This window comes from Hetaerina americana, unplaced genomic scaffold (assembly GCF_022747635.1).
Source record: "Hetaerina americana unplaced genomic scaffold, ioHetAmer1.1.p SCAF_7, whole genome shotgun sequence".
NCBI lineage: Eukaryota > Metazoa > Arthropoda > Insecta > Odonata > Calopterygidae > Hetaerina > Hetaerina americana.
In genome coordinates, this window is record NW_027287316.1 from 50371639 (window position 1) to 50515817 (window position 144179).

The 144179-nt window shown below is 35.4% G+C and overlaps 5 protein-coding genes across 9 annotated transcripts; 2 read left to right on the forward strand and 3 right to left on the reverse strand.

Moving 5' to 3' along the window:
* Nucleotides 1–21332: 21332 nt before the first annotated feature.
* On the reverse strand, nucleotides 21333–31064 carry Prim1 (DNA primase small subunit). 3 transcript variants are annotated; one of them, XM_071595235.1, is made up of 9 exons: nucleotides 30966–31064; nucleotides 30743–30868; nucleotides 28236–28392; nucleotides 27089–27261; nucleotides 25664–25850; nucleotides 25188–25407; nucleotides 24374–24591; nucleotides 23488–23669; nucleotides 21333–21588 (listed from the first exon to the last, which is right to left on the reverse strand). In XM_071595235.1, the coding sequence occupies exons 2-9, from the start codon at nucleotides 30852–30854 to the stop codon at nucleotides 21569–21571; spliced, it is 1269 nt and encodes a 422-aa protein (XP_071451336.1). In that variant the 5' UTR covers nucleotides 30855–30868; nucleotides 30966–31064; the 3' UTR covers nucleotides 21333–21568. The 3 variants fall into 3 exon arrangements, with proteins under 3 accessions (XP_071451336.1, XP_071451334.1, XP_071451337.1); XM_071595233.1 differs by lacking the exon at nucleotides 30966–31064 and having other exon boundaries at nucleotides 30743–30902; XM_071595236.1 differs by lacking the exons at nucleotides 30743–30868; nucleotides 30966–31064 and adding an exon at nucleotides 30486–30577.
* Nucleotides 31065–33214: 2150 nt separating this feature from the next.
* Nucleotides 33215–78196, reverse strand: Cdc27 (cell division cycle protein 27). 3 transcript variants are annotated; one of them, XM_071595036.1, is made up of 16 exons: nucleotides 78032–78196; nucleotides 77142–77217; nucleotides 76897–77044; nucleotides 73184–73487; nucleotides 72170–72318; nucleotides 66189–66374; nucleotides 59667–59823; nucleotides 53087–53275; nucleotides 51746–52067; nucleotides 45918–46098; nucleotides 44664–44889; nucleotides 39343–39470; nucleotides 37368–37485; nucleotides 35401–35604; nucleotides 34677–34860; nucleotides 33215–34407 (listed from the first exon to the last, which is right to left on the reverse strand). In XM_071595036.1, the coding sequence occupies exons 1-16, from the start codon at nucleotides 78053–78055 to the stop codon at nucleotides 34283–34285; spliced, it is 2721 nt and encodes a 906-aa protein (XP_071451137.1). In that variant the 5' UTR covers nucleotides 78056–78196; the 3' UTR covers nucleotides 33215–34282. The 3 variants fall into 3 exon arrangements, with proteins under 3 accessions (XP_071451137.1, XP_071451136.1, XP_071451138.1); XM_071595035.1 differs by having other exon boundaries at nucleotides 59640–59823; XM_071595037.1 differs by lacking the exon at nucleotides 66189–66374 and having other exon boundaries at nucleotides 59640–59823; nucleotides 78032–78195.
* Nucleotides 78197–80227: 2031 nt separating this feature from the next.
* LOC139696695 (zinc finger CCCH domain-containing protein 15 homolog) lies at nucleotides 80228–93284 on the reverse strand. The gene is made up of 8 exons (XM_071595531.1): nucleotides 92922–93284; nucleotides 92630–92843; nucleotides 92251–92483; nucleotides 92040–92159; nucleotides 91679–91885; nucleotides 84561–84686; nucleotides 81176–81308; nucleotides 80228–81078 (listed from the first exon to the last, which is right to left on the reverse strand). The coding sequence occupies exons 1-8, from the start codon at nucleotides 92991–92993 to the stop codon at nucleotides 80846–80848; spliced, it is 1338 nt and encodes a 445-aa protein (XP_071451632.1). The 5' UTR covers nucleotides 92994–93284; the 3' UTR covers nucleotides 80228–80845.
* Nucleotides 93285–94216: 932 nt separating this feature from the next.
* On the forward strand, nucleotides 94217–107515 carry LOC139696956 (15-hydroxyprostaglandin dehydrogenase [NAD(+)]-like). Its single transcript, XM_071595861.1, has 6 exons — nucleotides 94217–94637; nucleotides 94726–94849; nucleotides 94920–95026; nucleotides 98263–98442; nucleotides 103452–103606; nucleotides 105684–107515. Exons 1-6 carry the CDS (start codon nucleotides 94545–94547, stop codon nucleotides 105796–105798), a joined length of 774 nt encoding a protein of 257 aa, XP_071451962.1. The 5' UTR covers nucleotides 94217–94544; the 3' UTR covers nucleotides 105799–107515.
* A 29658-nt stretch (nucleotides 107516–137173) lies between these two features.
* LOC139696836 (fat body protein 2-like) lies at nucleotides 137174–142005 on the forward strand. Its single transcript, XM_071595717.1, has 4 exons — nucleotides 137174–137398; nucleotides 139484–139657; nucleotides 139765–139934; nucleotides 141852–142005. The coding sequence occupies exons 1-4, from the start codon at nucleotides 137174–137176 to the stop codon at nucleotides 142003–142005; spliced, it is 723 nt and encodes a 240-aa protein (XP_071451818.1).
* The last annotated feature ends 2174 nt before the right edge of the window (nucleotides 142006–144179 follow it).

Consider the following 144179-nt stretch of genomic DNA (forward strand, 5'->3'; position numbering starts at 1 on the left):
TTTTTTTTTGTTAAATGTGAAATTTCTGCAATATGATATAAGACAAATGTACTATTTACATGCAGTGGTGCTTTCCAAAATAAAAAAAAGACTTAAAATTTACAACATACCAATTGTCATTGAATAAAAAACTTACAGAGGAAATAAAATACTTGATACTTTTACCAGTTGAGTATTTTCCAAGGATCTTAGGAAATGGGAAGAAATATTTTATGAGTAAGACACACCTAGTCTTGTGATTTAGTGATAAATCTAAATGAAAGTAATGCACAGTTAATAGAGATCACACAAGATTTCCATTTGAGAAGCCCTCTGATCTTCTGATAGCTTCTTGTGGACCATCTAGGTACACACCTTTCTCAAGGCTAAATCCTCTGTAAGAATACAATACACTGTGGTTTTGAATTTTCCACTCTTCTACTAGATTGATGGGGAATTGATCATGACTCACTTTTTGCACATTTTCATTGCACTGTGTTGTTAACGGAAGTCCAGGGCGTTCCTCACCGCCAAACTCCTTTATACCCTCCCGGAACATCTAGTGGCAGTGGAAAACTAATCCTTGAGATATTGGTTCATCTCCCAAACTTGATTTTCCAAGCTTAACAAAATTGAATCGCATATCATTGCTCTATTGAACATGGAATTGTGAATTTGGGACACAAGCCTCACACAGGGGTCCAGTCTAGCAACAATCTGCAAACTGTAATGGCCCAAAAACAGCTGATGTAGATCACGTTGCTTTCCCAAGACCTTCCTCCACCTTTCCCATCACAGAGTGCCTCACTCTAGCTGTCCATGTCAGCAGGAAAAAAACATTCTACTTTTATAACTTAAGTTGTTGGGGGCATCTGAATTGATAAAACATTTTTTCTGTGTACGCCCTACTGAATGAGAGTGCATCTCATATGCTGGTGTGTCTTATATGCCATCAAATACACTAACAACACCAAATTTACTAAAAATTATTAGACTACACATGCTAAGTTATACAAGCACATTATCGATTGATATGTACCTATTTTTATACTTTTTCTACTCTTTGTAGCAATATAGTGCAAAGTAGGGAAACTGCGGCTGGTGCATATGAATTGGCAGTCATGCTTGCAATCCACAGTCCACAGGAGGATTTCTGCCAAAATAAAAATAAAAGCAGTTTAATAATCAACTGCCTTAGATTATCATACATTAGCATATACAGAATTCCATAAGTCATGCTAACCTAAATTTTTACAGATATTCCTAATAGATGAATAATCATTCAGCAGTTTTCACTCAACACTCATTCATACGGTTGCAACTATGAGTCACAACAACTGAATTTCGGCTGAAGGATTCACACAGTTATGGCAGGTTGCAGAATCAGCCATTGTGAACCATTTGAATTGTATTACACAAATGTCTATCACCAGATTTAAACAGATTTGGAAGGGGGTCTCAATTTATTATGCTAATGTAAAATGCCAAGATATAGGATTGCATATTCCAAGTGCAGGAGTTCTAAGAATGGTTCAAACAATCTAAAACAAATAAAATAGGGATTATGTATCTTGATGGGCTTCGAGCACAACCAAGAATGAATGTTAATTTTTAGCATTTATTTAAACTCTCATGGGGGATGTCAGTGATTAAGTGCCATTCCATACAACTAATTAAAAAGATTAAGAGTCTCTTTAAAGAGAAGAGGGAGAAGTTGGCAACAACATTAAGCAAATACATAAAGGAAAGTTACTGAAAAATTTGATATTGTGTGATTCTACATGATACTGGAACTTGGTATTCATTGAGGAAAGAGAATAAGATATGAATGGAACCTTTAGAGAAGTGGGGTTACTAGGTTTCTATCAACAATTATTTGAATTCTACAGACTGATCCTGACTTCATCAACTGCCTATTGGTGAGGGAGTAACATATTTTTATGAAACTGTCAGGAAGAATATTTTATGATACCTGTATTCTCAAAGTTACCTACATGGAATAAAGTCACTGATCTCAGTTCAGTGCGGAATTGGAGAAGGGACTCAACTTTTCCTCACTATGGAAACATGAATTAGCACTTTACCACAAGTATATTAATAACGCACTATACATTTTGGTTCACAGAACCATCATCATGTACAAAATAATGGTCCTGTAAATTGAAATGCGTAGTACATCACTGATAAACTAGTGGAAAAAAGCAAATTTGTTTCCTCATAACAAAGACCTTCCACTACATCTCGCTTGAATCTTTTGAATTTTTCTCCCAAGATAATTCACACAATCATAGCTTGTTTTCACTTAGTAACCTTAAGGTTTCAGGTTGGGTGAAGAATAACTCTAAGGCATCCTCAAATTCACTCTCCATGAAATTACATGATATCAGAAATAAGTTCGTAAATGAGTGGGGAAGTCCTTTACCCTATGGGAGAATAGAATCTTTTTACAGATGTCCTTCATGAAGACAACCTGTCCATTATGGGAGGTATTTCAACAAAATTAAATCTTTCCAACTGACCACATTCATTATTGAGTGTGTCCTCAACTCTAAACACTCAAAGATCTTAGTTCCATCAGTCTCCAATATTTTCATACCAGGGCTTGGAAAATTGTCTGCTTTTGGGAGGTGTCCTACAAGGGAAATTTTCCGAGTCAGGAAAAGAAAGTGGCATCCATACCCTGAGAATAAGTGAATTTCACATATCTTGAAGGATAGTTGGGGTAAGCTCAACCCCTGTCCTATCAAAACCAACCTTGGGTTAATTGCTGTAATAATGAGAATTTCTCTTCTTATAGCTTTTGTTTCCCAATTAAAAACTGTGATACCTTCTGCTCATCTGTGACAAACAAAATATTTGCAAAGTCAAAAGTCATTAAAAGAGATATGATAATGTAACTCATAAGATATACAAATATTGTATAAGGGGTATGCATAATCACAGCTTGTTTCATGAAATAAAATCTTATATCGAATACGAAGACTTAATTCAAATCTGAATTAAATTGAATTTACATAGTTATGGTGGAAAGAAAACTGGCATTATCATAAGCACATGGCCAATGAAAGCCATGATGGGGTCCTTATTTAATGTCCCATCTGACGGTTGAATTATTCCACTCTAAGTACTCTCTACATAGCACCTCAAGTAGGGATCAGGACGCCTATAAAAATTCTGCCACAGCTGTGATTTGAACCCTTGGGAAGCCATTATAACAGCCACTGCACTAACCCTATCCCCACTTCTAAGGTCTCTCCCTATATTATACAGAATTTATATCATTGCATCAATGTAAATTTTTACATTCTCTCTTTCATTTGAGAAATGGATATACAAAACTTCCAAAAAGTAAAGCCTGACCCTGTAAGGGTAGTTTAAATCAGCAATGATGACTAATGCATGATAAAAAGGATTTTCTTAACAAGTGGTTTTACAGTCCTTAAAGCTTTTTTTAATTTTACTTTGACCTGGCTCAGCAATTTAATGCAGAGTTTAATTCATTATGTTAGAGTTAGTATTACATAAATATATTGAATTTCTCCAGTAGATTGAAATGGAAAACCTCAACTCAATAAGAAAGAAAATTTTCCTAGTTCAGGGGTCACCCTCCTTATAATTCATAAACTTCTAATAATCTTTGCTGAAAGAAGAAACACAATGAGACAGAACTTCTTATGTTACTGGATATTACATGCAAAAGGTGCTACTGCATAGGGCTTCCATTTTGCCCAAAAAATCTGAAAATATTCCACAGAATGGAAGCATAGTATGCCATACTTAAAAAAAAGTTTCTAGTGAGTCACCCTTAAACATGCAACAAGTACTTAAATCCTCTACCAATTAAAAATCAAATGGTTTCCTAGGAAGAAAAAAGGAGCACCTACCCAGTTTGGGAATCATCTGGTCCAGCCATCCTAAGGAGGAGAAGCAAAGGTCCTTGTGTGCTTGGTTCTGTTTGAGTTCCCACATCTTTTGACGGTCTCACTCTCTGTGTGCTACCAATCCATTCTCTTCTATAATCACAATGGTCGACAGACCCCAGAATCCTATTCCCTATCCCTTCAATACCACCACCAGGTCCTACTGCATAGGCACTGCCACCTAGGTGCCTAGGGGCCAACACATCAGTATTGACATATGGTAGTAAGTACACATCCCTGCCAACTATGAGTACTCCTCCTTGCCTTAGGTCACTGCCGTCACCTTCAACATCGGAGTGGCTATTGAGCATTGGTGATTCAGGAATAGAAATTTTAAAAGGAGCCGCAGGAGTGGAGGCAGTTGAATGGTAAGGTACCTCCCTGTAATCTGTAGTCACTCTTCCTCCAGGTGCCATGCCCCCATCCAATTTCATATTCATTGGCAGGGTACTACCAATTTCAGGCAAGGGCCCTGTATTTGGTTCTTTTACAGGATTAGGCATACCTTCTGTAAGGACTGGGTAACATGAAGAAACAGAATAGTTGTTGCCTTGCTCATTTGCATCAACAACACCAGGATAATCTAAAAAGAAAAAAAATGTCAATTAAAAAAGTACATTAAATCAACTATCCTTTTATAGTTTTTAGACTGTCCTTGGGTTATCTGATTCAATAATATGAGAGTGGGGATTCAAAACATATGCAAATTTTTTCAAATAAAGAGTGAGTTTTATTGTTAATTTTTGAAAATTATTATACAAATGATCTTAGAGTTGATTACTGTAAATTGTTTTTTTTACAGATAATTCCACGGGATTGAACAGTAATTTGAAAGAGAAGCAATGGAATTTTATTCAATGCTATAAAATTGATCAATGAAAATAGCAAAACATGAATAAGAGTATGGTGAGTAAGGTGAATGAAATATACCACGAGGATGTCATTATGGCTGTTCAAGGTGCTCGCATTAAAACATTTCGGACACAAGAATTTGAATAAGCATGTCAAGTATGGAAGTAATGTGCTGTGCTGATTTCCCCATGATGAGAGAATGGATAACAGTTAAATGATCAAACAGATATGAGAGAAGAGTGACTGCTTTGACAGGATGGGATATAAAAAGAACTCATGAATGAATGTCAAAGAGGCACTCAGAACAAGGAATCATTATAGTCTCAGAAAGAGAAAATCATGTAAGAAAAAATTTATCATATCAGATGTCACAATTTGATGTCTCAACAGCAAAATAAATTTGCCAGGACATGGAAGTTTGGAAGCAATCAGTAAAAGAGATTAAATTTTCTGAAATAAAGAAAATAAATATAAATAAATTAAAGGACTTATTTGAGCTTTAACTAAAGAGCATGAAGAATATGTACAAATGTTTGCCAAGGGAAATGCCACAAGGATCAATTTATGAAGTCACACACTGATATATATTATTACTGACACTTACAATTAGAGAGGTATTCATGATTAATAAATAATATTAATAAACTGGTTTTCAAGCCTGGATCTCCCAAGTATTGCTCAGGATGGATAAATCAGTATGGAGAAATTTGCTACATAAAAGCCATTCTTATAGACAAAGTTCCAGGGTGGTTTATGCAAACTAGATAATCCTATTCACTTGACCATGATTCAAAAATAAACTTACCATGCTTGCCAAAACACAAATGAGATTAAACTCATTCTTTCTTGTTTTGGATGTGATTGTTAAACAATAAAGAGATATGCCACAAATTTTATTATCTGAGGTGAGTGTTGGCAGTTAACAGTGAATTAATATGATGAAATGAAAAAGTAGCTATTTGCTAATCAAATTAACCATTCCTGAAAAGTATGGTTGATTTCATCTAAGAGTAAATTGGATTTTTCAATAAATAGCATTCTCTAATGGTATAAAGGGCATAATAAAAAAGAGAAATAATCCACATAAACAAGAATTTATATAAAATTGAACTGACCATTTTGTCCTTTATATGGTTCAGCCTCCAGCACCTTTTCTTCTGTTTTGTGGACAGATCTTTTTTTCCTTTGTTTTTGGGCATCCTGCTCAGCAGCCTCCAGTGCCTCTTTCATTATCTCTGCCTTTTTGTTTTCCATTTCCTTTCAATACATCAAATGGTGAAGAATCAAGACGTGAATTTTTAATTGTTAGTTCTTATAATTAGTCTTGAAAAAATACATATGCTGGTTTAATATGCACCGCAACATAATCTAATTAGTGTAGGAATTTCACAATCAATTCATTTATACATTCATATGCTGGAATTGTCTGGCATGTAATATAACTAATAATCTTAAAAAGTTTTGAAATTAGATAAATAGTACAAGTAACAGTAACATTACCAAAAACTATGTGCCTAAATTCAGAAACTGGGAATTATCTTGGATCATCTATGTGCTTGAAACTTCTCAAGTAACAAAATTAAAGGCAAAGCCACCTCGGCTATCAAACCAGGGCATTCTTTCTGACAATATTCCAGTCCAAATAATGAAAGTCTATTCTCTTGACTCAGTCACATTTTATCTCGATCAACAGTTCTTTAACCAATCCTTTATCCATTCTACTTCCCTATATATAAAAATACGAGGGTCATCCGGAAAGTAGTACCCGTTCGTGAAATAAAGACACAAAAGTAAATATTAACAAACATAAAAAATTTTATTTGAAAGAGGATACTTTAAACTACTTCTCAACATAATCTCCAAGCAAATTAAGGCATTTGTCATAACGTGTGACAAGTTTCTGTATTCCTGCTGCATAGTCCTTCGCCGCCAGCTCATTGAGATACGCGAGGGACCCATCTTGCACAAATTTTTGCATAATGCAGATGGTGTTTAACAATTTCATGAACAATTGTTCGAGAAACATTGGGAAAATGCTCACAGATGTCATCAATTGTGACGCGCCGATCGTTCCTCACGAATTCGTCAACTGAGCTCACCAGTTGGTCTGTAATGACAGACGGTCTCTCCGAACGCTCATCGTCGTGTGTGTTCCCCCTCCCCATGTTGAAGTTGCGACACCACCGCCGAACAGACGACTCGTCCATTACATTGTCTCCATACACCTCCTTTAATTGGCGATGAATATCACATGGGCGAACGTTTCTTGCATTGAGGAATTTAATCACTGCCCTCACTTCACAACTGGCGGCGTTCTCAATTTTTTTAAACATTGTAAACAATCACAGAAACAACACAGGCAATGCTAGCGTCACGCAACTTGGCTCAGAGAAGGCAGACAAGCCACTGAAGCTATTTGACCTCGTCCAGCGGCTACTCGCGTCGTCAGCACTTCATGCGGCACGAACGGGTACTACTTTCCGGATGACCCTCGTATCTAGCCATTTTATACCCATATCTAAACAAAATGATGAATATATTACTAATGATATGATATCTTTAACTACACCCTAAAAACTTTGTGGTGCCAAACAACTTTGATGAATTCAATTATAACTTAAATGATAACTTGGAAAAGAAATCATATTTCTCTTAAGGAAAGGTTTTGGAAAGGTAAATAGTGGTTTGCTCTACACATGGTACATGCCACAATTTGAAATGAATTGGAATTCAAGATCACATGCGCAATTGATGGTTGCACACAGATGTTGAGACTAAAAATTTTTACTTCCTTTGAATACGAGTTACTTCTGGATTTTCTCAAGAGATTTCATTCTGGCCCAATATTTTTTTTCTATATTTACATATTAATAATACCACTCACTAGTTCAAGGGTGTTTGACACTTTATGTTTACTGATGATCTACATTTTTTTAAATTAATGATAAAATGTTTTTATTGTTAGAATACCTCTGTACTAATATTCAAGATTGGTGGAGTGCAAAGTTAATGCCATCAATTATTAATAAACAAAAACCTTTACTTTCTTTCATAGCATAAATTCAAGCTTATATGCGTAATAAGATTGAAACCTCTTGAGTTAAGGTTACCCAAGACTTGGTTGTAATTTTGACCAGTAGCTTTCGTTCAATTCTCACATTTAATTTATCACCTCTAAATACTCGAATATAAAGTTCAACTCCACCTTTACACATATTGTAATTATTAACCAATTTTTGAGAACTATAAACTAAATTTTGTTAACCTAATTCTTTTTACATAAATTAAAACATTTTAGAATCCTTACAAAATGTTTGGTTCATCAACCCAGGATTCAACAATTTATACAGACATTTTTCAGAACCAGCCTTATCAAAAGCTTGATCAGAGCATCAACATTTTTATAGATTCTACAGTTTCTTCCCTTGTGCAGGGATGATAAAATTCCTGAGTGTCACCTGGTTGTTTAAATTACCTCTTTTTCCCTATGCCGCCTCTCCTCCTCTTCTTTTTTAAGTCTTTCTGCTTCCTGCTGCTGCCTCAGCCTTTCTTCAATATCTCTTTCTTCTTTCATTCTCAGCTCCTTCTCTCGCACTCGAATTTTTTCACGTTCTTCCAGCTGTAAAACAAGAACAGTGAAACTTTAAACATGGATCATACTAATTGCAAGAGTAAAAGCAGCAGAGGATGTTGAAATTCCTATCAATGCATGGAGATTAGTTCTCAGTAATGGTATATATACATAACCAATATTATTAACATGCTATCCACATTTTTATGTAGCCAAGTTATAGAAGGATGTATCCAGATAGACCAAATAATGATTCGATATTCAATTAATGAAATTACACATTCCCATGGGGATAGGGAGAAAAATTATTAGTGTGAGGGATGCACACTGTTTAAGGAAAACTCTAATTTCAGTGGGGGATCTATTTTTCATGTGATACCTACAAAATCTGTTTTTCTTTGAAGTTTAGGGACAAGGGTCCATCTCCTGCTTTCTGGTTATGCCCAAGCACATGCCCATTAAAAATTACAGAATATTTTCAGTCAATTTCCAACATTATTATTATTTTAACATGCCAGTTCAGTCATTCTCTGAGCACCAGAGATTATTTCATTCAATAAAGTCATGAAGGCTGGCCTTAAATTGGTAGCATTTTTCATTCTATGATAATACAACCTTATTCAGTAATCAAGACAAAGTTCAATCACTAATGTCCACAAAATATACCAAGAATCTGATATGCAACTAATTGACGACTGTGAGCATATGCACACATTTCAATATGCTGCCTTCTAATTTCAGTGATCACACACTATGGATAATGGTAAAGAGTAAAAACTCAAAAGCATTTTTTGATAACTAATGTGTACACCAACTATGTACTATAATCTCTACATTTCCAGCACCTGTTGACGAATTGCCTTTTGAAGTTCCATAGCTTTTAATCTTCTCAATTCTCTTTCAACAACTACTTCTGGGTCAACTGGAACATTTTGTCCTCTTAAATGTGTGCTGTAATGAATACCACATGGAAGTTTTAATCAAAATTCAACTGTTTTAAACACTTGCTCCTGAAGCACATTTTTTAATCAATACAAGGGATATACAGGTACTGTATCAGATACTTACTTAGTACATTGCAAGTTGGGCAATGATATATTGACATCATCATTCTTCTTAAATTTTTGGCTAGGTGACTTATTGCTTGGAGCACTAATGCAGCCATTATATCCATATGATCGTCCACTATGAACAATATCACTAGCATTACAAACATCTCGCTCAACAACGATCATCCTCTCACCTTTCCCACTTTCTATCACACTTCCACCATGTCTCTGGTGCATTCCAGCTGAACTATGCATGGTGGTCATTTCACCAACATATGGCAAGGCTGAAGAGTAACCATCATAATTTCTTTGGGGATAATTTTCATTACTGCTTCTACCAACAGGAACATAGGTCACATTCTGTAGGTCGCTCAGACTTCCTCTCATTCTCTGGATGCCATTGGGGTCTTCAGAGACAATGACACGTACCCCAGGGTCATTCCTAGGGGATTCGACAGATCCTCTGCCCCTACCATCACCACTCATACGACTAAGACCTCTTTCCACCCAACCTGGTGCAGGGTATTCTTCATGAGGGCCTGGATTATCACACATCCTCCCGACAGGGATAGGGCCACCAGAGTTCCAGGGATGGCCCATGTTGACACCACGATCACCCCACCGGGGACGAATATCATCTACGTTACCTCTACCCATACCCCACTCCCTCCACGTGGCATCTCCATCGGTAGCAAGTGAGAGATTGGAATTCCGGAACTGGTATGAGGAGGAATATGGGGAACGATCAGCAGAGATTTTTTCAAAACTCCCTAACTCTGGGGCACGATCACCACTTAAAAATGCCTTGCGTTTCACTCGTGGATCACCTTCACTCATGCTGAAGTTTTCAGAGCTTTTTGAGAGACCAGAGGTGTTGTTTAAGTATATGTAGCCATCATATCCCTCATGCTTCTCCGGCAGACTATCACGATGATAAAAAGAAATCCTCCTGGGGTCTTCTGGGTGGATATTTTGGTTCACTGGAGGCAAACTTGAACTATTGGACTCAGGATCACTCCTAGCACGGGGGGTCCTCCCTCTACTGTCACTTGGCACACTTAAGGCTTGAATATTAGCATTGATTTCTTTTAATGGTGGAACTACAGATATTGCTGGACTACCATCATCCCTATATTTGAAAATAATACAAAAGAAGTGATATAATTTATGAATTATGGTTATTAATTTAAATGAATGATGTCTGTTAATTTAAATGACTCAGGCCTGCTTGTGTGCTAAATGTCTTGTTAAAATGAAGGCTAGCTTTAACAGTGATTTAGGCCAAACATCAGTTTAATAATTGCTAGTTATTTTAAAAACCAACTATTAAACTGAAAAATGAAATAGCTAACTGTAAGGATACATTTACTAATTAGCAGTCCGAATTGTCTATAAACTGGACCTGCCATATTCAAATTAAGTAAACATCCATGCTAAGATTGGATTTAACATGACCTTGTAAAACCAGGCTCAAAAGATGATGAATCAAAATACACAACCTTAATTAAATACAACACCAGTTAATATTAAAATGCAATTATTTCATTACGATGAGTAAATATCAGCATTAAATTAATTTTTGAATGATTGACAATATTTGAAATAATATCTTTGGTATATTCATTAGTTTTATTTTAATTCACTAGGGAGAGAGTATGTTTCCAAACCAGGTCAGTCTAAAATGATTAAAAGTGAACTTCCTTGGGCATGCACATACTTACAAACTAAAGATGAGTAAATATATGGCATTACTCAAAGTACAATGGACTCATTTTCAAAATAACATACTTCTTTCCCCATATTATGGAGTAAACTTAAAAAAATATATAAATTAACGCATCTCTGTAATAATTAGATTTAATAAATTCATTAATAAACTTGGGAAAGTTTAAGTACACTTCCTATAATTAAAATCAGATTAAGTTATAAACCATAAATCTTATTTCCAAAGCATTTACAGCCAGCTTGCTTTGGTCTCCTAATAAAGCAGCTACTATTTCATTTCGTATATTTCGACTAATTCAACAATGCATCTTCATAAGTATAGCATAATCCAATTAAATTATATGCATAAAAGGGTAAAGCAATTTTCATTTGAAAGACGTATAATTTAAGACCATAAACTTGTCTTACACTTGTAAACACAAGTTTATGGTCTTGGCATTTTTGTTTTCTATTGTTTCACGGCCGTAGGTATGTTAATTTTAAGAGTACAGGTATAATTTAGTTTACAGAACCAGGTCGAATACCTATATACCCAATTTTCTGAGGGAAAAAGTATTATTCAATGAACTAAAACCTTTATATTTTGGCGTACTAAACTCATCTCACAATCAGACAAAATATTTTTTTGGGGGGGCAGAAGTTACACCGAGAGTGTTTTTTTTCTAGAAGAGGGTTGCATAGACAATGTGTGGCATGAATAGATACATTGGCTGCAGAATATTAATAAAAAATTAAGAATGGTAGGAGTTCCATAAATTTTTATGGATCCTGTATGATCATGCATAAGAATAACAATTCCCCGAAAAAGAAAAATCATATGCACCAAGCAGATTGTGTTAAAATGGGTGAAAGGAGATTCAAACTTTTTGGAAAATATTTTTAAGCATGAGGGGTAAAGAGTATGAAATCCCTAAAAATAGCTTTCTGGATGGGATATAAATTTGACTTCAGAAATATTATTTGGGGGCTAAGCAAATGAGCTTCTTATTGACAAGAGCTGTTACAGTATTGATGAACATTAGAGTAGCCAGAAATTTTAGGGAGTTTTGTAATGTTAACACATGTATCCTAACATTTCAAAATATCAAATGAAGAAGTTTCATTAATTTATTATTTTGTGATAAATGACTATGAATATAGAATAACTATAAATTATGTAATGAAAAAATGACACTATAATATGTACCTAAGTTAGAATCAGGTTGCAGTAAGGGTGATCTGATTGCAAGGAGCACACAGTTACTACATTCTATTTCTGGACATTTCTGAGCTGAAGAATATGGAAGAGTGTAAACACAGAGCCAGGCAAAATGAAGTACAAAGAGTTAAATAATATATTGATGCGGGCAACAAATAAAGCAAAAGAATCATGGTGGAAGACGCAGTGCCAGGATATGGAAAGTTTGCAGAGGAAGGGTGAAATTGGTGCGCTGTACAGCAAAGTTAAATCTTTATCGGGAAGTAAGAAAGGGAGATCAACGATAGCAGTTAGAGATAAGGCGGGTAAGATAATAGTTGACGCAGGAAAGATCCAAGAGAGATGGAAGGAATACAGGAAGGATGATGCACTATCGGGAAATACGAAGGGAAGATCTACGTATGCTAACAGTCAGAGATAAGGCAAGTAAGATGATAGTTGACACAGAAAAGATCCAAGAAAGATAGAAGGAATATATAGAAACACTGTATGGTAAAGAACTTTGGCCAATAAGGTTAGACATAGAAAAAGAACATGATGTAGATGAAGATAGCTTAAGTCCAGACATACTTGACGATGGGATAGAAAGGGCATTAAGGGAGATGAAACTAAATAAGGCCGTGGGAGTGGATAACATTCCTGTGGAACTACTGAAATGTTTAAGAAAATATAGGAGGAAGACTCTATATGGACTGATTCGTAGTATCTATGAGGAAGGAATTTGGCTGGAAGACTTTGTGAGATCATCCTATTCCAAAAAAGGTAAAGACTACATCATGTGAAGACTACAGAATAATAAGTTTGATATCCCACACAGCATAAGTTGTTCTCAGGATCATCAACAAAAGGATATAGATAGGGCAAATGATTATATAGGGGATAATCAGTTTGGGTTTAGGAAGGAAAGAGGTACGTGTGATGCCATTGCAGTGATGAGATCACTAATCGAGAGGAATATAGAATGCAATCAGGACGAATTTGCCTGTTTCGTAGATTTCAAAAAAGCTTATGATAAGGGTGAATTGGGAAAAATTAATGAGTATATTGAAGAAAATAGGAATAGATTGGAGGGACAGGAAGCTAATCCGTAACCTGTACATGTCTCAGACTTCTCAGGTGCAAGTGGGGAACGGGTAGTTCAGACGGGCAGTGTTGGGAAGAGGTGTAAGGCAGGGTTGGCCATTATCACCGTTGCTGTTCAACGCATATGTGGAGGAAATGTTAAAAGAGGTGTGGGAAGAACTAGAGGTAAGAATAAATGTTGGTGGGGAATTCGTAAAATCAGTTAGGTTTGCTGATGACCAAGCTTTAGCTTGTCAGTCAGCCAAGGGGTTGCAAGCATTGCTGAGTGAATCAGAAATTCAGTGCAACAGATATGGGAGGAGAATCATTATTAATAAAACACAGGTAATGCGATTTTCCAAGAAGAGAAAAGCCAAGGTTAAAATTAAAATAGGAGGGCAAAAACTAGAGCAGGTAGAACAGTTTACGTATCTCGGTAGTGTTTTGGACCAACATGGTCAAAGTAGTAGGGATGTTAGGAGAAGAATTGTGCTAGGCAAAGAGGCTTTCACAAGGAGGAGGGAGTTGATGACAGGGACGTTGAGTAAGGATGTTAAGAAAAGACTAGTAAAAACTTTGATATGGAGCTCAACTATGTATGGCGCGGAAACATGGTCTTTGAAGCAGGAGGATAGATGTAGACTGGAGGCTTTTGAAATGTTGGTTTAGAGAAGAATGGAGAAGGTGAAATGGACAGAGAAGAAAACAAATGAGGTAGTTCTAGGTATGGTGGGCGAAGAGAGGGGTTTCTTCTGAGAAATCCTATGGAGGCAGGAAAAATGGATGAGGGGCATATTAATCAGCAGTGGGAATTTGAAGACTATGATAGAGGGGAGAATGTTAGGCAAATAAGGAAAAGGCAGGAACAGGATAGGGATGTTGGATGGGATGAAGGGAGAAAGGAAGTACTCAGAGATGAATAGGGACCTCTGATGTAGAGTAGGTTGCTGGATTGTGTTTTCTTAAGAGTCACAAAATATTTATTTGGTAGCGTTGTCCATCCAAAAACCAAACTTAACCGGTAGATTACCTTATAATAATAATAATTGGAAGAGGGGAATTCGTTGGGAATTAGAGGAACACAGAAAAAGTGGTTGGAGGAGATATTGATAGATGGTGACTGAATAAGCTGTGCTGGAAGGGGTCATGTTATGTTAGAAAGAAGGAAGAAAAGAAATCAAAATTCTGTCTGGTCACAGTAAACCTGTCCCCTGCTGTTTGAATTGACTGACTAAAACCACAAGAATGTTTCAGTTTTTTGTCTACTTTAAATTTGCAGCCACCATCGCATTCATTTTGTTTTTGCTGCAAAGAGCAGCATTTATTTTCTAGTTGAAGACAGCGCCACTTAGAGAGGAGTGGCAGAAAAAGTGGAAAGGATAGCAGTTGTTCTGCTCTTACTGGATTCATTGGTTACGGACTGCATGATGTCCTAAGCACATCAGTACTATTGCCAGAATTATTAGATACTTTTAATTTCTTCTCCTTCACCAATCTGTTATAAATTTCCATCCATCACATAGGTCTTTCATGCACAAGAGATAACTGAATGAGCTTGATAACCTTCAATAATCATGATTTACCGAACCAAAGGGCTCTTTTCCTAAAGTTAAAACAGTAGACTGAAAATTTTTTACTGCTGCTTTAACTGCGTACAGAGCTATGCTTGGGATATGCTGCTTCAAAGCTGAAATATCACTGTTATATTTAAATTAAATCGGTATCACATACAATGTTATATGACAAACTAAAAAAACAATCACCTGTTTTGATAGTCTTCATTTGGGTCCTCCGGCAAATTTGGGCCAAGACTTTTTCTAAGAGGCCTAACTCTTTCCGCAGGACCCCATGGTGTGCACAGCCCTGCCATCTCCTCTGTTGAAAGAAGAAGAAGAACAAAAGAACAATAGTTTGTCATTTCATATAACAGAAACATTTTTTGTAACTTTAAATCACTTTAAATCTGGTATCTCATAATGCCCAACCTAGTTACTATATTAAGTTTTTATTTGCCAATTGTTAATAATGACGAAAAAGTTGATTCAAATTATAATTATTGGAATATCAAATTTATGGGAAAGTTAAATCTATGATGAGTGCACATCATTAGACTATTAGAATAGCATCGTAATGGCTATTCTAATTGATAAGATTATATCTAAAAATTGATGAATTATAAAATACAATCGTACATCTTATCAGAAACAAGATACACCTGAAATAACTTTGAATTCCACATGAATTATAGTAATGAACTTTATAGCCATTATAATAACTATAATAGTTTTATTGTAATTCAAAACTGACAGAGTCTCTCAATGAAATACTTCTATGGATGGTGAAAACATATGTGGGCATAATAAATAAAACCTGGTATTTAAAAATAGTTGTGCAGGGTAACAGAATATTTTAACACTATTCTGGTAGAGATATTCCATCAAACTTAAAGAAAATAGTTTTCTTTGGCCATTATCTTAAACACAAATATGTTCACTGTTGGATATTAGATGATGGATTCAAGTAAATAGGTATATTTTTTCAATATCATGTTTTCTTATATTTTATAAATATTATATCAACTGTGATAATTGAGATAATCTGTAATACGCTGGAATGCAAATAACATTTCATATTCTAAAATGAGCCCAGTACATACTACATAATTGTCTTACCTCGCTCTTTAGCCCATTGCATTTTTTTCTGTTCCAGGAGAGACATGTGTCTTGTTCCCATTTTGACTATTTATTTTCCTTTATTTCTCATGATGACACCAATATATAGTCAAAATTTATTGTTGCACTCGAGATTTAAAACTTACACACAGCTACACAAATCAACTTCATTAGGAATAGATACAATAAATGACAAACCACTCTATTTCTTGGAATCCAAAATATTTGTAATAAGAGCCTATATCAGAAATTAATGTAAATGCATATCACTCAACCTTGGTTAATTCCTTAACACACACGTTGCCACTATTTAGAAATAAGTAAACTCATTTTCATGCTTGTGCTGTGGTGTACATCTGAAAACCTTCCCTGCTCATACTAGCTCTTAACTCCAAATGGATTAAGGAATTTTGCAATCTCAAAAACACTTCCCAAAAATCAATAAAATCAGTGAAAGAAAAAGAAGCAAAATAAAAATGGCAAATGTGGAAATTTAATAATGCAATATTTTTAGCTATTAATTAAAAATATAAACCATTCTATGTAATTGCATTCCTCCGTTTTCTCTAAGAAAGTAAGAATGTTTTCACATGTTGAAGGACTTCCTTCCAAAACCACCTTGTTTTGTAACCATGGTAACCTCAGCAGGTCATTCCAGGTTACCCATGAGAATCAGATTTGAAACTTTGGATCAATATTACGAAGTTTATCAGTGAAATTCGAATAATAAAAAAATAATATAGTTGTTAAAAGTTATGCAACTAAGCTAAAATAGACGGAAGAAAATAAAAAAAATAAATGTATGGTCATGAGTAAAAATAAAAATCCAAATCAATGGCCAGTTTCATGCAGCAGGCTGTCCGTCACAAGTTAAAATAAAAAAAATCAACTTTTAGATGGCGACATTTTTCAAGCCTTCCGTTTTGTCGTCACGTTTACGGAAGTAGCGAGCTCCCTAATTCATAAATTGTCAAAACATTGTAATCAGTTTCGTTGACCCCCGAAATTGATATCGGGCACCTAAATTTGTTCGTGGCCGAGCACAATTTGAAAGAGAGCTCGCTTTCCCTTTTCCTGTCAACGATTTGATAATATTTATATAACTATTGGTAAAATGTATTATGAACGGCATACGCATGTGATCGGTATCGAGCTGATCGAAATTTTAAATGGAATGCGGGAACTCCGCGCGCCTGCGTTGAGAGTCGTTAACCCCAAAGAGGTTTTGCGTCTTTTTAACTGTCAGAGATGCATTTAATTTACGTTTGCAGTCAGCCAACAAATTCAAAACTTTGAGAATAAAATATAGACACAAATGCCACCCTGTGCCATTCGGTGCCGCGCACATCTGCGTTCCATTCTCATGCATTGATCCCATAAAGTTACCACAAAGGAATCAATAATACCGTAACTTGAGACGGCGTTTATCTTTCAGAACAATCTTGAATGTCTAAAATGACAGATAATGCAAGTACGAAGTTTTTGAAAATAATCGCAAAGAAAGCCCTTTTCAGCATATTATGTATTTTAAATTAATTATCAGTAAATTTTACAAATACATTCCTTAAAATCTGGCCAAGCTCTGGTCCAAGAGAGGTTATTTCTTTTACATCAATAATTCAGTGGGACAAAAAATTACTCAGAAAATGAAACAAAGTGGAACATTAATAGAATATGATTACCATTCAAAAGTTTTAGTTTGTAAATACATCTTAAAAGAATTAATTCCTGTTTGCAGTTGATTTATTTTCTTTTCAGTAATTGTTTGTTTGATTTATTAATAATATTAGTATTCGAATGAAATTCGCTAAAAAATTATAATGAAATATCGACTATTCCTAGAATGAGTGTGTTGGAAGGGGGCAATTTCCACAAAAGAGTCTTGCTTAAAAAGGGTGGCTTTTGAGTCTGACAAAATGTCTTTTAACTTTTCCATTACTTCTCAGGCCAACAAAGTAAATTTACAGGCCTTTTTTTTGAACTTCTTCGCAGAAATTGAAACATTTAATTTTTTCCATGCAATATTCAAACAATAAGCCTTCCTTTAACTGAGTGTTTGATATGAATACACATGATTGCAGTCCATTATATGCTTGCATTCATTTCTAAACTTCATTGCGATTAATTTTTTACTAATCAATTTTTAGCAAAGTTGGCATCCCCACTTGCATGCCTTGCCAAGAGTTAGACCTGCTATGGTTTAAAACTAGTCACCTGCCACTGTGCTGTGGCACACCTGCCAGGGACAATGGCTACTAACTGCCAAATTGTCTCTGTGTAGCTCGTTGACAACTTAGCAGATGACACATCGTTGCGTTGCTTGGCAAAGCCACATGGGGCTTGTTTATTGTCCTCAAATGGGAAATTCTTTGAAATCAATCAGGCGGTATATGAACTTTCAAATTGGAGAATTGAATCATGAGCTCTTACCCACCAAAATCTAAAATTAGCAATCTGTAACATATACCAATTGATACTGTGAATTCCAAAGTATCCCTGACTTTTTCATGAATTTACCAGACCAAATTATTCCCTAAATATACAACACTCAATCCTCTATTTTAATCAAGAGATAAGCTTGTAACACATTTCATTTCCAGAAATAAAAAGAATTCTTGAAATGATGAGGGTAAAAAAGAAACTTTACGCTTCCACAATAAAGATTTAATATTTCATGACCATGGTTTGTTAAGTTAAACCTGAAACTGTTATATTTAGAATGCTTGAAAGTTTTACTTCAAAAGTTTGAGTTGATGCTACTTTATTTTTAAATTTCATTGCTCTTAGTCAGGCGTGTGACATAGAACATGATCGTAAAAATATTTATAGAGGAAATAGAATTTAGAGCAGTAAACAAAAATACACTTTTCAGGGAGCTGCAGCAGTTAAACCCAAATAAAATGGAATACTAAAAATACAGCTATCATTTATAAATTATCACTCACCAATAAATCCACACTGTAAAACCAGCTTCTTAAGCTCAGTTTTAAACATATTTTCAGGGACTTTAGTTTTTGCATTCATTGGCAATTAGTTAAAAAATAATTAACAATTTGAATTTATTATAAATATTATAAAAGCAGTATGCTCTCCTGCAATGGTGAGAGAAGGGAGAATCACTGATGCACAAATATAATATAGTAGTTTAAGGGGAGGTGCCCAAAAGCTAAGGCCATTTGCACTATAAGGGATGGATGGGAAAGGGTGGAGAGAAACCTGGCATCAGCATCAGGCTACTCTTGATGAAAGGTGCCAAGGGGTGCACAGTTTAATATCCCATCCAACAGATCGCATACTCACTCTCTACAAAGTAGGGATTGGGACACAACTGAAAATTACCTGCCGTCTCAAGGTTTCGAAACAGGGCCCTCTCGATGGGAAGCCAGTAAGCTAGCCCCGGCACCAACCCGATCCCCCAATTATAATATGGCTGAATAATGAATGTATATATGAAAGCCTAATACTAACAGGTTATTATATACTGAGGTAATGAATATTCTAGAGGCATACATAAGAATGCAAGTTTATTTAAAAATAGGATTACAAGAAAATAAGCCGACTTACGAAAGTAGAAGAATATTCTAGTTCTTCAAGGAAGACGTTTAAATCTACCTCCCGGCTCGCATCTATCTAACTACAGGAACTTTTCTGTACTATTTTAATGTGAGTAATGAGACCAATCATCACCATAAGCTACTGCAAATGTTCCCCTACCATCAACTAAGATGGTGGCGTTGATCATGGCAATTTCAAATCTATTTTTTCACTTACATTATACAAAAATATCAAAAAATATTAGTAGTAGAAGTCTTTTAGGGGAGGCGACCGACAGCTAAGGTCATTTGTGTCATTCGGGATGGATAGGAAAGGATGAAGGGTGGAGAGAAACCTTGCATTGGTATTAGCCTACTCTTGATGAAAGGTGCCAAGGGGTCCACAGCTTAACGTTCCATCCGATGGACGGCGTACTCACTAAAAGTGCCCTCAAGTAGGGATCGAGATTGCACTGAAAAATATTTGATGCCACCAGGATTCGAACCTGGGCCCTCTACGTGGGAAGCCAGTACGATAGCCACCGTGTCATTTTTATCCTCCAAAAATATTTCAAACACTCATCTTTTAATAATTCTCACATGTTTGAAGTCTGTCCAGAATGTACCCAGCTATGCATTATTTTGAGAAAAATAGCCTACCTAGGACAATGAGACCTTAATCCCCTTTGAAGTACTCCTCTTGGGATCTCACACACATCCCAGCATCTCTTCCACTTTTCAAAACAATCGGCAAAGTCCTTTTACTGGATGGTCATTAGCTGCCTGATCACATTCGCCTTTATCTTGTCAACAGACTATTGAGAAGACTAGGCTTTTGTTTCAGGGTCATAGCTGTAGACCCAAGACTCATCTACAGTTATGACCTTTTTTAGAAAAGCTGGGTCATCATTTGCAGCTTGGAGCAAGTCCCCTGCTACTTCAACATGAAATTCTTTATTTTGAGCATTTCTAGCAGGTTCTCTAATACATTTTAATTAGAATGAGCAGCAGTGACAGCAAATAATAGATGAGGGCATTACAGTATTTCATGATTGAATGTAACTGCTTCATAGGTAGCTTTGATTAACATAAGAACTCTTGATACTTACCTACAGAGTATGTCCGATGAGTCGTTAGGAAAATTCTCTTCAGTTAACCCTGGTTACTTGATATGAGAGACCTATCAATGGATATCAGACAGGACAGAAGTTGTAAGCTTTCCCTTTAAATTATTCCTTATGACATCATGGTCCACATCATAGCAGTACATTTTTAACCACACTAAGTGTTGCAGTAAGCCTTCAGTTCTCATTATTATTTTGTTAACCCTACACTTAAGTCTATTATAAATCATGATATTGTGTCATAGTTCCATCTGCTTCCCACCCCCACACCTATGTACACATCTATGCACGAAATGCTGAACTACCTCATCTCGCATACGATGGTGTAAAAATCTGCTAAGGAATGAGCAAACAAGATTTCATTTCTTTAGCAATTTTGCCAATAGAATTACTACTTACAATATTGACTACATTACTTTTATCAACCTGTTACTCATACTACACTGAGATGGTGACATGAGGGTACCAAAATCCACATCAACATGAAGTAATCACTCATTTAACATCATGACTTAAAGTAACCAAACCCTGTCATAAAGCAAGGTTTGTTCAAGCAAGTTTTGTAGATGTGCATTCCATTCTTGCATGGAACTTCCATGTAATCCATTCAGTTTCTGTAGGGCAGAACAATGATCTTTAAACTGCAGTACAACTTATATAGTTTAATAAGCACAAAATGTAACAGCAGGGAGCCAAAATAATATCAGTTCAATAATTTACAGTACACAGATCTTTAGAAGTATTTTTTAAAACTTAAAATTTATAAAATCATGATCATAGAAGAGGACAGAATTCAGTAACTGTAAAAATGTCCTCTATGTACAACACTTTCCTCATACATCCATGCATCATTTTATCACAATATGGCAGGGGCGTGGAAACATTAAAACTCCATCTTCATGTCTGAAAAAAACAAAAACAAACGCATGATTCTCAAGATCACCCTCACGTATCCTCCACCTTCACATTAGCATGACATACTTGTCTATTGATAATTTTTCAAATACTGAAGATTCCAAGGAAAGAACAAATGTTTTATTTCCTCCATTAATATTCATCGTTAAAATTCTTTCATGAATAATGAGATCACCAATGTTGATTTTTTGAATAACTACCGATTAAGGCAGGGGATTAAGCGATATGATGTGAAAATAAGTATTCCACAGTTATTTCTTGAAGAGACTTCTTATCTGTATATTGCTCAGCTATGAAATGATCTTTCACACATTGACGACTATTTCTTGCAGAATATCTAACTTCTGCTTGATTTTCAATGTTCTTATTTCTCTCTCAACCAATTTAAAAGCAAAACAAATCAATATCAAAACAGTTAGCTAAATCTACTTTTGTTAAAAATCTCGTCTTCCTTCAGGCACCTCCATCAAAAAATATCGCTTAATAGTGACAAACACATCTCACCTGCCTGGAAATTGTCAGGGTCATTTTTGGTGGAAGGTTGTTCTTCTCTATACAAAATATTATTCATCCCCTCCATTCTCATTCACAATGGAGCCACAGCACAAACTAGTGCAAATTCCAGCACTACGACAAGTGACATAGGACTTCCTAGGTGAAGGTCTATTTGGGTTAGATCTTTGATTCATGGGTCTATCAAAATCTCTTCCCCACCAGAGCATAAATGCCACGTAAGCTGATTGACTGGGAGTGGCTAGCTCCTGACAGTCCATTTATGAGAAATTCAGCCCCTTTGTGATGTTTCCTGGGCCCATATCAGGCATCTGACAATTTTCTGGTTGCAAGAGAGCTCAACCACCAGTAGTAATAGTAGTTATTAAGGGAGGCAACAAACATTTCAAGGCCATTTTCTAGGGATTGGTGGTTAATATGGTATAGATTGCATTTCAGGGGATGACGGGCAGGGTAAAGAGAAGTGCTACATTGGCATTAGCCATATGAAAAATGTCCAGGGGACCACAATTTAACATAACATCCAAACAAGTGGCATACTTCACTTGCATTGCTCTTTGCCCAGAGAGGGAATTGGGATACCACTGAAAAGTTCTACCACCTCCAAGACTTGAACTCAAGAGCCTCGTGATGGGAAGCCAGTATACTAAACACTGCAAAATCCCACTCTACTCCATTTATGAGGTCTCCAGGAATGGCAAACACCTGGGTGAAGCAAGAACTAGTAGATATACCACTCACAAGCAGCTCCTGCTCAAAGTCACTCACCCACAGCTCAGATGCTACTTTAACTGAATCGGAGGTAAACCTTCTGGGTTTTCTCCTTAAATTTTAAGTTAATTTCTGCAAAACACAGGGATAATACATCAGTATTCCACATCTATATTTGAAGGGGTGCTCGAACATTCACCCCAATCTTGTCTGATACCAATAATTCACTTTTATCACATTCATTATTTCCTTTCCCCCAAGAGTCAATAGTGGGGAAAAGGAACCCCTTGGCTGATGGCTCACTCTGAAGCTTTGTCACATGCTATAACAGCAACTTAACTGTGTTCACCCAATAAATGATGCTCTTCCCATATCATATCTCCTGGGTTAAAATCATTAACATTTCCAATTCATTATTGCACACCCCACCACAATTTTTAATTGATCCTCTTCCCATGTTATAACTCCTCCCTTGAAAGTCATTACCATGACTAATTTATGCCAATGCACGTTTCTATGCGTCAAGACAAAATCCCTAAGGCCAGCATATAATTTAATTTTACTGCAATTAGGAAAAGAAATGTGGTATGTGAATTGTATTAAATTTGCTAATGATACCACATTTTACTTAAAATAAGCAATAAATAAATGTTTAGTACAAACCATTTGCTGCCAAGCGATCTTCTTTCCTTTCATTTTCCAGGCCCCTTAGAAATTCCTCGAAGATAACAAGGCTCTTGTGCATACTAGTTTTTCGAGCATCTCTGACCTTTAACTGACCATCAGCCGATGATGATATTTCCATTGATCGAGCATCAAATTCATCAATCTCTCTCAAAAGCTGCCTGAAAATGAAATAATTAACATTAATAACTTAAAAAAATTTAATAATATACTGTTTAATGCATATATGTTAATTTAGGTATCCTCAGGCAAAAAGTTAATTAATGAATCACCCATGAAAAACATTAATATTCTACTTTTACTTTTCAAGGACCTTAAATTACTTCCTCTAAGATATATGTACGCATATATATTCTAAGCCTAACTACCAATATTAAAATAAATGGAAACTGCTTCATGCTAAACAGTGATGTACATGGTCATAACACAAAAGGTATTACTGATATATGTTACAAATGTAAACTTAAGCTTTAAAAGGTGGACCCACGGAAATGGGCATAAAATTATTCAATAATTTACATCAATCATTGAAAGAAATTGAAAGTATTTGTAGTTTCAAAGCGAAACTTTTAGGATACCTGCAAAAGGAGATGTTCTATTCTATGAAAGAATAAATACTTAGTAGTATGACCCGTTGTAAAATATTACATATTTCTGCGTAGTTCAATGTAACTTTTACATATTACTGTGTATTTTACTGAGATTTTCCCATATTTCTTTGTAGTTTGTGGATTATCAAATATTGACGTGCCTTATCTCATGTGCAATTGACCTCTTTTTGTATGGTATCCTGATCACCAGGTGGGAATGAATAATAATATACATAATAATTAACTGGTTTTTCTTAGATTCTAAATAAACATACGTTATGGTAGGTGGTGATTTATTTGGGTCAAACTTATCCACTGCTTTTGGATTGATTGGCATTGCTAATCGACCAGTTTTTGGGTGTATGCAGAATGGTGCTTTGAGCAGATGTCCCATTCCGGTTGTAACATGTTCATCCAGCCTTGGCATCAAATATCTGAGTACCATTTCCTCTTCAAATAGGGCATCATATATGCCCCCACGCTTACCACCACCCTGAAAAAATTCATGAAAATGTAAGAACACATCTTAATGTCAACTTGGGATGCCTTTATGATGCATATCAAAATGCGTAACTATAAAAGCAGACCACACAGTCAATTAGTTGTCCTTGAATTTTCACCAGTTTTAACTTATGGTCATTATTTTAATAAACATTTTGTTTTCTAAGTATTTTTTTTAAACATCTTTTACCTTTTTTTGCAAATATATGGCACATTAGATTTTATGCACATGTTCCATTTTAGCAGTTACATGGCAGGTAAAACATGTGAACACATATATGGCCATAATTACAGGTACCTGTTTTCTTTACGATGGTCGCTAGTGATTTTTTTAAAGATGTAGCATCCTAAGCCACATGAAGATTATTTCAACCTTAAAAATACCATATATGACTTTATTATGTGATGAAGTAAAAAATCACAATCACTTTGCAGTGAAGTAAAAAATCACAATTTAACATTAGACTGCCGTCTTTACTCATGGATAGAAAAAGTAGTTTGACATCCCTAGCGTCAAAAGGACATCTACTAAAAGGAGTATTTTATGAACAGGACCATGAGTAAGAAAATTAAACATTTAAAATTTACTTTATTTTTCTTCTGACTGACAGCTGCCGATACAATGCCCCATCTAGTTGTAGAATTGGCAGAGCTCCCGGCTCTATTGAGGTGCTGCTTGACTTCCTCCAAGAAGGCTGGTTCATCAATCATGTACAAAAGTTTTTCCAAACCCTTCTCACCAGAAAATATATCTTGTTCTTCCAAACAAACTGTTTCAAAGTATGGCAAACAAATATTATAAGAGCGCCTGCAAGTAAGAAAACCATGGATGAGAAAATTTAAATCCAACAACTTCTACCTTATCAATTCCAAGCATTTGTGAGGTTTGCATGGTGTTTGTAGACATTAAAGGAGTATCCTAAAATAAATGCATTGCATTAAATGCATTAGTTTCATTCAACTTCAGTCGATCATAAACTTCTCAAATCCACTTCAGTCACATTTCACATGAATAACAAATGTTTCCACACCAAAAATTGTAGAAATTTTGTAAATGTACTCACCTAATATAAGAGTGATATAATGTCTTAGAAGTGAGATAAGGTTTCTTTGATGGAAAAATTGAAAGATAATCAACAATAGCACTGCGGCCTTGCGAATTCAGCATCCTGGCCACACCATCACAAATCCAGCAATGCACACCTCGGCGACCACTAAACACCCATAGGAGATGCTGGAAACCGAAATCCTCTGAAATAAATTTTAAACTGTGTGACAAAATGAATAATAAAGGCATATAAATATTGTATCTTGAAACACAACTTATTTCTAAATCCCAGTTAACACAGTTACCATAATAGTATATATAGATATGTTCTTGATACAACAATCAATAATGGCTTTTAAAAACCATAGCCAAATAGTCTTGATTCAGTAAAGTGTGCAAAATTTCTCATGAATATTACATCCACAGATTTACACAGAGTCCTCAACTCAGTTGACATGGTATTTTCTGCAAATCTTAGAATTCCACAAAGCAACAATTTCAGAGTGTTAAAAACATTTGCTTTGACAGGACCTTCATGTTACATTTTTATCCTTCGTCCCTTTTCATTTCACTTTAATTTCAGTCTAAAAACTAATTTCCTTAAACAGTATTTAGTAGGTCAATGATTAAAGAGGATAAAGATAAATTGGAGTATTTTGAGGCAAGACAGCAGACAAGAATGGGAACAATAAAATGGACAGCAAGGATAACAAATGAAGGCCTATACATAGAATGGGGAAAAAAGACAACTATTAGGAGGAATTTGAAGAAGGCAGGGCCAGTGGATACAGAAGATAATGCAAGAAAGTGGAATTAGGAAGACTGTAAGAGGGGAGAATAGTGGGAACAAGAGGTAGAGTGTGGAAAACAATTGGATAGAATTAAGAGAGGCAGGGCATATGCATGGCTAAAGAATCAGTAAGGAGGCAGTATGCTAAGGATATTGTGTCATGTTACTAGGGACATAGTAGCACAGTAGTGTGTAGCCCCAGGGTCCATTAAAAACCTACCCTAACCAAATAGACTACTACAATAATAATAGCATTTAGTTCAAATTTTCTTTGAGCTTCTTCAGAAAAAATTCAATTACTTATGGCACCACATTGAAACAACGTGGTCTCCAAAATGAGAGCAAGAATTTGAACAATAAAATTTAAGAAAATCATTTTGTAAAAATGGTACAATTGTTGCGAGAATCAATTGACATTTCTTCAGTTAATATGACATTACTAAGTGACATTCGGTCATGGTCTTGATGGTCCTCCACTACTGGAGCTCCCATATATAATATGACAAACTGACAAATGAAATTGTTGCATTGAAATGACAAACTGATGTTTGGATATGCACCCTATAGGCATCTCATGTCAGTAGCTATCATAGCAGAAATACCCTTACAAATGGCACCCAAAGGACAAAAAAATGAAGAAAGGTTGCTTACCTCTAAGAGCTCTATCCAGGACCTTGATTGCCACTACCATAAATTTCCAGCATTTAGTGCAAACATCACCACCTTGGCAGCAAGTTCTTATGCCATCATAGTCAGTTAAATCAATATCCAGAACAAGTTCTCGATGAACCGGTTTTAGAGTAGCAATTTTGTGATCTTTAGCTCTATAAAAAAGGCAGTTGGAATCATTAATTTATTTCATTTATGTATCGTAAATCAGGAAACAGCCATATTTTTTTAACTTAGATGGATTCTAGTACAGATAGATACAAATACTCATTCTTTCCCCGAACAATCAGAAATCATAATAGTAAGAAACTGAAGTCACTTTAGAAATATTAAAAACATTGAATTTTCAAGTCGGAACAAAATTAAACATTGCAAAGATGTTAGGTATACTTTCATGTGCATGTGTATGTTAGTTGGTAGTTTGAGTGTTTGCAAGTGTGTGGGGTGTAAATGTTCTTGCATGAATGTAAGCCATGTTTTTTTGTGGATGTATGATTTTGTGGTTTCTGCATGCGTTTTTTTTTCTTTTCTAATTTACTGGTGGTGTCCTAACACCCCCCGCCACACGACCTTGCGGCGGGTTGCGGGGTATTAGTAAATGTAGATGAACTTTACATTTGATTTTTAAACTTGGAAAAAAAGAAAAACAATGACAATTACAAACACAAGCCCAAAGTGGAGAAAAATCCAGCTTGGTGAAATTAAACCTGCGAAATCTGGGCTGGCAGGCGGAGATGGTATCCCACTGCCACCAGGATTGGTAATTAACAAAGGCCATTCAATTGTAGTCGAAGAGATGCATAGATATCACAGGCAATAACTTAGATCTACTGAATGGTATCTATTGTGAAACCACTCAAATGGCATTTTTTTCAGAGAGCAGAAATATAATAATCATCTTTTTTAACCTAACCCTTGTTTCCTATTAAACTATTCAATATTTAAGCTCGTTCAACTCAAATTAACACAGGCTTAAACATTTTTTCAAGTTGAATAAATATATGTTGAAAAACTAAAAAAGTATTGCTTGAAAAATTATATGGAACACAAAAACAAGAATGTTTACTAATATATTTTTGGTTTAACAGGATTAAAAGTACATTTAATATAGTTTCCACCAGGTACCTACCTCACATTTAGCACTGGACCGATATCAATTTTGTGAGGACACAACCTCAGGATTTCTTTTTCCATTTCATCTTTATCAGTAAATGATAAATGTCTCAAGTATATATCTTCAGCCAAAGTAAAGGAAAACTCCCGAAATTTGAAGTTAGTTCCCCTCACTAAAAGAAAGGCAAGGATAATGATGGAACTTCAAATAAATATGTAGAGAAATACCAATGAATTTTAGGTAAAGCAAAACTTTCAGAGTTACAATATTTTTAACACCAGAAACATGAATGTAAAATTTCAAACCCTTTTCGAAATTTAAGTTTATTCCAGTTTTTGAAGTCTCCTCCTTACTATCTTAACATTTCAGACTTTTATACATGTTAGAACAAGACAAATGTACAAAAATTTCAATAACATTAAATCAGAATTTTTTTTGAGAAAATTGATGATCCACCTATTACTGCTAAAGATATTCAAAGTCCCCAATTGAACAAGTAACTATGTAAGTATTTCTATCAAGTTACATATATCTACACTAAGTTCAGATATTCTATGAGTCCCATGTGCTCTTTTGCAATCTCTCATCTACCCTGTAGCCATTTCCATTTGAGTTTGAGGACCTGGCATAAGAGGAATTTTCCAAAACCTGTAAAAGCCTAATTTGCAATTTTATAAATGATGAACAATTGAGGCAATGTGATGGAAGTTTAATTTTTGGTGAAGGAATAGGGGAGCCATGGTAGGGAAAATGTGATTTCATAGCTACTGTGCATCAAATAAAGAGGAATACCAATGTGAAAGCCCGAGTTCATTACTCCCACATACAAAAACTATGACAGATGCAAATCTGAAACCTGAGAACAGCTCTAGCAATAAAACCAAATACAGATAAGAACGGCCAGCGGTTACTCAGCCAAAGCTGTAATTAAGGAAGGGACCATATATGGGTCAAATGAAACAAAAACATGAGCACGGAATTTAGAGACAGCGCATTACTCTTTAGCTTAAGGCAAATCTTACTTGAAATGATAAAAATGATCATTGGAGTAAATAAGCACAACTGCAATCAAATCTAAATTGCCAATATAACGCCTGTATTTTCCTACAAAGCATTTTCCATCTTTGTTCTACTCCCATAGTCAGCCTGTAACCTCTATTATTATGACTTAATTGGTCATTAGGTAGGCATTCGATTGGCCTCATCAAACAGAACACATCAGAGACAAAAAATATGAGCACATCAGGCATAAAACATCAGAAAATCATAAGTTTTTCTAAGAATAAAAAATTTATTCACCGGGTAAGGAGCTTAAGAGGCTAGCCATGAATACAAAGTTTTTTTTAAAGATGGCAGATCTATTTTTTTCTTGCAGTCGGCAGCATTTGGTTAAATGATTTACCAAGTTTATCGAGTAATGCTGTGATTTGGTTAATTTGCAGTTACACATGAAAAGGCGACTTTTTATTGTGTGTAATAATCATGTACCTTATGTATTGTGGGAAATAATGTACATAATCTTTTAGATGCATCATTATTTTACAGATATACATGCCCTAAAAAGTAAGAATATTCCAACTTATAAATAATGGTCTGCTATGTCCCACCCAATTTTTGACATTCTTGAGGGCCATTGGCCATCATATTATTTTACCATAGGTCTTTTGCTATGAAATTGGAGGTCTTTAGCGAAATTGAGTTAATTTGCCGGGGCTCAATGTACACACTATTTCCATTCAAAGGAATTAACAAACACTTCCAAAGAAATTTACACAATCTGTAAGTTCTGGAGATCATCCACAGCATATCTTTCACAAATGTAAGACGATGGAAGTGTGGGATTTCTTTAACCACAACTCTCTTCGATAATGATTAAAACTGAATGCCGAAAAGTCTCTATGTGCATTATACAACTAAAAAAATTAATACGGCGTTCGAAAATAACGATTTAATTAAGTATATGATTAGACTCCCAGCCATTTTAAACCCCTGCAAATGCGTAATAGCAACATGATTTGATATTTATATCAAATCTATGTACATAATTAGCTATACCTAAGGTGAACTTCCTGCCAAGAGATTATTCCATTCATTATTTGATTACACGTTAATCGATTAAAAATGCATCTTTCATTTTAAAACTCAAGGCTTAATAGGCACCGAATGTTCGGATTCACATAGGAGATATATTTTAGCATTTCTCACACAAAAGCTAACACTAATCGCTTCTTCGCCCAACCAAAAAATGAGCCTACTAGCACTTACCAAATTATTTTCCTCGGAGATACATATTAATCGACACAACATGACATTGTGAATGCTATGACGTACATTCGCCGCTGAATGAAAGATGCATTGTATCTTTCAATGATAATATAAAAATGTATACATGTTCGGGTGATACCGAACATCTACTACTATTACAATGAGGGAATTTCATTTGATTTAGTAGACGGGCACGGAGTGTAAACCAAGGCACTTCTCACAAGCAAAGCAACTTGGAACAAATGCATTAAAATTACCTTCTCCATAATTTAACCACTTGTAGAAAAGTCCACACGGAAAGAGTCTCTTGTAAAACACTGGCAGGAGGTCTTGTAAACTGTTTGGGTCATACTTATCTTCTCGCTCCATTGAACTCTTCTCTACTAACATTACCGCACATGAAAAGATTGTTTGCTTAATATTGTTATAAGACCTGTTTAAGAGCCTGATAAAGACACTGCTTAGCGATGAGCTACTTACAGAGTAATACAATTGCTAAGCGGAGAAAGAAAATTGTTTGAAAACAAAAATCATGATACCGATTCTAATATCGCACCCGTGGTGGATACTTAGTTTTTAAACGCTAAACTACATTAATAAAATTACTGTAAGATACTTTACAATTACAAAGCGATAATAAAGACACATTAAGATTATCAGAAAACAAATATCACCTTAATCTACACTGTTTCAAATTTCAGTTTTTGGAGGGAAAAATTAATGCGCTTGGAATAACTCGTTTATAATTAAAAATGAAAATCGATATTTGACGCGGTATCTGTAAATACCGAGAAACACGAAGTGTTTCAGTTTAATCCCTTATAAAAAAGTAGTACACACTTAAAAAGTCATCACCTAGGTCCGTAACTCCAAATTGCATTTCGAAGGGAAATTTTATGATTAACCCTAAATGTGAAAGAAACGAAATGCATTAAATAAATTAAAAACTCCAATAACCGTAAACATAATGTAGTGTGAATTAGGCATAAAAGCATTTGTTTGATCTGAAGTCATTAAGCAATTTGATTCATACAGAGGGCAAATGATCTCATTCAAAATATGTTTAACAGTGAGAGAAATAATGTAATAACTGCCAAACCAATGAGCAGGGTCAGAAGAAAGAAATTGTTTTTAATGGTATGATTTAACTGTATGAATATTTATGAGGAAATAAGTATAGGTGGAGTGTTGTCTCACTTCTCTTCATATTCATTTCCTTCGATGACCCACCTTCCCATAATTTTTATTTCTGAATTCAGTCTTCCAAGTCCCATGCAAGATTTTCTGACATTGTGTGATTATAGAGATGGCAACACCCTCAAAACTTTGACACACCAGTTCCTACATAAGGAAGTTAAGCAAAGATGAACTGGAGGCTCAATGGGTGCCCTCCTTACCTTAAATGTGATGAATGTCCAGTCTGCATGTGCCAAGGTAGATTAAAAATCGGTTGGTATAAAAGGTCAATGCATCCTGTTCAAGGCCACTCTCCAACAAATTATCTTAATAGATATTGCAATGTAAAGCTAATTCCTATGAAGCCCATTTTATTTCCTCAGCTTTTCCACTTCTCCTTCACAAATAACCCACGTTAATACCAAAAAATAACCCAAGTTAATTACAAATGCCACTAATCACAGACTTTCAAATGCCAATTTTATATAGTTCATCATCAACTTTTCAACAGACGTACACAAACTACTAATCATCAGGAAACTAAACCTGGTCCCCAAGTTCAATTGCTGTACACTACCTTTCCAACTCTCTTTTTTTCACACCAACTTAATGCCTCTATCGTGTCAGTAGTAATAGCATTACATTAAATAGACTAAGAAATAAAAAATTATTAATATGTGAAAAACACCACCATTAAAAATTTCCAACTGCATAGCCACAAATAACTAAATAATACGAAATGAAACACCAATGAAAGCAATACTTAACGCTTATTGAATAATGTGTCCTAATGCCAAAGCTTAGCGAAGGAAACAAAGTAGCATTCCACTGGTGTAAATCACTACACACATCAAATCAAATGGAGCAATAAGCCAAATATAATGTATGTACATGTAGCACAAGACGGATAAAAACAGAAAAGATCACATGATGAAAAATGTAAGGACTCAATATCATCCACCTCAGAATCTTGGCTAGTTTTTGAAAGGATATATGAAATAACAGTTTTATAAGACAATTGGTCATTGAAGCAAGATGACAGGCGTAAATTGGAGGATTTGCAGAAGTGAGTATGGGGAACGATTGAAAAAGTAATATGGATGTAAATGAAAAAAATGAGAAGGTATCAAGCATGGGGGGGGAGGAGAAAGGACTGCTGGGAGAAATCCATAGGAGGCTGGAAAAGTGGATGCATAGCATTTTGATAGGTGACGGAATGTTGGAGTAAGTTGGGCAAATGAGGAAGGGCGGGAAAAGCATGTTGGATATATGAAGAGGGGCAGAATGTATGCAGAATTGAATATAAGTTCAATGTAGTGTGGGGAGTCAGGTTGTGTCCCTTTAAGAGTAACCTAAGAAATTTAGTGATGCTAAGTTTATCAGTCCAAAACATACCTTCCACATTAGGCTACCAAATAATAGTATGAAATACCACACATTAAGCAAGTATTCAAGTAAGTGACAAAATTAAGTACACTAATACATGCAAAAAATAAGGTCAATCAAAAGGATAACACAGAATGAAGTAAACAAATTTCATTTACTTTCAAGAAACCAATTTATTTCCTCAATTAGCTGCTGTTTTTTGCAATGATAACATGTGATGATGTTGGTTTATGCTTTTTAATAATTTACAGTTTTCAAGCCATCTGGCAACAATTCATTTAATAATTACAACTCTCACAAATATGAGTATGAAATCTTATTACTTATGTACAACTACACCACATACTTTCAAGGACACTCACATCTTGCCACAGGGTAAAGGAAATCACTCATCATACTAACCCAGGCACACATTGGGTGATTGATTAGGACAATATGGAAAGCAGAATTATGTTATCAAAAGCTTATTATCCCAAAACATTTACATAATTGGTCCTTCCACACTCCACATGCTTCATAAATTTTACATGATCAATTGATTCATCCAGAGTGATGAAAACAACTCACCTACTGTATTAAGCTGATCAAGTCCACTGGGAATATTTCTTTATGATACAGACACAGACCGAAAGTAAAAATAAATCAGCTACAATATTACAAAAAATATCAGTGAGTACTTCCTCAGGCTAGCATCTTCAGTCAGTTCTAGGTTAACTTTTGACCACATCAATTGCTCAATCAAAGGAAACTCTTTACAAAAACACACAACACAAGCACACACACCTACATCAATATGGATAAGCTAACAATGACCTAGAAAAAGATGGCCAGGAGGGAATTTTCTCTTCCTAAACTGCCACAGTTGGATATTGCAGGAATGCAAATGACATCCTCAAAGAATGCACTCATCAACAGTCCACTTCAAATGTCAAACCACACATATTCCAGTCAAAACCAATGAAAGCAGCACAAAAAAATGATGTTTTTGGAATTGAAGACTACAGGCAAAATTCAAGAATAACAGAATATTTTAACATTTATTTCATCAATGGGTGAGGGTAACAATAATATTCACCTCAAAGGTGTTATGCAATTAACAGGAAGGGAAGAATATGGACTGAAAACTGAGAATGATGAAAGAATGGATAGCACATAATGTATTCTAAATCCTTCATCATTAAACTTTCAATTAAGTTTCTTTTTGGTAATTCAATCAAATGAGGGCCTGCTCATTATTACAGACTTTCATCACTTTCACTCGAGGGCAATGTGGAGAAATGAGGGAGGCCCTCCGAGCTTAGGCGCTCAAATGCAGCTGACGTAGAAGGTGTCGTTGGGTTTCCCTCATTGGCTTCAGCACCTATGAAAGAGACAAACAAATTTACCAAGGGCTTTAAAAAAAAAAAAAATAGGAATGAGAAGAAACCAACGTACAACATTCAGTAAACATTAATTTGGAATTCATCTTTAGACCTTTCAATGACAGAAATCCTAAGAAATAATTTTCTTCAAAAGCCAGAAGGCATTAATTAAATAATGCAACCAAATGTAAACCTAAGAAATATCTACATAAAAATTATGCAGTTCAGAAATTCGATAAGGAATTAAATAATGGACGAAGAACAATACCTGGGGTAAAAGGAAGTGTGCTAACGGTAGAAGCAGTTGATGCTGACACTTCTTCTGCTTGACTTCTACTCACAGCTGGATCAATTGCTTCCTTAATTTGACTATTGGCTCCCTTGGGATCAAGGTCCATTGCCCAGCTAAAATGCATTAATGCTAAATGTGTGTTTCCAAGTTTATTGTGGACCTGAAATATGATTGACATTAGTGTAATGATGATTTCATATCTGAATTGCAATCCACATCTAGATGAACTTAAGTTGCTTCAAATCTATTTTTATCATTAGGATAGAACACTGTATCTTTGAATCAAAGACGAGAAACGTCTTCTTTTTCCAGCCACTAAAAACCTGAATGCAACTTTAAGATAAAAAAAAATTATGGGCAGCGACTTATTCAGGGTTAATGATTTAAAATAAGGCTAATGAAAATTGAATGACTATATTTAACACATGAGCTGCAGATAATTTAAGGTTTATGTTTCATAGAATCAATTGCTTGTTCAAAATCTCTCTTCAATAAATTATTAACTTATTTTTGGGCACATATTCACTATTCATTTTCATTTTAATTTATGAAACTAATTTGAGCTAATTTTGTCAAAGACTTGTTTACACTTGAGCCAAGAATTCTAGTCACTATTTTAGGATTAAAGTGTTACATTTCAACTTTTACTCAAAGAATACAGCATATCTCCAACAAAGAATCTAATTTGACGAGTACTTACTTTTCCAATGAGAAAGTAGACCTGAGATTCCTTAGGAACTATTTCTTTGAGTTCTTCTAACTCACGCAACGCATCTGAATGCCTATCTATGTTGAAGTATATAGAAGCCCTATGGAATTTAGAGAGTGGATTTTTGGGTTCCAGAGCAATTGCAGCGTTTAACGTTTGCAATGCTTTCTCAGTCTGCTGCATTGCATGCTGAACCTGTGAATTACCAATATAAATTATCAAAAGTTTTATGGAAAGCAACAGTTAGAAAATGCATGCACATTTATGCATACAAATGCATGCATATTTTTCCAGTACTATCCATTTACCAGACAAATGAGCTATGCAATCAATTCAATACCTAATTAGAAAATTTTGCACTCTGCTGAGTAATTATGACCATAAGAATTATCAGCATATATTCACCAAATCATTATCAAAGATAATAAAAAACGAAACCTGAATACGTTAACATTGTTTATGCAACTAAATGTTGCTAGAGAAATAGTTTTTTGCTTGCTTTAGATAATTAAATTCACTGATTTATTTCTAAGGCCTGGAAATCTTTCAATAAAATGCTTTTTCTGGAGTATTTCATTTATTCCAATATAGAAACCAAGCAAAATATCTGTGATAACTGCTGTTCGTAAATCACTCCTTACATGAGATAGCATGATTCTAATGAACAACATTTTCAATTCTTTTTAAATAGTAATAATTTATTTCAAACATTAATCTGAATTCACATCTACTAGGAAAATTCAAATAGATAATTTTCCATGACTTCTTCATAGAAATATGATAATTAAAAGCATACCTGTTTTAATTTTATTTAGTGGGAAAACATTGAGCACATTTTTTTCCTAACATCTGAATGAAATGGACTAGGTTTGTGGAGGAAAAGGACACTGTAGGTACTTAATAACCTTTATAAAGTAATCTGGCAGGAGGGTACATATTGAGGGCCAATAGATTTTTACAAAGCAAAACATCAATAATATGTAGCAATCAATTGAATTAAATATCTGGATTTATCATGAAACCTGGTAAATTGACAGTAGGCCTCAGTAACACTTTGCTTAGCTGTGGTGCCAAGAAAGCAAGTTGCAATCCAGACACATATAACCCATACCATGATGAAAATTAATTGGCTTATTTTAATACGAGCAAAAACTGAAGTTTGCACTGTATGCAATCAACACAAGTAAGAAAACCTAGAAGTAATAGTTTTTTATTTTCAGTTTCTCTATTTTGACCATCTTATTTATGAGGGTAAGCTAATAAATAAGTCAAAAAACCCAAGTAAGACAAATGCAGGAGCTGTCACAAGCAATTCATTGGGACCACTTGGAACATCCCCCTTAGTCCTGACTTGGCCCCCAGTGATTTTAATGGGTTTGGGCCCTTAACTAAATATTTGGGTTTTGATTAAGGTTGACGATATTAAATTGATGATTAAACATGAGGTTATATACTCATTGGTAAATAAAAGACTTATTTGCTGCCCATTATCAAGGACTTGTAAAAATATGGCATGTGTCTGAATGTACAGGGTGAATTTGTAGAAAAGTGAAATTATTGCCTCCATCCAGATTTGCAAGTTGTTTATTGACACCCATGTAGGTGAGCAATGTCTAGAGGTCTTGGAGATAATGGATAATTTTATTCCCTGGATCATTTGAGGTTCAGAAAGAACTTTGATAACTTGCTTTATGATTATTCTCCCGTCAGGAGAATGCTAATAGAAAATTATAAATTGTTACACTGGTGGTATATCAGGCTAATATTCTTCCTGAAAGGAGACTTACTGTTACTGTAAATTGGATTGAACAACTTTTACAAGAGACAAGATTAATATTCCTTTTCACCAAGTCACACATTACATTCAGTCATGAAGTGAGAATACTATCTTAAGGAAGAAAACAACACCATATCTAGAAGCAAAAGGAGAAGAAGTAACAATATTTCATCATACTTACTACACCAATATGGCATAAAAGGAGAGCACTTTGCGGATTAATGGACAGGGCTTTTTTAAAGTGCATTTCAGCTAACTGGTATCTCTCTTGCTTGAAATATACAGTTCCTATTCCATACCTATACAATAGTGAAGAATAATGAACATAAGAAACACATTTCAATCCACATGTCCTAATGATCTATGCACTAGTCGGCAAATAAAAGCCATCTGGAATTGTTCTCATGGCAAATGCATGGAACAAACTTTGTACAGTGATAATATACCCTTTTGATATTTTTTCATCCAAAAACATATTAATGAAACTAAACAATTTGACTGGGTACGTTGATGGGAAAGTAGTAGCTATGAACAAGAATTCCAAAAGGGTTCTATATTATTGATTGAGCATATGTAATTAATTACTCTTTCAAAGCAATTCAAGTACACTTTGATTAAATTTTAACATATTATCTACAATTTAATAACCCAAATTCCAATGTTTATGCCTTTCTCTGGCACAAAAAGGCCAAACTATTATTATTTGCCCGCCAGGTTGATCAGCTGGGCAACACCTGTTAATCCAAATGCTGTGGGCATGAGTCATGTATCAACACTGACAGCACAGTCCCTTGGAAACCTTATGAAAATTAAGGTACACATGACAAATATATGATAATTTTACAAACAGATACTAAGTTAGGGAAAAATGACCCATTAAAGAGTGAAACACTGAAAAATTATTTTCTAATGAACCTGGAGGCCCAATACTATATTGTGGATCTGATAATCCATGATCGTTTGATCATTGAATTAATTAAAGATAGTAAAAAAGAATAGTTATTTTTATATCTATTAACGAGGACACCTAATTCCAGCATTGCTTATCAAAATACAACACTACTAGAGACAAAACCTAATGCTTAAAAATAATTTACAATGATTCTGAATACTTTGTCAAAGAGATTAATACCCAAAGTACTTTAATTTATCTTAAAAAATACAGGGCTGAATAATGTCATGAGGAAAGAATGGGAACTTTGAAATTTAGTTTTCTACTGATAATTAAAGTTCAAATCATAATTTTCTTTAAATAAAAGTATTTCTCATTTGGTCTGGCAACAAGTGTTGGAGCAGAAAAGCAAAGACGAAAAAAGGCCTGGAAATGGGCATATCCTTGGGAGAAGAACCGTTATAATAGACTAGTCCTTTTCCTAAGCACATGATGATGAGCACAATCTTTCTTGCATTGCCTGATCCTTTCTTTACAGTCATAGCAAAACTTCTATCAGATATGGCATAAAATTTTCCACATACACCCCAATGACATCAGCCTGCACTGGAGAATACTGTACTATAAGACAAATGGTAATTATAGAGTGATTATTATAACCTTCATTATGGATTTCCTCCAACACTGAAATGTAATTGGAAATTTCAATACAGCATGAATTCATTATATTTTGAAAAGAATATAATATACTCTACCAAGTGTTCATACCTTGCAGTAATGTAGTGGATTTAAATGGCTCCATAGATATACAATGATAAAAATTCAATATGATTACATACAAATCTAAACACCATGTTTAAAATAATATTTTTGGGGTTACCTAGCAACTGCCTTCAATTAGAGCAGGCCTTTTTGATGATATTTTGCATGCTGCTGGCTAACTATGCTAATGTGAAAAATTATTAATTAATTGGAAATTTCAAGAGCATCCTAATGAAATAGGATGCCTATTACCCCATCTCAACTGCATACTGAGAGCAGATTCCAAAAAACTGTATGAAGAGTAAAATTGATTTGGATGTTTGCATATTAATGATTTATGCCATTATAGCCGAACACACTAAATTACAATTATCTTAACACACTTAATATCGATAACAGATAACACAATCAACCCAAGGCCAATGAAAATCTAATACAAAGCTCCTTGTTACACCATTATAAATAAGAGGCTCACACTTGTAAACAATAGCATTTTACTCACCAGGCATTATAATGTCTACTGTCCACTCTTAAAGCACTACGAAAACAGCTCATTGCCTTTTCCATCTCCTCTGTAGTGTAGTACTCATGCCCAAGTAATGTGAATGCATAAGCGAAATTTGGATCAACCTAAGAGATTCCAATGTAACAAAATTAGTGAGGTGAAATGAATGATTTTTCTAAGCAGAAAACTTAATTGCAATGTTTATGCTATGCAAAAGCCATACTTCTTTTTACATTTTATCCATGCTTTTAATAGTATCATGTTTAGTTCATGCCTGTCAACAAATTTTTACCATACACAAAAGGACTTAAGTTTACCAGTACCACAAAAATGAATGGCCATTATTAAATTCATGTTATTTCAATGTTACAAACTTCTGTGCAGTGCAATAAAAAAAAAAATGAATTTGTTTGGCAATGCCATCTTATTTCAGATGCTATAATAATATTTTCAATTCCAGTTGATGTCAGTACGTTATATAAATTTAAATTTAATAATGTAGGCCTATGTATACATATGCTTACACATTTTTTAAAGGTTTAACATACATCAGGGATGGCAAACCTTCGACCATTGAGTACCAATGTTTACGGACGTAATGAGAGTATCCTCTTGACTCGAACGCCAACCCATCGTGTGATGACTGTGGAATTGCCCATAACACCTCTCAGCCCTGCGTGTGTGGCACACATACCATAGGTTTGCCACCCTTGATATTGATTCATCCTGCAAATGTGGAATTTCACCTTTCCTCCCTAACTGGTGAATGAGCAATCCCAAAATACATGTGTCTACACAGATATGCTATCCGATAATCTCTGCCTCATCCAGAATGAACTAAGTCCAATGAAAAAACCCTTCCCAAGACATTAATTAAATGCACTGGTTTTGTCGCAACAGTCGACATCATCAGGTGACCCGATTTCAGTGGAACTTAAAAAATTTTATTTTATAATCTCAAAAACAAAAGATTATGATGTGTACTTCAGCATAGAAAAATTGAAATATCCATACAGTGAAATTTGAAGCCATTATTTAGTACTCCGACTTCCAGAAATACAGTTAATTTTGAAAATTCTCCCTGAGATATTGCTCACCACTAAGTGTTTGCGTATCATTAAGTTATATGAATTCATAATGAACAAATCACATTTCTGCTAATTGTTTCCTGCAAAAACTTCTGTCTCCAAAAATATAACTTTTTAGTACCCTCCTGAAAATACAGTGGAGGAGATAAGGAACACTACAAATACTTTAACAAAACTCAATGGCTATCCCTCTCTCATGTCTGTCTGCCAAAGAAATATAAAATGCTAACTTTGCCCTGACTAGAAGAACTCTAATGTCATCCAAATTCCAGGAAAAATATAGCAGGTGATTAGAACAACTTTGCTGGAAGTAATTATTTTTAGACATTTAGAGAACTCTGAATACTAAATTCATCTCGCAATATAAACTCATTCAATAAAAATCTACTTGCTAAATATTCTGACATCATGATTCACTATCGATGATGATTTATCAGCCTTATGTTATTTTTCAAACCCAGATAAAATACAACATCAAGTTCATGTTTTAAATAAGGCAAAGTTCCATTAAGACCATGGCTTTTCTATAACTTGGGGACTAATGATCTTCAGAAAATACTGTGAGCTGTAATCATCAGTTTCATGGAAATTTACCTCACAAGAGAGATAAAACTTGCATGTTCCTTAATACATTATTTTGGCAATACATTAAGTAGGGAAGAATTTATAAGATATCAGTTCACCTTAGAATATTATTATAAGGAGGTGAAAAATAGCCAAAAAATCAAATTAAATCTTAAATGTATCAGCATTAATGTGCAAAAAATTATAATTTTGAGATTGTGCATATGGTAAACAGTGTACGAAATGTGTGAGGTGCAGTAATTGGCATCCACATGATGTTTACAAAGGTTGGCCAGAAACAAACACAGATGACCCAATTAACATCATCTGAGGAAGCATTCATAAAGTGAGTGTGTTGCCTTGGTATCTATTTAACAACTATGATTGTAACAAGATGGTAATGACAAGCAAATTTAGCACTGTTTTTGGAGCATTGGACCATGTTTCATGCTCTCTTTAAAGAGATATTTCATTTGCAATCATTTTATTTATGAAACTTCAAAATAAAATAACAAATATTTTAATATGATTTATAGATACATGCATTATCATTATTATTATTATTATTTAGTAAAATCTTACTTAATCTACATATCATACCTACAAGCACTCCTCCAATTTCAAAATAAAATGCCAAAACCTATAAATTAGTTTTTTCAAACTTGGAAATATGTTAACTATTAAAAGATTACCATTTGTAAAATGTCCTTTCTTCTAGACTCAGAACTAAGATTTATTGAAATAAAGTGAATTTTTCTTGATAAGACTTCTGTCGCACAAATAATGCCTGAAAATACCTTTTTCATGAAGTTTGTCCATTAATCTACAAGATTCTTTGCCATCAGAAAAAAGAGTACAAACTGAAAATAGCAATAAACTATGATGACTTAATAGTCATGTATGCTGGTGCTGTCAATTGGAAAGGATTATCGACTAAATTTGTTGAGATGTATTAAAACTAGCTGAATGCAACAAGTACTCCATTTCTAAACTAGATTTTCCGCTTCCCATATCTAATGAGACTACGGTCTACACAATCTCATCTAAGTCATGATAAAGAGAATTGTATTGAATCTCCTTTTTTCAGGACAAAAACCATTTTAAGATGTTGACAACATACTTTAGACACAAAGAATAAAACACCCTCTGTTTATGGGTCAGCATGTAATTTACAGTGACATTAACTTACAGCAGTATGGCAAATGACAAAAGCAAATACTTTTAAGGGCACTTTTACCAAAAATCCATTTTTTATTGACCTTTCCATGAAAATATGTTTAGCTCAATCATATTTTTGTCCGGATGCTGGGATGGGCTCCTTCTGCATGAACTAATATTCAGTTCAGGCACGTCATGTATTGTCTGGGGCAAATCAAGAATTGAGGTTCTCAAATAAATTTATTTTAGCAATAATAATTATTAACCTCTTCTTTTTGCAAAAGTTGGAAAAAACAATTTACATAACATTTTTGCAATTTCAAGGGCTTTAAATTTTACTGCTTACCCTTCTCCTAAATGCCTAAAATGCTAACGGCAATTAAAACTTTTGAGAGGTACAGACACAATATGAAAAAGTGAGTAGTAATTTTATCAACTTCTTTGTTTTTACATCGAGAAGCATCTATTAAACCATTTCCATAAAACTAGCATAAAAACTGTGAAACCTAAAGTTAAGCTTCAATAATTTAATTAACTGACCAAATTTTGATGCTTATGCTGTATCCAATAGGTATCATTTAGTTCTGGTTAGAAATCTGGTCATGACTTAAATACAGAGTTGACAGTTTCAGCATACACATAAATTATATTTAATTAGAATTAAAATTAGAATACTACATTGATCAAAAAGTTCCCGGAATTTATTCAGAAAATTAAAAATACAAGTTTATTCATCTAAATCTATATTGTCCCCTTCAAAGTAATCCCCATCGACTGCAACACACTTATGCCAGCGCTTGATCCAATCCTCGAAACATTTTTTATATTTGGTTTTCGGTATGTCCATCAGTGCTTCCTGCGATTTTTCCATTACTTCCTCTCGGCTGCTAAAACGCGTTCCCCGTAATGGTTTTTTAACTCGATTGAACAGAAAGAAGTCACAGGGAGCCAAATCAGGTGAATTCGGTGGCTGTTGGATGGTATTTGTTGCATTTTTCGTCAAAAAATTACGAATAATGATAGCACTGTGCGACGGTGCGTTATCATGGTGCAAAATCCACGAGTTTTCTGCCCACATTTCTGGTCTCTTTTGGCGAATTGCTTCACGCAAACGTCTCATAACGCCCAAATAATACTCTTTGTTTACTGTCTGGCCTTCTGGCAAAAATTCATGATGCACTACACCGTTGTAATCCATGAAAACCGTCAGCATTGCCTTCTTTTTTGACTGAAAACGACGTGGTTTTTTTGGTCTCGGTTCATTTGGTGAACGCCATTCACTTGCCTGATGTCTGGATTGCGTGTCGTACTCATAAACCCACGTCTCGTCTCCAGTAATGATCCTTTTGATGAATGTGGGATCGGATTCAGCCTCGCAAATCATGTCTTTTGCGACGTCAACACGGTCTCTTTTTTGCATGAAATTGAGGTCTTTTGGCACCAACTTTGCTGCTACACGACGGAAACCCAAATCATTAACCACACTGTCTTGGGCGGATCCATAGGCAATGTTCAAGTCCTCCGCTATTTCTCTGATGGTTAATTTGCGGTTATTGACCAACATTTCTTTTACTTTATCAATTTATTCACCGACTTTCGATGTCGATGGTCTGCCACTGCATTCATCATCTTCGATTGACTCACGACCACTTCTGAACCGCTCGTGCCACTGGTAAACGACCGTTTTTTTTAGAGAATCGTTGCCGAAAAACTTTTCCAACATTTCCAACGTCCGTGCACCACTAAATCCGTTTTTTACGCAAAATTTAATACAAGTTCGTTGTTGCAAATTTAAATCCATTTCTGAAATTGTAAAAAATCGCCAACACACACAGAGATAGATGTACTCTTGGCTACGTAACTTTTGCAAATGTCAAGTTGTGACACTAAGATTTAAAGGGAATATCAACAACAGATGTACCAATTTAACAAAAAAAACAGAACTCAAATCGGAACGATGGGAGCGCCACACGGTGGTTATTCCGGGAACTTTTTGATCAAGGTAGTACATACTACAAAGCTTTAGGATCATGCAGTTAAACATCTAATAGTGCTTCTAATCTGGATTCTCTTGAGTAGTTCACAGATCTTTTTATCCAAACGTTAATGGACAAAACTCCTAAAAAACTGGCAACATCTAAAAATTTTTGCATATATAATTTAAACAAATGAGTGAGTTGACACATATTTCCACAACAGTGACAGAATTTAAAAAAATCATGACTGCATAGCTAAATGATGTTAGTTCCTGAAATATCAAAAGCCCATCTTTTTCCAAACAGGACTCGTACAAACAAAAAAGTTAGTATTGACACATTTGTGTGGAATACAGAATTTAAGCAGTTAAGTTGACATTTTCCCATCATATAAACATAACAACTAATCCTATTTAATTGAAAACTAAAAAAATAAATGATTACTAAATAATTGAGTTATAAAACAATGTGACAAATCTCTGAATTGGTTGAGAGCTCACTCAATCACACAGTAATGAATGAAGAGACTTACCAGTACAGCACGGTGGAAGAATTTGATTGCAGTCTCGTGCTCCTTCTGCAGGCTGAAACAATTTCCAGTGGCACACCATGTGGCTGCACAATGCCTGTCTAATCTTACTAAATCTTGTGCCAATGCTGAAAGTGCTACTTCTTTCTGTGTGTGCCAAAGTGAAGTACTGTACAGTTCCATGAGCTGAGTCCTATGGGGTTCTCGTTCTCTCACCTCTGCAAAGTACCTGAAATATCCCAATTGGTTTGTAATAATAATGCAAAATGCATGAAGTCATGGCATGATCTAAAACACAGGATAGTGAAGGTTCAAGATGAAAAAACCATTGATCTCCAGAATACTGTACTAGGATAAGTGTCATCGATGCATTTGTGAATGCAAGTTTTGTGAATGAACATTCCAGAGAGACTAATGCATATATGGGATTCATTTGACATACATAGGAGCAAATAGGAATGTTACTCTTGCCCATAAATGTGACAGTCACTCAAATACATTCCTTGAACTGTGCCATCAATACCTCCTAATGTGACTGCTCCCTCCCAAGAGCCATTTGATGAAAATACCAGATTTTTATTTTGGTCTTAGTTGAACTGTGTTGGATGAAAGTCATGTACAAACTGCAATCCAGAGAGGAAAGAGTAGAGAGAGGGAGAGTATTGAAAGCTTGTTTCCTCTCTTCCACCCAAAAAGGCATATGTCTTTAAAACTGCTTACATCCCCTCATGCGCAAAACTCCAAACATGAATTCAACCAAATCGAAGTCAGTTACTGTACACGTAAGTACCCATCAAACTAAACCCTTTGCAATCATTTACCATTTTATGTGACATATCACTGGCAAGATTCACACAAATGACAACACCTCTGCCCCTTTGCCCAAACATTAGCTTCTGCAAGCTGTCATTTTAAAATTTTTACCCAAGTTCATAAGATTCCATTGAGCATATTCACCAGTGGGCATCTGAATTGGTCCTTTCTTTTTCAGTACATTTTGTAAGTTTTTATAAAAGCACATATTAAAAGATAAAAACAAATTCTAATCAAATTTCTCAAAACATTAAAGTAGACTTCGGAGTGATATGATGTAACTGAAGCATAATGCATGACCATAAATTCTATTTTCTAATGGAGTGAACTGAACATTGCACCATATTCTACAGATAATAAAGTATAACACTGAAACCTTTTGATCACTCATCAAATTCTTTCATGTTTTAAATTGTACATTGAATAACGACTGACAGTACTTACTTGATTGCTGATCGGTAATCGTTGAGGTAATAATAAGCCTTGGCGATGAGGGAAAGGACCCAGCCTGTGTCATGCTGATGTTGAGGAAGATTTTCAAGGCACTCAATAGCTTTCTTGCAATTGAATTGAGACAAATGAAGATAAGCAGTCCCCAGCTCTTGAAACAATGCCATTAAACCCTCTGGCCATGCAAATACAAAGCAATGTAAACAATGTAAATTTTATCTCTAAGAGCTGGCAAATCACATCTTTCTAGCAAATGATCATTTATGGTAAAATCTGTTTTAAAATACAGTGGCAACAGACATAATTATAACTAATGCACAAATTCAGAGCAAGAATAGTGGGCCTACCAGAACAAGCTATGTTATAGTCACTGGTCACTTCATCAGAGGGAGTCCAGGTCAGTACACTACTTTTAACTACTGACTAACTCTGGAATTAGCTATTTTACTTTAAATCAATAATGCTAGTGAACAAGGAGCTAATCAAGGATTGCTTCATTCACTCCGGGGAGTTCAGAAGGAGGATCTGAGTCCCTGAAACTTTGTTTTTGAATAAATGGTTCATTATACAAAGCAAATTAACTAAATAATTTGTAAATTGCATATTTACTAAGCATGAAAGGTACCCACCTCTCCATCAAGTCACTAAAATTGGGGTAATATTGCAAACATTCTTGGGGCAATTACAATGGCCATAATTTTATGGAATTTTAACCTACATTTTACCCAACTGTAAATGAAGACATAGAATAACTACATTACCCAAAAGAAAATGAAGACATGCAAGCACACCCCACCTCCATTAAAAACAATTCCTTCATAGTGAACAGATTGCATTGCTTATTGGGGTTTAAAATTTCGTCAGTTGATTTAAAAAATATTATGTACCCCAATAACATTATTTAATACGTTCAAAAGGTAAAAAACCTGTCCAAACTACTATTTCTAACACCCTGATCTGATCACAACATGAAATTGAAAGTAAAAAATATAGCACTATTGTTAACTTTTAACACAACCTGATTACTGATCACCAATATATAATAGTTTCATGAAATAAGAGGGAAAAACATCAAACATCATCTTCTTGATCTGAACTCTGTAATATCTTTATTACAGCTCATATTTACACCAGTTTAGTATGAGTAGTATGGAATGAATAAATATTAGGTCTAAAAGTCTACAGAGACAAAGTTTCAGGATCATTTTAAAAGATGATTTCACAGTTGCAAATCAATTCTAGAAGACCTATCAGCATAGGGGCAAACAATTAGCTCACTTTCTTTTATCTGAAGTTAGTTAATTTATTTTTACAGGTGAAAAAGATTGCTGAAATGGCATTTTAATGGTTAAAACTTTGCAGGTTACAGGTTAGGCAATTGTGATATAAGATAGAAAAACTATGCAACGATCAGGAGGAATTTTTCTATTTCCAAAAGTTTTCATCAAGTTGAACAACGTCCAGAATCAGGGGAAATTTGTGAATATACCTTTAATATAACAATGATACAGTACCTTTCATACTCAGAAGATGTAGGAGTAAAAACCATCATCATTTAATGCTCCTCTCACAAGAAAATAACACACATGTAATATTTTAACGAGAAACCTATGGCAATTATACATAACAATATATACTGGCTATTAATTAAATATTTATCTTAAGTTTCATGAACCATAGAAGAGATCTAACAGAGAAAACGACATAGAAACTACTGAGTCTTGAAAAATGATGCCCAGAACATAATATATTCTGCAAATTTATACGCCAGTTCTTTCATATCTATAAAATATAAACTTTCCCAAGCCCATTCACATTAGCACTGAGGTTGGTATGGCAGCATGCTTGCTTCGATTTATGTAAATGAAATAAATGCTTCCATCGACACATCATAATATGCAAAGTATGAATTTAGATCACTTGTATTTGCAATTCAATATTAAGAAAACGTCTTTTCATTTTTTACACTAAATAAATAATAGATAGCGCACCGCTAGGCACTTGCCTTGCAAAGCTGTACTTTAAAAATTAGTTTCAGTCGGAAAACCAGTCGTTTTATTCTAAAAAGTAATTTCTTCTCAAGAAAATTAACAATAAAACTTGAAATCATATGCTTTTCACATCCAATCAAGAAATAATAACAGTTAAGCTAACCTAAAGAAAATTCATTCACAGTATTATAATAGAAACAAACTAATGCTAAAAAACACTTTGTCAAGTAAATCATCATGTCCACGAAAACAGCAAATTTAAAAAACTTGAACTTATAGTTCTTCAAAGTTTCAATTGCAAACTCCTTTAAAATATCTTGTGTGAACAGTAAAATATGTATTCTGCATTCCATTCATAAAGTATACCCACTGATTAGAGTATGATAAAGGTATTAAGTTTACACCTCATACCAGCACTACTGAATCAAGGATTACATGTTTACACTGAAAATAGCTATAATTCTACTGGACCTAAAAAATAGCAATTAAGTAACGATAAGCAAAGTGATGGAAGACATTGAATGCACAGAAATGATTTCCAGTAATATGTGAATGAGAAGAAGCACAAAAAAAGTATTGTAACAACATCCAGACCTTTTCAGTTTTCATATGGAGGAACCAAAAATTATCACAATGATATTCATGCTGGGAAAAGAAGACATATGACATACTTGCGACTACCATGCACAGTTGAATTTTTGATTTATTAACAAGGTTTGTAATATAAACAACAAAGTTGTTTACATGAAAAGGTGAAAGAAATGTAAATAAAACAGCCCATACAGTGAAAAGTATGAAGAACCTATCATATATATGTACAATCAGATATAATTACATCCCATTGAAATGACCTACCTGCCATTGATTTACAATTTTGTAGTCTTAACAACTGATAATGCACACATCCATTTATAAGTAAAAAAACCAATAATAGCCCCAAGGAGTGACGAAATGTTTCGTTTCTTCATTTTCATATTCCATTTCTCTTATGCCTCTATCAGGATTCACGTCATCACTAACACTCTTTACTAACTGATTACATTCTGTGAGTCTAAGGGCATAGCAATACATGTAATGTCAAAATCAGTGTTCCTCTTATGTCTACGTAGGTTTAGGGGGAAAATACATTAAAAGTGTATTTTCATGTTATAAAAACAAAACCTCTCATGATTATAACAAAATAAATAATATAAACAAAAATAAGTGAATATATTTAGATGCAATAAATGCACAGTGGACTCCCATTAGGATGTTCCTTGGTAGCACGTTTTCCTTATTTGCATATCTATTCCTTCACTTACTGCTTCAAATCATGAGACGAATTATGGTCAGTACATTTTGGTTACATCTTCTGTATGTTGAAGCACAGACCCAAATTAAAATTTGTCTTTACTGAAGTATACAACATCGAGGTCAAATCAATAGAGAACTTAATTAAAAAGATGCTTTCACCTAATAAATTATCAATATTACTGCAAAAAATATTTAATTTTGGTAAGGATTTGTAAAAAATGGTAGCAGCATGTAGTTAAATAGGAATAATCATGAACGTATATTACTATTTTCTATTAATTATCCTATAGTCCTATTTTATTATTTTGTGATGTCACCTCAACAAGCATTTTAAATGATTTTTGATCAGAAAATGTTGGTCTCTGTGTCATCAAAATGAGCAAAACAGTAAATACATGTGGTGTGTGTGGAAAAATATGAAAAAGAAGAAGTACTAGGTATTGTGGGGGAGGAGAGAGGATTGATGGAAGAAATCAACAGGAGACACCAAAGACAGAGCATTTTGATTGACAATGAAATGCTGACAAATGTGATTAGAAGGGAAGACGTCAGGTAAGTGAGTTTGGGGAGGAAATGGATAGGAACGTTTGCGGAATGATGAGAGGTAGAACGTATGAAGAATTGAAGAGCAGTTTAATGTAGTATGGGGTACTAGGTTGTGCCCGGTTAGAATAGGAATAATTGTACCAATGCTCAGTGTCCATTAAACACCAAACTTCAATGATTGACTACAAAAATAATAATATTAGCATGTTATCGAAATACAGATTACAAGGGTTTGTTAACAGGAGTAAAACAATGCTCAAATACCAACCAGTGAGAGGCATACAGTTAAAAGCCAAGTTTCACCCGCAGAAATGAGTTTAAATATCCAAGAAACAAACAGTAAATCCTCATGTCAAATATACAGATAGTGGCAAAAGAGTAATACTACTTCTTGCCATTATAAAATTTTAAATACAAATGCATGACAGTAAAAAGGCAGTTGCTCTTTAAGAGATACCTATTAATGCTGAATGCATACTGTATTCAGCAATGTTTTTCTCATCCCCCAATACTGAAATTGTTTGAAATATGATTAATGAAATGAAAGATAATCTTCAAAAAAATTCCAACAGGTCTTCACTGTACAGGATAAAAGCTACATACTGAAAATTTTGAAGCAAGACCTCATTCAGGTAAAGTTTTTTATTTTTGCTCCAGCTTCCACTGATTTTCAATGTTTTTGTTTTATTTCAACTTATTTAAAGAAATGCTAACCATTATCAAAATAAAATGACATTTAAAACAGTCCAACTAATAGGTTTGGAATTATTGTATATGAATACCCCCTGGAAAAAAGAACAGCACAATGCTTTGAGTACTACAATACAAAAATTTCAGAGTTGAAAAATCGTTCGCCTTGACCGGGATTTTGGAGTGTAGAGAACGCCTTAATAGTTTAACTGGATAAAGGACTTGGCCGGACATTGAGGGATCTGGGTTTGTATCCCAGTTAAGATGAATGATTTTTACACTCTGAAATTGTTGCAATGTAATTCATATATTCCGAATGACTCTGTTAATAAAAGTTACTGTCATGGCATCTCCTGCAGTTTCTTGTAATATGCTTCGTGTAGTTCAGATTTTGCAATTGTGAGCAACTAGTCTGATTATCATTTATGAAATGTATTCAAATGCAATGTATGCAAATATAAAGGATCATTGTCGCTCGAAACAAATTTCTAAAAACATTCAGAACATATTTCAACTTTATGTACTACCTATGCCTTTCCACACATGTTGGAATTCATTTCATTCATGACTAAATAGGCAGGTGGGAGGTTACTCTAAAAATGAGGTCATTGTGAACAAAGAACAAGCATCACCATGTAAACCCCATAATGACGTATTGAAAGGTTGAAGGGTCCACACTTATAAAAATTTTAATCATGCAATTCTTACTAATAATTAAATCCAGTTAGCACTTATGATTATAGAATCTGAAGCATTGGGTCCAGGTGAAATTAAATAAACAAGCATAATGTGGTAGCAGAGTTAAAATCTACCATTCAATAACCCTTTTCTTTAAATCTAAATAATAACTCTTGAAAGTTCATTTTTAATGGGGATACCCAGTATTTGTAACAATATTTTGCCGCAGATCATTTTAATATTTTATGAACACTTATTTTGTCTTTTTTCCAAGTATTGCACTATCAGAAAGCAATTATTAACAGACATTGGTCTCTTAGAATTACTTTTAGTGACCCATCAAGGAAAGCAATATATTTGAATTGGACAAATACTATACTCATCTAAATTAACATTTGTTTTTTTAATGACTGACTTACACATTAGCTTCAAATGTTAATCAAGAACTACCTGTTTTGAGTTAGGGAATCATGAACAATCTTGTAATTCACTGTCCCAAATTTTGAATACCAAACACAATGTAAAACATCACCACAGAAGCCATATAAAAATAATTAGAGAAAATTATTAAGGTACATTATAAATTAACCACACTTAAAACTAAGCAAAGCTCTATTTTCTTACCTGCTGACTGCTTCTGAAAGTGCAAACTACGCTCGTTGTAAGATTTCCAGTTTTGATGAGGTCCAACATGTACATTAGTAACTCCACCACTGCTAATGGTTCCTGTGTTGCCAAGAATTCTGCTTTCAGATGTTATTGTTTCTGACTTCTCCATTTCACCTTTTCCCACATTCACAACACCACCTCCTTCACTCCTGTTCTTCTCATTTAAATCACTGAATGAGTTTTTGCTCAACGATGACTTTGTTAAGCGCGTCTTTGTCTTCCTTGATGGTGATTTCGGGGTCACAAACTTATTGCGGTTGGGGCTTTTATTGTTTTCCTGAAAATAGCAAAATACAGCAATAGTGAAGCCTTGATTGAATACATAAATAGTAATTATTTTACTGTTATTTTTTGCAATTACAAGTTCAAACATGAATTTTTGTAAGAAAATGAAATACTAAGAATGTAATTTTAATTCATTTTCAGGAACAAAATTTTTTTGGTCATATGACTCAAAAATATTTTCTAAATTCCACACACAAAGCCAATGAGATGTTTTGAATAGTCAAAAGGGCCAATAAAGTAACTCGAACTTTACTAATGGAAGTAAATGAAAAGACAAGACAATATCAGTTTATTTATTGTTAAAAAATTATGAAGAGGTTTGGTAAAATTTTTCGAGTCAAACTTCTCATTAGCTCTATGAAGACAAGTCTAACAAATTATTATTTCCTTTCTAGACGTGATAATTTCTTTGAAGATAATCAAATTTTGTTTATTATTGCCACAGTTCATAATATGATACCTATCTATTGACAGGAACTATTTGAATGGAAACTGAGAGCTGATATAAGAAAATGGGTAAGAGAAAAAACTATTAATGAAAATAAAACTTATTTTATTCAATCCATGAATGTGAATTTCATATGTCAATATTATCTGTCACATTATTGGTATTCATATGGGTCTACAGGTTTAAAAAGAAAACATAGATTCTGAATTTCCACTGCTCTAAAATAATAAAAAAATTCACATATTTAAAAAGTTATTTATCTTTTAAAACCATTTTTTTCAAAGATTTATGCCTGGCTTCACAATCTTGACCAGTGCAATGCTCAATAATGTTATCCTGCTTAGTAAAGAAAAATGGGAATAAGAAAATAGAAAAAGGCTCAATGTGCAAGTTATCATAACCTGGACTTGAAATATATGGAATCAGGGCCATGTGAAATCACTGTACAAGACAGGAAAATAAGCCGAGGAGAAACACATGAATCAAGTTTATCTGTAAAATACAAAAATGATAACAACACTAATTTTCATGGAATTAAGACTTTAACACAGGGTTAAACTAACCTTCACTGAGTAGCTATTGCTAAATAGTCGTGAACTGCGTCGTACATTAGGGCCACTCTGAAGACCACCAGGCATATTTACAGCGGAAGGTGTTGACGTCACAATGTTGGCAGAGTTGCTTGTATTCCCTGAAGGGCTGAATACCTGCTTGCCCTGCTGCAGTGGTGTGTCTTTCCGACTAATGAGTTGCTGCTCATACAATATAAAATGTACTCAGTCAACAATGCGGTATAAGATAGAAACCAACAGTACCAAAAAATAAAGTCAAACTGAAACACATAACAATCTGGGGAGTAATAAATAGCACAAAAAACAAATTAAAGAAATTCTTAAGTGATATTATGCAATAATAACTATGTAAATATTCAAAACCAATAGCCAATGTAATAATTCTCATATAACCTTCAACATTGTAACACTGTGTCTGCACAAACAACACCAATCAACCAATTGATTGAACAATACACAGATTATGCACTAGAGGATATATAATACAGGGGAGAAACTAGATGAAAACCTGAAACTCATAGGTGATGGTCAAGAATTTTGGGGCACATCTTAATGTTTAGAATTAATAGCACACTAATGAGGCCTACTACAGTTCAAAATAAAATGAACAACACCTCCGACATCAAAGAAAACCAGGAGCATGACTTTGATTTTTGATCAGCTTTTCTTGATATTTTGGTCTTATTTAATCCACTTGAAAATGGATGTTTTCTTCAGGGCATTATCACCGTAAACAGCAGTCAAGATTTCAGTAAAATCTTGATAACTTTCTCCAAACTTCACCAATTAACTTTACATCAATTCGTTGATTCGTGATTTCGTCAATTTCCATTTTCGACAAACCGTAAAAACAAGGACAACAGAAACTAACATAACTGGTACCATATGCACAGCTTGACGATCCACCAAGCACAGATGGCTAATTGGGTCTCAGGCAACTAGCGCCTCTAGTGGGCAAGGCTATAGTCTGCGCCATGGCAGCCAGATTGCACCAGTTCACGCATTTATTGCACAGGCCACATTTGCAAGAGCCATCAGCAAAAGTTCATTAGAAAGTTAGTAATGTTCAATAAGTCGGATGCAGTAGTCCAGGAGTAGAGCGTTTGACTACTGACCGGAGGGCCAAGGTTTGATTCCCGGGCAAGCCTCTGTGGGCACCTACAGCTCCACCCAAGCTATGTAATTTTTCGGGTACCAGATCTTCCTGGGAAACCATAACCAGCCCAGGGAAATAAACTACCCTACCCTGATGTGTGAATTTCACATACCATATAGGGCTTTTACTGGGTGAACTCCATCATCACCTACCAAACTGACCTTCGGGTTGAATACTGTGTTTATTTTTTTAAAAATGTTCAATAAATAGCTTGCTAATAAACTTGCTAATAAACCGGCATTTAGAAAAGGTAGCAGGATAAAAGAAATAATAATAAGAATGAAATATGAATTGAAAGCAATTCAAATTACATGTGTGAATATTCTACAGGGATTTTAAAGGGCCTTTAAATAATTTGCAAAGTCAATGATACAAGTTTACTCATTAGCCAATTTGCCAACAGTAGGCCCAAGGATAAAATGAATGACTGCTGGCAATGAATGGCAACCAATGATGTGAAATATCACTTTGTATTAAACAACAAATGAGCTTAGATTCCTTTACCTATTGAATTCCCAGGACATCTTTTTGAATAAATATATATCAGATTACCTGATTATGGTATAAAATATCATCAATAAACATTGAGAACGTTCAGTAATCTTGTACCCTGCTTACACTTCACCATCACATTAATAAACCAAATAAAAAACACATTCCTCCAAATTACTATTTCATATGTAGCACGAACACCATCAAGTATGAAGTAAAAGTTAAAAGGAGGATCAAAGCAAAATGCCCATTCAAAATTTAAGCAAATATTATGGCCATGAAAATACTATTCAGAGTAGTTTAATGGATATAAAAACATCATAAACATAAAAAATTGTCAAAAAATATACAAGATGATTTATATTTTTAGTTCACTTATCTAAAACAAGAATATTCAACGCACTAAAATTAATCTCATGGAACTTTATCCAAAGGTTTAATTTATAAATACATGTCCTTATCCAACTTCAATTGGTGATGCAAATTTTATGCAGAATTTACCTGTATCCACGCTGTATTCTATTGGAAAAACTGTTGAGATGCATTAGAACTTTTCATAATTAAAAGTATACCTAGCTAATTTCTTCCATATTTTGATTAGCAAGGCTTATCAATTGCATGTTAAAATATTTACACTAATACGTTTCAAATTTTAAAATTGACCGGATTAACCTGAATCACCACTTAAATTATAATAACTAAAAACATCATCTCAATGATCATTTTTAAGTCAACCATTGGTTTTATTTAGTGCATAACAGGAAATAAATACGATGCCATAATACTGCTTCTATTTAATGGCTTAATACTTGACATATACAGTAAGCTCCTGATTATCCATGCCTATGGCTCCACGACAACATATAGATAATCCAAACACTTGGATAATCAAAATACATGGAAAATACAAGTATGGTCACAATATTAAAGAATTCAATTCATGTGAATCAAAACAGGTTTTAAAAACACGTGAATGCAATTAGAAAAAAGGGAACTCCTTTTAACTGCCTTGTGATAAATCGGAGATTTTTAGAAATGGAACGTACAATTGCTTCCTGCTTTCCAGCTATTTTAATAAGGGTTAAGTTATAGTTTTAGATGAACTCGACTATCATACAGAGAATTGCAGAACATATTATCTGACAGCTTAGAATAGCCAGGTTAAACCAAAAAAATAAATATGATTGTAGAAGGGCAAATATGAACAAAGATTGCTGATACAGATCAATTTTGTTCCGGGAAAAGAGAATAGTGCAGATAATCAAAAGTTTATGGTATTCTCTTTTTTTGATACTTGATAAAATAGCATAATGAATTACGAGAGCTGTACAGAAAGTAACCTCCATTATGCTATCAAAAATACATTGGACTAGATACAGAAAATTTATTATTTTCATCTCAAAACTACATATCTTCACTATACATATTCACCAAATAGATTTAAACCTTTGCCATATCTCTGAACTAGTTTTCAAATGCCTCAGCCTGAATATCTGCCAGCTGAGATAGCAGCCAACCGATGGCGGCATCTTGAACTTACTCATTGAGATGAGCACAAAACATGAGTAGCCTAACTTTATATACATGTATCCATGTAGCAGAGTTGTAAAAATCTGTGGAAAACTTGACATGGATTTCAGATTTCATGAAGTAACTGTTTTCCCAAACTGTCCATCAATTTCCACGCATTTTCATCATTCGCCACTTCTGTCATCATCATAGACATTTATGTTCACTCTAAAACGATCAACAACACTGACACACAACACTTATCACCCATCACATTTGGTCCATACTGAGTACAAATTTCCCAATGAATTTCAACAGCTTTTAGGTATTTTATCAGTGAAAAACTTATCGCAAAATGAACTTCACACTTGATGGGAATTTCAATTTTATTGCTTATTTTGACTAGCCATTGTAAACAAAAGGCAAGTGCCATGATCTTCCAACCACTGTAGCTTGAGGCATGTCACATGAAAACAAAGGCTACTTTCTGGACAGCCCTCGAATTTTAAAGTCATTAACTGATTATTAAAGTGATCAAAAAAGTATTAACTTGCATGATTCAAAGCTATATACATCATGATGACTTCCTGCACCCTCTAAATGTTAGCACATATCAACTATAATTGACGAATATAATAAATATAAATATTACTCATCTTACTTCAGTAAAATAATTTTAGTTCAACCAGGTCAATTTCAATAACTGTCCATTTTACTTAAGTCAAGATGTCTATTTTTCCCTATGACATGCCTATACCAAGTGAAATTTAATAATATCAAAAAATGACTAACAAGCAATGAAATGATATTTGCTTGCATGCACAATTTTATCTCTCAAAATGTATCAAATTTCAAAGTCTTTATTCTATCTCAAATATTAGATTCCTTCAGGCCTGAAAAATACCTGTCTGCTTTGGCAGTTAGTTCTTTCTTTGAAGAGAGTCTCCATCCACCTAAGAAATTTTTGACCTTGGGGATAAGATGGAAATTTGATGGAGCGAAATCACATGTGCATGGCTACAATTCATATCTTAGTTCATGTATTTTTGCCATGGCAATGACACTTGTGTGGGTGTGCATTGTCTAGATGAAAGATCACTTTCTTCCAAACCAAACCTGGCCTTTTTTGTTTATCTTTTGCTATCGTTGGTCCAGAAGTTTAGTGAAGTATTTTTCAGTAATTGTTCGACCAGTAGGAAGATAATCTATCAGCCGAATCCCTTCCGCATTCCAGAGGACTGAGGACATTACCTTTCCAGGCGACTGTATTGCCTTTGCTTTCTTTGGTGATGGTGAATGAACATGTTTCCACTGCTTTGGTTGCTGTTTTGTCTATGAGGTATCGTAGCAGACCCAAGTTTACTCTGTGGTCACAAAATGGCACAGAAAATCTAGTTGGGTGCTGTTAAAACTGGTCAAACATTGTTTGGTAATTTCAATTCTGATGTGTTTGTGATCCTGCCTCAAGAATCGCACCACTCTTCAGCAGATAATTTTCTCATATTGAATTCGATTAATAAAATGTGATACGCTCATTCAAATGACATCCTTATAGCTTCAGAAATTTCCCGCACTTTCATTCGGCAAACCTTCATGACCATTTTATGCACTTTTGCAACAATTTCTAGGCATGAGCGTTCTGAAGGTCGACATGAATTTCCTTTGCTTCCATACCTTTCTTTATGAAATATTTAATCACAGCTCAAATCTCAATTTTTCCTCTCTTCACAAATCACTACATGGGAACAACAACAGAGAGGTGTCTGCATCAGGGCAATTCAATATAGGAAGAATGACACTGGATAATGAATTTTGTACTTCAAATGAAAACTTTTATACTTAACAATGAAGGTGATCTAAAAAGTATTTTGAAAAACAAAAACTAATTAACTTTTTGAGAGAAATTGTATTTATATTTCAACCTCAGTCTTCTTGTGGGCTTATACATTTCATTCAATGCTGATCGAGTTTGTTGATCCCTACCACATAATGTGATTATTCTAACTCTGGAAAATAGTGATTTCTTCCAGCAATCATCTTATAAAATAAATAGAAGAATAAAATAAGAATAAAATCTCCTTCCTGCCAGCCATTTATTCATTTTGGAGAACAGATAGAAGCCTCGAGGAGCCAGATTCTGGAGAATAGAGATCTACATCTACATCAATACTCTGCAAACCACCACAAAATGTACGTAGCAGAGGGGGGGAGGTGATGGGGAATGACTTGGAATTGTAACTCAATTTCACGGTGACAACTTCAACCAGGATTGAAAAAGAATTTTTTGAGGGCCAAATATGGATTTTTTCTTGGCGCTCAAGTTTTCAAACGCATTAATAATAATGCATAGCATGCACCTATAATATCTGATTCTTTCACAAATAGTCAATGAAGATACTTGAATACCAAAATAGTCACAATAAACTTCCTAACAGAAGGAAGTCTTCACCTTCTCTGTTGCTGACTCCCAAATTGCTTTGAGTTTTCCTTGGTTTCAGATAAGTAGGGATGTATCAACATTCCTTCTTGAGTGCCAAACAACCTATTATATCTTGTGGATTTTGCTGAACCAGCTAAAAACCAACCTTGGTACATGATTTTCAGTCAACTGTGAGCAATTATGGCCACTATATTGGATGCAGTACTTCATTCCCAAATGATGATGGAAAATTTACATAGGTGCTCACAAAAGCATTATATAGGTGCTCACTCATTCAGGAGGTATTAAGCATTAGCAATCTTATGCACTTTAAATTAATCATCTACCAAAATATTATGGATTAGATCAATGATTTCCGGGGTAACAACTTCAACATTCAGCATCACTTGAATTCATACGATCCTCTCGAAAATATTGACATTACTTACTAATCATTGTATTCAAAGGTGCAGAATCACCATAATAAGTCTCTTGTTCAAGTTTCCCTTCAGTCTCCAGAGGTGATTTGGCATTCATAAAATGTTTGAGCAATACACAAAACTCTTCTTAATCTATTTTCGGGAAATAACTTGATTCTGATGGATGCTAAATAAACAGTAACAGCCCAACCTGAAAAACTAGGTGTGTGCACCCTGAAGAGATGAAATTAACTTAAAATAACTTTAATATGCACCAGTAATGCTCTCTCACTTTGCATTTGCATTTTCGAACTACCCCGTATTTAATTCACAATGGGCACATGAAGTATTACAATGGAGCATATATTGATAATACCTCGGAAACTTTATTTGAAGCAAATTAAAATAAAAAACTTTTGGTTATAAAACTAAAACTTGGAAAAAAGGAAGTGGAAATTTAACATTTACTAGGTTAGTAAATTGTGAAGAAGTGACTCTTTGCATCATCATGTGGTAAACAAATACCCATGGAATTTCAAAAAAACCTACCCCTACTCTTCTTCGGAAGCTGCTCACCCGCTTGGGAGCCAATCCCTTTTGATCATTGGTGTCTGGCAACTGCTGTAGCGGTGGAGTCCCAAGGGGTGAGGGAGTTTGCTGACCTAACTGCTGTGCTGGGTTCAGGTCAAAACCCTCAAAAGACTTTGTCATTTCTAAAGGTATAACACCAAACCTATGGCAATGAAATACATGAAAACATTAAATAAGAAGAAACCTTAAATTGCACAATAAATGAAAAATTACAAAATAGACTAAATTCATAATTACAAAGCTGACAGAACCAAAAAATCAACACTTATTAACATATTAAATAGAATCACTATTCATTGAAGATTAAAAAAAAAACAACATGTATTTTCTCCCCATTTAAGTAATAGGAAACACATTATTGTGAAGCAATTTATGCTCCACTCTTCTTTGAAACAGGAAGACATGAATAAGATCACTCTACTCCAACTATCATTAAAATGATTGTTCTCTGCCACTTTCACTACATTGTATTAGAGGAAAATGCTGACAACAGTGGTTCATTTCAATCATCATCAAAGAGATATTCCACACCCAACTGGAAGATTTCTGAAGAATACGAGGTGTATTAAAAAAAAGGTGCCTTTTAAAATTTAGCAGGGAAAATTCATTTGATTTTGGATTTTTTTTGTTTTGGTACACATGTCCCAAACATTTTTTACAGTTTAAACAATATAGCATATTTAGTTTGCTATTGACAGATACAAATGATAGATGTGTTTTGGTGTGCTTGGCGATTTTCTTCAATAAAAAAAATGGATCAAAGAGTTGGCATCAAATTTTGTGTCAAAAATGGAACTAAGCGCTCCAAAACACTTTAAATGTTGATAGTGGCAGTGAGTCTGCTCTGAGTAAAAAAAATGTTGAAGTTCTTCCAAGATGGTCAAGAAGATGCCAATGATGAACCTCGCTCTGGATGCCCCAGTATGTCAACAACAGATGAAAACATTGAATCAGTGAATAAAATTGTTTTGAACAATCGTCGAATCACTTTTAGAGAAGTTGCTGAGGATGTTGGCATATCGCTCATGCTATGCAATTTTTTTGGATGTTTTGGGCATTTGACATGAGCATCACTCAGGAGCTGTTGAATGACATCAATGATATCCTGATTTGCTCAAACGATCATAACTGGTGATAAATCATGGGTATATGGTTATGACATCGAAACGAAAGCCCAATCATCCCAATGGAAGAACCTAGGAGAACCAAGGCCGAAAGAAGCACGCCAAGTTTGATCATATGTAAAGGTTTTGCTCACTGGTTTTTTCGATTACCATGGCATAGTGCATCATGAGTTCTTACCACAAGGCCGCAAGGTCAATAAGGAGTATTGCCTTGAAGTTATGCGCCGTTTGCAAGAAGCAATACGGAAAAGACATCCGGTATTGTGGAAAAACAAATCATAGCTTTTGTATCATGATAATGCACCTGCTCACTCAACGTTGCTTGCGAGAGATTTTACGGCCAAAACACCACACAATCATGCCCCTTACGACTTTTTCCTGTTCCGAAAACTGAAGAGACTTCCAAAGAAACTGCGGGAGATGCCGCAACAGTAACTTTTAACTGAGTCATCTGCAAATGTGCTGCACTGAAGAGACTTGTGAAAGGACTGAGATTTGCAATGATAGAGGAGATAAAACTGCATCGCTGGAAGAGCTCAAGGCTATACCAAAAGTGCTTATCAGAATTGCTTTGAGGATTGGAAAAAGTGTTGGCACAAGGGTATTATATCAAGGGGGGGTTACTTTAATGGGGACAACTAGAATATTGAAGAATAAATAAATATTTTCTCATAAAAATATAGTCACCTTACTTTTTGAACACACCTCATACTATATTATGTAAAAATATTATGCACACCTCATTAAGATAGACACCTTACACAGCCAATGATCATAAAATATATTGCTCAAAGCAAAAAAAATGTATGCCAATAAGGATACTAACTTTTGCCTAAAGCCTGTTCATGGATAATTAGGCGAAAAGCAATGGACCCATAGAATTCATGGTAGGTTCCCAGAATTAAGTCAAAATCAAGGAAGAGTGAATATTTCTCATCTTTCACAGATGATTAGCCTAATGCTCCCCGTCTGTGCATACACGTAGTGGATGGGTCTCAGTTCTAGAATTTTCCATGGAGAAACAGCAAGTACTATCCGTAACAACTCTGACATATTATGTTAACATTTACATACTCTCCTATTAATGATTTATAATAAGCTTTTTAGTATTTTGAATGTTGAACTAAGGTGAGATTAACTTTGAACTAGCAAACAGCAGTTTTTATTTGTGAACTTCATCCAGAACTCTTTCATGAAATTTAACCTTGAAAGACAAATGGAAATCCAAAATTTTTAGTACAGGACAATGTTCTCTGCAGAAATACATTATTCTATGTCACTTATAGAATACATTGAAAATTTAAGCTAAACTGCCTCAAGATTTGAAAGATGTTTCGGCTAAAATAAGTGGCAGTAGCAGATTTAGGGGAGACGACCAACAACAGAAGTCACATGTGCCATTAGGGATGGATGAAAAAGGAGAAAGGATGGCGAGAAACCAGGCATCAGCATTAGCCTTCTCTTAAAAAAAGGCAGCAAGGGGTCCGCAGCTTAACGCCCCACCCAATGGACGGCGTACTCACTCAAAGTGCTCTCAAAAAACTACCTAAAGTATGGATTCGGATACCACTGAAAAATATCAGCTACCTCTGGGATTCAAACCCGGGACCTCTGGGTGGGAAGCCAAAACGTAAGCCTGTACTGCACCATCATAATCCCCTTGTGTTAAAATTTGAGTCAGAGAAAGTCCTTACAGTAAACAATTAGAGATTAAAATCTGAGAATATAATATTATGTGACAGTATGTTGATATTTTGTTGATTATAATAAACATCTTGATTAAGCACAGCAAAACTCTTTCTTGCTTAGAATAAATGCATGGCTAAACTATTTTATCAGAAAAGCATTCTTGCCTGGTAATATTTCAAATGAACTACAACAATTCACAAATTGCATGCAGTGGCGGAAACTAAAGGTGTAATAAAGTGGCCAACTTTAATACTAAGGCTTTGCTAATAATGAGATGCCTCATAATTTCTGTGCACAAATCTATACCATACTTTGCATTTCAGGAGTGTTTAATGCTCATATCCTAAGGAAATGTCCACACTTGTTCATTGAATAAACAACTGGCCCTTGAAATGAAATATTATTGTTCCTGACCCTCACCCATTTGAAGCATTGGACCTCAAATCTTAGGTTTTCAGCCTTTTCCTTCCCAATGTGTTAAGTGATTTTGCGCAAGTTTGATGAATTTTTTTAAAGTTTTTTTCTTTGGAGTTTAATACGGTTGAAAATGTACCTGGAGGAATTCCTAACTTCACCACAACAACCTTCTTCAATCCACTCTATACCGTACTTATCATTTGAACTTTATTGCTAATGTTCAAGAATTTTGGTCTCCATTTCTACTTCTACAGATATATAGTATACACTGCCAATTAATTAAAGCCAAGAGTACTTGTAATATCTCAACTTACACTGATCGGATTTAAGAACAGCAGGTGAAAATTTAATAAACCTGGAACTGGTAATTTTCTTAGAATTTTCTCAGCTGTGAATATCAGTAAAACCTGTTTTGAAATCTCAGTACGCATGGGCAGGCAAGGGTTGGAGAGTTTTGCTTTGGTACCCTACTGGGCAAGGTCTACTGCTAATGAGGGGAGAAAGGAACCCAAGATTATCTGTCTTTTACCCAGTTTATGTTTTAATTTTCAAACTCAACTGAAATACAGTTGGGAGGTGATTTTCAGTCAATTGTAAAAATTTAACTCTTTATGACAAAGGGAAAAATTTCAGTTGTCAGCAACAAGATATAAGTTGGCCTGTGAAATGTAAAGAATGAAATCAAAATTCAGATTCTTTCGCATTGCCGAAAATCTAATGAACATATTTAAGCTATCGAAGTTTGACTATATAATCAAGGGATGTGAAGTTGAGCTTGGGACCTAATGATAAAATATATGTAAAATGACAAAATATTCACATCGAAATATGATTTTTACATTTGCTCAACTGACACGGTATCATATGATTGTTAAATAACTGATACAGTTACTCCTGTTTCCTATATATTCTAATGCATTGATCAGTACAAAGGATGATGCTATTTGGAAGGAAACTGACAAAAAGAATGAAGAATCAAATGTTGGGAAGGATTCTAGTAAGAAATCTGATTATAAAAGAGAGCGGAAATATTAAAATTAAAACAATTTTTAGAGGCTCAACAGAGCAGTCAAGCTTGATTGTAGAAAATATTGCCACTGAAAAGTATAATAGTTCCTAGTCTTATTTCGACTTGTTGTCAATGGAAAACAATTTCTATTTGATAACCTTAATGTTCTTGACAAAGAATAAATGTGTTATTATTGTAGCAGGCCATATTTATTTTACTAAATGTAGCATTATTCATATACATTTTCTTCTAAGAAATAGGTAAGAAATCAATGAGAAAATATAATGATTAATACTAAAATATATCAGAATAAGAAACTAAAATAAGAAACATATGAGAAATTCTCCATAATACTTATGGCATTCTTCTCTTACCATTACTACGAAATAAGATTTTAATAACAGCTCAAAATCCCAAGCCATTAGATATTTAGTAGTCAAATTTGGGTTATGTGATAAATATACCTATACAAACAAGGGGCATTAATAAACTAGCATATAACTAGTATATGTTTTCATATACTGAATTTGTCAGAGCAGCCCCAATTTTTTGCCGAAACTGCGAGAAGAAAATTTGATGCAGGGGGTATGCTTGTCAGCAAATGAGTCACAGTTGAGCATTGAGACATAACTTTTGAAGTTCCCATTGAGAATCATTAGTGCAGCAGATTTAATTGCCAGCATCTTCAACAAAATCAAATTATCCTACCAAAATCTTGGAAAATATTGATGACAACAAATCACTATGCAAAAGAAAGTACACTCATCCAGCCAGCTAGAGGGATAGTTGAGCATGAAAGATTGAATTATAAATCTTACTAATAGAATAAATCTGAAAATTAATTAATTTGTTTGGGGACACATCACGCCAAGATGGCATGGAGAAATGGCTTCTACTTTTTGCAGAAATACGGTAAAAATACACAAAGCAACAACATTACATTAACAGATACAAATTTATACTATGATTTATGCCATCATTTGAGCATATGCTTCCAACGGCTGTTGCAATATTTGAGTCTTGGATTATTTCTTCAAAATTTAATTTCAAGGGTGCATCATTTTTTTTGCAGCTACAGCTAAATTCAATTGTCTCCGATTATTTCTTTATGAGTTAACTTTTAAAGTACATCAGTTTTTTAAAATTCAGTAACCATTATGCCAGACAAAATAGCTAACTACCAACAAAATCACATGCCTACATATGACACTGTAATGAAGAAACTGCCCATGGACATTAAAAGGCCTATAATAAGAATTAAATTCAATGACAGCTGAATGGATGAATTGGTCTGGCAAAGATTCTAGTACTTTCAATCCTATCAAATTATGCTCTCAAAACAAAAGTATTCAATGAAAAAGTAACACAATGACACAGAAAGTACACCTATCATAAATGAATGCCTTACCAATTCCTTCAGCAACATCAAATTACACTAGCCGATGATGGGAAAATGCCATAGTAAGAATATTCAATAAAGAGTACACTCAGTAGCAACAATATCTTATGTCTTTGGCCATAACCATGTTTGCCATACTGCGAAAATATAATTCATTCATAGACACGGATAATTGAAGAAGAGTGTCTTCTGTTTATCAAGTTCAGAACAATGGGAGAAGGAGATTCAACGCTAATTTCAAAGTATCTGCTGCCATGCACACATTAAGAATGTGAGAATTATGCCACGGCTGAAAATTTCAAATAAATACAAAATGTATTTAGAACTGCTGTGCCAGCCTTTCTTCTTCGCAGATTACAATATCACCCCAGCTTTTACGTATTCAGAAGCCAAATACCAGGGGTCAAATAACAATGAAATCAAATAGAAAATAACTAACTTGTGTGGGTACATACAATTATGAAAATACTCGAAAATATTTCTCAGCAGCACAATTGCAGAGAAGTACCGAATGGTATTGAGGTCATGAGAAAGAACAACAAGCCAGCAGTGGGAGTTCACAGCAGAAAAGATCCAATTATTAGAAGATGCCATACCCTGGTCTGGTATTAACCAGTATATTGCAATGAAAACCTTATGATGTCATTCTTCCATGGGAGAAACAAAAGTGCTTCCTTGGACAGATAAGACAATGTTGATCAAACAACAGCATATTTGGATATGCCCAGCTCCAGTGAAGAGGAGATGTGCCAAGTTAATGCTGGTGATGACAACAGGATATGAAAAATACTTTGCGCCAAGGATACCTGGAATCAATGCAGATGATGCAAAGAGTATTATGCAAATCACCACTTCTGTCTTCCACATACCTTGGAGAGTCATATGCTGTAAGAGATTTGAAGAGGATTCGAGGGAAAGGAAGTTTCTGCATTCGGACATTCCTCATCGAGACAACAGGCTGTGAATGAAGGTGTGATTGTCCAATTGGTGTTGAATCATCATTCATCCATCCATAAGGAGTCGAGTTCAAGGAGTTCACCAGTGGGACTGGAGTACTAAAATTAAGCATGCGACGAAGAAAGTAATCACAATCAAATATGACATCAAGGAATACATTCAACAGATTTAGGCATCACGTAGTGGAATTTTGTCATTATGAGAAAAACAAATTTGCACTTTTCCACAGATTTATTTGTAACGTACAATGTGTTTCAGTTCAGCGAACCTACTTGTACCTGAAGATTGTTCAATGAACTGAAACACGTAGTACTTTATAAATAAATCTGGGTAAAAGTGCATATTTGTTTTTCTCATAATTACATCAAGGGACAAAAAATACAAATAATGTTACAGTACAGAACAAAATAAACAAAACAAATAACATACAATTCAAAATAATAGCTATCAGCATATTCGACCAGAAATTCATAATGATCACTGATGAGAGCTGCATTAGGTAAAAGAAATTTTACATTAAAATTGAGACACTTTGAACATTATAAAATGATTTTTACAGAAGCCATTATCTCGGTGAAATTTCATATTCATGACTTAGGGATCACAGATACGCATACTTTTTACCCATATTGAGGAAACTTCAACTGCATTACAATTTGTTTCTACTTGGACAACGCAGCATTTTTCAAGCATCAATAATGAGTATATTCATTCATTCATAAGTACAAGTCTTTCTTTCTATTTTAATAATGGATGTCAATAATGAGGTTTATTGAACATAATAGTTGATAGACTCATGATGCCCAATAATTATGATAGTGGACATGGTAGAAAAAATGCTTTGAAATTTACTTTGTCCTGGGCTAAAATTGGATATACTTAGCTCCCATAACAAACACAAGTACAATTGAAACAGACAGTACAAACGGAAAAGTTAGAATGGATCATATCATTGAAGTGTGAGAGTGGAATATGTTGAATTGGCCTAAATCATGAAAATAAGACATTTAACAAGCACAGCCACAACATTGGTTCAATAGGAACAATTGGAGAAAAAAGAACTCCCACTGAATCTCCAATGTTAAGTTAACGTTGAATCTTCAGTTAGCACTGTTTACTTTCGAGAGCTTAAGCGCAAAAAAATATATCTGCCTTGGATACCACTATAATGTTTCCCTAGGCCAACATCCCTCTCAACAAAATTTATTACAAATGGATTAGAACACACATAGACTTAATAAACATGGGCACATATTTTGGTATGGTCAAGGCAAATTCTGTCATATATTTAAGGTATCCACTCTCAAAATTTTCAAACTTATGATGACTGTAATAGAATAACAAGGAAAAGTCTTGCAAGTCAATCAGCACCAAGTTTTGTTTGCCCCTATTTCTCCTATTCATTTTAAATAAAAACTATACCCACTGCAGTTAATGGCAACCGTAAAGCCTTTGCATTTGGAAGAAGCCAGGAGGTACTACCTGTGGAACTAGCCAAGAGGCAGTATCCAGGCAATTGTTGAATTTGATTTGCAGCAAGAAGTCAGAAGTACAAAAGTTATGCCACAACTATGTTATTCCACAACCATAAGAGGAGATTACTTTACATAATTTGAAAAAAAGCAAATTAGGCATATGAGCATTTTTTTTCAATAGTATTTTTGGGGAAAATGCTTGAGATTACATGAGTACACATTAATGTAGTATTATATTCACAGTGAACCAAGTGATGGCTACAAAAGAAACAGTGCATATCCCAGGAACAATTTTGAACTTAAAAGTCAAACAATGAATCATTGATTTTTCTCACAAAAGTTCTCCGTGACTCAAACTACCCAGATACTAGGCAGATTTATCAACATTATATTTTTCACAGTAGTGTGCAAAAGGCTGCATTTGAATTCTAAAGATAATATTCATTACTTTCAAGTTCTGGAGAGAAAATATGGCCAATAATAGCACTAGTAGAATTGGGGTAATAGGTACAGTGAAGTTTTTCTTAATGAGCACCTCAAAGAGCAAGTAATTCCCATAACAAGCAAAAATATTGGTCCCAAAAACGATTATGATAGCTTAGCGAGCTTAATTTTTACATAACAAGTGATAACGAATTCCTGGATTCATAGAGCATCTGCTATGGTAGTTCATCTCTAGCACTCGTAGTAGTAGTGGTTTTAGGGGAGGCGACCGACAGCCAAGGTCATTTGCACCATTAGGGATGGATGGGAAAGGAAGTGTGGAGAGAAACCCAGTGTCGGCATTAGCTTCCTCTTGTCGAAAGGCCCCAAGGGGTCTGCAGTTTAATGTTCCATCAACCGGACTTCATACTCACTCAAAGTGCTCTCCACAAAGCACCTCAAGTAGGGATCGAGATACCACTGAAGAAAAAAATCTGTCGCCTCCAGGATTCGAATCCGGGCCCTCATGGTGGGAAGCCTGTATGTTAGTAACTGCACCATCGCAATCCCCCTATAGCACTTGTTCCGGTACAACCTAAGCATAACTAGTGATCACACATTTTTCCAAACTTGTGCTCAAACATAGAATTATGGATTTTATTTTGTGCAAAGTTAAATAATTTTTTGTGCACAGTTTTCAAATTGCCATGAAGAAAAATTTGTAAGAAGAAAGACAGAGGAAAATAAAAATAAAACAACAGTAGAACTTCATTGGTGACTTCAAAAAGCTCATAGATTTTGAGAGTCACTGATTATTACATGTCCTTAATTGTGATAAGACTGTTCTCTTTGGGAAGAAGATGCAGAAGCGAACCTATATTTGTGCAGCACATAACAGTTGAAGAGAATACATTGCCCAGTCATCATAATCAAGGTAAAGAAAGGCCATATCATGCTGCTTTATTGCACAAATGCAAGTGGCTATTGGACAATCAAATCCAGGCTTGTCTATCATTCAGAAACTCCATGAGCCTTCAAGAAATCCAAAACAGCAGGCTAACTGAGATGTCGAGGTCACAGGAAACTTTTGCATCATACCAAGCGTACGAGGAATCGCCCTTATAAGGCAGTGCCGATGCACACCATAAACTCATTTAACGATCATTCTGACTTGTGTTTTTACCAAGGTTCGAAGGGTTGGTGAAAATAATTGTCTCTAGTAAGCTTTATAGTAAAAAGGCATTACGTACATATAATTAATAATTAACAATTATTCTGATTCTTTTTTGCTTTTACGATTCGAGTTCACACTTCATTCAGCGATAGAAAAAAAGGTGAACGCGATCCACGGTACAAACCTTGTACATAATGTATTTCTTTTTTGGCATGACACACATCACATTTTACATTAATTTATATGCATAAGTTGTTTCACTAAACCTAAGTTTTACTTTACCAGAAAGGTCGCAGAACAGATTAGGCTTGTATTAAGAGCTTAAACTGTATTATGTATAAGAGAAAATTACTTGCTCTACAGGATGATAAAACCATAATCAATATTGGCAATATTTTTAGTAGTTTTATATTAAACTTTGAACAATACCCTTTTACAGAAAATACTCATTTTTAGATGTAATACACATGGTAGGTAGAGTCAAATGTTCACAGGCAATTGTAGACACACTAAATGATTTCTAGCAGAAATATTATATTGTAGCAACAATGTTCCTACATTTGTGACAGATGGAGCGGCTCAAAAATAACTCGTTAAGAATTGATTAAACATAATATTATTATACAATGGTGAAAACAAATGGATAGTCAAAAGTTTTGTAAATTCCTAAATGCCAATCCCCACTTAAACTTTGACGTACAACTTTTAACTGGAAATTTAAAATCGATAGAAGCTGACTTTCATGAAGGTGGCCAGTTTTTCACGGTAATGACAACATTAGAATTGGGCTACTATTAAAATCATTTATCACAGGCTTTGCGGATCTATCCATTACAGATATAAAATGAGCAATTTTGCAAATTCCACTTATTGTGGAATGAATGAAGTTTCAATTTTTCTTCCCAAATAGCACTATTGTTCAGACGACTACATATCATTCTGCAAGTAGTAATCTGAAAATCCAGCATGTGAAAAAAATTATCAGTTATTCAAAAAATGAGGGTGTTATAATCAAGCTAGTCTCCTAGTATGTAGGTTATGATGACCTATTTTCAAGCGATAATCAAGTGACATCCCACGAATTAATCTGGCTAAGCCAACTCACATGATCATTCCAGATAAAGCACGTAAAACATCTCCAATGTTGGGAGAAATACTTGTTGAAACTAATACAGTGTACATATAAAGACAACAAGGAACCAATGAAATGTATGGCTAACTTATTTAAATCAACATTAACCTTTATTGGTAAAACCTTAAGTCTAGTCACAACATTTAAGCAATTGACACTTACTTGCTTCGATTGTACAACATTTCTACAATGCTGAGAAAATACATTTTCACTTTAAAATATATTTTTTTTCAGGAGGAATATCAGAAGATATATTTTGCAGGTCTATTGTCTCTTTTAGCAAAAGATATGATTAAGTTAATATGATGCTACATAAATGCTTCCCTTGGTTAAATAACAAATCAACACGATTAACTGAATTGAGGTTAATTGATGATACAAGTTTTGATTTATTCTAGGAGGAGCACGTAAAATCAAATGTTAGATACAAAAATGAATGTTTAACCCTCTAAGTGCGGCGGGGATTTCAGGGGTACTAGTGAGAAGTGCGAAAGTTAATTTAAGAAAATGTATCACCTTAGAAAAAAAAACATTATGAAGTTATTTGTTTAGATATCCATATGCAGTTTTTTTATTTTAAAATATAATATTGTAGTTAATAATGATGTGATACATTTACATTATCTTAAAAATAAATGTAATTACTACAGTATCATAAATTTGAAGAATATTTTTCTAGCAATTATATTTCGATTTTTAGACACAAAACTAATATTTTTTTAAAAACATTTTTCAATGAAACTACGATATTTAAATATAATAAAGATTCAAAAAGACATGCAGAAAATATTATAAATAAATAAAGAAAAACCAGTGAATTGCAAATTTTTTTGTCAGCCCCTGCTAGTTCGATTTTGTTGAAAAGGCTGATCTCACTGAGTCAAATTGGGAATTTTCCCCTTTCCTTGAGACTGCGGCAATGTGCTTACAATCTAAAGGCAGAAAAAAACCAAGTTCTAACTCACAGAGAACTGCTGACAATGTAATCCATTACACAGGGCGCAATTGATTAGATATAATGGACAGCAAGAGAAACCAAAATGATTACAAAGCAGTGTTCTCATTTCCATCGTCTCAACAAAGTCTGAATAAGCAGCTATAAATCAACACCACGACACCGCAACACATTCAAGAGATTACAGATAAAAACAGATTAGTAGCCTTTCAGCGGCTTTTCATAGTGGAAAGACCACTCAGAAAAAAAAACGAGCAAACAATTAGGCTGAGCTTCCCGACATGTACAAAACTGAACGAAAAATTATAGTAATAGTTATACTTTTTGAAAAGCATTTAAAATTGCTAATAAAAAATTAAAAAATTAATTACGTAATTCTATGGAATTCAACCTATCGATAGCACAAAAACCATAAATTATTAAAGAAAAAACCATAAGTTACAGCGATTTAAACAATAGCCTACGCAAGAGCCGATATATCGGCCCGCCGCACTTTTCGCCAGGGATACGAAAGCCGATATATCGGCCCGCCGCACTAAGAGGGTTAACATTAATAGGAGAAGAATTTCCAAATAAGAAGTTATGCAGTTCCATATGATAAAATTCTCTAAAAAATTATTTTTGAATAAGAGAAATGGATTCAAAATTAAATGGTCATCAACAATAATACTAAGAATACCATAAACTAAGAGCTTCCACAAACAAAGATGAATAATGTCAGTAGCTTAACTCACCTGCTTACAGCAGGATGGCCACCACCATCAGTCGTTGGAATATAATTATTCATTCCTCCAATTATTACTTCATGATTCTTTTGACTATTAATATAGTTGATGATTGGATTATATCCAAGGCAAGAATGAAAATTTTCTAATGATGAAAGCTGTAATAATTTGAAATGAAATTATAATTATTAAATACTCAGAAAGGAGTAACAGATACATAATTTGCAAATGCCTAGACATTACACTCTTAATTATCCATGCCATTTCTTCCTAGAATCTCAAAATTTCACCAAATTTACAATTTGCAAGGATAATTTTCCTTTGAAACTTTGAAAGACAGTTTCAAAAATATAAAGGTTTCAATTTCACAAAATATATGGTCGCCAATCATACTTAATGTTTTAGTTTAAACTTTCCATACTTTTCCATCATTGTTTCCTTCACATTCATTAGCCCCGAGAACTCCATATTCTCCTTTAAAGCGAGTCAAAGCGAGCGAGCGAGAATTCCATATTCTCCTTTAAGAAGATAGATGAGAGAGGGCAATTGACCCAAGTAAAAAAAATTAGGCAGAAGATATCACAAGGAGATAAGGAAAGTTTACCAAGGAAGTATGACCTGGGTGCACAGTACAGAAAGGTTAAAGATAAAAGGAATCAGAATGTAAAATCCATGAACACTGTTCACGATACTGCTGACAAATTAATAACTGAATTATGAAAGATTCGAGACCGACAAAGAATATTCTAATACTAATAATAAAATATTGAGCCAGCAACAAACAAACCAACCTTTAGAAAGGTTACCATTGTTAAGTAACCCTAGAACCCCAGGGGTTCAATTATTACAATTTACTTGATACCCATTCCTACAGCAGGAATCAGGAATGCACCTTTGGATCAGCAAGCAAGTTTTTTATTCTCTTAATTAAACCAAAGAGCATATTAATCTTTTCGAGGGGTTTTGGCAATCCCACATAAACAATCTCCACTCCAAACCATACATGAAAGACACATTTCATACCTGAAAGACTTTTTTTGGGTCAGGTTTATCTCCAAGGTCACAAAGCTCTTCAAATGAGTGCCACAAAAATGGATTTAGACGAAGGGATCTACGAAGTGCTTCTGCAGCCCTTGGAGATCTTTCTGTGCGAGAACAAATGCAAGCAAGAAGCTGCAAAGCAAATGCAGCTTGTTCATCCCCAAAGTCTGTGATGATGTCATCAAGTGGTCTTATTCTTGCGGCTGTGGATGGAACAAAAGAACCTCCACCTGTACCAGTTGCGGCTCCGCTGCCACTCGTCAGTACTGCTTCTGCTTCTGATAATCTACAGGAAAGTCATAGGAGTAAGGATGTAATGGGCAACAGAGACAAAATAAAAAGACAAAGACCAACAGCAAATTGAATAGTTGCATCTTAAGGACAAAGACTGTCTACTTGACAATACAGTATGCTGAACAAACATCAATATACAAACTGTTGTGCAAGGAACATACTCAGGGAGGTTGCATACTATTTACACTTTCATATGGTTAAAAATTTTCTAATAAAATGTCAATGGCAGGTTATTTCACTTCGCTGAAAATATATCATCAAAACAGAGCCTACAAGAATTACTACTACCAGGACACCACTTTAATATTCATAGTTATGCATACTTTTACCCTAACATTTAGCTATAAATGGCGAGCAACACTTTTGAGGAATTAATTTTTGTTTCTGAAACTTTCTGACTTCCAATGAATTTTAATGAATGTGCCAAGTCCCAAGTTTTTATTATTTTCCAATGGTGTTACTTTGGTTATGAGTGCTGAAATGTATTTTTGCTACTCCATGTATCAGAGAACATTCAACTTCTGGGTGAGTAGCCCCGAAGCTTATATACTAGGTGTGTGTCCAATAAATAACAGGAATTTGAGTCACATGCTTGGAAAGAATTTTATTTGTTTATCTCTCTTTTATCCCCTTTGAAATAGTCCCAATTAGATATTATAAACTTATTACAGCACTTTTTCCAAACCGTAAAACACTTCTGGGACTCAACCTCAGCTTTTAGCTCTCTCAGCAATGTGTTTTAAATCTCATCTATGCTTGTAAAATGACAGCCGTATAAGGTTCTCCTTATTTTTGAGAACAGAAATAAATCTGGCGAATATGGAGGCTAGGGCATCATGAAAGTGTCGTTTTTCTCCAAAAACTCACAAACAAGCATTGAAAGTGTGAGCAGGTGCATTGTCGTGGTTGGTGCAAAAATTGGTACATAAATTGTTTTGCCTAAAATATGGGTGTTTCTTTCCATTTGCTTCGCACAAACGACATTGAATTTGCCAGTAGTAATCTTTATTGATCGTTTGACCTTGTGGCAAGAACTCATGGTGCACACTCTGAAATTGCAAAATTCCCATTTCTTTTTGAGCACACCTCTTATATTATCACATGAATCATCAAGTGCTGCAATAAATGATGGAGCAAATGACGAACAAATAAAATGCTTTAAGGATGCCTAAGTGGAATGCCAATCTGTTGTGCTGGTGGTTATAACACTTTAAGCGAGAATCAGGCTGCACTCCAGGTTTGCAGCAAATGACAACATTCAGCACCGGGCAATTTACATGCAAGTCCCCTTCACACAAGAGTAGATTCAAATGGTTCACACTGCATCGGACCTCAAGTGCAAAAAATTTCTATCGGTAGCCACACTATAATTCCTGTCCCAATTCCAAGGTGGTCATAACCAATGGCAACATTATAGAATTTAATAATTTCCACTGGTTTCAACATAAGATGATGTTCACCTTACGGTCCGATACATAAAACAAAAATCCTTATAAAAATTGGCATTATAAATTTCGTTTCACAAAGAAAATGAATCGATAAAGGTGCAAACAAAGATTAAAAGATGATTGAGAAAAAAAGAAAAGGCTCAGAGGACTATATGAAAGCTTCAAAGAAGCCTATGGGCTTCTTTGAAGCTTTCATAAAGATTGGAACCATTCAATTTTTGTTTGTCACAAAGAACATTGATGCTGATCACTGGAATAGAAGCGAGAATGCCAGGAAAGTAAACTAGGAGACGGAAAAGAAATAGGCATTTTGGATGGAATAAAGAGATGTAGAAAAATGGTAGAGATAAAGAATGCAGTGTTGTAATATGCAGTATGGCCCGTAAGGTTACTTTGTGTCATGTTAGTTAGAACTTAGGATTACCGTGGTGAGTATTGTTTGGGTCCATCACAAACCTACCCAAACAAAATAGACTACGAACTAATAATAATACATTACATTATTGGCCGGGAAAAATTCATTCAATTTTTTAAACTGATCTTAAATTAAGGTATTCACTGGTCTAAGGAAGATAGAAATATACCAGTACTACCAGTATTATGCAATAAGTATGGAAAATTCCAGTGATAGCCAACCTTTTCCATTCTGGATATTGGAAATATTTTATCAAATAATAAAACATTAGAAATAGATATATATATAACAGGATAATAAAAGTAAATTAATTAAAGCTTCTGCATACAACAATATATGGACATGCCATTAACATTTATATTATTAATATCAACTAATATTATAATCAGTAAAAAGATGACAATTTTTTCATTATACAGACTTATTTACAATAAAAAACTATCATGTTTGATATTATATATTTATATATTTGTTTAACAGCAACTGAAAATGTTTTAACAAAGTAAAATTATTCCTAATTCTCTTTATTTGATGTGAAGCTTGTCATGCTACTTAGAAAAGGATCTTAATTGCGTTCAATTTTTTCATAAGCACACACTAAGTTCTTTTTTAATGGACAAGTCTTTTTATACATGCTTCTTACACCTTCATGATGCATGCAATTTTACCTACACAATGAAATGATTATTCAACTCTAATTATTACAATTGGAAATTCACTAGTTAAGGTAGGTTTTTGATGGACACAAGCTACTGTACGGTAGTGACTTATTTCCTTGCCTCTCCTAACAAAACACAAACCAAAATCTGATTCTACAATAAGACCCTCTTCAATTTGGCATACTTCCTTCCGCCCTTCACTCCATCCAACATGCCTATCCTATTCCTACCCCTTCCTCACTTGCCTAACATTCTCCCCTCTTAGCACAGTCTTCGATATTGTATTGCAATCTAAATCCACTGCATCCATCTTTCCTGCCTCCTTTAGATTTATCCCAACAATCTCATCTTCCCCAACATACCTATCCTAGCACTTCCTCATTTGTTTTCCTTTCTGCTGTAACCAAAACCAAAATTTCCGCTGTAACAGTGGCAGTACTTAACAGTCTCAATCTCGACCCAATAAAGTCAATAAATGATAATGGTAATGCCCACTGACCTTCTTGTTAGTCATGGAATATCCCGCTTAAAATTTCACCAACCAATTAAAACTATAGCTACCTCATCAACATCCACATGAAAATCTAATCACAACTTCCTTTCAAATCTCTCAGTCTTTACATGCATTCATCTCAGCGAAATTCTATGCTTGTTAATTCCTTGCTAGCATACTGTACTCTATGTGAAATGTTTAGCATAATTACGATGTAACTCGGTACATGGACTGCTGGAATTACGTGCCATGGAAATAATCAAATTAAATAAGATCGAATGGTTTGGAAACCACCAACGCAGGTGGATTGGTAAAATAATAATATACTCGTACATATTTCAGTTTATTCATTTCACCAATTACACACCAACTGCAAAGCTACTTACTTTTGTAAATCCAAACAGCATCTTGCCATAAGATATTTGCATTGTGGAGACTTTGATTCTCTGCTTTGGAGTACAGAATAGGCTCTACCAGGTTTCCCGGAACGGTAATAACATGTTGCCAACAAAAATATGGTGTCATCTGAGTCCACTGCAAATAAAATAAATGTTCCATTTCAAGAAATGAACGAAAAAGAATTGCTTCACTGCACTTTTCATCAAAGATCAAAGTTTTGAATGATAATTACCTTCGGCAAAAAGACGTTCTGCTAAAAAAATTGCATCTGCATAGGCATAGTGATTCAAACAATGCCAAATGGCAGCCTAAAAGTAAAAACAATGGTCAGTAACAGATACTAATGTACAAAAATCGTTAATCAGAAGCCTTTAGCACTGAATTCAACTGGAAATTAAAGAAAAGATCGAAACGCAGACGATTCATTCTCATCATAAGATAGACACCATTGTTTTTCTACAAACATTTCAAAAATGTTATGCGATTATACATGCTGCACGAGAAAATAAACAGAAAAACAATGGACTATACAATATCAATTAACTGGTGTCAAACATTGAGAAGCGCTTTCATTAGGAATAACATCAGGCACCTGGTTCACGGATTAGGATTTCTATCAAAACCTGCTGCCATTGAAATAATATGGAAATAAAATCATCGCTATTTTAAATTCGTTCATAAATTTTCAGTTTTTGTCCTCAATCACCAAATAATTAACACCCTAAATTACTAAACACGACATTATTCTTCCCGAATCCGGAAATAGGGCCAGCACTTTCACCTAAGTAGCGTTAAATAAACAAATTCAAAATTCCGTAATACAAGATATTAACAGTGATTAACTGAACTGAAAGTAAATTGAGAGTCCTCTAAAAATGTCTTACGTCTGTCCCTATTTGTAACGAAGAATTTAAAGAGTGAACTAGTTTGTACAAATGGCTGAGAACTTGTGTAAAATGCATACTGTAAACACTATGAACTCCTAAAATGCAATTAACGCTACACATTTCGTCCATACTCGACGACTGGAACAAATACGACGAACGATGTGTTTCAGTAACGTTCAAAACCACAGAAAATTTTCAATGCCAAGCACTGGCAAATATTGGCCAGTTCACTTACCTGTACAGGCTCCTGTACGATCATTCTTGCTGACCAAACGGATGGATTACGTTAAATCGCAAATTAACAATATAATTTTCATTAGACCCCAAGAACTGCCATAGGCCCAACGGTGTCATTAATAACGACTGTAACCGTAACCCACCATATTGAATTTGACGTTGAAATAGATGGCAGTAGAAATCGGGCGCTGGCAATCCCAACTTTAAACAGTTGTATAGTATTATGATAAGCTCAAAGAGCTTTTAATTTATACTGATAGATGGCAACACGAACATTGGGGAAAAAACCCAGTCCAAATATTATCTACTGTGTTGCCATCTAGCATTGATTTAATATACTTCTAAGGGTTTAACATCACAATGCTGTATTAATGTTGCTAGTGGTTCGTAGAATTCTTAATGCTAGCGACTCCTCCTGTCAAACCAAGGCATTATTCTAAGAGTAGAACAGCGAAATGTCCAGACTTGGTAGGGGGACCTTTGGTTTTGGTAAGAAATGTTAATGGAAAATATGTATGATCATGTTTAAAAACAAGCATAGTATGCACTGTTTGGCATTTTTACGAAAACCATGTTGCATTCATCAAGTTTTGGCTTAATAATTGCAAATTTTATTCATTGCGAATTTTTAATTCAATCAGTGCCATGTATTTGTCGTATTTCGGAATATATGTAATTTTGGATGCGAGCGCAAATTTTCCTTGGCGATTATTGCTGGACTTTCCTATTGTATGCCTTCTATTCTTTACATATTAATAAAGTGCAGCTAGCCTGCCCTGAAATTCTCGGGTATTCGTTCCTTCCGTGGTTGGTGGCCTTGTTAAATGCCATAAACTATTGCATGCAGGATTCTCATGGCATAACTTCATTTACCTTTGTATTTCTAATTTGAAGCATTATTGTTTGGGCTCTGCCAGGAAGAATTTCTTCTATTTTGAGGATATAAATACAGCAGAGGCGAGCCAACGTAAAATTTAGAAGTTTAGATCACATACATTTCCTTTTTCCATTGAATATTTTAACGCCAATTCTAATTACATTGTCAAGATGGTTAAATATATAAATTTTAAGACATGGCTGGTTAACCAGGGCACATTCAGAATTTTCCCAAGCCCTTGGTTTCTGAACACAGTATGAGTTTTTATTTGGGACAGTGCAGAGATTACTATCATAAAACTTCTTTCAAGAGTAATCAAAATATGCAAGTTATTGTCACATGTAATTCTATCGAAAGTAAACAAAGCAAACTCTTGAATGGTTTGAAAATTAAAACAAGAAATGGGGTGGCAAAGGGATTCCTAGACCAAAATTTTGTTGCTTTTACTAGAGTTCGCTAATAACTTTTGACTTCGGCTAGTTAAGAGGACTTGGTAGTCATGCACACCATTTTTATTCATAATCAAATAAAAATCTGTATTTCTTCAAACCCAAGTACTACCTAGATTGAAAAAAAACTAATGTTTCTGTAATTAGTATGGTTTCAGGCAGAGAACCATGACCGAATTTTCAAAATGAAAGATCTTTTTTCAATAGTGAAGTTGGTTGATGACCTTGGTCTTTGATGAATAAGAGAAAGCCACCAATTATGGCTGAAAGAAGTACACCGGAATATACTCAAATACCAAAGTATGAATAATTAGTTATATATGTGAATATTTATGTGGAAGTATCTTCAGAGGCAGCATAGTCTATACATCTTTAAGTATAATAGCGAAATCATTTTAAAAGATTTACTATGGCCTCAGTTTGAAAACTATGTTCAATAGGTAAATCTAATTAACCATACACATTAAATTAAGTTCGCAAGAGACTGAAAACATTCTCTGCCTGAATGCCATGAATTTGCTATAATGATTTACATTGGTGTCCCTTCAATGTTATATGATGATTGATCAACAAAAGCATCTTTTAAATACCTTTTTACTCTCTCTTACAGTTGGTAGAATATTATGTAGGCAGACACAAAGAGGAAACTACCCATGTAACACTTTTGAGCAATAGGATTCAGTTAACTTTCATAATTTGGGTAAAATTCCATCCAACAAAGCCATTTTGCACAGGGAATACATTAATATGAACATAGCAAACAAATAACCTGGAAGTAATATGCACAATACAATAATAAAAATGCTGCCTTTTTACATCTGAAGTCATTGAATTGGGGCTCTCTTTGAGACTTAATCATAACAGTTCATAAAATATATTTACAGTTTATTTTACAATCAATATCAAGAAATACAATGTTGCTATTCAGCAAACTGCAATTTGTTCGCTACAGCCTACATATTCCAAAATCAAAATATGACCCTGTAGTTATATTTTGCCATTTTAAAATGACTGACAAAGCAGTTACTGGGGAAATAATTAAGAAAAATCAACACAAGGTAAAAAGTAAGAATTGACGATAATAATGGAGCATTAGAAAAATGCTTGGAGGGGAAATAGTACGTGATATGTTTTTATTAAAAAGACACGTATTGAAGGGAAATTAACAGCGATTTTTGTCAACTTCAGATTATCAAATTTTTAAGTTCCTTGGCACACAACAAAACATCACCCATGGATTCTCCCAAGAAACCTCAGCAAAAGAGATTTTATAGTTTTGACATTTTATGCTTAAAGAAAGATATTAAATGTTAGGTACTTAATGAGTGAATCTTGAAAGAAACTACAAAAATATATTGCTGTCACCTTATGTCTATTTGCAAGCAACACAAGACATACCCACAGTTATATTTGTAACAATGGAGATGGAAACACACAGCTGACTTTATTTCATTTTATTACAGCACAACAGAGATTATCAACTTAGTCATAGATTCAGTTCAAACTCATCCAATCCATCGCCAAGGTCTTCATCCAAAAAGAGGTTCTCATCTATTGGGACTCCAACAGCTCCTGCAGCTACTTCTCCTGAATCACTGTTTCCATCACTATCACCATTGCTATCTTCGTCACTATTAACTTTTGTATTCCTATGGCCACCACTTATACTTGCACCACTATCTGTCCCACTATCACTTTTCATCCCATTTTGCAGAGAATCTGAAAATAACACAGGAAAAACCATTGATAATGCATTTTTTGCCTCCAGAGATTTGTCAACTTCCTAATATTATTTTAGATTAGAATGTTAACTTACCTGGTCCACCAATGCCATTGGATGCCGAATGTTCCGGAGGAACTGCTTTCAGCCGGTCTTCCGATGCCTTTGTGCCCGTTCCATCTGCCTCTTGTGCTTCAGAAACAATACAATCCAAAACAATTTCACGATACTGGAAAAAAAGAGAGGTATTTGAAGGATTTATAGATAAATTGCCTACTCAATTAAAACTTCCAATTTTTGAAATACATAAGCGTATATTTTAGAGTGCACCAAATAACATGCAAGAATGCAAAAAAAAGTGATTGCTATGAATCTCCATAGGCAAAACCTGTGGCATGCTGAGTGTACTTTTCATCGTTTTTTGTAATCACATTTGTTTTTCGGAATGCTTAACATCAACATGACAGAAAGCCAACATTTTGATTCAAATCCTGTTTTAAACCTAGTAGGAAACAGTTAAAACTTTAAAAAAATGCTAAAACAAGAACTTGGTGATGTAACTAACAGTGGTTTAGGCATTTCATGAGTACATGAATTTCAAAGAATGACAAACAGCCTGATTGTCACCAAATACTAGGAAAAAATCAAGTGCATGCAGCCATAGTATAGTCCCGCTGGGAAATAGATTATATTTGGACTACTGCATGCTGGAGTAGTTTTACATTTAATCATGAGAATTTTGTCCATGGTCCTTATGTTTTACAAGCATCCATGGATTGCACTATCATCCTTCCCAGCTTAGACAATGACTATGATATTGTGTTTATTAGCACTTTTTGAATTATCTCAACTTTAACTTCATGGGCAATTTTTAAATTTTGTACCCACAAAACCCATAAGAACATATAGGTAAGCTTTCAGTTTCTCCTAATAACTTAAATAATCCTGAAAATATTAGCCAAATAGTCTAAATCTACAAAATACCCTGTAAGCCACCCCAAAGGCAGTGGAGGTTATTAGCCATCATCAGTCATTTAAACATTAATATAATAAATAATACATACATATGAATTTATATTTGTACCTGTACATAAACACACGTACACTTACTTACATAAAAGGCTCTCTAGATAGTTCAATAACGGCTTGTTTAGAGCAAAGCTTTAAATTTTACTTTTTGAATTAAAAATGTAAGGGTAATTAGGTTTGACTTGGTAGTAATTCTGTATTGTGTGAGGCAAAAGTAAGAGCTTGAATCTATCAGTGTTCATGTTCATCCCTCATTTTTTCCTGGTGACCCAATCTATCAATTTCAAGTGAGACCATAATAATTACATTGTTTTAATATGAAACTTGAGTGTTCTATATCTTTCCAAAGTACACTTTGCTCAAGAGTCTCCACATTATCATTCCAGCTCACACATTTCTTGAGGCAACAACTAACAAATCTAATAGATTTCCTCAGATTTTTTTCCAATTCATCAATTAATATTTCTCCCATTGGATCCCAAATGTCACCAAACGATAAGCAACACATCTCTTCACTTTATAATTCAATTTTCCTGCAACACATCTAACGAAGCCTAATTTATTTAAGGTTGACTTCTATGTATGTCCAATAAGTATGCCCCAAGTAAAGTTTGATGTAAGAGTAACACCCTGTTCTGAGAAAGTACAAGAAGCATTTAAATAAACTTTATTTACTGAAAGCTAGGAAATCCGTACAACATATGCAAGAAAAACAAATTTTAAATGTAAATGCATTAAAAATAACAAACATTCATAGAAGTTTACCCAAAAAATAAATATTTTTTAAGTTTTTAAAAATATTTTCAGAAAAGTTTTCAATCCCCTGAGAAATTCTTTAATGTTTTCAGGGATTTGAAAAATCTTTTGAAAATACACCTTGAAGAATGATACTTACATCAGGTAAAACCTCATAATTTCAATGCCACATAATTCAAATATCACCTAACTTGAAGCTAAGAGCAGCCTTTGCCCAAAAGCATATAATTTCTCATACCTTTAGAGGACCGATAAATTGAAACAAGCATCTCAATCACAGCCATGATGCAGCCTCTCAGACTTACAATCAGAGAGCACTTGCATCCTCAACATTTTTATTAACAGCAAAGCCTTGTTATTTTGAAATTCAAGGGACAAAAAATTGTAAAATATTTGTGACAGTAAATTGTGAAAAAACTTCAAAATAAATGAACCTAAAAAAATTCTACATATAGCCAATAAATTATGATGTCATATTATCTTCCCATTTATATACTTAGCAACTTGCACTTAATATGTAAGTTCCTAATTAATATTTTTACAATACTTTTAAGATGTAAACATTTGGCACCATGAGTATCTAGTTAAAAATGTATGAAAACAATGAGCAATAGATAAGATTTAAGCAGTGCGTGATGACCATAGGACCAAAAGTTTGATTTTTGCATAGAGCAACAACGGTAGTACGTACGTTCATCAACAAAAGAATGGAGCAGGAAAATGAATGTAAAGTAGAAGATGGGATAGGTTAAAAAGGTGATAGTTGTGCGATTCCAGAGAAGCGAAATGGTCAATGACAGAAACGAATATAGAATGAAGTCAAGATATATTTGCTTGCTTCATCAAGAAGGTTGCATATCATCAAAAGCTTTTCTATGCATACACAGAGGAATTATTGAGAGAGAAATGGAAAGGGCTGGAGTCAGGTATGAAAACAAGTGGGGTTTAGGCTAGATCAATTAGATTCACAGACAAGCCTTGGTTACCCAGGCAGCCAAGAGATTTCATCACTGCTTAGCCCATCACAGAATCAAATATAGGATGAGAATTGTTCATAATAAAATGAAGTTAACAAGATTCTCAAGAAATAGAAAGGTAAATTAAATATTGAAATTGGCGGGCAGCCACTATAGTATGTAGAACCCTAGACTTACTGAGGAGATGAAAATGGGAAACATAGGAGAACGCCAAAAATAATTTCAAAAGGTAAAAGCATTCAAATTTTGTGGAGAGTAAGAAACAAGGACATTAAGCTTTGATGGGAAATGTAGTTTTGCATGATGCTTGAATTTTAGTCCTTGAGCCAAAAGAGTAAGCACAGATTGGAAGTTTTCGAGATATGGGCGTGGAGACAATAAAGAAAATTAAATGGACAGAAAAAAAAATGCTGGGAAGGAAGAGGGAAGATTTCAGAGAGAATGCAGAGAAACTGGAATGCTGAAGAATATGCATCGATAATCTAATTTTTTAACAACGTTATCAGTATATTGATACAATTGTCAACAAATTGTATCAATATACTGGGTCATGGAAAATTATCATAGGTACAATAAAAGAACATTTTAAAGAAATACTCATGGCATCAAGAGCTTCCTCAATTTCCGGTAAAAAATTTAATACTGTACTCAGCTGCTCAATTTGTCTCATAATTTAATGTAAAACAAGCAGTGTATTTGTTATAAAAAATCTGGAATACCTCAATTGTTTCCTCATTTTCTTCATCTTCTGGAAGGTTTCCAGTATCAAATGCATCATCTCCTTCTTCATACTGGTCCGCAGCTGCCATTTCTGGGTTGAAAGTAAACATTTCTCGTCCAGAGAGCTAAAAATTGTCACAAAATATTAGACATGCACATTAGTATACATGAGGATTCATACACAAAAGACCACCAAAAAGCAAAAACATATTCCCCAAGACAGGATAAGGAAAGGGATGGATAACACACAAATAAGCAAAGACAAGGTTAATGAGGAATGTAGACTGATTAAACTTCCATATGAAACCAAAGTTTTTGAATTGAGAATTTGTGGCTGAAGACACTGGTTCAATTCATTGTTCAGGTACTTTTTTTCTCGTCATAATTTTCCCCTTCACCCTCACCTCCAAACTTGTTTTTATCCATATATGTTTTTCCTATCCCTTTCCTAATGATACATACATTAGAATGTGTATAAGAAAAATATGCTAAATCATAATACCACTAGCCTTGAACCCAAAATTTGATAAGACAAGTGAGAATTGAACTCACTTGGTACTGAGCCACATGGTGGCATATAAAATTTATGATTAACCCCAATCCAATTGCACTTTCTCAAAAAATTCCGGTACCACCAAGCCTGTGTTCAGTTGAAGATATTAAAAGACATCATACAGACTATTCCAAGATGATTTAGTTTTATTAAGTTATCTCACAGTTGACTTTTTAGGCATAAATAGTCCGAAGTAGTCATCATTGAAGGAGGTTTTTTGTCCAATTCTTGAGTCAATAATCTTCTCCCAAAACTTAACTGCACATGAAAATAATTTAATTAATAAATTCCACACGGCAGTATATTATTATAGGTAAACCAACCGATAAGGTAGGTTTTGGATAGACACAGCAGCCAAACAATTCTCTTCTATCCCAAAAAACACAAACATTCTCCCCTCGATCACAGTCTTCAACCTTCTACTACCAAACAATTAACTTTGCATCCATTTTTCCTGTCTCCTTATGATTTCTCCCATCAATCCTCTCTGCCCCATCATAACTAGCACTTCCTAATTTGTTTCCCTTTCTGTCCAATTCACCTTCTCCATCTTTCTCTGCACCAATATATCAAAAGCCTTCAATCTAAACCTATCTATCATCCTGCAATGCTCATGTTTATGTGCCATACATAACTACACTCCATACCAAAGTTTCATGAGCCTTTTCTTAACATCCTTACACAATGCCCATCATCAATTCTCTTCTCCTTGTGAAAGCTTCTTTTCCTAATGCAATTCTTCCCCTTAGGTCCCTATTACTTAGTCTATTTGGGCCAAAAACACTTCCGAAACACGTAAACTATTCCACCTGCTCTGGTTTTTGCCCTCCTATTTTAACGTTTAATGTAGCCTTTCTCTTTCTGGAAGACCGCATAATCTCTTTCAGTTTGGTCATCAGCACACCTAACTGATTTTATAAATTCCCTGATAACTTTCACCCCAACCTCCAGGTTTTCCCATGTCTTTAATCAGTTCATCCACATATACCTTGAACAGCACAGGTGATAACGGACAACCCTGCCTTACTCCTTTTCTTAACACTGCTCAACCGGACTCTCCGTCGCCCACTCACACCTGAGCAGTCTGAGACATGTACAGGTTGTGAATTAGCCTCCTGTCCCCCAATCTATTCCTATTTTCTGCAATACAATCTTTTGTTTTTCCCAATTTATTCAATCAAAGAGCCTTTTCAAAATCTATGAAACAAGCAAATATGTCCTGACTATATATTCCTCTTGATCTCATAACTTCAATGGCATCACTTGCGCCTCTCCTCCTCCTGAGCCCAAACTGATCATCACCCAAGTAATCTTTTGCCTTACTCACCACTGTCTTGTTGATAACCCTGAGAATCACTTTAGATGATGGCAAAATCTAACTTTTTGTTCTTAAGTCCTCACAAGAGTCATCAGGAGTCCTTTCTCCCCATGGTCATTCCTTGTACCTAAACAGTAATCCCCACCTCATCACCACCTCTTCCTTCACTGAGAGTCACATTCCAATCCTCATCACTATCAAATGTTTCCCTGCAAAAACAAAACCTATTATATCCTTTGACTGATCATATACCCCATTGACTTCTTCCTTCCTATGATTGCTAGGTGGCAGGTATAGCTGAACAATACTAAGTTTGTTGGTTCTGCTTTTACTTATAAAAGTAATATTCTATCCATTGCTTGCTCTATGTTAACTACACTTATTCCTACCTTTTTATTCAATTTCTGTGTTTAAAACTATTAATCTTGGTCCAATTATTTTAGTTGGTGACTTTAATTTATCCATTCAATGGGACACCCCAACGCATGGTACCCCTCTCAATGGTCACGACGAATTCTTCATTGAACATTTTATAAGTGCTCTACAACTTTCGCAATACTGCACCCAACGCACCCGAAACCTGGCAACCCTGGACCTTCTCCTCTCGTCCGTTCCCCCTGAGGCTCTTACCCCGGGAAGGAATATTTTCAACTCTGACCACAAGTCTCTGGATGCAGTTTTCCGCATTAGAGGTTCCCGGAAACTCCGCGGGGATCCCCCTGCCCACATGAAGCCTTTCCCTGCCTGGTCGAAGGTCCGCTGGGAGGACGTTAATCGCTGCCTCGACCTTCTCCCCTGGGGTGTGCTTACCGCTTTGTCTCCTGAAGAAGGGGTGGACTTCCTTTACCTTGTTATTGAAAGTGTGATAAAAGATTTCGTCCCTCTTGTGAAACCCAAGTCAAAGAAATTCCCGTCGTGGTTTAAGCCGGACACTGTGCACCTTCTGGGTAACAAAAATCGCGCTTGGTACCTGTATAAAAATTTTCCGAACGAGAACACTCGGCGTTCTTTCATCGAATTACGTCGCTTTTCCAAATCTCTCATCCGTCGCGACTACGAAGAATATACGCTAAGGCTATCATCGTCCATCACATCTGACCCAAAAAAATTCTGGTCGTTTGTCAATCATCGTCGTAATCGACCGCAGATTCCCGTTGCTGTTTCTTATGGCAATGCTAAAGCTGTGGGACCTGAAAGACCGAACTTATTTTTGAAATTCTTCACGGAATGTCTGACTCCTGCTTTTAACCCTCCCGTCTCTAGCGATCTTTCCCTCACTCCAAGTTGTTGCTACTCTTTATCCCAAATCCAAACCGATTCCCGGGAGGTTTTTAAATTCCTTTGTAAGATCCCCCTCCGTCGCTCCCCTGGCCCCGATGGCATAAGTCCTATATTTGTACGCAACTGCGCTTCCTCCCTCTCTCTTCCCTTAAGCCTCTTATTAAATCGCTGCTTTCCCCTCGGTACTTTCCCCCCCCCCAATGGAAATCCGCTAATGTTATCCCCATTCTTAAAACTGGAATTAAAAATGAAATATCTAACTATCGCCCTATCTCTTTACTACCTATTCTTTCTTCTGTTTGCGAGAGGATTATTCTCAACAGACTTTATTATTTTACTTCCCCTTTTCTGTCTAGCAACCAACATGGTTTCCTTCCGGGCAGGTCATGCTTGACCAATTTAGCACTTTTTCAACACCACGCTGTTAGTGCGATAACAAGTAAGACTCAATTAGATGCCATCTTCTTGGATTTCTCAAAAGCCTTCGACTCCCTCAATCATAACCTCCTCATTAATAAACTCAGTCAGCGTATTAGCGTTCATGGAAACTTTCTCAAATTACTGACCAGCTTTCTTTCGAATAGAAATCAGCGAGTAATACTATCTGGCGCCTCATCTCCTTGGTCCTCTGTGACATCTGGAGTTCCTCAAGGTAGTATTCTCGGACCATATCTTTTTAATCTGTACATTGATGACTTAGCTTCCCTAGTCCCGACCTCCCTAGCCCACACGTTACTATATGCCGACGACTGCAAAATTTTTAAGGAAATTAATTCCCCCACGGATTGCTACCACCTTCAGGAGGCTTTAAATAAAATTTCAGATTGGTGCAGCACATGGATGCTAAATTTAAACTCAAATAAAGGCAATACTCTAGTTCTCTCCCTAAAAAAATCTCCTCTTACCTTTAACTATACAATTAATTCAGTTCCTCTGAATCGTGTTGCTTCTGTCAAGGATCTTGGTGTATTAACTGATCGCAAACTAAATTTCTCAGGTCATATCAAAGCAGTTAAATGCAAAGCCATGTCTCTTCTAGGTCTACTTTACCGCTACACAGAAATAAAAGATGTACAATCTCTAACCGCATATTTCTCAACCATTATCTTACCATTAATTACCTACTGCTCCCCTATATGGTCAATGTCTGCCCTATCTAACCTTAATACCCTTAACACGATAACTAATTTTTTCATTAAAATTGTCAAGTACAGAGTCCCCCATCTTCGGGACTCGCCCACTGAATCACTTCTTTCCTCGCTCTCGATTTGTAATCTCTCCTCTCTACGTCTAAAATCCGATTTAAAACTCATGCATAACACCCTTAACTCCATTAACGACTGTCCTGAACTAATTTCCCTTATCAATTTCAGAGTTCCCCCCCGAGTTACCCGCGATCACTCTTTATTCCACCAACCCGTTCCCAGATTGTCCCTCACCAAACGGTCCCTTTTCTTCCGTCTCCCCGCTTTACTGAATTCCCTTCCCGAAAGTATTGACCCCCTCTCACTCCCAGCCAATACATTTATAAACCTTTCTCTGACACATCTCTCACACCTCCCTCAATAGTATAGTCTTGTTGATGTTTGTGTCCTTATATGTTCCTGTTATATGTGTCACTGTAAATTGGCAATCCTGCTGTATGTGCACAATTTTTACTAAATAAAATAAATAAATAAATAAATAAAATATAATTGCACTCATGGCTGGCTCTTGTCCCCTTCACTTTATATTACTCTATAATTATCACTCAAGCTATCCCCGCTATCCTTCCATCTCACCTCGAATAGACCTAAAACAGCTATATATTCTCTTTCTATTTCATATTCTCCAATTTTCCTGTCCTCAACACACAGTCCTAATATTTCAAGTTTCTAGTCGAACTAATTCAGTCTTCTTCCGCATCTTCTGTCAGTTTTGCTAAGCAAAAGTTTCGTGAGATGATGACCGTGGAATCATCATTGCCTCTCCTGCTTCCAGGCACGACACACGGCCAATGGGGTCGAGTCCCTTGGTTGCCACGACCAATTTTCTCTAAACTGCCCATCATAAAAATCTTGTTTTTATTAACCGAGGTGGTTTCCTGTTACCTTCCTCAATAGTGTTATTAATGTGACACCATCACTGAATGGCTATCCTAATGGGGTCAGATGTCTCTGCAACTGCCTCACTGAGGAACAGATGCTGCACAAACTACCTTTTGCCTGGCTCCTAACCTTCAACCTATCTGGCATTAGTGACCCTACAAGGAACAATTATCATTAGTCCCACCAGCACAGCTTTAGGACGCATCGGAACTCAGAAGTCCTTCCACTATATCAAGGTTGTAGCCCATGGGATGAACTGCAGCACATGCCCTGCTTTTCCAATGAGGTACCAAGATACTATATCTCCATTCCTTTGGCCTTTTCTTTCCATTCATGAATGGCTCCAAAAGCCAGACAAAAATTCTCATTATCACTCTGCATTCACACCTCAACTGATATGTCATCTATGCCTAGCAGTTTCCTCTTCTTCACTCTTTTCTGAGCTTTCTTTATTTCTTCATTCTTGACTGCACCCAGCATTGCTGTTGATTGTGGAACATGTGGGACATATTCCTTTTAATTTCCAAAATTTAATACATTTTTAAATTTGCTTTTCCATTATTTCTGGATGCATTCATCTTCCAACATAACTCTGATGTTGTTACCCTTAATACACTTTGCATAGGCAATATTTCCAAACTAGCTTTCTCTCTTCCTTCAGCTAACTAGTATACGAGTACTTCCGTCACCTTAGTTTCCATTGCTTCAAACATGTGGTCATATAATACAGCATTTGCTTTACTTAACACTCTTTGGGGCATTCCTACTTTCCCATACAAGTTCCGGTGACCTGGTTGATTGATTGCTTGCCACTTGCTTAACTATCTTCCTTTCTTTGATGATCTCTAGTGTTTCCTCATTCCACCATGTCTCTTTCTAGTAATGGCAGCTTCAGGGGAGATAACCTACAGCTGAGGTCATTTGTGCCACTAGAGATGGACAGGAAGGGATGAAGGGTTGAGAGTAGTCCGGCATCGGCATTAGTCTATTCTTAACAAAAGGTGCTAATGGGTTCACAGTTTTAAGTCCCATCCGATGGATGGCACACTCACTCAAAGTGCTCCTCACAAAGCAATTAAGTAGGGATCGAGATATGACTGAAAGACATCCCCCACCTCCAGGATTTGAACCTGGACCCTCTAGGTTATTATTTTAATCACCGCACCATCCCGATCTCCATCTCTTTTAAAATATAATTTGAATTTCAGATGGGTTCATGGATTAAGGATCTTCAATGTGACAATTTTAAGTTTGGACCAGAAGGCCCTTTTCAGTATAATTCAACTGAAACCAATTTATTACTGAAATTTCCACACAAATTAATGTCTTGACATGGTAATAAGCATTCTGAGGAATGTGAAAGATGATTGTAAGACCAGCATGAAATATTTTCCTGCATTAAAAAGTTTTAGGACTTTTAATTATATAAAATTCAGGTTATGGGTGAAATACCATGGTTGCTACCGGACTTACCCTACATTTCAAACACCCATATTTCAGAAATTTTTCTATTCAGGAGGCTAAAAATTAATTGTTTCAATCCTCAATAATGGGTATGTACAGAGTAAATTTAAGGGAATAGTAAGCTGGTTGGTTTAGTTTTGAAAAACAATGGGCTGCTTCGACATGGACTGACACTTAATGCGTTCTAGAAGAGATATATTTTGCCTAAGATGGAATTTTAAAGAATATTAGAAAATAAGGTCCATACCCCAATTTAAGGGAATTTTTGTAAATTTAAGGGAATAGTAAGCTGGTTGGTTTAGTTTTGAAAAACAATGGGCTGCTTCGACATGGACTGACACTTAATGCGTTCTAGAAGAGATATATTTTGCCTAAGATGGAATTTTAAAGAATATTAGAAAATAAGGTCCATACCCCAATTTGTCGACCAGCTTTGTACTCGGTCCTCTTTTTCTCTTCTTCTTTACGAGCTGATTCCTCTTTCTCCATTATTTTCCTCTTCTTCCACGCAATGAAAGTCTCCAAGGTTACTTTGGTTAAATTGGAACCCAATGAAGATCTCTCACGCTCTATAAGGTCCTCCAGAGATATTTCATCTTTTTTCTCATCCTTTTTCTTATCCTGTTGAATGACAGTAAATTATTACAAATATGCTCTTAGCACTCCTGAAAAAATGAACTTTCAATTGCATACATAGCCAGATATTCAATCAACCACTTTCCTATTTAAATCTCACACTAATGTTTCTCAAATGAAAAAATATAACTTCCCCAACCTTTTTCAACACGAATCCTGGTGGTAGAGCGTGTCGATATATGCACTTTCCTCCATTCGGACATTCCCAGAACCAACCGTACTTACTCTTCTCTACAGCATCCACAAAATACCTACAAATCTGAAAATTTGTAAAAAAAAGGGGAGTGAATTTAACTGTAAGTTATCGAAATGAAACTAAAAGACATGGGTTTCGCGATTAAGAAACTTACAATATCCGTAGTAGGCCTCTTGTCATCCTCAGCATGTTTCTTCTCCACAACTTCCTTCAACTTTTCTTCATCCCAATCTTCCATCGTTTCCTCAGAATCACGCATGTCATGATACATGCTACGTTTTTCTGCTTTCCTTTCCAATGTTAAGTCATGGGAAAATTTACATTTATCTCCTTTAGTGCACTGTCCTTGTTTAAAAAACGCACAAAGGACGGACTTGGGGTCGGTGCCTGCAAGTGTTACCAACAACCAGTTAATGTACAGCCTACTTTGAATAAACCCACATCACACAGCGAATGGGGTCTAATGACACACATTGCGCTTCGACGAAGCAATTTATCACGGTATATGTTTACAAATCAAGGGATTAAATTACCTTTCTCAACTTTCTGTGTTGCCACAGGCTTGAATAACATGTTAAGTTCCTTGGATTCCTTGAGCTTTGCATCCTTTTTATCCCTTTCCTGTTTTTTCGTTTCTTCCATTTTTCTATTACTAGGGTTGCCACCAAATTTAACTTGTTTTTCAACTTGCTGAATAAACCTTTGTTGCTTTGCTCCTTTTTTATTTTTTAATCCGAAAGTTTTATCCTTTGAAGTTAGAAAATCATGAAAAAATACGACTAATTACAAGACCCTATGTAAAGTCAGATAATATTCGTTACATACCTCAATAACTTTTTCTTTCTTTTTTTGTTCAGTCTTTTTGCTTGGCGCAGCAGGTTTCGGTTTGGGAGGCATGGCTGAAATTTATATTTTGCCACTCGTTTCACTTCTACAATAGTACACGAGTCAATCGTCAATATTGCACAGTCCCTCCACAAAGAGTTAGGCCAATGTTGGATCTATTTCTGATTGGCTCCGATAAGTGAGAACCGGAAGTTAAGTTCCAATATGTCTTTAACAATTAGACGTTTTTCAGTTTTACAGTAAATAAGTTAATTCATGTGCTAAAACATTTAAATTTAGCTTTTGTATGTTTATCCCCGATGAAACATTACTTGAGGGAAAACTAGACCGCTCTTCTGTACCAGCACCTTCAAAAACTAACAGATGACATGCGCTACACCGACATCCGGTTTCGATCTCAAAAAAGAGCGAAGTATAAACAACTATTCTCCAAGTCTTCATAGAAGATAACAAATTCATCAATCACAAGGACGGTTTTATAGGTTAGGATAGGGCTTACTTCATTGACATGATGTCATTTATGATATCGGGGATACAATTAAGGGGCTGGATTCTTCCTCTGCGCCGCCCACGGTAGGAAGTTAGTGGAATCAAAAAAACTAGTGTAGGAAAAATTGCGGTTGGCCCGAAGAACATAATATTAACTCGAGATCTACAGCCAATAACCGTACTTGTCAAACGCTCTTCCTGCTAGGCTGCTATGTACCCTTTATTAGAGAGTTAAAATATACGATATGGTCATAAATGAAGAATTGGGTAAGCATCTTCCATTTATTACGTAAAACTTTGCAAGTGAGAATTAAATGTAGGATTATTTTTCATTATTTGTGATATCACGTCATGTTTTTTTTCATAACAGTGGCGTTAGAAATTCGAGTTATTTCATTGGACACTTATAAATAATTATAAGACGCTGCGAGTGGTGTGATGTATTTCTCGACTACTAAAGAGGACCAAGCCAACAAATCATGGTAAGTGGTGAGTGTCAAAATTACAAGAAAATGTTTCATTTTCTCCTATCATTTCAATATCACAAGCCGCAGAGTAAAAAGTGAGCTTTTCTGCGAATAATCGCTAACACCAATAAAACCAATGTTTGGGTTGTGCAGCTTTGACCAAACATGGAGTATGTAATGAGAAAGTGGACAAAACTTAGCTGCCTCCAGTCTTCTCACAGTGCCTTTACTTCAAATAGCAGAGCCATCTGAAGTTACTCTCTCGGAATCGTGAAATAATGAATAATGAAAACAAGTGAGTGACGTTGAACATAACAAAGTCTGTTGCACGGGAAGTAAAGCCGTTAATTGTGAATGGACGCACTTTATACGATTAAAGTTAGTTTAAAGGAACATATTGTTGATGGGTAGTTATGCACGGTAGACTTTTCTGCTATTTCTCCTGGTGGTGAAAGTTCAGAAAATTTTCATTTAACTGAGTTTTAGTTGTAATTGGGCGTGGAGGGTGGCGCTTTGTTATTCGACGCCGTATTTGTTTCGGAATGAAGATATTTATTTCATACCAGCGGAATTTGTGAAAGAAGAATAGGTTTATCTAGTATGGTAACAATTTTGTCGTGAGAGGGTTTCCGTACTGTGACTAAAAATGGACATTAAAAATAAGGTAGCTTTAGTCACTGGAGGAGCTGCAGGCATCGGACGTGCCTATTGTGAGGAATTATTGAAAAATGGCGCTAAGGTTGTTAACGTTTAATCTCCTTTAATTAATGTCATTGACGAAACAAATAGTTAGTCTGCTTCTAACTGAATATTTTTTCTGGTTAAAGGTTTCCGTTTGCGATATAAACTCAGATGCCGGGGAAGAAGTTGTCCATCAACTCTCTGGGAAGTACGGAAAAGATAATGTAATATTTTGCTCATGCGACGTTACCGATTACCCTCAATATGAAGGTGAGTCTGATAATTTTTGCTACTTCCCGCAATATATCTAATTACTTAATGCACGTCTTTTTGTTTACAGAATCCTTTCAAACAACCGTTAACGTATTCGGCGGACTCGACATTGTAATCAATAATGCTGGGATAATGAATGACAGGTTCTGGGAGCTGGAAGTAGACGTAAATTTGGTGAGTTCCCGCATCTTAAGAGCCTCGGATGTGCCTTGAGTCATCTAATGATTTTGTCGTGATTATTACTGTCGCTGTATGTAGAAATAAGCCTACGTAAAAGTGTTTGTATGTAGCTGGTAACCTTGCTATGTCAAATCAGAAAAATTTCCAACTTTAATTATTATAATTGGATAAGTATTCTAAATGCATGTAATCAGTTCTCAGTGCTGTTATAGCTTTGGTATGCCTCTGCGGGTAATTTATTCATTTTTTAATTTTTGTTCCTTAATGTGTATATTCTAAAAAGTAATGTTGGACCCATTATCAAGCCTTATTCGTTGATGTCTTAGAAGTGATTGTGCTCTACTATTTAAACCAAATGTCAGGAATGTATTGAGTATTATGCCATAGAAAAAAGAAATACTTTAACTAATTATCCTGCAACGAATACCATGTGCGAGAATTGCATATAGTCGTCCTTGTGGCATCGAGTTTAAAAAACATTTGCAAATTGCCTTTGAAAAAATCTTTCAACAAGGTCAGGATTGCATTTCCATGCCATTCTAATGGTTGAATATAATGGCTTGCCTGATATTATGTTGAAATGTTTTTCTAAAGTGAAGTCTAATTTTGACATTTAAGCTAGTTTCTTCATTACTTGTAATTGGGTGCCATTTCTCTGTGAAGGAAATTCCTTCTGTATGCTGGAAGGGGTTTTGGGCTACACATCAATTCAAGCTGGGAACACATTATAATGTTGAAAAATGTCACTTCCTATGTGAGAGCAGTGCAACTCTTTGGCTGGCTTAGATATGGTTTATTGTTTGACCACCGTATTCCATTGTTATGTTATGAGTAGAAAATCACTCCTATTATTCAGGTCCAGATGATGCCTCCAATGGCTTCTCTCTAAATTCAAACCATATAATTTCCTTCATAGAGCAGCGCTTCCTGGGAAATCTTGAATACTCAAGGAAATGGCCTGGCCTAACACTCTGAATTTCATCTTCTGTTAGGCTTGCATAACTACGAAAGAAGATGTAATATCACTGATCACAGGAACTTAATTGTTAGTAAATGTCTAACTGCATAATCTGATGGCATATTTCCTTAGAAAATCCCACAGACCCCTTACTCTATTTAGTATATCTTAGATTAATTATATGACAAAAAGTGTTCTTACTTTATAATTCCCTGTATTTATTTCTACCTGATAACTTCAGGTATTGTTATCACTCTATCTAATGGCTAAATTTATGTGGTTCTGTTTTTGTTTTCTTAAACCTGGCCAACTGCATAACTCAAAGAACTGACAGAGCTTTAGAATTTCCAACACCTCTCTATGAGGTGCTACTTTCAAAACAACATTCAGAGCTACTTTTTGAAATATAATGCTATTGCTTGCTATTTGTCTTTATTAAGGGGTGAGATGATATGATTTATTGAAGCACTTCATGGTCTGCATTGCCAAATGATCTTTCTAACCGTATGATTTTGCTCTCTCTCTACCCTCCTCATGGGAGAAATAGATTTAAAAGATACAGCTGCTCTTGGGCACAGGAGCGTATGGAGTTTAAACAAAAAAGACCTTTGTTTGTTGGCACAGAATATGTTAAATTATACATGAGAAATTACTACTCCATATGGATTTATTCTTGTGTCTTTACATTTAGGTTAAGTTAGCTGATGGAGTAGCCAAGGTTTTCCCATTTCTTTGCTGCTTTCATCATTACTCTCTATTAAATCACGACAACAGGGATCGTCTCTCTGCTAGGCTGTGGAATACAGTCAATTGCCTTTACATTTCCATGACTCATCACTGATCACATTTAATTAACAAGTAATTAGTGCACAGTGTGTTCTGTGTAAAAGTATGTGCTCTGGAAAGGGCACCACTTATCTAGGAAGCACTGCATCTGAGGAGCATCGCAAACACAATGAAGATCCCAGAGAAAGAGCTACTGAAGTTCAATCTCCATTCCAATCGAATGCTATGGTCCTTCTGAATCGCATGGGTGAAAGCTCTCTGTTTCAGCCTCTCTCTCTCTAAAACCAAATGCTGTTTTGAACAAAGTTTATTTATTGCATTGCAAGCCATTCTACGTATGTAGAAAGAAACATTCAGCAACCCTTTCTTCTTCTCATAGTTTCTATTCACCCAGTAATTTTTTATATTACTATTTATTCTTCAACTCAGCATCCATAACCCTAACTTGAGTGGCTATACTTATCAAAACCTCCTCTAAATTGCTATGTGAGGTATTATTTTAGGCCTCAATTTAGTGACATCAGTAGGGGAATGGATGATAGGAAAATTAATGGCCTGTAGTATGAGAGATAGAGTAGGCTTTAAAAACAAAGTGGATCCTCATGAAAAATTTGCTCTGCTAACTATTCTCTCATGTGTGCGATTCAATAATGCTTCTTACCTGCGGAGTATCAGAATTGAATCTCAATTCTTTAAATTGAAACTGATATAAGCCATGTAACCTCGCAGTTTGCATTTTCTGTGCATGTTACTTGTTAAGGGGAAACCTATGTGAAGGCATGCTCTCACCAAGTTCAGAAATATATACTTACATATTTATTCATCATACTTTTTATAGTCATTTCTGATGTGATTCAACCAATATAAAACAGAATCCAGTACATGCCTACTATGTATAAAGGGTTTACTGCACACTTTTTTAGCATCTTGTATAGCACTTGTAGTACATTCTTGTTATTTCATCATTTTTCTTTAATCCTTTTAAAGTCCAACTAATTTGAATTTATTGGCAATCTTGTAATAATATGCCTGGTGATGCCTAAAGACAAGATGTCCAGTCATAGAGTAGATCAAATCACTAGCTATCCAAATTAGACCTGTAGGTAAGAAAGTATCCATAGAATTCAATGCAATTTCATTGCCACTTTTAAGGATTTCAGAAACTTGTCTGATATTAAACACGAGGAAGAAATTGAAGCATGGCACTGTGATCTTTCATAGCTCTTTCTCCTGTTAATTGTAATCTGGCAATTCTCCTCACTTTTAAAAGTAAATTATGGCTGAAAAATGAAATCTGATTACAATTTTGTTCCTTAATTCCTGTGAAATGCATTTTCTGGTTCTCTTTGAAAAGTGGGAAATAGTGTAACATTCACATTTAGTAAATGCTCTTTTAAGGATAGATATTCTAACTAGTAACAAATGTGAGCGGCATAAATTATTGTAATGCCACAAAATTAAAATAACCAGATTTATTTTTTTTAAGAATGGTGCCATTCGAGGAACATTGCTTGCTCTGAAGTTCATGGGCAAAGACCGCAATGCCTCTGGTCGAGGTGGAGTTGTGATCAACACTGGCTCAAATGTAGGAATCAGGCCATATGTGAGTGTGCCAATTTATACAGCCACAAAACATGCATTAATTGGCCTGACACGCTCATTTGGGGTATGTACTTTAGTCTCTTTTGACTTCATAGAAATAAATAAAAGAATCAGTCTAGTGTAATTTTCCAGCATTATAAAAGTAGTAATATTGCATGAGTGATTTAATTCATGGGGACTCTTCTCTAGGCATATCCCTCACAGTGGATTAGCACTGTTTCATAATGCTCTCAACTAAAAAAAGTCCTGCCATCCAACAGAGTGTATTTTTAGGTTTAAATTGATGTAGACAATAATTATTTTTCTAATTTCACATTTATTTGGTCGACTTTTCAAATTTATAGATCTTCAAGGAGAGGTGTTGAGATTTGTGGATTTATTTCGAATAAAACAAACCGTACATTTGTCAGTCACACTACAATTTTTATTATTTTTGAGTTATGATATATTTCCAAAACTAAGGCGTAACAAAAAGTACTTGCACTAATACCAGCCGAAAATATTATATTGTTATTACCAAGTTGTAAACATTTTCAATTCTTCTTTTAAGAACAAAAGACAAAATAAATTGAACTCTTTGTGTATGAAAAAGAACATATCCAATCTCATTTTTAAACAATATTACTGAAGTTCCAAGATCAAACATTTCTTCTAGGTATAAATTTACATCTCATTGTCTGTAATTGACCTAGCCAGTCATTCAGGATTGAGAATAATCTTGAAAAACTCCTGAAAAAAAACAAAAATTATTATTTTATGGAAAATAGTAAGTGGAAAAATATGTAAAAATTAAAAACATATTTTCTTTGTTTGGATATTAACTCAAACTTGTTTGGATATTAACTGTATGGTCACTCCTCCCAGCTTAACACAAGTTGTTAAGGGAGGTTGCTGGAAGGTGTGACCACAGGTTAGTATGAATTCCAACAATTATTTTGTAAGTAGCAGCTTTTAATGTGTTATGTAATCTGCAAGAAGGTGAAGAATTATGTATCACAATTGTTAATATTGAATATGAACATTTGTGTAGTTAGTAAGGCTGTGTGCTACAAAACAGCTGTGTACTTTCTGCTGCAGTATGTTTGAGCCTTAATCATTGGGCACTTCTCTGGGTGAGAATACCATGGTAGATTCCATTATGGATAGGAAAAGGCTATAAACTTATTTCAGTTGATATGACTTGAGAAATGATACACAAATAAAATATATTCTATTGTTTCAGGCTTCACTTTGTGGAAGTATTTAATATCCATTACTAAAAAGAAAGAAAGACTCATACTTTTCCACAGATTTAAATCTGTGGAAAAGTACGAGTGGTAGTCTTTCTTTCTTTTTAGTACTGGACAAATAAAATACTTCGATGCTCTTTGAAAGAAAAAAAGATTGCACCGTTTCAATAATGTCAAACTCATTTCTTGACTTATTCACTACTATACATCTTTATGACCACATATCATTCAGAGCAGGAAACCCCAATACAGCATGGAAAGTGAACAGCTTGTGTATGGCATGCATCTAATGTGAGATCGTCGTCATCTTCTAAAGGCTTGTAACATCCCTTGTCGTTGCTGCCATTAGTCTCTCTCTGTTGTTTTTCTTTTCAGTGCCTTGTGTGTTGTTAATCTCATATTTTTATATCATCTATAAATTTCTTTCTTGGCCTTCCTCTTAATTTTTTTCCTATTATTTTCCCCTGCATTATATTTTCCAGGAAGTCTTCATCACAGAATGTCCAACAAATTTAATTTTCCTTTTCTCCCTCTCTTTTATTAGATTCCTTTTCTCTTTAATTTCTCTCAATACTTCTCTGTTGATTTTTTTGTCCGTCCTTCTATTTATCCTCCTCCAAATCCACATTTCCAGTGCTTCCAACCAAGCCTTTTCCTTCTTTCCCAATGTCCAAGTTTCACATCCGTGTAATAATGTGCACCAAATAAATGTTTTCGCAAAGTACTTACTTATTTCCACTTTCATGAAGTTATTTCGTAAAAGATCCTTTTTATTTTCTTATACCTTATTTTCCAAGGCTATCCTTCTTTTCACTGCAGAGGTGTATGTGTTGTTGTTGTCTCCAAAGGTAGCTGAACTCTTCTTATTGACTTATCCTTGATTCCCTTATCATTAAATCTATGGGGGTGGGGATTCTGTCCTGTTTCTAGATTATTATACAGTTGGTTTTCTTCTTATTTATTTTCAGTTTCCATTTTTCCAATGCTGTGTACAGAGTTTTGAGCATTTTATTCATATTTTTGGCTAATTCTGCCAAGGTCGCGACATCATCTGCAAATCTAATGCAGTGTATCTTCCATCCATTTATCTCTTTACCATTTGTCTTCGGGATCGAGATGGTGTGGTGGCGAACGTACTGGCTTCCCATTCAGGGTTTGAATCCCAGTGGCGGCAGATATTTTTCAGTGGTATCTTGATCCCAACTTAAGGTGATTTGTGGAGGGCACTTTGAGTGAGTATGCCATCAATTGAATGGGACCTCAAGCTGCAGACTCCGTGGCACTTTTCGTTTAGAGTTAGCTAATGCCGATGCTGGGTTTCTCTTTTCAAAAAGAAATACTTAGTTATTCCACATATATTTTATTAAACACGACCTAGGTTTCGGCTTACAAAGTCATCATCTGGTCGCTGTCTTTGCAAGTCGAAACCTAGGTCGTGTTTAATAAAATATGTGTTTGTGGAATATGTGGAACGACTAAGTATTTCTTTTCGTAATGAATCACTTTCACAAAGTGACACCTGAAACCATTCTGGGTATCTCTCAACCCTTAATCCTTTCCTGCCCATCTCTAATGGTGCAAATGACCTCAGCTGTCAGTCGCCTCCCCTAAATACTACTTTTACTGCCATTTGTCTTTACTTCTCTGTCTCAATAGCCTCTTGAATATATTGGTAAATTAGGTATGGCAAAAGTGGACATCCTTGTTTACTCCTTCTCTGATCTTAGGTTTTTCTATCCCTTTGCTTCTATTAAAGTGCTGTGGTTCTGGTAGAGCTGAAATATAAGCTTCCTGTCTATGTAGTCTATTCCTTCTCTCCTCATGGTTTTTAACATAAGTTTCCAATCTACAGTATCGAAGGCTTTCTCCAAACCAAAGAGCGTTAGAAAAATTTCCTGTTCATTTCTAGACTTCTCTCTTGGATGAAGCGCAGTACCAGGATAGCACCTCTTGTTCATTTATCTTCCTGGAAGCTAAATTGATCTTCACAAACATTTTCCTCAGCTTTCTTTTTGTTTCTGTTCCGTACTGTAAGTAAAAGAACTTAAGAAGCATGTGACAGAATAGCAATTGTTCTGTAATTCATGCACTCAATTGCTTCCCCTGCTATTGGTATCATAATAGTTTTGCTGTTAACAAGGTGTTCTGGTATCTCATCATTTTAATAATATTCTAGCACTATTATTAAGAATCTTTCTTTCATTTTCTTTTCCAAGTTTTTTGATATCTCAGCTGGTACATTATCCACGCCGGTTGGTTTTCCAGCATTCAACTTTTGAAGAGCTTGCTCATACATAACTTCTTCGTGATTCCTCTCCTTTTCTGCTCTACATTTGTGTAATATCTTATTCTTTACTCTCTTGTAATCTTCCATATCCTTCTTTGCTCTTAGCTAATTTCTATTCTCAATTAGGTTTAAAATTTCCTCTGCCATCCAAGGTTTCCGAGCTTCAAGTTTCCTCCCACCCAGGATTTATCTGCAACTCCTACTATACCCAAAAATGAGGGGATCAGGAAGGTACAGTGGCTAATGTAAAGGCTTCCCACCGAGAGGGCCTGGGTTAGGCGGCATCAAATATTTTTCTGGGGGTATCTCAATCCCTACTTGAGGTGCTGTGTGGCGGGCACTTTGAGCAAGCCGTCCGTCGGATGGGACATTAAGCTGCGGACCCCATGGTGCCTTTCAACAAGAGTAGGCTAATGCTGACATCAGTTTTCTCTCCTACCTTCCTTTTTTCATCCATCCTTAATGGTGCAAATGACCTTAGTGGTTGGTTGCCTCCCATAAAAACTACTACTAACAAAAGTGTAAAAAGACATGCCCTTAAGCCTCAAAGTCACAATCGCTTCTGAGCTAATTAGTTGATGATATGTGGGTATTCTGGACATAGGGTTCCATTTGATAAAAGCTATTCACATGTTTCTTCAATTGCAAAGGTTTCCTTAACGAGTTAAGTACCTGTTTGCAGTGTCAGGCCATGCCAGTTCTACATTAGTGTTTAACTTTTGGAATGAAAAAATGTGAATTGTATTGTTGTAAATGTTTCAGAAGGGAAACTTTATGAAGCCAATATTTAAGTTTAGGTTTGTGTATTGAATTTTTAGTTAGATTCAAGGAGTTAGTAATGAGCTCATAATTCCTTAATTCCTGAATTAGCTTTCAAAAATTAGCTTGAAAAGTTTTTCCCATTTGAAAAATATAAATGGAATATTTCAGGCTCTTTTTCACTGGAAAACAGTTATTGGTTCATTGGTTTAGTGCATGGTAACTTTATAAAGTAATGCCTGGATTAAGTTACGCATAAATTCATTCTTGGAAGCAGTGTTAATATTCATGATCTTGAGTTTTATTGTGTACAATGATGCATAATTTACTCTAGATTTGGTTATGGTTAGCAGCAATTTTAGAGAGTATTGGGCAATGCCCGGGGTTGAGTGCTCAGATCTCTATTCACAATAATGAAACATGCTCATTCTCGATATTTACTTAAAAGGGGGCCTTTAAGTTGCATTTATCCAAAATTCTACGTTGAAAATCCCAAGCTGGATCTAACCATGAATTACATGTGTAGTTGTAAATGGAATGTTTCTTCTTATGCAATTGCTCATACTGTAAATAGTTTATCTTTTACATTATGGTCAGTAAAGGAGATGTACTATAGAAGTGTATACACCTGTTATTACATCTTAAATTAATGAATTTACAGTAGCCTTTAGAATTGACTTGCTCTAGAAATCTATCTAAAATGTTTCAATTTTTGTCTGGGAAACAGAAATATTGGGAAAGTATGTTCAATACTGTCTCATAAGAGTGCCACTCAAGCCAAATGATTTTTCCCAACAGGATGCATATCATGTTAATCTGACTGGTGTGAAAGTTATTGCCCTCTGCCCTGGTGCCACTGACACTGCTCTGGTGACTGACGTGAAGAAACAGTTGCTATCTTCAGAATATGAAAAAGCTTGGCAGAGAGATACTGCATCATCTATCGTTCAAAAGTAAGATTTTCTTTTTTTTCAATTGTTCCCGGTTTAACTTTGTGGAAGTTCATGTTCATTAAATGAAAAACGCAATGTATATTTCCACTGTTCTTTATTCTCGTACAACTAGTTTTTACCACTTGTTTCCCCTCTTTCTCCCCCTTCTCTCACCCTCCCTTTCTCTTCCTCATGAATGGTATATAAATGGACCGCGACTTGATTAATTTGTGCCTGATGATGGTGCCTAAGCGTCGAAACTAGCTGTATGCGAATAAAGAGCAGTGGAAATATTCATTTTGTTCTTCATTTAATGTAATATTTTCTTCTCGAATAAGGAAAATTTTCCTTCTTACAAAGTGGACCCTGGTGGCAATTTCACATTATTGGTCTATTATTTAGTATTATTATTCACCCCCCATATTTAAGTCTCCCGATTTCATGGAGTTATTGGCCAAATGTCATCTGTCAATGAGAAATAGGTTTTCATGTTAACCATCAGAATTAATACCATTAGTTTGTTGTAGTTTTTCTTTACTTTGATTTTAGCATTCAGAATGCTGGATATCCTGTAATACCTGTTTATGTACACCATATTAGTTTGACTATCAAACACACTTGACTGATTGATTTGATAGAGAAGGGAGAGCCAACATTTTCTGACTCTAATACCTGTGCGAGGGTCGCTATGAAAGTTTTGAGACGGACTGTTTAGTTGCAGTAAAGTTTATGTTGCAGCCTATTATTGCCTTTCCAAGAAAGCAGGTTGACCTGGGCTTCCTTTTTTAGTAACATGGGCAAGTTGCAACTTGCTCGGCTTATCACTATTGCTTATTGGTCTTTCTTCGTTTCTGTTTACACGGTATGCAGGTGTTGTGAGAATGGAGCAGGCAAGAGAGCACTTTTGAGCAATTATACTTTATGACTTTAAGTGGTTTAAATGAATCTGAAAGCCTTAATCGGGTGCAGCAGGCCTTTGGTAACCTTCCTCCTTCCCGTGCGATAGTTTTTCAGTGGTTTTAAGAGTTTAGGAGAGATCAAACTTTGTTGAAAGACAAGGAGAGGGGAAGGCATTCGGCAACTGCAGTGACTGAGGTAAACATCGCTGCTGTGGAAAACGTTGTGTGTGAAAACAATAGTCTGACATTTGAGGATATTTAATCGTCACTACAGATTGCATCATTGGCAGTTTCCAAAATCCCGCACAAAAATCGTTGAGTCAGGAAAGTTGCATTGCGTTGGGTGCCTCACACTTTGACAGAGGCCAAGAAGTGCATCTGTGTTGAATGGTGCAAAGAAATGTTGAAAAGATTTGACAGGCAACTCTAGGTGTAGGCATAGGACTCTAGGTTTCTTATGTAGTGGCTAGTGACAAAACGTTTATCAGTTTGATCCTGAACATAAGTGCCAGCTGACTGTATGGATTTTTCCCGATGGACATCCACCAACTAAAGTGAAGTGGCCTTGAAGCATAGGAAAGAAATGGTAGATAACAGTAAGTCTACCAAAAGTTTTCGGAAAGCTTCAAGAACATCAGCTGAAGACAGGACTGTGGGGAATTGTCCTGCACCATGACAATGCATCTGCTCACACAACCAATCTTACAATTTAGTTCCTGGAGTCCACAGGGTTTAAACTAAAGGCTCACCCATCAGTCCTGATCTGCTCCCGTGTGATGAAGAAGACTTGGAAGCCTACAAAAGTAAACTTTCAGCACAACAGGGGCAAATGAGTGGAAAAACTGTTTTGAGGATTGGTTTATGAGAAGGCAGAAATAATAGAACGTCATGGCGAGTATTTTGAAAAAAATTTAGTGATCAAAATTATTTAAAGTTTCTTAGTTTTTCAGTATCTCAAAACTTTTGTGGCAACCCTTGTAAATAACTGCACATTACTAAATTTAAATCACTATGTACTGGTAAATAGTAATATGATGGCAATTTGAAATTTATCACACTAAGGTTAATTTTCCTATCGTATAAATCACCCCCTTAACAGAGCAAAACACTAGCCATTTACTGGGTAGAGTCTTCCCTTAGTATGATTGCATGGCAGAAATTGCTTTGTTGCTGAATTTTTTTGCATCTTAATTTTCCAGGCCGGAACATGTTGCCAAAGCACTAATTCACGTAATGCAGAAGGCTGCCAGTGGATCAGTTTGGGCTGTGGATAATGGCCAGCCACCCAGGGAAGTTACCTTTCATTCTTCATAATTATCAAGCACTTACATACACACCTGCAGTAGGATTATGTGTTTGTGAATACCTGATACATATTTGCTTGTAAGCGTTAAGCCTGCTGGAACAAAATTGGCTAAGAAAACATATAATTAAAAATGCTTAATGTTTTTGAATGTTGGTACTGATTGTGTCTGAGCTATAAAGGAAGACTACTACATAGTACTTAATGCATTCCATTAATGAGTGATGCAGTTCTCTACCTAGCATTCTCATAAGTTATCCTGTGCATTTTGTGAAACAAATGTCTTGCTGAAGGTGGGAACAAACAGCTATGTCAAAGGATTTTGTTTCCTTGTTATCTGCCAACTTTTTGAATTGACTTTTAAATGCTGTTAATCCAACACGAAAGTATTTTTCTCATTTATCTCTCCCTTGAAATTTTATATATACTTGAAGTTAGAGTATAAATGATGTGTTATTGGGGCTTAAAAATTCTGTGGTTGATAGCTTTTTAGATTGATGTTGAGTATTTATTTGTTGGTAGATGCATTTATCGTAGCTTGAGAAATGAACTGGTTGTTTAAATGAGTTAAGTTTACAAGAAGCATTTACATTGTTTTTGTAGCTAAAGATTCTGTTGATGAAATAAATTTTCAGGTATCTAGCAAATTTAATCTGGTTAGTAGAAAGTAGTATCTTTGGAACTGTAAGATAAAATGAGTGGCTTTTGTGGAAGATTGTTATTTTATGAGTAAATTTTGCTCCTAGTCTTACATTATAATGTTGTATAATGTTTTTTGTTAGATTTTATGCAGCATTACCTATTTGGTGTTGTTTTAATGACTTTTGGCAAACTGTTATTTATTGAGTTACCTACCATGCAAATATTTTGCATGTATTAAAGACATAAGCATATTGCTTTATTTTGTGTAGTACTTTTATAATGTATAATGGTGAAGTACACAAAATGTTAGTTTGAGTGTTGTGATATATTTCTGACTAACTTATTCCTTGTTAGAGAAGGTGGGTTTGAGCTTTAGTTAGTATAAGTTAAAAGTATTCTAATGATTTTTTTACTATCTCAAGATACTGGTAAAGGAAAATTATAATAATTGTTGTCCAGCACAATATTTTCAACTATTCCAAATGGATCAGTCTTAAGGGAAAATACTCAAATGCACAAGGTCCATGTTTCAGTGTGCATATAGTCATATTGTTAATGGCCAACCTGAATGATGTACTTAAATAATATCTTACGCTTGAAAAAAATGTTTATATATAAACTGCAATTGTGCAATTGCCTTTTTGTAAACAATATACAATGTGCAAATTGGAATTATATTCGTAATTGTATTCTACCTAGCCAGCTATAATAATTAAAATGTCACTGGTGCATGGTAGTGGTTTTTTGCCTTGCTATATTAGTATTGTGCATTCATTCCTTTTGCTAAGCCATCATGTACCATTATCAAGGTTCATTCATTTCTTCATTTTGTTCAGTGATACATGCCAAAGACAAATTCCATTTGAACATAATCATTAAAAATTGATCTCTTAGTAAGTAGGTTGAACTGATGAGGCAAATGTATACTCAAAACATTGCTATGAGAACAAATTTTCTAGTCTCTAATTTTTTAATGTTTATGAGAAGAATTTATTGATTCTGTCTTATAGATTATTATAACAAAAGACCACTTTTCTATGCCATAAAGTTACTTCCGGTTTGTATTGGTAAGTCATAAATGTTAAGGGTTCAATAAAGTGCCACATGAATAAAATGTTTCAATCTTATTCTTTAATCTTACCCTTTCCTTTTGGTTGCATATATATTTCCTTGAGCTTCCTTTGATATGCTGGTAATAATTTGTCAAGTTATCTAGGTTTGTTCAAATGTGTCTGGTGTTATAAAGAACAAGAAAGTAATTTTTACCAACTATGTATTTGGGAAGTGATAATCCATTTCATGCAGTCAAATTATGATTTTTAAAATATCCTCTGCTTTCTAGGCAGCGATCTTTTTGTTAAGTCATCACAAAAATTTTCTACCCAGTTGAAATGCTCGTGCCCAGTTGAAAGAATAGGGCATCTGTGTATTTTGGACAAAATTGCATAGTTTTTGCAAAATTACTATTGTCAACCATGACTACCATGGCTAGGAAAGTGTAAACAAAGCCTACGGCCCATAATGTAGGTTCGGTCGATAGAAGGAAATCCTCCTTATCAAGGATAGGGAGAATTTCATTCTATTGCTATGAAGTGTGCTCGGAAGCAAGAAGAGGGCCATGAGATGTAGATGGGAAGGAATGTGCATAAATTTTCTCGGAGTGGGTATGAGTTAAGAGAATTTAATGTAATTGTTGGAAACAGCAGTTATCTTGGAATGCGCTATATATGTACAATCTGTTGTGATATGGAGATGTATTGACGTACAGGCTTCCTACCGAGAGGGCCCGGGTTCAAATCCTGGTGACGACAATTATTTTTCAGTGGTATCCAATCCCTACTTGAGGTGCTTTGGTGGAGAGCACTTTGAGTGAGTACAACGTTTGTCAGATGGGACGTCAAACTGCAGACGTCTTTCGACAAGAGTAAGAGTAAGCTCATGCCAATGCCAGGTTTCTCTCCACCCTTCCTTTCCAATCCATCCCTAATGTTGGTCACCTCCCATAAAAACTGCTACTCTATTGTGATACGCAGCTGTCACTGGTGACTCCTTTCTTTGATGTTTACTCACAGTGTCTGAGCAGTAACAGTGAAAGGTCACCAATATAACCCATTCTACTTTCCCCTTGGTTTGTTTGTATTGGGAATGTTCATGATTCCTCATATGGGTGTGCCTGAAAAATATCGAGCTATTATTAGGTAACTGGGTCCAAATGTGTCTTTTTTTCTGAACACATTTCAATGGCTTCCCATGAATTTCTGCTACTCCGGAAATAACGTAGATTGGGTTCAGCAAGGAGTGTCTATAGGAGTCAACCAAGAATTGAACCTGTTACCCTCCTGACAGCAGCCAAAAGGTGTTTCTCTAAGACAGTAACCATCACAATAAAAAAACTCAAGGGTCAGAGAAAATAATTTTTATTTGATAAATGTGAAATGACTCATTATTTTTGTGGTTTCCATGAACTGAGCAAAACTTGAAAATATTTGGCTAGTGTATGCAATGCAAAGAATTAGATTAATTTAAAAAGAAAAGCTATAAATGCTTTGTTTAGGGCCAAACTTGTGGACTATGATATGAGTTAACATAGCAGCTACTAACAGCAGCATATACATTTTAATTAAAACAATCATGCTGCGTGGATGATATTTTTTTTTGGTGAAAAGTTGAGAGTAAACGAGTTCGCTACACTTTGAAAGTATTTTTCCATGCTTCAATCATATGTTCAACTATAACAATGATGGCAAAAAAATAAATGTGTGGAAATCTTAGAAAAAAATAGTATTTACCCATGCTAAACTCTGTAAATTCAGTGAATCTAATTCACCAAAGTAATTTTCTCAATTGGTTGAGGGCTTGAAGATCAGAAATCTTCATAGGAGTATCTGTAGTTGCAGAATGTGCTTTACTTACATTAGTATTTTATGATGCTTTATTCACTTATGCAGCTGACCATTAAAATATATAGTATTCATATTGAAAAGGAAATTAATGGCTAACATCGTGGAAGTAAAAAGTCATAGAATCCACCCATAACAGAGGTTAAATTTTTATTTTTTGTGGTAGAATGTCGGATTAAGGTTGGTTTTTAATGGGCCTTGGCACTGCATTCTACTGTACTTCCAATTCTAACATACATGGTCACAGTCCTAACTAACTTACTCAAAATATCCTTGAACATCGTACTAAATGTTACAATAACTTTGCTCCTCCTTCTTTATCTCCGCATACTTCATACCTCTCTTAATTCTGTACAAAATGTCAATTTTTTTCCTTCCTCTACCTTTCTTTTGCATCATTCTCCCCTCTGTTATCATCCTCGGTGTCTGATTGACCAGTATATCTTGCATCCCCTTGTTCTGTATTGAATCTCGCCAAACAGGAATCTCTCTTCCGGTACCGTGCCTAGAACTTTTCTACTTGTTTTCCATTCTTCTTTGCGCCCACTTCTCAATGACCTCCAATCTATTTTTGTCCTCTTTCCCCAACAACCATGTTTGCAAACCATACAATACTATGCTTCACGTTTAAGCTTTTCCTAGTCTTTCCATTAAATCATTACTTAATGTGGCCATTATCAATCGCCTCCTCATTTTTTAAATCTTCTTAACCTCATGCAATTTTCTTTTAATGTCCTTACTATTAAATCCATCCTCCTCTGAAAGAGTTCCTAAATAAGTGAAATGTTCTAGTTAATGTCCCTGCAATATGATTTTGGATGATAAATATTAATAAAAATGCCTTATTTCTTGGAATAAATAATTGTGATTTCCTGCTGCCTTCAATAATAATGCTTGTATGATGCGTGGTCCTGTTAGGATCATGCATCACACCACATAGGAGGCACTAGCATACACAGCACCTGCCATGCCAAGTTTTTGGTCTAAGAGGAGGCATTGGAAACACTTTTTCATTTATACATTTTCAAACAAATTGCAAATGTCGAGTTCCCATCATGAAAAATGTAAAGTTTTCTGCTGCCTAATTTTTTCCAATAATTAAAGAGTCAAAATAATGGCATGTTGTACCATAATAAATGTTTTTTGCAGACAATTTTACAACAGTTTGCAGGCTTTCCATTCTCTTACCTTCTTATGTGAATGCTATTGCAAGTGGTAATGATATTTTTATGATGTGATGAAGGTAGGCCACTGTAATTCTTCAAATTTTACAAATGTTTAATTTATATTTACAGCTAATGTAAACATTCCGTGCTTGCTTCTAACCTAGTATAGCAGCATTGGCTAGTGCTTGGTTCTGACCGACTCACGGTAAGCATTCAGCTAACACATTTTGTGTTCAGTGTATAAATATATGTTATTAATTGAAATTATTAATTTTCAATATGATCTGTCCCTGATGTAGCCGCCATGTGGGTTTTTGTTTGATGAAAACTGAATTTTTTAAAAGTTTTCAAGTTTCTCAAAAAAATTATAAAAGTTTTAATGATATACCAATTAGAAAATTTGTGTAAAGATTTCAATGGCATTTTTCATGTTTTATTAGTTGGAATATCACATTTAAGTTTAATTACCATATTCATTTTAATTCTAAGAAGACATATGGTGTACATAACAAATTAAGCTAATAACATAAAATGAATTTTTTTCACTGTGAAAAGTATGATCATTCTTTATTGCACAACTCTTTATGTGGTACTATTTTAATTGATTTGACTCAATATTGCATCAGTGGCAGCCATTGCTAGTTGAAACAAGTTCAGTTCGCCAAAGCTACAATAGAGGTAAAATGACAATTCTGCATTGAAATTTTGCTTTTGGTTGTGTAAGATTAGGTATATTGGCATTTGTCCTCAGGGTAATCCAAAGCAAGTTTGAATAAACAAAATGAGAAACCCACTGTGAGGGTAAAGATTATATTTTTCTGCCACTTGCCAAAGTACTGAAAATTAACTTGTCTTTGAAATAAGTTTAACTCACAGTCCTCATTAAGGCTTTTGTACATTTGAGAATTAAAAGTAAAGAATTACTCTTTAGATTTGTGTTTATTTGGATCAGGAATGATAGTTTTCATTTCCAGTGTCACTGAAACAGTTCTACCTTTTCTAATCCCTTTATTCTTCCTGATCCTATGTTATACTGAGCTCATCTCTCCTGCTCAATATCGGCTATTACTACAAATGATGACTCTCTTAAATAGAATGCAAATGCTATTTGGCCTTAATCTCCTCTCCCAAACCATCTTCTAAAGCATAATGTACAAATTAACCTACAGCTGTTACAATTGCTGTAAAAATCACAATTATTGATAATTCAAAGAATTTAGTTTAATTCTCTGACAATAACTTTTCAAAGAGGAAAATTCTAATGCTCAAATGATTAAAGGTCACTATAATTGTGGCTTGCACCCGGGATGATTGCTCTGGGGATCATCATACCTTGAATTTGCATGTTTATGCTGTTAATGGTAAGTGCTATTTTTTTTATCCATAGTTCTATTTACTGACCTCGGTGGTGGCAGGATAATATCCTCACCAGACAACTGAAGAAGTTGCATGCTCAATTCCCACCTAGGTGGTTTATTTCCACCAAGGGCTAGGAAGTTCATAGTTTTCATTGTTGTATTTCATGTCTATAGTCTGATATGAAAATCAAAACTTGCCTGTTTTCAGGGTTGTACTAAATTTAAAAAGTTCAATTCTCTTCGTTTGGGTAATTTTTACTTATTTATTATATTATTCTGTTGGTCAGGCATGTGATTTGGAAGATATTCATACAGATGTACAGAAAATAGAATTAGAACAATACATGAAAATACACACTTCAATGAAATACAGCAGTCGAACCCTTATAAAATTTAGAAAAGGAAATGGTGCTTACAATTTTATCAGTGACAATGCATACACAATAAATTCTCCTGGAATAACTACCTGTGGATATGCATAATGATTATTGAAATGAACCTGACATGTTTCAGTACTCTTATGTCTTCAGTTATGGAAGATTTTATGTTGTTATAAAAATGTGTTTCTTTAAAAGTAAACAAAGTGAAAACCTTGAAAGTGCACAACATTTTTGAAACATCATGCCCCTCTCCTGTTAGTTCATAACATTGATAGCCATGTTTTGAAGAGTGGGCCAGAGTTGACCAGGCCAGGCACACTGAGTAGTAATGCCTGAGGCCTTTGCAGCAATTAAAGCCACAGTTTTTTACTATAAGTATCTATGAGCTTTAGAAGTGCTGGAATATTTCTATTGCATGGCATAGGGACAAAATATGTGAGAACCTTTTGTATTTAATAAGTTATGAGATATAAAAAGTAAGTTTTAATTGTAGAATTTCTCTTTCTTTTTTGAGTCTGCACCGTATAAGTTGACAATGTTGACAACAATTTTGTTTGTGTCCTAACCAGCATCTTTAGGTCAAAGGTTTAACTGTTGTCAACATATACAGTGGAGATCCAAAAAAATTGAAGGAAATTCATCTGTTAAATGCTGTATAAACTTAAGAACCAACATATAAGTTTTGATTCTTTCATGTGGCTTTCTTTCATACTATACAGTGAAATTTCAAAAGGGGAGTGTTCATCAACCAGGTCTTCAATTTGGGCAAAAATGATCAGGGATAATACTAAATTATATGTGCAGCACCCTATTTTTGGGTTGTTATGACAACATTCGATTGCCTTAAAAATTATACATTATGAATAGCTACTTATCAGTTAAGTGATAACCATAAGATCACATTAGTCAAGTTGTTAATATTACAAGTTTGATCAATATTTATTTCAGGAAATTGATGATAAATAAAGGATAAGAAACTATGATGTACAGAGAAGAGGTGAGCGTTGTTCATCAAGGTATCAGCATTGGTCTCTCCCAAACAAAAGATACAAGATGAAACGTCACTAGAATTTAAGGAGTGAGTTTCAGACATTCATGACTGTTAAAATGAGAGAACAAATACTCAAAACTTTACTCTGTGAATTTTTAATATTCAGATTTGAGCTCATCAGTTAGTATTTCAATTTAATGATAATAACCTTGTAAATCACGAAGAAATAGATTTTATTTAATAGGCATATAATTACTCAAATATTCCAAAATTATTATACTCAATGCAAATGATAAATAAAATACATTGGTATAAACATTGCATTATATGATTTTTTCCGCATGGATGTATATCGTGTATGTAGGTAGTGTGTAAAAAGGTAAGGATTGGAAAATTATTTTAAGCTGCCCATTAGACAATCAAAGAGAATATCAAAATTTAACTGTAGCCTAAAGAGTTTGTCAGTCTTAGGTATTGTAATTGTAAAAATCAAATAAACGACATTTGGATGATTGACTTTGAATTCTTTGGGTATTCCTGACATATGGTATATAAGCACGAGTACTCTTTTGCGCTTCTCCTCAGATCGAACCTGATTCGGGATGTTTTTTCTGCTGCCTTGAAATGTATAACCACATTGAGCTACAGAGCCTTGATCGATTGAGGCATACATCAGCAATGCACCTAAACACAAACTTTGAGTTTGAAGAAGACAATTCCAATTAGTTTTTGAAGTGACCAGAATACTGTTTGCTTTAAGAAAAAATACTCCATAGTCCCATATTAAATCTAAACACTTATTAATTAAATGACTAATTGTTTGACTGTTAGAGGCTAGTTCTAAATTCTGGGGTGTCTCTTTCACTCTAAAATCAATTAAAAACCCATTCCAAGTCCTTGAAATAGTTTTAAATAATAAAATATGAAACAATTTTGTATTTATACATTCTATCTACAGCTTATACCATTGGAGATAAAACTGTCCCAATTTAAATCTTGTGGCAGATAGTAAATTTCTAATTAAAAGTATGTTTTCTTATTATGTCTCTTGCATGAGTTAATAGCAATAAGATAATATCTTAGATATTTGATCAGATGCTAACGGTCTAAAATACTTGTACAGAAAGATTTATATTTCCTGACCTGAAATATTTATAAAACCTATGAATAATCCATATCCATATATGCAGTATGGAATAATATATGTACTGAACAATCACTATTATGCAAGCTCTAAAATCCATAAAGAAAAACATGGCATTTGATTATCCCTCAAAATATCATTAAGTAACAAACAAGCAAATACATTTATGCATCAGTTTCTTGCAATGATGATAAGGTTCAGCCTTTCCAACAAATGAGCAAAATCCACCGATAATCCCGGAGTCGTTTCACGATCGCGCTGAACGAAAGAACGACGTCTTTTCAATTTTTCGTTTCGAACATTCCGCTTTGCATTACAGCGCCGCGGAGTAATTGGCTGCACTGCGGTGAGATTCGGAGTTATTTTCCCCGCGAAACCTTCACCCTTTGGGCACTATTTAACCCTTAACCCGATTCGCAAGAAAATTCTGATTTTTCTTGAAAGAGAAAGTCGGCGAAAAACACGCGGAAATGGCCTGTTCAAGGTCATGGAGTGAGAAATCCGCCAAGCCAGAGGTCTCTCAAGGTTACCTCAAGGATACAGAAAGGGTGCTGAGGAGAGTCAAGTAGCGCTAATCCTCGAATATTACCCAGCTATAGAATAAATAGCTAATAGGGAATATCTCTTAGGTTTATGTCTCATCGTAAATGATATTTCATCTGAAGTACTTACCTGAATCGAAAATTCTTAATTAGAAACTGCTTGCGTTTTAAATCTCCAAATCATAAAGAATAATAATAGCCTTGAAAATCTCTGACATGAATGCCGAGTATATTAAGTTCGCTTTACTCAACTTTCTTAATATTGGTCGTAGAAACTCGATTCAAAGACCACTGTGCACTGCACGATGATTATAGCATGATTATGTGACGAATCTGACGCTATCCTTTTTCATACAAAAATTGGTAAGGTTTACGCGCTCGGAAGTGAATCGCCGCGAGGCCAGGAGGCCTCGCGGCGAGAGAATAGGGACAATTAACCCTAAAAGGATTTATACTTGTAAAGTACTCATGGACGGCCTCTAAGGGTATTATGGAGGAAACTATGAGACCTTTCCCACCTCTGGGCAGTGCCACGTTACGGCAAACACTATTTGAATGTGCATATCCTTAGAAAACATTTGCGTATGGTTATTGCATTCTCAAATAGATTGCTATCAATTTTGCAAGACGCTAGCATAATGTAATATTATTCTCCTCTGAAAAGATGTAAATTACCTAATATGAGGATTTTACATTGATTAAGTGAAACTATGAAGTGTCATCCAATTTTATACGACATGGAACTGGAAGCTATTAGTTACAAGACTGACTTTCTTCACATAGAACGCAGAATATTATTTCAAAGACAACGATAATTTGCATTCAGAGTAAGTGAAAAATATGAGAAAAATTATGAGGCAATTCAGCGTATCGTAATTTTTTCATATTACTCTCTGCTTTGCGGATATAAACCATCGTGATCCCTCACTGAGAGTAACAGCAGTTCGGCCAAATCGGTTGTGTGTCATGTCCGGCAGCGGAAGAGGCTAGCCTGCCGCAGTCGTTATCTGACAAAATCCTTACAAAGTGGAATTAACAATGACATGAGAGGAAACACAAGAGAAGCGAATTTTAAGCGGTTACAAGTTAAAATATTAACAATAGCATTTTAAGTCTTTGAAATGAATGCCGAATATATCAAGTTCAATTTACCTAACTTTCTTAATATTGACCTTAGAAATTCATTTCAAAGACGAATGTGCTCTGCGTGATGAGCATAGGATGATTGTATGGCAAATCGGACGCTATTTTCTGCCATAGACATTTTATAAATTCTTATGCGCTCGGGCGGGAATCAATCGCCTGACCTCGCGGCGACTGGCAAGCACGCAGCGGCGAATAATCCTAGGAAGGATCTACGTTCATAGAGCGCTGAGGTCTTAAAGACCGAATTAGATAGAATATTATAAAACATTTTCCACCTAGAGGCAGTCCCATACGGTTAACACTATTTACATCTGCATTTCCGCAGTAAACATTTGCGTATGGTTATCTTGCAATTATAAATAAGTTGCTATCAGTTCTTAAAAACTGCATAGGTTGATGTTTCTGGGTGTTGAAAAGATATATGTTACCAAATTTGAGGATTTCATATGAATACAATAGAACAATTAAGCCCCAATTAAGCTTATATGGTATTGAAATAGTATGCTACCGATCACAAGGCTAACTTTCTTAATACCGCAGAAAGCCATTTCAAAGACGACGATAACTTGTACACCGACCATGTCACAAATATTTTACCAGTAGGATGCCTTTCGGCGTCTTGCAAATTCTGAAAATTCCTTTGCGCTCGGGGGGCTCAGGCGATCGCGTTCCCTTACTCGTACAATTAACTCGCCCCCTCAAACCAAAGACCATCTATCATACCCATGTGGGTATAAGGCCCTTGATGAAACGGTCCATGCTTGTAAATATGGGGAACTAGAAACCAGGGGAACAAGACAAAGTTTGGGCCACTAGGGGGCAGCTTATTTGTCAACCACAGCTATTTTCACCTATATGCTGCAGAACAATTATCTCGTGATTATTTTCTAGATTGTAGTTGAGTAAATATTGGCGACAGCAAACCGCGTTTCGGCTCGATAAAATCATTAGTCCTACATCGAGGAGAAAATTGAAATTATTATAATTCTAAGGATCCAGTGCTATTCTGCTTTCAGAGGCCACTGCTCTTAATCGTTTCAAGGCCATTCGGCAGTCACTATTTCCGGCGAAATCGTTTTTTCAGAATTTATTACGTCAAATTATACACCGCCGATCATGTATTTGTGATATTTACAACATTAAGATAAGCATTGCCTATGAAATTGCGTTCTGTTGTCCTTTTTTAAGAAAGTCATATCAGTGAATGGTGGTACTAAATTTGATTTTTTTTAATGCTATTCATTTTCCTTTTATGAAATCACTTTGATAGGCTACAGTCCTTAAGAGTGATTTTCAGCCACAGAATACTTTATTTCTTATTTTGGGATCTGTATCAATATTAATTCAACAAAGTTTTACTGCTGAATTCCTTCGTCGTAAATGAGCCCATATAACTTTTAAATGATATTTAGTCAATAAATTAAATCAATTCAAGAATAATTTATTGCATGAAAAAAATGCTCACTTCAAAATGAAAATACATATTTACAAGAACAATATTGGAAAACGCAAAAGTAAGTAATCGAAATTCACAATCCATGCAAAAAATATTACCTTCGGGAAACAAAAAAAGATGAATAATTTAAGACACAGCAGTGAAAAATAATAGATATTTCAAGAAAAATAGCACATTAGTTCAATTATTTATGATTAGTTAATTATTAATAAAATTACATACATTGGATGTTCAATCACATACATATTGTCCGATGTACATACTGAACCCTAGAGTAATACATAACTACAGAGAATGGCTTGGTCTTTAATACATAGGAGATTCAAATTTTAACCGCTACAAAGAAAGCATTTTATAAACCATTGTCAACAATGCCAAGTTATTACGATAAGTAAGAGCGCAGCACACGACGTGCCATTTATATTTTTCTCCTATTTTTTCACCTGTAAGTACACTTAAATGGCCATAAACAACACATTTTGCTGAGGGAATTTCATTGCACTTATGCACTTGCACTTATACACTTGCACTTATACACTTGCACTTATACACTTGCACTTATGCACTTAGTGACAATGCAGGAAGTAGTTTTTTCCAAACTTTGCATCCACGACACTTGTCTCTTCAGCAGGATGGTGGACAGCTCAATTTATGATTATTCCTTCATAAATTTCATGAAAATTTGAATTGAAATAAATGAGAAACCTGCGGACAACAAGATTGTTAAAGCATTGACAGGAAAAACTCATAAAATTTTTCCAATATAATTTAATTATAACATCATAAAATGACAGCAAATCCAGACTTCAGCAAAAGATAATTATAAAACTTGCTCCTTTTCCAGGATTATGTAAGAGTGGAAAATATTCCTCAGTTTCTGGCAAAACATTTACTATAAAGTTGTTCACTTTAGTTACATGACTATTTATTTTGACTTTGTAGGCCAATAGTTTAGCAAATATTATAACATATAATCTAAATAGAAAGGAATATTTTCTTCCATCTCCCAAATACATACCTATGTACGAGGGTAGGCTGAAAACTAATGCACACATGCTCGTAGACCACAAACAAAATGACCTTCAGAAGGACTCCTGATGGCATGTGGAATCAACATTCCCCCCCCCCCAACACGCATGCGCAGGTTTGAGGTCGTTTAATTCATCCAGCGTATTTTGAGAAGCGGAAGTATGGAGACGTGTTCCAACATTATGCCAATGCGAGTTAAACAGCGTGCTGTGATTGAATTTAAACTGCTGAAAAAGTGACTCCTACTGAGATTCATCTTCGTTGAAAGGCTGTTTATGGTGACGATAGTGTTGATAGGTCTACTGTAAATCGATGGGTAGTAAAATTTCGTGATTTCGATCCCTGGAAAGCCATTATTGTTGATGAAGCACGCCACGGACGTCCGATCACTGCCACAGACGATAAACATCGCCAACTCGTCGAAGATTTGATTCAAAATAACCAGCGAATCACTCAAAAGCGCATCGCAAACCATATTAGAATATTCAAGGAACGTGTCGGCTTCATTATTGAACAATTGGCATACCGTAAAATCTGTGCTCGAAGGGTACCACGCCGTTTCACAGACGAGAACATACAAAACCCTCTTAACCCCCCGATCTTGGGCCTTACAATTCTAATTTTTTCCCCAAGTCAAGAGACACCTCAAGGGTAATCATTACACCTCGGACGATGAAGGGAAGGTAAAAATTCCACAACAACACGCTGTTTAACTCGCGTTGGCATAGCACTAGAACGTGTCCATACTCCCGCTTCTCGAAATATAGTACACTGGATGAATGTTACGACCTCAAACCTGCGCTTGCGTGTTGAGGGGGAATGTTACTTCCACATGCTACCAAGAGTGATTCCGAAGGTCATTTAGTTTATGGTCTACAAGCATGTGTGCATTAGTTTTCAGCCTACCTTCGTATAGTGAAGACCATCAAAAGACAATATTATTATGCATGGCACGATGAAGTTAAGTCAGTTAAATCAAATGTTATCCTGTATATTTTTTGGCTGAGTTTAGATGAAATACAAATCTCTCTAAAATTAATTCAGCTGATTTAAGTCTAATCAGAATAAACTTAAAAGTTATTTCTCAAGTTTAGTTTTATCAACAAAAATTTAACTAACCTTTCTAATTCCTGCGAGCATTCGGGTAAAAAATGACTATGTTCTGAATAAAAACAGAATAATTAGAGAAGATAACGAATGGTCATATTTCTCTACGGAAAAAATATCTTGCTAAAGCTGGAAGTTGTCTTGTTCTCTGTCCTATTGCCTCGCATTTTGGAACCAAACTATATTTACATGTCTTATTTGACCAGTCATTTAAGGCCTTATTTGGCATGAACTCTCTTCCAATGTTCCCAACACCTCTATTTCACAGGATATGCATTTTAGAATATTGTCTATAACGTTTAAGACTGTTTTTAGGGCAACTGTCAATTGACTAGGTGATTGACGAAACCGACCACTTATTTATAAGCCGGCGCGTCACCACCGAACTCATCAGACAGGCACTTCGCATTTTATCGATAGATAGCTATCATCCGGAATCCTTAAAATAGCAAAACGTCCGAAGGAGTGGTGATGCATCTACCTTGGAACAACTCCTGCAATCTAAGAACTAACGTGTACTTCCACATATTTTAAAAACCCCTTAATTATTCCCTACTGTTCCTCAACGAATTTGTGGAAAGACACGCCAGATGAAATGTTAAATAAATTAGAACGACTCAAGTGTAGTAAATGGCATCGTGAAACTGCACGCCCCACTCAAACGAACGCGCGCCTTAGTTGGGCAAGAGTTAAGAGACCCTCTCTCTCTCTGTTTCCCTCTCTCCCAACTCTACAAGCTCGCTGGTTCAACCGTCCCCTCCCCCCACCCATCAGACCCCCTTTCCGGCCTACCCCCTCATAGCAGCTGGCAGCTGGAACCCCGTCGGCGGGGTATCTTTCGTGAAGCAAGAGGACGCCGTGAAAGCGTCAGTGTACCTGCTTGCTTACTATTCGCGCCTAGGAATAGTAGCTTCATTTCTGTCATCGCGTGAACCTCCTCCCTCGTCCTAGTCGAATGTTGTTCTTTTTTCACTATCGGCGGCTGTTTGGAGAGACCACATGGGAGAAAGAGGATTTGAACGAATTATTAACGTTATTATTATATTATTAACTTTAATCACGCCAGAAAACAAAATTGAACTTTTGAGTACCTTCAACATTTTTGTAAAGAGTGTAAATATTGACTAGGCAGGAGAAATAAAACGATAGCAGATACAAATGGAACATAAACTGTTTTTGTGACAATGAACGAGCAAATGACATTGAAGCTAGAGAGCTTGTTTGTCTTAAAATACCATTATTTTAATAGAATACGTATTCATACTCGCTTTTCCCTGCAATACGACCAACAATTAGATGTACCAGTATATTCATTAATCGATGTAATCGCCTGAATGGATATTAGATGAATATTATATGAAATAGTAAAATAAAAAATATACCACATGCCTCATGAGCACGAAATAACTTTACATACAAGGATACTCATTTAGACATGAAATATCTGCATTCATGCAACAATTAATGTTCGAAAATAACTGTGTGATATTGTCTTTAGCAAAATATTTTACGTCACGCTGTTAGAATCAAGCTGAGCTACCTTCCCAAGAACGGAAGCGTTCGGCTACCAGCGAGCAGTGAGCTGATCTAGGAGTCTAGGCTAGGGAAGAAATGATCGAGGAACTGCACGGGACGACCTCCTACCGCCTTCTGCGCGCCGTGCTAAGCTAGACAAGTTTCATTTACAAAATGCCATTCCTAGATACTAGACGAGTCGCGTACTCTAAGCATCGAAGTATTTTCACTTCTGGGGGAGAAAAAAGATAATTTAAAATCGTTTTATTGGGATGATAAGGCAAGATACTAGCTATTTGAACTTATACGTAGAACCATCGGCGCAAGGGGGGGGGGGCGAGGAGAATGACCTGGCCAATAGACTTTCGATTCTTTTATAATTTTCAGGTATACTACGATTTGATTTTTTAACCCCGCCATTTACCAAGAAAATGGGTTGGAAGATATTGGCGTCAGGGTAAATTGAGGGATGGATAGAGTCATGAGTAAGAGGAAAAGGAAATGCAATGGACAATGAGAATGTTTTGTTTGCCATTTGACCACCTCTGCCCTCCCCTAGCTTTCAGCCTGATGGTCTAATGTCATTGACGAAACCATTAATGCATTTGGGAAGGACAAAATAGTTTAGAGAAATATTGAAGCAACTATATTTTCCGAAGCGACTCAGCGACTCGCCGCCGTTTTTGGTTGATAAGACTACGAACGCACGCTGATGCTGAACGCACACACATGATAAAGCTGATGCACGCACTGATAAAAACTTATTCACAATGACTTTTGAAAGCCTTTTTAAAGAAAGCAGACTGGATGTCTGAACTGAACTAATTCCCTAAATGAAACGTTTTTCCAATTTTCATTTATATAGTGGCAGGGCAGTTAGGTTTTCAAAAATCCCAAGGAGTGTGCCTTGTTATGACATATACTGTCAATTGTAGGGACAAATCATCAAAGGTAGATTTGAATTTGTCTTTGAGGAGGAAAGATATTTTGCTGTCTGCCCTTGGGAGAAGGGGGAATAGTGAATTGAAGCTGGGGTGGCCCTCATAGATGATATTCATTGGTAGTGATAGACAAGTGGTTCTTTTACTATTTGGTCTGTTTACCACTTGCATGAGCTTACGACCTCTGCGGCTTATTCAATTATTCATTAATAAAGGCATGATCATTAAAATTTACCACAAATATTGAGAGTGGTTTACTGTGAGTGGATCCAGTGGTTTACCCTGATTTTTCCTAAGGACACAGCAGCTTTATCAGATGACCTTGATGCCATAGAATGCTGTTGTGACACTGGGCAGTTAGAATTATACTTTAAAAAATGCATAGTGATAAATATTTGGAAAAAGAGCAATTCCTTCCCAAACGCCTACTGCATTGGGAACACTGAAATGCAATGTGTAGATTCAATCTAGGCATTATCCTCACTTGCGACCTTTCCTGGGTGGGACATGCATAGGGAGTGTCCAGACAAGCTAACAAAATGTTGGGATTCATTGGAAGAGGGCTGGGTAAATGTGGCGAAAAGGTCGAGGAGAAATGTTATCCTTTGCTTGTTGGGCCTAATTTAAAGTATGCTATAGGTGTATGGGATGCTCACAAGGTTGGATTGGTTGCTAAATTGGATCACACGCAGCAAGGAGGAGCTGAATTTATAAAACGTTGTTGTGATAAACTTAGTAGCGTATCCAAAATATTAGAGCAGCTAGGCTGGAAATCACTCACGGAGCAAAGGTCAAATTACAGATTGAATCTCTTGCATAAATCGAGAGGACGTTCTCTTTAGAAGTGATGTTGAAAATGTATCATTACCCCCATAGGTAGGGTACGGTAGGAGGGATCATGCAAATAAAATTAGAGAGATTAAAAGTAGAACAGATAGATTAATGTAAGATGTCATTTTTTCCAAGAATGGTAGGGGATCATAATAACTTGGTTCGACTGCAGTACGGTCATGTTCGGGTAAAATTATTTCGATGTGTATTCACCCTCTGCCACACACCCTGGTGGTGGCTTGCAGGATACATAAAGAAATAAATAATAATGCAAGATTGGAATGTCCTATTGTGCAGAGAGATAGATGGAAGTGAAGTGGGGTGCTGTAATTTAGGAACAAGAAATAACTATTGGGAGTAAGCAATAGAGTTCTAAGGGAAACAGGTTCAATCATCTATTTAGTTTGGTTTAAACATACTTGGTTTAAACACCACTGTAGACATAGACACATGTAGGTGGATTCAAAGATATATTAGTTAGACTATGCTATGCTTAAACACAGATTTAGGAAGAGCGCGATCAATATCCACAGTTTCTCAAGAGTAGATGTGGATTCAGATCATCATCATATATTACTAATGAAGTGTAATTCCAAATTCAAGATGATGAAACAGGGAATTTGGTAGGAGAATGAAGAATTTGATAGAAGGAAAGATGTTAGGCCAGCTAGTTAGGGGTAGAAAAAGGATAGGAATTTTGGCTGGAATTAAGGGAGATCGAATGTCTGTGGAATTGTAGAAATGTTTATTAAAGTGTGCATTGTAATGTTCTTTTTTGCAAGGTGAGGTGAAGAAATGTTCGCTTTTCCAGTCTTTCTCCATCCAAAACCTACCTTAAATGGTGGAATACCTTGTCCAAAATAATTATTATTATGGTAGTCTTACTTGCTAAGATAGAATTTGGCTGGACACACAGACTGACCACCACTAAATTTCTAATCTTCACCTAACAGGACAACCAAATCCCCTGCACTATAATTAACCCATCCTCAATTCCAAGTATATTCTGTCTCCCTTCATTCCATCCAAATTGTCTATTTTTCTCTACCACTGTATCACTTTTTCAGCATTCTCCCTCTATGTCAGAGTTTAAAAATCCATCAGTGATCAAAATACTCTGCATTCAACTTTCCTGCTTGAGTTTGTATGCTTAACTTTCAACGTTTTTTTCATAGCAAAGAATTATATTATAACTTAATTAAATGAACAATCAGTAAAATCTGGCATACAAATTGAAGGTGGGTTGTGAATAGTTCCTAAAAATCACATGTTCCACATATTGCATGAACTTCCTCTTGTTTGCCTGACATTATTCCATTCTTCAGTTGTTTGCACCGTCTCTCCCACTGCTTCTTAACCCTCCTAGTGCAGTGGGGATTCCAGGGGTACTAGTGAGAAGTGCGAAGGGTAATTTAAGAAAATGTATCACCTTAGGAAAAAAAACATGAAGTTATTTGTTTAGATATCCATATGCATTTTTTTTATTTTAAAATAAAATATTGTAGTTAATAATGATGTTATACATTTACATCATCTGAAAAATAAATGTAATTATTACAGTATTATAAATTTGAAGAATATTTTTTAGCAATAATATTTCGATTTTTGGACACAATACTTATATTTTTTTCAAACATTTTTCAATAAAACTACCATATTTAAATATAAGAAAGAATCAAAAAGAGATGTAGAAAAAATTATAAATAAATAAAGAAAAACCCTGAATTGAAAATTTTTTTGTCAGCCTCTGCATAGTTCGATTATGTTGAAAAGGCTGATCTCACTGAGCTAAATTAGGACTTTTCTCCTTTCCTTGAGACTGCGGCAATGTGCTTACAATCTAAAGGCAGAAAAAAACGAAGTTCTAACTCTCGCAGAGAACTGCTGGCAAAGTAATCCAATACACAGGGCGCAAATGATTAGATAGGATAAAAGCAAGAGAAACCAAAATGATTACGAAGCAGTGCTCTCATTACCACCGTATCAACAAAGTCTGAATAAGCAGTTATATATCAACACCACCACACCATAACACATTCAAGAGATTACAGATGAAAACAGATTAGTAGCCTTTCAGTGGCTTTTCATAGTGAAAATACCACTCAGAAAAAAAATTAGCAGACAATTAGGCTGAGCTTCCCGACATGTACAAAACTAAACGTAAAATTATAGTAAGAATTATACATTTTCAAAAGCATTTAAAATTGCCAATAAAAAATTAAAAAATGTGTTATATAATTGTATGGAATTCACCCTATCGATAGCACAAAAACCATAAATTACTAAAGAAAAAACCATAAGTTACAGCGATTTAAACAATAGCCTACACAAGAGCCGATATATTGGCCCGCCGCACTTTTCGCCAGGGATACAAAAGCCGATATATTGGCCCGCCGCACTAAGAGAGTTAATATTTGTCCCACCTATTTCTTCTGTCTTTCTTATATTTCTCTCTACACCTTCCTATTTTTATCTAATATACATAAAACTACAATATTAAAGTTCTTAGACCAAAAAAAGAATTCCAAGAATATAAATGCATTCATATATTATTTCTCAAATCATAATTTGGTTATGTAGGTATGTTTATTTATTGTGTTCAATTATTTTATTTCATAATGAAAACATAGTGGCCATTGGTTTAGTTATGAATAGGATTTAGTTAATAGCTAGATTTTAGCAAGTGCATATTCCCACTGGAGAATTAGAAGGTTATTATCAATATCAACCATAATAGATAAGTAGGTACATACCTACCTTTGTATTTGCTATTAAAGGAAATTGTATCTCTCAAGATGCTTGCTACATTATTTACCTCTCAAATAAACTGCCTTCTTTCACTAAAATCTTTGCCATCTTCTTTGTGGTCTAAGGGTTGAAGGTTGGTAGTATCACCAATCATGATGGTAACAATTTTTATTTATAATCAATCATTAAATAGCTGTCATAATAAATGGTCGGTTTTCAAGGTTAATAATTATATTAAAAATATTGTAAGCCATACAAATAATATAAAGCTTACCAAATATACTGAGTCAGGATGAATTGGGAAAGATTATTTAGGAAAAGAGAAAGAAATAACATATTTATTAATTCAAATCACAGGATGATCAAACAGCCCGAGAATATGGCATTTCATAGAAGGCCAATAATAGTTAAACAAGATCTCCATGGCAACTAGGTAATCTCCATAGAAATATTATAAACAGAATTAAATATTTGTTATTGTAAATTGTTTTTCCCTGGTAAGTCTACTATAGATCAATTTTTATCCATAATATTCAATGTTCTGCAAGGTTTCAAATAATGCATGAGCACTTACACTTTATGAGTTATCAACCTACTATTGTACAAGCATGTAATATGATGCAAATTTGGCAAATAACTATGTTCAACTGTGGTGGAATAATCATCTTACAGGATTGTCGGCAGTTTATGCATCATGCAGTCTTTCAAGCAATTAGGCTCCATGCTATTATCACACCATGGAAAACTTTTGCAAGCCTGCCCAAAACTTCCTCAAACAATGCGATCAAAAACATTCATCAAACCTTCACAAAATGCCCATACTTGTCAGGAAAAATGTATTCATTTTGCTTCCTTTCCTAAAGGTATTAAAGTGACTTATCTAGTAAAGTAAGTTACTATTTGAGTCATATGAAAATATTTGTGTCAATTGCAACTTAATACTTATGTACCTATCTAACATTAGTACTTCCAGCAAACAACAATTATTCTTTGAAAAATTATTATTCTGTGACCACTGAAATGCAGATGGATCCTAAGTGTAAAGTTGCCATTGTTACTGGAGCAGCAACTGGAACAGGATATAATATTGCTAAAAAACTTCTCTGCTGTGGCATTAAGGTCCTCATTTATTCTCTAATAATTTAAATATTTATCTATTAAGGACTTAGCCTGACAGAGGAGTGGATAATTAATATTTTATTTTTATAGGTATTTTTGGTTGACATTGATGGAGCTCAAGGGGAAAAAGCAATGCATGTTCTTGGCGAACAATTTGGTCAGGGAAGCATAATGTTTTATCATGGTGACATGGCATGCGAGGGTCACATTCATGGTAAATATGTAGTCATGAAATGCCATTTTCTGTGGCTGATGTTATTCCTTAGTTAATTGCTTTGATTGGTTAGATACACAAGCTCATTCATTTGAGCTGGAGATAGAGGTGTGGAGGGAGTTATTCTATTAGGAACTAGGTTTCTATTATATATTACCTATGGGTTCCAGTAACATGAAATAAAAATATAAACAAATAAATATATATTTCCTGCTTGGAATAGTTACAGAGTTCAACTCTGAAAGTTTGATGATCAATATAATACATAGAGTAAACACTGCTGATGTTTATTTTATGGATATGCCTTCCAGCACTGCTCAGAAAATGCATTGACCATTTTGGAGCCATAAATATTCTTATAAACCATGCCAGTGTCATTGATGCAAGCAATTGGTCAGGAGAAGCGGATATAAACTTTGTAAGTAATTATTCATATAACCACTACTGTCTTAGTTTAGGCACATCTTTAGGTGTACCAAAAAGTAGTAATCTTACAAAATGACTAATTGTAAAGGTGAGATGAATTCTTCTTAATACTTACTATGGATTTTTATTGATGAAGAATTCTAAATATATTTGCTACATTTAACTATATTCCACCTATAAGTGCCCTTAAGTGTACGGCTTTGGGTTTTACTTTCTTTCCATGCACTCGGCCGTAGTACGTTCTTTATCTATTTATTAACTAATAAACATTATCCACCATTTAATTTGGGATTTCTTTTTCAATACTAATATCAATGTGTAAAATTACTATTTTTATATTAGTCTACTGGTTTAAGGTAGGTTTTTGATGGACTCTGGTGCTAAACACCACTTTATTGGACTGCAAGCCCAAAGTAATGTGACACAAAATGCCATTAAACCCATAGTACATAAAAAAATAACTCATTCTTTAGCTCCAGATACTTTCTACCTATTTTATTCCAATTCAAAATGTCTATTCTTTTGCCCCCTCTACCTCATTTTACCAGCATTCTTCCCTCTATTACTGTCTTCAGCCACTCATCGTCTCGTAGCATTCACTTGTTCTATCATATCTTTAAAATTTCTCCCAACACGCATCTCTATTGCTCTGCTCTCAATTTTTGTCTACCACTCTATCCTCCACATCTCAAACATGGGTTTAGAAAAACCAGGTCCATTACAACAACCAAATTTTTTATAAAAAGATAGCTAGAATTGGATAGAGAGGTACATGGTAAAAGATAATCAATCCGTGGATTGAAGAAGACATGTTTAAGAAGATGGAAAAGAAAGATAAGGAGAGATGAGAAGCATTAAAGATTCTTTCAATAATTGACTGAAGTGAGAAAGAAATCGGGCTTACTTAAATAGGTAGAAGATAAAAACAGAGACATGGAGAAATTTCAGTGACAGGAAAAAAATGTAAAAAGATTGTGAAGGGTTTAAAAGAAAAAACAATACCAGCTGGTAAGCTCTAAAATATTAATGAAATATAAGCTTAAACATATTTAGTGAAGCTAAGGAGAATTCACAGAAAAAATATGTGGTAAAGTCAATATGCCTATTTATGTCAAGTAGGAGGTGAATTATATAAATACATGTTTTGGATCTTTTTTTAACTGGATTTTCAGCAATGAACATTTAAAACAAAATCCCACTGTATTAACATTGCATTAGCTGTTTTCAAGAAGTAATTGTAGTTGCATTAATGTTTACCCACAATTCTATTCATTTGAATTTACCCAATTGAATTGAAATAGGTAACGCAGCAAGAGCACAATAAATTACTTTTCTTTATCTTTGTTACTCTTCTTTGCTAATATCAGAAATTTTGCTTCAATCAACTAACTGAAACAACTGAAGTGCTTAAGAATGAATACAAATAAAAGATTTTTATCCTTATAGAAAATAATGTATTCACAAATATAATTTTCATTAACACGTGAAAAAGAAAATATTACAAGCATAATGAAAAAATAGAATGTTATTAGAATTAATAAGTATATTAATATGACCTTTGACCAACTATCAGATGTCTGTCTTTGGAGTGAATGTTATAGATTGCCTCATAGGCCTGATAGAGAAACACTCCCTGGGTCTCCAACATTTGATTGGCTCAGACCAAGTACATATCAATCTTTGGTTTCACCTCTATCATGACACATGGACCGGGCAATGAGAATGCCTCTGATGACACTTCATGGAGTGTTCACTTATCATGCCTATCAATGACCTTCAATGATTTTTTCTCGATGATCTTTGAGGTGGTAGATTGGCATACCGGTGCATATTGGAATGGGAGGTTGGGAGTAGCATCTCGTTTACTCATCATCATCCTGAACCTGGATTATACACAATTTGAAAAGGTTGATCACACCAGGATACTGATGTTTCCTGGAAATGTTAGAATAATAGGTACACTATATCATACTTCAAATGATCATTCATTGTGGTCTCTCATCCTCATGATATTTCATTTCACATCATGTTATACAATCTACTAATAACTACCTCCAACTAAGTGGGCTTGGAAATAAAATACATAGTGCAGTCTTTTTAATGCCATCTGAAGTTATTGTCCCAAGTTAAATTTCAGAGAACTGTACTCTGTGATTATAATAAAGTCAACCTGATGACCAGGAGGGCACTGCATACACAGCAGTTCCATCCTCAACTGGGAGAAGGAATCCATCTCAAGGAAGGTGGATATCATCCAAATTGAATGTGAAAACAAGAATAGTTCGACAGTAAGTTTATCGGATTGCGTCCATTATGATTCATCTGGCTGGATCATAATGGGTAATGATCCATTAGCATTGCAGTCAGCATCTTCAGGTGCTAAGTAATAATGAAAGACCACAACCTAGGACACAAATATGCTAACTAAATTAACGACTAGACTAAAGAGTTAAGATGGATCAATGTGGGAGTAACCCAATAACCTTACTGTCTTTAGTAAAACTGCACAGCAAAAACCTTAATTACAAGAATATTTTATATATATTAACAAGTAACTGAAGATATGGTAATAGCATCTACCCATTTATGTATGGTGTTCAGCCACCTAAAGATATTAATGACTGTATTGTTTTTCCAGTCTGAACTTGGAAATCAGAATGGTAAGGAGTGGTTAGAAATTGTCTTAACTCATTCCTCATTGATAATTTTGTACATGAGATCTGACCTTGTCAGTGACCACTCATTCAGGAGATCATGAATTGCAAACAAAGTCTATGATTCTGGCCTGGTATGATTTTCTGTATTGTCTTTGTCTCCTCAATCTTAACATATTTTTGAGAAGTTTCCACCCTAAAAATTCAACCCTAAAGGTGACTAGCTAATCTAAGGCCTTTTTCCTTTTTACGGTTGGTGACCTAATACCCCCCATCACACGCCCTTGCGGCGGCTTGCGGGGTATTATGTAGATGAAGATGAAGGCCAAGTGGAGCCTTAACCATATCATAATCCTCTCATGGCAAAACTGAGACTTTGGGTGGAAGGGTACTCATAGTTTTTCGGGCACATTAGGAATAATTTTTGTATTCCAAGCTCAACCCATAAATGTTGTTTAGGCACAGATTTGGTACCAATTAGTGCTCTTGGGAGATGTTGTGCAATAAAATGAGACAAAATTATTCTGCTGGAAACTTGATCACCATAAAGCATTCATATAGAGATAAATACAAGCAAATAGAGAAAAAAATATTTTATATCATTTGTGTTTTGTACATTTTTCCAATCAGGTAAAAGAATATTAGTTAAACAGCTTGAAATATGTTCGTTCGAAGGTTTCCGCGGCGATGAGTAGGTGATTTCCACATTTTTCGGGCTGCGTCCGCGTATGTCGTTTAAATGTACAACAGTTTCGCCAGCTATCCTGCTGGCGTCCTCAGGTCAAGGATGAAAAGAAGCTTGTTGTCCCGTCTTATGTAGGAAAAATCCGGCGCCAATACCGGGAAATTTCTTGGCCAATCAGGGAACGTCCTCATATTTGCGCGGAATTATTCGTTTCCACGCACTGTGGAGTGGATATCCATCCTCTCTGTTAAAATTTTTTGGCCTTTTAACGATTTCAATGGCCTCTCTGATTATTCTCTGGAAGTATTTTCCTTCTTTCGCTATTATTTTAGCGTCGTCGAAGAGAATAGAGTGTCCAGGTTCACTCCAGGCGTGCTCAGCGATGGCCGATGCTCTAAACTGTTTGGCCTTGGTTGCCCTCTGGTGTTCACTCATGCGTGTTTTCAGCGCTCTGCACGTTTCACCGATGTACCATTTGCCACAGGAGCATGGCACTTGGTACACGCCTTCTGATATTAACGGTGAAATTCCATCCTTGGGTCCGGGTAGGGTGTCAGCTATCTTGGTGACGCAATTGAATCTGGTCACCACATCATGTTTCCTTAAAGCCCTCGCGATTCTTTCCGAAGTCCCTGCGATGAAGGGGATGGTGACGTAAGCCTTCGGACGTGGTCTGGAGTCTTCCTCTCTGTCAGGAACAGCGGTGGTTTGTCTCTTCTTTTCTTCCTTCTCGGCCCTTTTTTGGATCATATGAGCGCTGTATCCATTCCTTTGCAGGGCATTTGTCAAGTGTTTCTTCTCGTTGGCAATAGAATCGGAGTCACATATTTTACGGCCTGCCCAAAATTCACAAGAAGGATGTACCTCTCCGACCGATTGTGAGCCAGATTGACGCTCCGACTTACCAACTCGCCAAGTACTTGGCGCGGTCTCTGCAGGACCACGTCGGACAGACACCCAGCTTCGTAAAAAACTCGACGCATTTCATTGACGTAATAAGAAACATCACCATCCACGACAACGATCTCATGGTCAGCTTCGATGTTGAATCGCTTTTCACCAGCGTCCCTATTGAGGAATCGCTGAATATCATCACGGAACTCACCTCCCGCGGAATCCCTAAGGACTTTCCAGGATTGGTGGAGCATTGCCTCCGCAATTCCTTCTTCCTTTGGAATGGTGACCATTACGAGCAGATGGAAGGAGCTGCGATGGGCTCACCCCTCTCCCCGGTTGTGGCCAACCTCTACATGGAGAGCTTCGAAAAGAAAGCACTGGAATCCTGCGACAAGCGGCCCTCACTGTGGCTAAGATATGTCGACGACACTTTTGTCATTTGGTCACACGGAGAGGAAGAATTAAAAAAGTTCCTGAAACATCTGAACTCACAGCATCAAGCCATCCACTTCACTATGGAGGTGGAAAAGGATCATCAACTGCCCTTCTTGGACGTCATGGTGAAGAGAAATACAGGGAATGGGAGGCTTGGACACAGAGTATACAGGAAGCCTACTCACACCGACCGCTACCTTAATGCTGCATCGCACCACCATCCCAGTCAGAAGACCTCACTGGTAGACACACTTGTCAGCCGAGCATATAAAATATGTGACTCCGATTCTATTGCCAACGAGAAGAAACACTTGACAAATGCCCTGCAAAGGAATGGATACAGCGCTCATATGATCCAAAAAAGGGCCGAGAAGGAAGAAAAGAAGAGACAAACCACCGCTGTTCCTGACAGAGAGGAAGACTCCAGACCACGTCCGAAGGCTTACGTCACCATCCCCTTCATCGCAGGGACTTCGGAAAGAATCGCGAGGGCTTTAAGGAAACATGATGTGGTGACCAGATTCAATTGCGTCACCAAGATAGCTGACACCCTACCCGGACCCAAGGATGGAATTTCACCGTTAATATCAGAAGGCGTGTACCAAGTGCCATGCTCCTGTGGCAAATGGTACATCGGTGAAACGTGCAGAGCGCTGAAAACACGCATGAGTGAACACCAGAGGGCAACCAAGGCCAAACAGTTTAGAGCATCGGCCATCGCTGAGCACGCCTGGAGTGAACCTGGACACTCTATTCTCTTCGACGACGCTAAAATAATAGCGAAAGAAGGAAATACTTCCAGAGAATAATCAGAGAGGCCATTGAAATCGTTAAAAGGCCAAAAAATTTTAACAGAGAGGATGGATATCCACTCCACAGTGCGTGGAAACGAATAATTCCGCGCAAATATGAGGACGTTCCCTGATTGGCCAAGAAATTTCCCGGTATTGGCGCCGGATTTTTCCTATATAAGACGGGACAACAAGCTTCTTTTCATCCTTGACCTGAGGACGCCAGCAGGATAGCTGGCGAAACTGTTGTACATTTAAACGACATACGCGGACGCAGCCCGAAAAATGTGGAAATCAGCTTGAAATATGTTGGATTAACAATTACTGCAGCAAAAGTGCTTTTTAACTGCATTTGTACAAATTTAATGATAAAAGACTATTTAGTCATTTATTTACTCTTAACTTCTAATTGCTACATTAGCATATAAGCCCTTAAATATTACTTGACAGCTGTTTTTCCTCAAGCTTTTCATCAAGAAAAAGGCACAAAATAATATCTACCTTTATATTAATGTCTCACATTTTAGTTGAGAAAATTTGAAATTAATGAATAAGCGTGGAATCATTTCAGTTGGTTGTTCTTGGTTTTCTTGAACTATGGTTCATTTAGAGTTGAACATGATCACAATAAACCCATACTGGTTCACAATAAACCCATATTGGTTCACAATAAACCCATATTACAATATTTCTTGAGCATGACAATACCTCATCAAAAGTGAGAGATGAACATAGGTAAACATAAATTTACTTAGTGTGACCTGCATTTCTTCTATTTTCATGAAGAATGAAACCATGTCTAACTAACTATCTCCAAACTACAAATAATCCTCACAATCCTATGAAGCACCTAGGTAATGCGCCTCTCCAATTTTATTTGTATTTTATAGGGATTTATCTATTGTCGGTCTCTGTTAAGAATTTATTTGATAGCATATTGACATGTAAATTTTACTTAAATTATTAAATATCTCCATATTCAAGGGTGCTATGGTTAAGGCTATGGAAATATCATTTGATCATATGACATATGATAAAGGAGTCCCAGGAGGCTTCATCCTAAATATGAGTTCAACATTTGCTCTTAAGCCATTTCCTTCGCAACCAACTTATTGTGGATCCAGAAGAGCTATACTTGGTTTACACCGAAGCTATTCGGTAATCTTTTTCAATGTTTACCATTTGCAGTTAAAAAAGAAACAAAATTTTCTAAACATTTTTGTTAACATTCCCACAGGATCCTTTTTACTACCGAGAAAGGAACATTAGAATGGCTGTTCTCTGTGCTGGCCCAACCAATACAGCAAAAATTGAAAAAGGAAAAAACAATTTGCCTACAAGGGAATTACAAGATGAATATGATAGAGTGATGGCATATGAATGCAAGCAAAGGTAAAGCATAAAATTGATGCATTTTTTATTTAAGATAATTCATTGAACTCTTTTATTAATGACTGATTTTCATACAGCCCAGAGGCAGTTGGAGCAGCTGTTGCAAAATTGGTATGCCATGCACCTCATGGGTCAACATGGGTGGTTGAGAATGGGGAGCTTTTCATGATTAATTATCCTCCTTACACTAATTGTCGTGTCCAATCCACTGTGCGAAAATTGTGTGATTGAGAGAAATTATCCTATTTCAATTTTCATGGCACTTACATTTAATAAGATTCAAAATTCTATTATTCTGATTCATACATAAAAACTATTACTAACTCAGTAAAAAATACCCAAAGAAATAGCTCATCATATTAGGTTCTGCATCATTAACAATGATGCATTTTGTCTAATTTTGAACCCATCCATTAGGTATATTGGAGAGTAGGAAGAAATTGCTTAGATTTAGTTTTAGAAAAAGTTACCTGAATTGAGAATCAAAGCCTAAAATTTGTTTTTTTTTTATGGTCAGAATAAGTTTTATTTTGTTCATTTGTATTTTGAATCTGTCAAAGAGTGTTTTAAATTTGTTCAATAAATGTCTTTTAATGATAAAGTTCGAGTTGTCATTCCTTAATTTGTTTGAGATGCTCACCTAAAAGACGTCACTCATTCTCCAGCAAAGAATTTCCATGGACCAAAAGGTGATACCAATGAATTTCTCATGTACCAACAAATTATTAGAGTTGGGAATTTTCCAAAAGAAATATTGAACTTGAAATTAAACCACTTGGCTTTTCCACATAGGAAAAATGTTTATTTACTACCTAGGTTTCGTTATGGTATAACATCATCAGGTAAAAATTCAAGTCAAACAGCATATATAGCTCTGGACAGAGGGGAAGAGGAGAGAGGGAGGAAAGCAAGGATTGGTTGAGGTAGGAAGAGGGGGTGGAGGAGGAGGATTGGTAATATTGATAAATTAGCAGGCTGGGAGAAGGAATTAAAACAATGTTGAAAAAAGTTTTGCTTGGCGTCGGTTAGTTGGTAGAGGAGTGGGGGAATGGGTAATGCGAACGTGGAGAACGGCACTGGGTAATTCGTCAGGTGATTAAGTAGCAGCCTGGGAGGAGTTACTAAATTCATGAAAAAGTTTTGCTTGATGTCAGTTTGGTTGGCAGATGGGTGAGGAAAATACGGGGAACGTGAAGGGTAAAGAAATTCGTCAAAACATCTTCGTAATCCATGTGCTGAAGTATTTCTAATTGCTCCAGCGCATCGAGGCGGTGACCTTTCTTCTCCCTTAAATGAATGTAAAAAGTCAGCTGTTCTCGGCGATTTACGTGGGGTAGAATTTGGAGGTTTTGAGGGGAAAAGAGACAAGTGTCCCTCTTTGCCACCCCGTGCCTATGGCACTGATTAGTTCTCCTCAAGCTTCAGACGGGGAGTAGTGACGACAACATGTGGAGGGAGGGGTCCTCTACACTTAGGCATCAATAACTATGTGTGTTGAGAAATCAGAATTTTTGAATGCATACAATTTCCGTTTCAGATAAATAGTTAGATAAACAATGTTGCAACGATGCGCACTATATCAGATATTATTCATTATTTCTGAAATATCGATGATCATCTATTCGGGCATCTAATTTCGATAACTCGGCTGGTGTGAATCGAGGTGGTCACAAGTTTTTATGAAATGACTACTTGGAAATTTGCACGCCATTTAAGTTCTTGCCATGATTCATTTTTCCTTAGTTTACGGTAACTTTTCGCTAGAATTGTTTCACTTACACTTCTTCAGACCCCATTGAACTCTTAATCTCTCAGTGCCAATTTTTTCCCGAACCGGGGGCGGTGATCACATTCGGATACGAGAAGACAAAATTTCGAAATATTTTTATCTTCTCATTGCAATAGACAAAAAACGAATGGATAGCGCAATCTGGTCTGGCATAATAATATTTGAAATTTTTAAAGTCGATGTTAGTGATGTTTCTGAGTAAATAAAAGTGTGTATAAAAATTTTAACTACTAGCGCGATACACCCGAAAGCTTAAGCGTATTGAATAACGTAAAGATACGAAAAAACACATAATTGTTTATCGTTGTTATTTACGTTTGCTAAAATGAAGGTATACTTTCCTTGGAAACGGCTTTCGTGCAGTACACATATTAACAGTGAACATTTTGATGAGAATTTCGAATGAGTGGTTTGACTGACGTCTCTGAATTTTATTGATTTGTGCAATGTGACTATCTTCATTCTTAATTAGGTAAGCAGTTTTAACATTTATATTAACAAAGCGTCCTTTAATAATGATAACTGATAGTTTGATTTGGTAGGGTAGGAACGATATGTTGTATTGGCACATGCTTCTATAATCTGAAAAGACTGTAATTTTCTTGACTAATCATGATTGTTTATATTTAATAATATAACAACTACAGAAAAGTTACAAATAACCAGGAAGAAAACAAAATATAGTGTGGGTAGTGGATACATCTCCTAAAACAGCCTAGAACAGTGATATAAAAATAACTACTTGAATATTAACTACTAATATTCGGCAGAAAAACAAACCTATCCTGAACATTCACATTATATAGAATAAGATATAATATTAAAATGAGAATTAAAGAGAATCATAATTATAATTATTTTTGATATTTCAGATTGTCTTTTTTAGAAAAATGACAAGTTTCATTAAGGAAATGTCTAAAGCAGTTCAGATTACTAGATATATCACGAAAGTATCCAATCTTCATCATAAATCATTTACCAAGTGCTATAAGAAGAACGATGGCCCAAAAAGTATTTTCGCTATTAATTGGAATGTACAGCAAAAGAGATCAATTCAAACTTGGGCAACATCCTCTACAGCTATAAGCATGGGCATCTATCAAAAAGTGAAAAGCCTCGGTACCGACCTGCAGGGAGGAAAACTTCTATTTACTCCAAGTTTTTTGTTTGGTGGCGCAAGATATCCAATTAGATTGCAGTCATCATGCAGCCCTACATTAATGGAGCCCAGGGGAAGGGTAGCTGTTGTCACGGGAGCAACAAGAGGAATCGGTCTAGCCATAGTGGAAGAACTTCTTTGCAATGGAGCAAAGGTAATCATTAGGTATTACTCTACCGTAATCAAACAAAAACTAAAAGAAGAGGCATTGTCACGAGACAATATTGTGCACCTACCTTAACCATCAAGACCTTTGGGCTGCGTTTAGTTATATTTCACGAATATTAATCCTTTATGCCATTTGACTAGGGAATATGACTGTCGGCGATATGGCAAGTTAGTAAAATAAATACATTTCAACCGACGTACAGGTATATTGAAAAAAGATACTATAATTTGAAAATGCCCTGTCAAATATGATCAAATATTTTAGCCAAGTCTTATCTTCATAATTTTTTAAGCTAATGTTTTAAAAATGGAATTTTTAACAATAGGTATTTATGATCGACGTGGGGAAAGATATAGGCGAATGTACTGCAAGCCGTTTGGGAAGTATTTATGGATGGGAAAATGTTCAGTTTGCTGTTGGAGATGTCACCTGCTACGAATCCTTCGAAGGTAATTTATTTTGATTTATTTATTAGATAAATGCTCATGAATAAGTTTACATGGATATTTGAAATAACTTTAAATTAACCCACTTATAATGAATAAAAATTTTTAAAATGTTATTAATTTGACTTCTCTTTACACAGCTTGTATGAACTTGGCGGCATGTAAATTCCAAAGATTAGATATTTTGGTGAATAACGCTGGAGTGTTGACCGCTTGCCCACGCGAAAAAATAATTGACATTAATTACGTAAGTACAACAAAAAATGAAAAAATGGAACAACTGTATATTCTTCCAACACTACTTATATCTAACGCTACTACTTCTAGCATTGACCATCATCACATGCCTTCTACAACTAATTGATATTGAATTATTTGCAAAAAATAACATCATGCAGAGTTCGATAGCTCATTATTCTAAGTTGGATGAAGCACGCAACATATCGAAAAAGTCTTTAAATAACACCCGCCTTACATAAGATGCACGAGTCATATTTAGACCTGACTGCCCTCTGGAACGCCTTCAATTATTATTATTATTCTAAAGGTAAATGCAAGATTTGGATGGACACAGTCTGAACAATGATACAATTGTTTGCCTCTCCTGACGAAACACATCATAATGCCCGACGCCGCTTTATATCTTTTTCCTTCTCCTTCCTCGCTTGCATATCCGTCTCCCCTCCATCAAAGTCTTCAACATCCCATTGACTATCAAAATGCTCTGCATTCATCTTTCCTGCCTCCTTTGACTTCCACTCAAATCTCCTCTCCTCCCCCACCGTTCCTTGCATTTCATCTTTTGTTTTCCTTTTCGGCCATTTCACTGCCTCCATCCTTCTCCACACCCACATTTCAAACCCCTCTTATCCATGCCTATCCTCTTTCCTCAACGATCATATTTCCGCGAGGCAACAAAACCTAGCTCCAGATCAAGGTTAAACTGACTACTTTCTTAATATCCTTACTCCAGTTGTCAATGCCCTCCGCCTCATGAAAGCTTCTCAGCATAACGCAATTCTTTATCTGATAACCCTACTACTTTGATCATCTAGGTCCAAAATAAAAGACACGATAAACTGCTCCACCCACTCTAGTATTTGACCTCCTATTTTAAAGTTTAATCTATTAGTGGGTGATTAGTAAATCGCTAGAGAAATTATATTCACGAACTAGAAGTTTCATTAATTTCAAAGAACTGCAACTCCTAATGCCAGGCTGTATTGGACCCAGGCAAACATTCCAGGAACTGACTGGACCATAGGAATCACGAAAACTAGGGAAGCGATCACAGCTTGCATTTCTTAGATATTACAGCTGAAGTTTGTTGTCAGCAATCAAAAATAAAATTTGAGAAATTTCGGTTAAAGGACCCACGCGTCATCGTTTAGTTTTGCAGGGTCTGCGTATTCCGCGGCGCTGAAGTCACATCAACATCGTCATCCTTTAATAACTTTGATCTCTTGAGGAATCACCTGAGGGTTTGCTTAACTTAGGTAAAATTTCATGCATTAAAATCAATTGTTATTCAAAGAAGGGTATTAACCTAAATTTTAATAATGAACAGGTACCTACGTTTGTGTACTTATTTTGGTATTTTTATTAATTTTTATTCACAACATAGAAATCGGTGATCTTCGGCACTCGTCTTGCCTTGAAATACATGGGATCTGACCAAGGAAAAGACGGTGGTGTTGTCATCAACGTCGCCAGTGTTGTTGGGCTAATTGGTTTACCAGGATCCCCCATCTACTCAGCCACCAAGCACGCCGTGATCGGCGCATCCATGTCCTACGGAGTATGTATCATGGTCATCGTGATTAGATGACCATTTTTATTGCATCGTCAAGTGTTTGAATTCCCATAAGACACCACTGAACATTTCCCATTTGTATTAATGTCCAGGATTGCTTAACCTTTGATAAAACTTGCGTCCGCGTGTGCACAGTCTGTCCTGGGTGCACGGCGACAGAGATGACGAACTTAGTCGGCGATCTTCCAGTTGAACATTTTAGAGACGGCGCAGGAGAGAGAACACTGCTCAAAGACGCTCTGGATAGCTTACCAAAACAGCCGTAAGATATTAATTTTTACGCATTATGTAAAAAAAACTTTTTTTTCATGTTTCTGTTATAGCACAAGAAGATCATAATATTTTTATTTGCGTGGTTAATGGAGTAAACATTTCATTTTATGTTGTGAGCTTAATGTATAATGCGTACATATGTGGTGCAGGTTTAATTGATTTGACTGCAGTATTATGTCAGCGGCAGCCATCGAAAGTTGAATCAAGTTCAATTTGCCTTCGTCTGACTCTGATGATGAAAAACACATTCTACGAAGCTGCTCTTCACATTGGGGAACATAAAAATGTCACATGAAGATAGATCTGGCGTACGGAGAGGATGAGGAAGAAACTTAAAATGTATTTTTGCCAGTTGTTTAGCTACAACATTTTCGATGCGCGGCCAAGCATTATCGTGGTGCAACATCCAGCCTATTGCTTTGAAATGTGAACATTTACATGATTTACATGACCTTGGAAAATTTTCATTTCATCCTTGGAGTGTCCTCCATTTACAACTTTGTGTGTTGCTATGATATGGATACTCCAGTCCCCGACTTTCCTGACAGTCTTCGACTATCTTTTCTCAAAATTGCGGCAACGGAGTCAATTTTTATATCCGTTAGAGGAATGTTTTGTATTAATTTGTCCGCCTTACTTTAAAATTGATCGCCATCCATCTTTAAGCATTTTAAACCATTGTCTGGCTGTGTGAAGAACGGACTCTCCATTTGTTTTCCAAAGAAGTACATTGGCCGCGGCAGACGATTTTTTCAGGCGAAAGAAAAGTTTCAACGCAGCGTATTGCTGATCGTTGGTAAACTGCATCTGTATCATTGCTCTAGGCGAACTGATCGTTTCAACTTTCAACCCCTTCCGCTGATGTAAACTCTGACCAAAACCAGGTAATTTTTATCACCTATAAATTACACATAAAGAAAACAACAACATGAAATTAAGATTTTGTGCTGTCTAAAATACTGTCTAAAATTTTCAATATGCTCATCACTTGTGCACATGCCCGCACCTGGGGATGCATCTATGTCATCAGGTGTATTAAATCAATTAGCTTCATGTCAGTACTGTATTGTGATAAGAATGTCGAGGAACCGCAAAATTATTTTTATTAAATTCATTAAAAATATCCAAATTTATTTTTTCGAACTTGGAAAATCATACAAGAATTATATATTATTGGCGTTACATATGCCTCTACAATCAACTGAGCGAGGAACGACAATACACGCTTTCAAGGGTCTGTAAAAGTATTTTTACCAGGCGATCTAGTCTGTATTTTTTCATGGATCTGCATATAGTTCAAGGGCGGTTGTCTCGGCTGATCTGTTCAGCCCGCGGAGTCAGAGCTCTTCCGCTTAGTGAAATTGCTGCTTGTTGGTGGATCCTTCATAAAGCTCTTTCAATAAAAGCTACTGATAGCTTAGATACAACTATGCCTTCAACGGCGTGAGGAATAACTCAATGGAACTCCTCCAACATAACGTTGTGAGGTAAAGTTTTTGCGCACATAATTTTGTGCAAAAATAAGAGGCGACATCATTGCAAATTTTTTCAATAATTTCGATAGATCATATGAGTCAGAATGTGTGTGTTGATAAGCCCGTTGTTGTGGAAGCCCTAGAAATGAATTTTTTGAAATCACTCTCCGACTAGGCTTACTTGCTAAGTTTGGTGAAAGAAGTGGTTAAGTCAGGTGAAAGTCGAAAATCTGAATTCACCCAGGTTCCCGGGTGAAACAAATTCTAAAGGACTAGTGTACAAAATGACATAAACGAGGAAGAATGGAATCTATTGTCTCGCTGTAAAACTTGGGTTTCATTTAGGAAATACGAGTAATACTGTCGTACCTATTATTTTAAATGATGGCTGTGACAAAAGTTGGCTAACTCAAATTTCGCTTTTTTTACAGCTCCTCGAGATTAGGTCCAGCAACTGTTCATGTAATACGTTATGGCCCTAATGGTTCCATATGGGTTGCTGAAGATAGTGAGCTCTACCAAGTAGTCATCCCCGACTATCACGACGTAGAGTGCTGTAACACGCGAATCAAGAATCTTGAATGATGAAAATTTCGTTTCAAGGCTTGGTATACTATTTCAAAATTAGGAGAGATTAAGAAAATCTATGGTTTTCTCTTCCCTTTTGTAGTTCCTTAATTACTTTTAGTTTAAATCTTTTACTGGTATTGAGTTCATATTGAGTGGAGTGTGGTTAAATTTAAAGAATTTTTGTTCCCGTCATATTTTTCCCCAAAATTCTTACCTGTGTGTATTCCCTTTACATACTACTATTGTCCTGTAAAGTTTGTCCTTAAATTATGCTTATTAAATTATGCCTACTTGAGCAAAAAAGTAAATTGTGCACATTTTTGTAAATAAGCTCATTAGTTGTGAATCATGATTGATATCAAAAAGTACCTGAATTATCTGCACACCAATAGATATTTGTAACATACAAACAATGGCTACACTTATAAGCGGTTAAGACAGGGGCGACTATTGTTCAAATACTTTAATTTTGACTTCGCGGTCTACTCGCGCGGAAAAAGTCATGTAGTCAGGCTGGCGTTCGTAATTATGAAGCTCGAATAACTGGTGTGGCTTTTAAAAGTGCATCGATGTCATATCTTGTGTTTATGCCATCGGGTACGATGAATAACTATGATTATATTGAGTAGATACAAGATTCGAATGCAGTTTCCGAAATGAATAAAATTAGTGCCATATAATTCAGAATTCGAGAGCATGTCGAAACGTCTCTTGAAACGTGCAGAGTCACATTAAAATAATCGGAATGGCGTAAGCAAGGACTGAAGGTTGAATTAAGAGTTTAAAAAAATTGGAAAGTGAACTTACGGAACTATCAAGTGGTGAGTATTTAGGAAGGAGATGTACCTACACGCATAATGGAAAATTAATAACTTCAATGGGGGGCAATGCGAAATTTTATCCAGTCCAATTTCGCAATCCGTATATAGAGATTCGAGTTATCGATAGTTTTTCTGACAAAATGCGAAAAAATACACCAGAAAGAGGAAGTGTGGGCGAAAGAATGCCAAGGGGGAAAAAACACTTTCTACGAAAAAAGAGGAAACCTAAATTCTTTCAATCCATGTAGTCTCCGTCGAAGGAAAGAATCCCGCGTCATTAAACGCTCAATCACCTAAATAATATAAATCAATAAACGCTATCACCCATTTTTATCGTAACTTTGTCGTAGTTTTTGCACACTGGATCTTGTGCATGACATTCTTCAAAATTTAACTTACTAAAACTATAATTTCATTTTGGACACTGGAAGCCACTTATTTGCGAATTATCCTCAGGAATTCACCCCAATGGAAGAGATTTAGACACAATAATCGAATAAAAGTGGTTATGGTGCCTGCAAGGATATTAAAAATACCTTCAATGCTATATTTAGTGATTTAGTTCCCGAACTTACTCTCATTTCGAACCCCGGCGAATCCCTCCCCAAATATTATGTATTCATCCGAAGGAAAAGATGCGGCAGCACATGCTCCATTCTTCCCCAGAGACGAGGAAAGTGGTTCCTGGCAGTCAAGGTCACATTAATTTGCGAGAGAGCGGGCTCATCTGCAGCCTGACATTTTTTTAGGTGTCGCCTCCGTATTTACTGTACCCATTCAATGCTGTTCGAATGGTTCCAAAATATACATGCGGTCATAATTAAACCAGCCAAATGAGCAAGGAACTTGTTTTATTTTAAAAGTGACAATGTCGCAATCTTTTAAAAATAATTAACAGGAACAACAAATGTTAAATCCAGCCCGTGATTTACCGTATGATCTCAATATTTCATGCTCGGCCAGCGTGTGCATGAACACTCATGGTTTAAATATATAATAAAGATTTGTATACAGCTACAGAAAAACGAAAATCCAAAAGAAATTTCGGATTATGCCAACTTGAGATTGTCCACAAATGTATTTAAATGTTCTCAATTTGGCTTGTAAATGAGGAACTTTCCTTCGGGGGTAAGTATTGTGAGTAAAAACTAAAGTTTGAGGTGCTGTCCTTAAAATTACATAAAGCTTTTGAAGGGAGAGAGGTGAGCGATTCCTGGTGGAAGGCGAGGGAGTTCTGGGTGGATCTTACGTAACATTTATAATTGCATTCCTTCAGTCAATACTTGGATATTTCTAAATGTTTGCTTCATTCTTCTTTATGCTACTAAAATAAAAAGACAAGTTGTATTTCAAGGTAGTTTACTTTGT

Coding starts and splice junctions, on each gene's coding strand:
- Cdc27 (XM_071595035.1), bottom strand. CDS start 78,055: ATGATCGTACAGGAGCCTGTACAG. Junction 44,890..45,917: donor GATTACCGATCAGCAATCAA/GTAAGTACTGTC, acceptor GGGATATTTCAG/GTACTTTGCAGAGGTGAGAG. Junction 39,471..44,663: donor TCTTCCACCGTGCTGTACTG/GTAAGTCTCTTC, acceptor GGAATCTCTTAG/GTTGATCCAAATTTCGCTTA.
- LOC139696836 (XM_071595717.1), top strand. CDS start 137,174: ATGGGCATCTATCAAAAAGTGAAAAGCCTCGGTACCGACCTGCAGGGA. Junction 137,399..139,483: donor TTCTTTGCAATGGAGCAAAG/GTAATCATTAGG, acceptor TTCACAACATAG/AAATCGGTGATCTTCGGCAC. Junction 139,658..139,764: donor GCGCATCCATGTCCTACGGA/GTATGTATCATG, acceptor ATTAATGTCCAG/GATTGCTTAACCTTTGATAA.
- Prim1 (XM_071595233.1), bottom strand. CDS start 30,875: ATGTTAGTAGAGAAGAGTTCAATGGAGCGAGAAGATAAGTATGACCCA. Junction 28,393..30,742: donor GTGGTTAAATTATGGAGAAG/GTAATTTTAATG, acceptor CCTTTCTTTTAG/TGAGGGGAACTAACTTCAAA. Junction 23,670..24,373: donor AAATCACCACCTACCATAAC/GTATGTTTATTT, acceptor TTTCATTTTCAG/GCAGCTTTTGAGAGAGATTG.
- LOC139696956 (XM_071595861.1), top strand. CDS start 94,545: ATGGACATTAAAAATAAGGTAGCTTTAGTCACTGGAGGAGCTGCAGGC. Junction 94,850..94,919: donor CGATTACCCTCAATATGAAG/GTGAGTCTGATA, acceptor TTTTGTTTACAG/AATCCTTTCAAACAACCGTT. Junction 103,607..105,683: donor GCATCATCTATCGTTCAAAA/GTAAGATTTTCT, acceptor TTAATTTTCCAG/GCCGGAACATGTTGCCAAAG.
- LOC139696695 (XM_071595531.1), bottom strand. CDS start 92,993: ATGCCTCCCAAACCGAAACCTGCTGCGCCAAGCAAAAAGACTGAACAA. Junction 92,484..92,629: donor AACACAGAAAGTTGAGAAAG/GTAATTTAATCC, acceptor TAACACTTGCAG/GCACCGACCCCAAGTCCGTC. Junction 91,886..92,039: donor CAGGATTCGTGTTGAAAAAG/GTTGGGGAAGTT, acceptor GTCATTCAACAG/GATAAGAAAAAGGATGAGAA.